Here is a 144,179-nt window from a genome sequence, read left to right as displayed (position 1 = left end):
TTGAAGTTTATATTTTGTCCCTGGGGAGTATAACTCTTTCTCTGCTACCTGGCTACCAGGAGCTGAGAGCTTCCTGCACCACATCCTTGCACCTTGATGTTCTGCCTCATCTAAGACCCAGAGCAACAGAGTCAGCCAAACGTTGACTGAATCTCTGAAACCATGAACCCAAAATAAACTTTTCCTCTTCCAAGTTGTTCTTGTTTTTTTTTTGGTTATAGCTATGAGAAGCTGGCTAACACAGGGAGAAAGTCAGAAAATTTTAAGATGTAGTATAAAAAGAAGTCTTTCTGGGTAGGAAAAAATGATAGAGTTGCAAATATAACCATTTTCCAACCTTTTGTGTAATATACTCAGACATGAATCAGCAATGGTTGATAAACTCAATGGGTGAAAAGTTATTGAAGAAAATTCCTATAGTGCCATATATAGCCCCAAATTGCTTAACTAATTATGTTTACTAATTGTAAAAGAGGACATACAGTGAAGAAATCTATCATCCCTATGACTACCTCAACCATGGGGACCAACTCATCACCATGGGACACTTGATATTTTGTACCTTTTGATGTGGTGCTATGTGAACATCAGCATTAAAATATTATTTCCAATAATGTGTAGCCCAATCTGGTCAAGTCATCAGATCTTACTTTCTATTTACAGGATTCATGAAAAAAGGAAATTTAAATAACACCACAGTAAAGATATAACAGATTTACAATGTTGAAGTTCTATAAGATGACAGCCCTAGATTATGTAAAGAGGAATGGAGGAGAAAGAGGGTGAGGGAGAAGGAGGGGATCATCAAGTGCAGCATGTAAGTCTAGATTAGACTTTGGGTAGAGAAAAATAAACAGAAATAAAGGACGTTTGGGGGACATTTTGGGAAATCTAAATGTAGACAGGATGTTATATAATATTACAGAATTATTTATAATTTCCTTGGGTACATTTTTAGTATTGTATTTATAAATAGAGACCGCCCTTATTTTTAGCAGACATATGCTGAAGAAGTGTTATTGTGCAACTTAGTTTCAAATGGGTGGAAGAATATAAAAAGAAAGAACTAAGAACAGAAACACTGAGTGAGCGGTGTCAACAACCACTAGAGATGAGTAGACATTCATTGGGCCCTTCTCTATGTGGACTTGATAAATTTCAAAATAAATAGTACAAAGAGGTCTTTCTACTATGCCAGCTAAATTAATTCTATGTTTTAAATCCTTGACTCCTTTCTGGAAAAATACCTGAATTGTGTTTTTTTTTTTGTTTTAGGGACTAAAAGATTTTTTAAAGAACATTCTGTAATTTGTGATTGCAGTACTTTTGCCATAAATGATTTAGCATTTTGGTTGCAAAATGGAAATATTTGCATTAGGTGGAAGGTGTTTGTTTGTTTTTTGTTAAAGGAGGTCTTTCTCTCAATGAAGAATGCATGCACTGCATTGCTCTGTGTGTTCCTATTGTGTGTTTCTACTTGGGAGGTTTTCTCATTGCTAAATTCTGGCTTCTTAAATGCCTTCTTCAACTGTGCTACCTATGGCTGGAAAACTGTGTGGGTGACTCTTACACCATGATCTAAAATAGCTATTAGATGTTTGGTGGCACCTAGATGTTCTATTTGTGGCTTTTAGCTTTCCTAGGTTTCCTTCTAAGAAAAATGAATATGAATATTGCAAAGAAGTTGAAATAAAAAAGGAATGTTTGATCTTGATCCTTGGACCTTGCTTCTTTTTATGAACCTGTATGCTCTGAAATTGCCTTCCTGTCTTAGTGAGGTGGAAGCAAACACACAAGATCAAGCTCCATTTTCTTCAGCAATGGCACTGAGGTATACTGGAAATTAACTCAAGGGTTTCTTTCCTGTCTGTCCTAGAATCCTAAAATTTACAGAGGTTCATCTTAATACCTCCACAGAAGGAAATTATACTCTTGTGTTCTTTCCCCCACCTTATGTCAGTGATTTTGTCCTCCATAGACACTGACTCTTGTAAGTTGTAAGCCACTGTCAAAAACACAGAGCCCGGGAAGTTGGTAGAATATAGCTGTCTCTTTCATACACCACCAGTACTCTCAACAAAGCCACCATAGATCTAGAAGGTGAAGAATCCAAGTGATTGCAACCACTTCATAGTTCCAAAGAAATGTAATAGAGAATGGAACCAGCAAAAGCAGGCATGAAATAGAGGCTCTATTAATTTTCAAAATAAGAGTTTTCTTTGTAAATATTTTCATTTAGGTGTAAGTTATTTTAAGGAGTTTTTTTTTATCATAATGAAGAATTAACAAATTGCTTTAATCACTTTGCTTGTCATTATCTAAAATAAGACAGTGAATAAGATTTTGTTTTCCTCTTTAAAAGTTTCTTCTTAATTAGAGGAAATAAAATTTGAAGACAAAGGACAGAAAACAAGGCAGTATCTGAGATGGGTAACACAGATCGGTACCACGGGAATTTAGAAAGTAAAATAAGATCTGACAACGAGCATCAGAAGAGCAATGAGGTGGCTTCTCTACCAAGTCTGGAGTGGGGATGACGGTGGAGGATGATGGCCTCCCCAATATGGACAAAATATGTCTGGGAAGGAATACAGGTAATTTTATTGGCTGATAATCAACCAAATGTACAAAATAGTGTGCTATGAAAAGCCTAACTGTCTAACAAAACTACTGCATTTTATTCTTAACACAAATGATATTCAGCTTGTGGTTGAGAATCACATACATCAGATTCCATGGGGCTACTTGTCTATTAAAATAGAGTTCTTAAGAAACTCTTGAGAGCTACCAAATTTTGGGTCAAAATTATAGGAAATGGAAATGAGCATTTATAAATTCATCTTTGTTGACGTTTAAACCCAAAAAAATTTGAATAATGTTTCTTTAGGCAGGTGAAATTCCTGAAATATTTTGAGTGGGGAAATTTAAAATTGTTTCTGAATTCATATGGAAGGATATGGCTAAAGAGGCATTCTTGCTCAAAGATGCCTAAGCCTTAATATCTCCAGGGCAGATTACTCTTATAAAAGGAGAAACCCATTTCTCCTCACCCAAATGATCATGCTTGGTGACATAAGTGTATGTATGTACTAGTCCTCAGTTTCCTTTGGAGCTGACCCTCTGAAACTGTAGAGATTCCAGGCCAAATACAGAGACCTTGAAGAGACAAGACTATATTTTAGTGTGGTGCTTGCCCTGAGTTGAAGTTCTGTTCTTGCCACTTACTACTGTGTGTCTTGATGTAAATTTTTCCAGAATTTAATTTCTTAATTATAAAGGGAACACAAATAGTAATTATATAAATGCAAGATTATAATGAATAACGCATATGGTGTTTTAATATGTGGAAAAGACTGCTAAAGTTACTTCTGAGTGCACAAATTAAGCAGATTGTAGATTATAGCTTCATCTTTCTATTTCTTTTGTCTATTATTGAGTAGGTTCTTCTTAGTGGAGATTCATGTGTTTTTGTTAGTTTATTTTTTGTTATTTTAACACTAAGCCAACATGTATTAAATGTTCCAGATCATAAGAATATACATTACAGCATCTATGAGAAATAAAATGTAAAGTGATTTAATCAGATATAACAGCAGTAAAAGAGATATTTTGGATATAAATTATTGACAGTTCATATATACAATTAAGACATAGCATAAAAAGACTAAATGTAATTATTTCTTTATTTGTATCTACTTATTTATTTATATCCAATTTACGTAGAAAGAGCAATAGTAGTTTAACCAAAATTTTAATCAAATTTCATCACTTGAAGCAGTCATTTTCATTGGACATAAATAATGGTACAGAAGGGTAATATTTTTAAAATGCTGTTGTCCTTTTCCTTTTCTCAAAATACACTATTGTGGAAAAAGAAATGTTTAATTTCACTGGGTTGCTTATTAGTCACAGTTGTACACATATATTTTTCAATCCATTAATATGCAGTACTCTTATCAATGGAAATGAGAAGTTCCATGGATCATCTCATCATATGCCCCCAAACTGATTTCAAATGCCTGCAGTAGAACAGAGTCTTGGGAAGGTGGAGCTTGTGCACAGCACAACACAGATTATTTCTCACCCACAGAGGTATTGGAATGGTGGGAACAGGAGTAAATCCTCAGGTGTCAATCAATTCACCATATTGCAAACCTACTGTTATTTACATTATATGCATAGGTCTCCTTTTTTTCATAGTTTAAGCAATCATTGTCTTTACTGGTATTAAAATTAAAAATATTTAAAATGAGTGGCAAAACTACCATACTCATGAAAGCATCCTCTTGCCATGGTTTAGCAGACGCTGTGCCCTATGCTCTATAGCACTCTCCTGTTACCCACTCCAGTCTCAGTACAGGACAGTGTTCTGTCCTCCACTCTGGACTCTAACCCTGCCTCACTTCCCCTTCTGTTCTGCCACCATTCATCCTTCCTTCCTTACAACCCAGTCTTACATCTGTAAAAAAAAATTATAACCTTGAAAGATTACCCCAGCTAAAAATGATCTTTTTGGAAACTCCTGTGATTTCAAACTATCTCACATCCTTTAAGACAGATTACCACGTGTAGTGACTTCACGACGACATATGTGCTCACTTTCCTACAATATACATGTCCTGTAGTCAAGGACAACTAAACGTTTTGCCCAGACCTTACCAGTCTCTGCTTAATCACTATTCATTGAATACCTCATAAATTCACAGATTAACAAATAAAATTATGAGAACATAATTTCTGTGAGGGCTTGTGTTGCATTAGCTTATATTCTGCTTATTTTCAGGTACCACTCCTTGATTTTGAAGAGTGAACAATAAATTTTTTTTTAAATAAGGAATTTATGATGCCAATATGATTAAAATAGACATGAAAATTTAGTTGATAGCAAACAATTTATTTCCAAAGGAAGGATACATACTTGAAACAATGCTATTATTTTTTAAGTATTTATTTTTTAGTTATAAAAACAACATCTTTATTTTATATTTATGTGGTGCTGAGGTACCAACCCAGTGCCTCATGCATGCTAGGCAAGCACTCTACCTCTGAGCCACAACCCCAGGCCCAGAAACAACACTATTATATTTCCTGGGGCAAAATATAATTCTAATTGTTTTTCTTTCTCATACAACCATGAACACAAAGAGTGTAAGGTTGGTTGATTTTATCTTTTCATGGTTGGTTTGTTAGTGCCCATCACGGTTCCTGAATACTACACAGAATCTTAAGCACATGATGAATGAATGAATAATTGAATAAATGAAAGAACAAAAAACCTCTGTGATGAATTAAAATTATAACTTTAACGGGCACTCATAAAATTGGAATGATGTATCAAGAATCAGTTCATCTTTACACTTTGTATTTACTTTAATATCTTCTATTGGCAGAAGTGATTCATATATTGAGTAATGTGAGTTTCAGCATCAGAACTTCTGCATGATTTCTAACTAGACAAATATATAACAGTTCTTCAAAAACTTTTCTTTGTTTACAAAAGGACAACTCTGTAGTCCTTCCTTGTGGTCTGTACACTGAGGTCATTCACACGGAGTGCCCAGCACACACTACCTGCCTCACACTGTTGAAATGTCAAACAATCTATCTTTATTTTCTGCTTTGCAGAAATAGAACACTGCGAACAGTCTGTGACAAATCAACTAGCCCTTTTCACTTCTAGAACAATCCATCACCATAAATAACTACTGAATTAAAAGTTATTTCACAGAAATAAATACATAGAAATATTTTTTTGAAATGGGATTATAAATGCAATCATAGAGAAGATCTTTTTTTCCTAGTCTAACTTTTTAAAAAATTTATGACATATAAAATTTCCCCCAAGAGAATAAAAATGCTGATTTCTTTGATAAATTGTAGTTAAATGAACATGGCACCATGAGTCACTGGATCTCAGTAACCTCAGCTGTCCATTCTATCTGTTAGTATTCACATATCTAAAGTCCTGTATAAAGTCTTCCAGGACTCAGGTATAAAGTTGCTTACATTTCCTCTTCCTTCCATCTTTCCTTTCTTTCTTCTTCCCTTTGTTTTCTTCCTTTTCTGTTCTTATTTATTTCTAAAATATCTTTATTCTAGGAACTCTAGTAGAATCTGAAGTCAGCAGAACTAAAATACAGACACCATCTCTTTATGCCTGGCTCCTACAGGCTAGGGGGAGGAAGAAGTAGGAACAGGAAATTTCAATAAATCAGGACATGTTTTTATCAGTGAAAGTTTTGATACTTAAAAAAATTAAATATGAAAGGGTTCTTAAAGCTTTGAACAAACAAACAGCTATTAAAGTTGAACACGGTGCAATCTGAAAGTGGCCTCTCAGACAATGTGCAATTTAACCTGTGCACACAGCACTGCTGGACACACAATGCCGCTTTTCAACAAGGAATTCCTTTGTCTGCAATGACTGGAGACTGTGCCAGCTGTCCAATTTTATTAGGCTCTCATGCTCTAATAATGGAAGGACATTGTTTTCGGTGCGTTCCCGAGGACAATCTTTCAGATATTGCTGGGCAATTGCATTTTTTTTCTGTGAAATAGCTCAAATACAAAATAGCCTAGAAAGAAGAATGAAGCAAATATTATCCATTGTCCCATCCTAGGAAAAGTTTCCATTTTGCCATTTAAAGATTTTTAAAACAAACTGTACAATACAGAAATAATTGAGGCTCCAGTGCTCAAATTTTTAAAATTCCCTTTCTAAGTCTTCTTTCTTGGCGAATCCCAAATTTTGCAAGTATTCTTTCTGTGTGAATATCTGTAATATTAGTGTAATATTTATTAACAATATATAGTATATACGAACTGCATAATCAATATGGTACTATATGTATCATGTTGAATCTTGCTCATTATGATGTTATGACATAAATATTTAGAATCATACATGGTGTATATGTGTATTGTAATATATATATATATATATATATATATATATATACTTACATATTATATATATATATATATATATATATATATAAAATTCATTTTTATAATCATCCTGTATTCCATTATATGATTATGCCAGAAATAATTTAACTACTCTATTGAAGAGAATGTTTCTACAAGTACTTGCTTATTTACAGTATATAAAGACTAGTCTTAGAATTGCTGGATCAAAAGGAATGTAGATATTTAACTTTCTTAGTACTTCAAAATGTTCAAATTGTACTCATCTTTTACTATCCATGCATAAGATTTTCCATTTTTTTCTCCTTACCAATATTTGTATTTGTCAGAATCTTAATTATTTCCAATCTGATGAACATGAAAATGTATCTCATGAATTATTATTTTTATTATGAAACTACCCCTGATTACTATTGAGGTTATTCATATGTCTGCTTGTCACTTGTGCTTCTACTATTATTAGTTGCCAGTTTATATGCATTGTTTATTTTCTCATGTTTTCTTGTCTTTTTTTCTTGTTAGTGTATTATACTCAAAAGATGCATGCTAATCTTCTGTCAGTTATATGATTTAAAAGTAGCTTTACCCCATCAGTGGCTTGTCATCTTTGTTTTGGTTGATGTTAATTCACAGAAGTTTATTGTTTATGCCACATATTTATATCATTTTATGAGCCCCTCCCTACACTTACATAAAATATGCTTTATGTCATCTTTTAAAAATTTAGATAGTTGATAGGGCAAGTAGCTAAGTTTTACATTTTTTTCTTCTCGAAATTATCTCAGCTATTCTTAGCCTTTTGTCCTTTTCTATGAATTATTCAAGCAGCTTGTGATCTTCCATTAATAAACCATTTGAGATTCTGATGAAGTTTCATTAATTTATGAAATAATTTGAGTCACAACGACCTATAAGCCAAACTAAGTTTTCTGATTCATGAGTATCATATATCTTCCCTTTCATTAATACCTTATTTTTGCATTCAGTGGTGTTTTTAAAAATCTCTCAAAAAGCCTACAAATATTATTAGGCAAAGCAAATTTATATATTGTTTTATTTCTCCAAATTTGATAACAACTTTTTTTTTTGGTTTGTTTTTAGTGCATTATTATGCAAATGTAAATTTATACAAGTTTCTAACTGAAACTTTTGCTTAAAGTTCTATTAGCTCTATGTTTGTATAATTTTTAAAAAAAATTCTTAACAACCATACAGTCTCCAAATAAAGATAATTTTTAAATCACTGTCCTTCCATTTCTTATAGCTTTTAATTTTAAACTTATTTTTGCCATAGTGCCTTGAGTAGGATAATCTGTGTGGAGTTGATAAACATGGAGAGAGGAGAAAAATTAGCTAGTGGCTAAATTTCCCCACAAAAGTGATGCTTGCCATTGGTTTATCAGAATAAGGAAATTTATTGGCACTATTTTGTAATCACAATTTTACATAAATGTTTTTAATTGTTATGATCATATAGTTTTAATCTTTAATATGTCACTGAAGTATGTTATGTTTATAATAAAAATCATTTAAATATCTTTGACATGCTTTTAAGAGCCCTATATAGCCATCATGGCATCTTCTTTTTATTCAACAATGGATTTCAGAAGCTAAAATTTTTCTTCATTTAAAAAAAAAACTATTATATTTATACATATTGTGATTAATTTATTTTTATATAATACTGTTATTAGCTTTGTGAAATGAATTATAAACAAAATAAGTGTGTATAATTTATGCATAAGTATTTACATTATAAATGTTAATTTATTTTGGTATATTATAATAAAATTGTTACATTGCAAGTCATTATTATGCATCATCTACCTTACCTCTATTGCTTTTTCTTGAATGATGTTTTGGTTTACATTTATATTGTCATATCTTCATGCTGTATGTGTTTACATTACTTCATTTGAATCAACATATGCTTTATATGTCTTTTTAGAGATGAGTCTTAAAAGTCCAAATATGTGTGACAATTTGATAAGAAGCACTAATCTATATGGGTAAAATATTAGAATTCACCTCTGATTGTTTTTGGTTCTTTGTTTACTGGGTGCCATCATCTTTTCTTTCTCCTTTTTGTATCTTTCCAACTTTTATGATGTTGATCAAATCTTCTGCTCATTCTTCCATGTTTGCTTCTTTCTTTCTTAACTTCATTCCTTGTTGGTCTGCTGACTTACAAGCTATAGACCATGTGTCTATTATTTTGGAAATCCTTAAATTTTAACCTCTAGAAATAATGGAAAATTTCTAAATTTATTCTGCATGTCTTCCTTCCAAATATCCTTGAAACTTACTCATCTTTTGCATATTCTACTTTATATCCCAGTATCTAGTTACCATTATTTTTTGAAATTTGTAATTTTGTAAACAAATTTCCTCATTTGTAAAATTAAAGTGTTAGGATATAAAGCTTCTAGGGTTTTTACAGCTTTAACATTTTATGATCCTAACATTCTAATTGGTATTTTCATTCTGATATTGCTTCTAAAAAATTCAGGCTGCTCTAATTATACTTTAAGCCATTTTTATAGAGACTAGAACTATCAATGGAACAGATTCCAATTGAAGCATCTGGACACACAAAAATAACAACTGACAATCATAAGCAGGTAAAAAAATACATCAGAAGAGAAAAGAAAATAACAGTAGTCACACAAAAGTTCAAGAGTTCAATTTTTTTCTGGAAAAGAATATTTCATCTGGGCAATTGAAAAGTACAAGATTGTACTTTCAATTTTCAAGTTTGAAAATTACTTAAATCTAGTGCTTAGTTTCTATTTTAGTAGTGAACAAAAAGTGTGCATAGAATTCAAATAAGGAGATAGATAATGACAGCATATTTCATGGGGTCACAGAATAAAATGGAAAAGTGTATACTCCCTGAAAATACAGGGGGCAGCATTTCAAAAATTTGATCTTCTTACTTCAAATACATCAACATTTTAGAAATTTAGGAATTTAGATAATGATAGTTATCTTTTCTCAGCTTAGTGTCAAGTTATATGCCAAATATTTATTTTGTTTTATAGGCAACAGACTCCCCCAATTTATAATATCTTATTTTGAAGAATCAGAAAGACTCACAAACTTGAGCATCAATTCAACTAAAGACATGAGTTTTATTGGATGCCACTGGAGTAGCTTCTCTATTAACTACAGAAAAAGTTGTAGTTGCAGAAAGAGAAGGACCTTGGAATGGGTGCAATGGTGGCATGGGAGAGGTATGGGAGGTGGCATGTTCTAATGCTCAGAATAGTGCATTATCATCATTAGTGAAAGGTAACAGGAAGTTCAAAGCAGGGTTCCTCACCAATAACTTCAGAGAACTTGATTAAAGACAATGACTGAAGAAAAGGCTGGCTAATATTTCAGAAAATCACTATAGCCATCAGTTACTAGTTTCAGTGGACAATATATAATGGTTTACTGCTGTCCTTGTCCATGCCTACAGTTAATTTTGTATTTTTGAATAAAAAGACAGTTGTATATTTCTGATACTGGATGGAAAGAGTCATACAAATGTAGTGCTTTCAATCTAAATCACTGAGGCATTTCTACTACTATTCTGCTAAAATCAGATTTTAGTGTTTACCATTATGAGATGAGAAGTTCAGAAGCAGCCTTTTTGTAGAGAATAATTTTGTACACGGTAAAAACAAATACAATTATGTGACAATTTTTGTGTAATAAAAATTTACTTAAAGTTAAAAAAGTTATGTAAATTATGTTTGTATCTTCAGAATCTGTCATAATAATCACCTTCTGTTATTTACATGTTGTTTACTGAGTTGATTTTAAAGAGAGGATTTAAACCCTTTAAGAATTCGATACAGCATTCAAATGTTCAATCTCACAAAACCGCACATAGCTGAGTTTTCTTAAAAATTTTATTTGAGGTTATATTCCTGTATTTAAAGCCACTGGGTTTCAGAATTTAAAATTTCATATTTTAAAAAGATGAGTTTTTGCATATGCTATGTAGATATCACCCAAGGATATACCCAAACAGAACACCATTATCAAATGAATAATTTCTATAACAAAACAAACAAAACAAAGCACAAACATTAGGTGGCATAAACATTCACATCAGTTCATACTTTGTTCTCAAATAAATAAGTATGTGGATTAACAAAAGCAAAAAAAAAACTTCAGAGCATTTTGGTCCTGTATGGCAGATAAGGGAAAGTGTATCTATGTTCTACAAAAGGAACAGAGAATCTGAGGGAGGACCGGGGATTATGAAACTATGTTTAAAATGATGTCGTTGAGTAATGTGGAATATGCTATAACTGAAGGAGCCCTGGAGAGCTAACGTGTTTAGTGTCACGGTCAAATATTTGCCTTGCTCTTTTCAGACAAGGGAAAATCATCAAGATGGCTGGTAGCATGGTGTCAGTGAAGAAGATATGTCTAAGAAATGTTTTTAATAGAAAGCTAATAACCTAGAAGGAAATATAGACTAGTGCTTTGAGTTCTTTAAACATAGACCTTCAGTAATGAGAAGTGCTCAGACATAGAAAAGTGAACAGATGATTAAAAGACATAATTTGTGATCAGCTGTTGAAGCAGGAGAGTACCCTGGGTAGTTTGGGTTCTCAAGTTGCTTACATATTAAGTCCTGGAAAAACACATAAAGTGAGGAATATTCTTTTAAGAGGTAAGAGGCATTTGATAAATGAATAGATAAGTGAAAATAATTGAAAACAAATAACACAAAAGAGGTGGACACATGAACTTGGTTAACAATACAAGAAGCTTGCTGGGCACACTTACACATAGTGGAAGTTTCCCTTTAGTTCTTTTGTGCATATCATTTAAAATTTTTCAGCATGCAGGGCTAATAGAAGCAGATTCACCATGTTTCAAAGTCAATGGCCAAAGAAAATCAAGGAATAACTGGGCTTCTGTTGGAAGAGATTCTGTCTGAACTAGAACAATTAATTTATACATACAAAGCCATAATACAATGCATTTTCTTATAGTACTAAGGATAAAACAGGTTTTCAAAGAATCCAAATCCAAATATGTCTCTTTAAGAATACATGACCTCCCACTAAGTAATGTTATCCTTGTTTAGTAAAAATAGGTAACATACAGGGAACTGATTTTTGTGACTGACTTTTATGACTCTATTATACAGTGTCATGTTCTTTACCATGATATTATTGAGGAAACTAACAATGGACAATTGTGCTGGGGGTTAGAGATATTAAGTTGGAGGACATCTCAGAGTGAGTACTTGCTGGTCCCAGCAGTGAAAGAGAGCCAGGGGTTCTGAGCAGCCAGTTCTAGTGAAGGATCCCTGAGCAGTCCTTGACCATTAGACAACCTTGGGCAAGTCACATCATCTTCCAAAGACTACTGCTGCTTGAAGCAATGGCTAAATTTGAGACTTGCACATGAGACCTCTTCATAAACTGAAATAAGTATAATGCCAGTAAAATATCAGTGTTCGTGTCATGTTGGTCTAAGGACTAGCAGAGTGGTTTAAGTCACTCAGTCAGGTTCAAGTCCTAGTTCTTTACCCAACTAATAAGTTATCCAAGGTCAAAAGATGTTTTGAATAATCTTGTTTCTGACATGGTGAAACAGAGATAATATAAGCAATACTGATTATCTCTCATTCATTAACAATGAAATAAGGCATATTAAATGCGCACTCCTGTAACAGGCAAGACCTTCTCAATCCTGTTATCCCGGAAAATGAGTATGTAATGAGCTCAGTGGTGGGCATTGTGTGTGTGGTGTTATTCCTGTCTCGAGAGCAGCTCAGACTCAGGAACATATCCTGATGATTCGTTTTAGCAAGTGAACTACCCTGTGTAGATTGGGAATCCCCCATTTTTAAAGTCTCTTTGAATATTTACCTATTAATTTTAATGTACTCCATGTTTTCCCACTTGGTTTTGGGCTTTGATTCCTTGTGTGATTATAAATAGCTATGTTTTGGCACTGTGCAGTTGATCAATGCTTTTCAAAAATGTCAAACTTGGTTTTAAAAAGGTTTCTATTTTTAATATCAGCTATGAGTAAAAACTGATCTTTAAGTCTTATGTACCGTAAGACTGAGCCAGTTCATGGATAAAAAAAATAAATGTGAAATAGTAATTAAAGGAAGATATTTTAATATTGATTTTGAGTAAGACTGTCCAGATTTGTTAGAAATAAGTAAAAGAGCTTTGAGACTATCGTTCCTACAGTGAGAGTTAAGACTTTGGTATCATTTGGCTGGATTTAGTACATTGCTTAAATCTTTTTCATTGTTTTTAAAGCTTTTCAAGATATTAGTTTTTGTGTGTGTGATTTGAAGTACTTTGATGATTCTTTTTTTTTCAGAGCGAAAGTAACTTTTCAGATAGATATTTCTGATTTTTACCATCTTATTTTGAAGGGAAGATTTTTCAAAGAGGTAAGTTACCATTGTTCCTTCATTCCCTTTCTTATAAAACAATATTTCCTATTGTTGAAGTCTTGCATCAGCTGTCTTCTAATTTAGTTATAGTCTGATTATTTATACCACCTTTTCATAAACTGTCAGTTTTTATGTATTTCTCTGATTTTCCATAAATGAACACTTAACTTCAAAATTAACATAAAGTATGTGATAAGTGGCCTCACATAAATCAGAGAAGACTTCGTATAAAAATATTTTATGAAAAGTTACAATTTTGTTTAGCCCATATTTCAGAACAGCTGTCCAAGCTGCTTTTAGCAAGGGAGAAGGGCTATATATAAATAGGAAAAGGAAGAAAGCTATTATGACCTTGATTAATAATGCAGAATCTGACCATGAATCTAGTCTTACAAATCTTTAACAGACTCATACTCCTTGTAATAAATCTAACCTCTTTTTGAAATCATCAAGTCTCTTTCTCCCATTTGAAGTCAATGGCAAATTAAGACCTCATTTTCACAGTAGAACTGGACCAGATCTGTAATTTTACAAAAAGTGCTGAACATGGCTCTTGTTCTAAAGGAAGCTCCTCTTTGTATTCATATTTCTAACCATGGAGCCATATTCTAAAGAAAAGTTATTTTACTTTCAAATATCTGAATAATAGTTTTCTACTGTTCATAATGTTATGAAACCATTTAAAAATACCTAAAATGTATTTTTAAAGGAAAGATTATATTCATCCATAGTCTTTTGCTTATAAGTAAAAATTATAAAGAGATGTTTAATGATAAATTTGTGAAAGGTGTTGGTATTATTTAATAATTGCTGCGGTATATTATCTAAATTCCTTTTGAAAATGTCACCACTATAGAGTAAGGATTTCAAGGTGTTTTATGATCAGAGTGGAAAACCTTAGTCCTCAGGTTGGGGTGGGAGGAGTGATAGACTGAAGAGATTACCAGACTTGCTGACTGGATACTCAACAGTGGGTGGCTGGGAAAGGAGACAGATCATGTTATCCATGTTTTGAGATAGGAAAGAGGTACTTCTAACAAAATCTGAATATAGCTGAGTGGGGACCACACCTGATACTTGAAGGGAATTGTAGCACACTTGAGGACCCCAGCTTGCTGGGGTAGGTTGATGGCTCTAAGGACTTTGATGGAAGCACAATCATGAAAATGACTCCAGAATTGAAGAACAAGGACAGCACAGGACATATTCCTTTACCTGAGTAAATACAAGAGGCAGCACTGAGAGGTCTTAAGGGATGCCAACTAGGCTTGAGTTCCAGAGTAGGGTACTACCCTGACAAAAAAATTTATAGAACAACATTCCAATAAAAACCAGGGTTAAGATTAGGTATGAATCCAGAGTTCCTTGAACGTCTGACAGAATGATCACAATGAAAACTAAGTGCGAAGAGATACTGGATTTGATCCAGGTCCATCATTGCTTGATGATATAATGATTTTACCCATAAGTTATTGTCACTTAAGTCATTTTAATGGAAAGTTTTATTGCATGACATAGGTGTTACTAGTAGTTTTGAATACGTCTTACAGTCATATCTCACAACAGTCATATCTCTTCTATTGTTATACATGATACATCTGTATTAAAATTGTAAGGTTGTTTGCTTATTGCTGGATCCCAACCCATTAAATAAAATATCATGGGATTGGTCCCCATGAATCTGTTTTTAGACCTTTATAGATAGTTTTTGTGTACTAATATTTGTGAAGCACTGACCTCAATTTGTGTGTGTGTGTGTGTGTGTGTATTAGTCATCTCTGCATCAACGTGACCAAAGTACTAGACAAAAATAACTTGGAGGAGGAAAAGTTCAATTTGGGCTCCAGTTAAGAGTCCATTGTAGGAATCTAAACTTCAGTTTGGACTCCAGTTTTCAGTCCATTGTGGGCCGACACCATCACTGTAGACCTGAAATGAGGCAGAATATCATGGAAGAAGGGTATGGTGGAGGAAAGCTGTTTAACCCATGGCATTCAGGGAGCAGAAACACACACACACACACACACACACACACAGAGGAGGGGTACGGAGGGGAGAAGAGGAGCCAGTCACAAGATTGATAATCTGCAAGGGCATGCTTCTAGTGACCTACTTCCTCCAGCCATGCTCCATATGCCTACACTTACTATCCAGTAATTCATTTAAATCACTAATCTATCAAATGGATTAGCCTATTCTAGGTAGCAGCTCTCATAATCTAGCCATTTCACCTCTAAACATTCCTACATTGTCTATCATATGAGCTTATTGGGAGACACTTCATATCAAATCCATAACTGAGCATGTGTGTGTGTGTGTGTGTTTGTATGCATGTATGAACATAAAACATGACCACATATAATTGAGAAAGCCAAACATAGTGCATCAAGTCATAGCTTCCAACAGCTTTAGCAGAAGATGATCATCTTGGAAATTTCTTCTATAAATCTAAACCTGTGAGACTGTAGCAAATGTTACATTATTATCACCACAAATCAGACCCTGTATATGTCTATTTCACAAAAAAAAGGTTTTGAAGAATATGACTATTATTACAAAATTGGTACACAACTACAGGGTTCAAATTGCACAATAAAATTAATGATGATTTTGTCTATTCTCTCTAAACTGAATGATACCTGGTAAAATATTCAAGCAGACATATTATATAACACACTGGTATAAATACATGGAATACAAAGAAGTATATTACAAAGTGAAACAGTTTGTCCTTCTGGAAGGAAAGTGTATTTATAAATGTATTGGATAATACTACATTCTTTTCAATTTTGCTCATTGATGATTATTTTAAAATCAATATGAATAGAGACTATCCTTAGAACCAATCCTCTCTACTTTCATCATGGTCACAGCTGAAATTTGAACTAAGAGAACTTTCGAAGAAATAGTAAAACATTTCTTGAAAGCAATGTAAATGTCTCAGAGATGTTAGCAATGCTTTTAAGTCTTATTTTGAATACAAGGTAAACTAAGGTTAGAAGAGGTTAAATGTTTTCCCAAGGGTCAGTTATGAAAGTCAGTGGCAGGCAGTCTTAAAATCAAGAGTGAATGATTGACAGATTTTGCTTATTAAGTTCAACAACAAGTATATACATACCTCTTTACTAGGATATTTGAATTACTGTATCCATTTCAGCTCCCCATTAGAGTGAGAGAGAGAGAGGGAGGGAGAGAGAGAACAAGTAGAAACTTGTGAATTATCCATATGGATTGTTATAAAGGTTGTTATATTTTTAATCACTCATTAATCACACAATTTTATTGAGTGATAACTATTGCTTAATAGACAGATGGGGAAGAATCTCATGGCATCACTTCATGGACTTCTAGATTGAGGTTTTTTTTTTTTATTTTAAAAACTTAGGCCCTGGTTATAAGCTTTGGAAACTTTTGATAATAGAGTATGAATGACAGTTCATACAAAGGAACATTTTTTTGGAAAAAATAATTCAGGTACAGATAAGGAACTCCTCTGTTTTTGTTTTTTAAATCCATTATGTTTAAATTCTAGGAAAATGTAGTAAAATGGTAACAGGTCTTTCCATCCTTATTTTTAAGCAGATTGGAAGTTTTAATGATTATATAAACCCTACTTCCTACTTCCAACTGAGTATAATAAGGACTATTGAATCCTATGGAGGAAAAAGTGATATAGGCACAGACCTCAAAAGCCAAGGACTCATACTCTTTCCTTCCTTTCTTTGCTCTTTTCTTGTCCTCTCTCCCTCTCTCTTCCTCATTCCCATTCTTCCATTCTTCTTTCTTACTTTCTATGATACTTTTGTGTCATATCAGAGACTATTTTTATTAGAATTTCAGAAGGTATTCATCAGAACTCTCACACAATAATGAATTTTCTATGGGATCCAGATGGAGATCAAATTCTTAGCTTGTATAGGAAAAGAGAATAAGAATACAAGATTTTCACTTATCATTTCATTTTAGTTGGTTCAGACCACTGCAATAAAGAGATTGGTAGCTCAAGAAAGTCATTTCCCACAGTTCCAGCAGGTGGGAAGGTGAGCACCAGGGTAGGAGCACAGACTGTGAGGGTCCTCTTCCTGGTTTGCAGGTGACCACTTCATATCTTTACATGATGCAGAGCAGAGAGCTGTTGTCTTTTCATCTTTTAATAAGGGAACTAGTGCTATTTATAAGCACCTCCCCCTCAGGATCTAATCACCTCCTTAAGTCACCCTCAAACATCATTACACTGGGTATTGAGGGTTCAGCCTAAAATTTTTGTGGGTATACATTCAACCCATGGCATATGCCCACTACCTAAGGCAAGTCCTCAGGATGCAATGCAAGGAGAGAAAGTTGACTATACCCTGTCTCCACTCAGCTTAAAGATTTACTGGAATGTTCACCACCTCCCTTGAAGTTCGATGCAGAGACCCTGAAACAGTTTGGTAGCTCCTGATCCTGTCCTGGGACTTGAATCATGCTATTCTTATCATCCTGACTCAGAAATGAGAGCAGAAGGTACTTAATATGTCAGCAAGCATTTTCAAAAGAGCCTGAAAGAGCTTGTTTGTTCCACATATATGTAATGAATCAGTTCAAATTGCACAATAAAATGTCATTCTCCCTCCTGTAATCCTCCCTGGGGAGAGGGAGGTCAGAAAGAAAGGTTTTCCTAAACTTTTTTGGAAAGGAGAAAGCGATGGCCAGTTTCTTGCTGTCTGTATTTTGTGATTATCGCAATCCTTTCATTTACTTTTTTTAAATGGCAGGCAAAAATTATTTATTAAATTCTGTGTTATGTTTTTGATTAATGTAGATATTATGTGATGATCAAATAAAGGTGCACAATTTCATCTTCTTAAGCAGTTTTTGTATTTTAGTGATGAAAACATTATAAATATGTTTCTAGCTTTTTTGAAATGTTGAGTACATTTCATTACATTGAAATTGTAAAGGTCGGGTGAGCGTCAGAGGAAGAGACCACCAAGAGACTCTCATGCAACAGCAAAGGGTTTATTGGGGGTCCAGCATGCTGGGGCCCATAGCTCACTTGAATAGAGCAGAGAGAGAGCCCTGGGAACAGCTTAAGCAGAGCTTATATACTTTCCTTGGAGAGGGCAGGGACTTCACATACAGCATAGCCAATCATTGCATGGTTTCTGGGAGGGGTTGTTTTCGTAGAGCAACCAGATGATCAGGGGAGATTTCAACATACATTTAGTGGGCATTTCCAGGAGTTGTTTTCAACTTCTACATGAGTTTCAGGTTCCAGGAAAACAGAACTTAATTCTTACATTCTTAACCTTTTAAAAATGTTGAATTATCTAGAATCACCCTACTGTGCAGTAAAACAACAGAGCTAATTTCTCCTATATAACTATAACTTAGTACCTAGCGATCAGGCTTCCTCCTCTCTTCCTCTACTCTCCTTAACCTCTGGTAAATACCATTCTACTCTCAACTAGTATGAAATCAACTTTTTGATCATCCACATATGAATGAGATCATGTGGTAATTATGTTTCAATGCCTGGCTTATTTCACATAGCATAGAGACCTTCATTTCCAACTCTGTTGTCATAAATAACATAATTTCATTCTTTATTATGATTATTTCTGTTTTTATTTGTTCTAATTAGATATACATAAGAGTAGAATGCACTTTGATACATCATACATAAATAATTAGTGTCTAACTTCTCATTCTTCTGGTTGTACATGATATAGCATCTCATTGATTGTCTAATCATATGTACACAGATTAACAATATCCTATTAATTCTGCTATTTTTACCCCCATACCCCCCTCCCCTCCCTTCACCCTAATTTCATTCTTTTTAGTGGATGAATGATACTCTTTTTGGATGTGTACCACATTTTGAGTGTCCATTCATCAATTTAGAGATTGCTGTTCTTCTGGAATTTACTTCCCTATGACACATCCCTGATGCACTGACTTGCTATTATTGTGAGTATCAAAGGAATTTAAATAATTTTACAAGTATAATCACTGGTTTTCATCCCCCCCTTCACATTAAAATAACTCTGGTATCCTTTTAGAAAAATAATGATTTCAGAGCCTCAACTCCCTGAAAGGCTTATTAATCAGTCTAGTGTAGAGATGATATTTCTGTAAAGTGCCTCAGCTGATGTGATTACGAAAACAAATTTAATGGTACTCCTCTGAACTGTGTGAAGTTTGGCAGCAAAAGTCCTTAAACTTTACCATGTTTTGAATGTGACATTTGGATTTAACTGATTTTTTCATGGTGGATAATGATTTTAGTACTCCCGTCCTGAGGTGACTTCAAACCTCTTGACTTAAAAGATTCAAAAACAAAAACCCATGTGAGTCCTGATTAAACTCTCCTACTGTCTCCAAATGAAGGTAAATGCAGAGGAATCAAGTGGTCCATGAAGCTTCTGCCCCTCTAATCAGTTTGAAGCTGCACCTCTGGCTTGAGTTGAGGGACAAGTGAGAGAGGAGAGCAGGGCTGAAAGCAAGAGTCTGGGAAGTGGTCTTTGATAATGAGTGTGTGGAGCATGGAAGATGGCAAAAGTAGTAGAAAGAAGGTGGCTGAACATGTTGTATGATAATTGGAACTTCTACAGAAATCCTTTTCTTTAAATAATTTTACAAAGTAAAAGTTAATGAAGTCTTTGAAAGAACGATCAAGGCTCGTCGTCAGAGAAAATGCCCCTTTATTGAGGAACAGCTCTGCTTATTTATAGAGCCGGGGGTGGTTTGACAGTTATGACAGTTTAACTGTTTAATGGTTTGAAAGTTGGCATGGGGTGCTTTCTGATTGGTGGGTAAGGATCATGTGAGCCAGCAGGGCTAGTCTGATTGGTGGGAAGGATCATGTGAGCCAGCAGGGCTCACCATTGGACAGCTCTTCTCGGGGGATGGGGAAGTTAGTCTTAGGAGCTGGGGTGACTCCCAATAGTCTTCATAAGCCAACTTGGGTTAAATCTGTCTTGCTGGGTTCCTTGAAAACCTCACTTTTTTCATTCCCATATGGATTTAAATGAGTTTCTGGGGTCCCTTCATCAGACCTGGGATGTGGTTGGAACAGCACTTTGTTAAACAGGAGATTAAAGGAAAAGCATAAGGTCCCTCCTGTTTCACTCAACTCCCCTTCTGTTCCTTGGAGACCTGCAATCCCAATAGCACAGAGCTGCATTATGTTGCTTTTCTTGAGTTAGAGAATATGTGTGTGGACTGTGGTCAAATGCAGAGCAAAAGCGCTGTCCACAGGTACAATCATTATATAGCTTCATGTGATGGTCAGCATATGGAAACACAGATCCAGTGGTACCAGATGTTATTGTATTTCAATAGAAGCCCCAAATCATAATGTTTAAACAACAACAACAACAACAAAAACCACCCATATACAAAATATTGTGGAGATAAAACCAAAGAAACTTTGAGTTCGATGGGATCTGAAGGCCTCCAGGCTACAAGGAGGGTGAAATCATGCCTCAGTGCTCCATCACCTCTGCATGGTGCTTTTGTCAAGCTGCGGTCCAGTCCCTCCCCTGCCCTGTTCTGGCAGTTTACATTGGCATCATGCATTCCTCTCACCTGCCGTGTCTTCTACTTAGCCTTCCATACTCTCTCATAATCCTTTGATTCATGTCTGGATGTGCCTTTTTCTTACTAGAGCATAAGATCCTTAACAGTAGGCATTGTCTTCTCACTTCAGTATCTAGCAGGATGCTCTCTACTCAGGATGTTGAATATAGATTACCATTGTTAAGTCACCATGATGCAGGTGTTATGATCTCTTCCCTTCCCTTCCTTTCTCACCTTTACTTTTCTTTATTAAGAAGGGTCACTCTCTGTGGCCTATGCAGGCCTTGAGCTCCTAGGCTCAAGAAATCCTCTTGTCTCTACCTTTCAAGGAGCTGGGACTACAGACATATGATACGGCTCCTGGCCTGGGGCTGTTATTCTCATTCTACAATTAGAGAACTGAAGCTATAATGTTGTGTGATCTGTCCCAATTCTGCCAATAGGTGGTAAAGCTCAGAATCTCTTTGACTCCTGTGGCTGTGCTCTAAGCCACTACAGAGTGCATTCTGTCTAATACCTTCCTCAGATCATTGATCTTGCCATATTTTGCATAGTTGAAAAATATGAAATAGCATTCCTAAATTCACTGAATGTGCTGATTTCAGTCTCCCTGGGCTACAATAATAATAATAATAAAGATAGAAATCTTTTATGTCACCATTTGATTTGTCACAACATTCTGCAAGTATGAGCTCACTTTACTAGTAAGCAAGCTGGCTCAGAAAAGAAACATTCCAACCCCCATAGGAAAGAACTTCCTGCTTCCAAATCTGATGTCTGACCCAAGGTGTACTAGTGCAAAGTTATTACCCACTCTTTCTCTTTTAATCAGTTTTTGCACTGCTGTGACCAAAAGACCCAACCAACATAATTGTAGAGGAGCAAAGTATATTGGGGGGCTCATGGTTTCAAGGTCTCAGTATATGGACATCAGGCTCTATACCTCAGGGCTTGAGATGAGGCAAAACAACAACACAGAAGAGTATGGTGGAGTAAAACAGTTCACATGATGATTAAGAATCAGAGAGAGAGACAAACCTCCACTTTGCAGATACAAATATACTCCCCAAAGCCACACCCCTAATATATCACTTCCTCCAGCCATAACCTACCTGCCTCCAGTGTTAAGGCTAAAACCCAATTGTTTTTCCTCCAAACCTTCTTGCATTGTCTCACGTGTGAGTTTTAGGGAACACCACATCTAAACCAAAACATTCCTCCTCTGGTCCCCCAAAGCTCACACTCATTGGACAATGCAAAATGCACTTAGTCCATTCCCCAAATCCCCATGGTCTCAACAGTTCTGATATTGCTCAAAGTTCAAGTCCAAAGTCTTCTGATGCTCAAGGAAATCTCCCATTTTGAGTTGCTATAAACTTAAAAGCAATTTATAAATATCCATTATATAATGGTACAGAGTAAACATTTCCATTCACAATATTAAGAACATAGGAAGAAGGGATAGGACCAAAGCAAAACCAAAATCTAGCTGAGCAAACAAGTCCTATTGTTCCACATCCAGCATCTGGGGGACATGGCACATACTATGTTCTCTCCAAAGAGCTTGTGTAGCTCTATACCTGTGGCCTTCTGGTTGCAGCCCAAGTGGCTTCTCTTTTAGCTTGTCTCTACTCAATTCACACAGCTTTTTCCTAGGTTGATGTTCTACATTACTGACATTTCTTAATCATGGGGGTCTCCACTGAAGCTTCAGTTTCCTCCTCAAATCTCCATATCATGTCTTCTCAAGGGGGGGGGGTGCCCACAAAGACTCCAACCAGACTTTTTATGTTTTCCAGAGCCTTCCTTTGAAATCTTGGTGGAAGCCTCCATGACTCCCTAACTGAAGCATCCTGCATTGCTGCAGAACCAGCACCACATGGTTGATGCCAAGGTTTGACACCATTTTGAGCAGAAGCCATGCCTCCAGAAACCGTGGCTGTAGTAGCCTCTGAGTGTCTGGGTGGCTGAGCACATTGAAAAACAGAAAGCTTCTAGGCTCTCTTGTGTAAGAAAGATTCCCCACCAGTCTCTTTTCAAGAGGATTTTTACTTTTACTCCATTGAACTCACATGGGTGTGGTCTTGCCAGCTCTTGAGATGCCCTCATGTCATCTTTCTTATTGTCTCTGGGAAAAATTTTCAGCATTTCTTTAGTGGCAGTAATGTCTTTAATAACCGCAACTTCCTTAGCCCCAGTTTTACTCCTGCCTTTTAAGTTGAAGTTTCTAAAATCTTTCTGCTATGCTTTCTGCTCATGGATATCACAATAAACTTGGCTAAAAGCAACCAACTGTACCCATGCCATTTCCTGAATGCTGTGCTTCCTAGAAGTTCATTGCTTTTAAAATCAGCCTCACAGAAAGTCTCAGGATGTGTGCAAAATGCAGACAACTTCTCAGGAAGAACATAATGCAAATGGCCTTTACTCCAAATTCCAATACATTCTCCTTCTCAGAACCTTCTTGAGCCTTGTTTTCACTGTCTGTGGTCCTTTTGGCATTCTGGTCTTCTGAGCTTCTACTAGAATCAGCCATTAAACTCTGCTTACAACAATCTAAAGCATTTCCAGCTTTCACTGCTAAGCATCTCAAAATTTCTCCTGCCAATTCCAAAGTGCTCTAAAAATTTATGAACCACATGGTCATGTTAATCACAGCAAGAACCCCATGTCTCAGTACCAATTTTGGCTTTAGTTAGCTTTTTTGTTGCTGTGACTAAAGACCCAACCAACACAATTGAAGAGGAGGAAAAGTTTATTTGGTTTATTTATGAACAGCAGGCTTCATCCCTCAGGGCTCAAGATGAGGCAGAAAAATATGGCCAAAGATTATGACAGAGGGAAGCAATGCACATTATGATTCAAAAGCAGAGAGAAAAACAGGTCAACTACAAATATTTATCCCAAAGCCACTCCCCCATGAACCACTTCCTCCAGCCACATCTCATCTGCTTCTAGTTACCACTCAGTTAATCCCTAGGATTAACTCATTGATTATGTTAAGACCATAATCCAATCATTTATTGTCCAAATCTTCTTGCATTGTCTCACATGTGAGATTTTGGGGGACACCACATCTAAACCAAAACACTTTCCTCACTTGTTCTTTAATTCATCTCAATTGGAGGTACTCTGGTGGCCTCAGAGCCTTTCTTTGACACCACAAGGATCTTCTCATTGTCTCTTGAAAGTCAGGTGCCAAGGCAATAGGGAATACTCTTAGAACAATTTTTTTTCCTTGTGATATTAGGTTGGGAATTCTGAACTCCTGAAAAGAGAGTGTCCTGGTAAGCATTTTTATAAATTTTATTTCTTGAATAGAGTAGAATGGAAGATGATTACTCAAAACGCATACTGAAAAATATCCTACTATTCTGGGAAAAGAAAACACACAATGCTTGGTGATTTAACAAGAAAACAATACTTTTTTTCCTGGAATATTTATTTCTTGTGTAAACTTTCAGGCATTAAGGAAGTAGCCTAGAAAAGTTCCATTTAATACTATACTATTATAATATCTGACTTACGGGCATCAAGTTTTGCTTTCATTCTGAATTTATAGTACCTTTTCTTTCTCATAACAGTAGCTTGTCTTTGAAAACATTTGTCTTCTCTAGGCAAATAAAATAATGTTGTACCATATAGATCTTTTGGGTCCTAGAAGCATTAGTCCTAATTCTCTTCAAAGTTTGTTTCAATGACAGGAATTCTGAAGTTAGAAATGAAACTACTGAGTTCCAGAAATGCTATGTTATTAATTTGATGCTCAAATGATGGGCGGTTTTATTACTATATATTTTCTGTGAACCCTAATGAATTTTGTACATACATAATGCTTTGTTTCACTTTCATGATAGATTTCCACTTTAAGAAAATGAAAAAAGATTGTTTAACAAGTGTATAGTCTTTGGACTTTCTGATTTCCTTACCTGATTTCTAAAATAAGTAATTCTAAGAGTCATACACACACACACACACACACACAGAGACACACACACAGATACACACACACACAATTTGAACTATAATCTTCCAAAATTTTTTGAAAAAAAAAATGTAAAATTTTAAGGTGAACTGCAAGAAAAGAAAAACAAATAAATAGAAAATATATAAAGTAATTGTGGTGGGAAATGATCATTCAATTTTATATTCAATTCATGGCAAGAAAACACCATCAGCAAAAAAAAAATTAAAAAGTTTTAACAATGTTAACTTAAACACAATATCCAAATGCAAATATTCTCATAGCAAGCAATTTTCTGCAAAGATGTCATTGATCAGGCTAAGAAGTATCATAGGAGGGCTCCTCATCCAGGAACTATGATCTTCAACTACTCAAAACCAAGAGTCTGGCAAGGAGAGAGAGTGGTGGTAGGGTGAGGAAATAAGTATCCTGACCTCACCCTCTCCCTGACTTCCACTTCCTGCCAGAGCCACTAATGGGCTGAATTCTATATTTAACATAATTGATGTGTGAGGGTATATAAGTCACTGCAATGCCTCTCTGTTTGAGGTTTTAAACTTTCAATATTAATAAACATGACCAGGTAGGAGAAAAGTACCTGCTCTGCTGCAGCTTAGAGTTAACATCAGTATCTAATGAATATATGAAACTGCTGAACACATCAGTACTAATTCTGTAATACAACTTGTGTTTTCTTTATACATCATGGTGTTTGTATGAACAGATCACTACTATAATACTATAATTTGAATCCAAGTGGAAAAACAATCTCCTACAATAGAATATGGAATTAATGTCACAAAACTAGGATGTCCAGTGTTCATATTTTTATTATGGGCATACCCCAGAGCTTCACTCAAAAATGTTGCACCTTAATTTTTTTTTTATTTTTCAGATAAAGATGATGATGATGATGATGATGATGATATATCTATCACAATTGGATCTTAATATTTGCAAATATGATATTTATTCATGTTTTTTAGTTAATGACCAAGAAAATAAAATTTAAACTACAAAACACTGTGTAGATTATGTTATTTGATTCTATTTTACACTTATCATCTAAATTAATTTCTCAATTCTTTTGAAATATTCTTGCTAGTTCTTCTTAGTTCTTCTCATTCACTATTGCATATTGTCACATTATTGATACAGCAGTATGTTTTAAAGAACTGTGTACAGATTTCAAGAAATTTGTTCTATACTGCTTCAAGAAAAGTTTCACACTTTCTTGCCATTCTTTAAAATACAGCACATAAGTGTATGTTAGTTTGCATTTCTATATGAAACACATCAGATGACTTTTAAACAGTAGGAATATATTTCTTACAGTTTGGGAAACTGAAATTCCAATATCAGGGTGCTGTCATGGTCAGATTCCAGTGAGAGACTTCTATTGGCTCACACACTTTGCCATCCTCACCAAAAGAAGATAAGAGAGCTCTCAGGGGTCTCCTTCAAAAGGGCACTAATCCTTCTTAGGAGAGCTTCATGACCTAATTACTTCCCAAGGCCCCATCTCTCAGTACCATCTCACTGTGGGTTGGGATTTCAAGGTAAATTTTATGTATTGAATACCACCAACACCCGGCCCACTGCACACAGGCAACTTTGTGGAGGTATTGTATAGCTCAAAAAATTAATGTTGACATCTCAACCAAGTAGCCTGCAAATGTACTGATCTGCTGAGATCTGTCTTCAGCTAAATAAAACAAGAAACAACAACAGAAATATCTCCTCCAACTGTCAAATGATATCAAGTTCAGCAAGAGATATGCTAATACTCAGAAGAATGTCCCTTTGATTCAGTTAACATTGTTGACTTTTTCTTTTTGGCTAAAAACAATTTAACCTTAAGGGAGGTGAATAGAGAAAAGGAAAAATAAAGTGTATCCTACTATGAAAAAGGTAGGACCTCTGCAGAAATGTGAGAGTCAACATGGACTGCAGACTGGGAGCTTGTCTTGGCTGTAGCAAGGTTAGCCAGACTATTTATCTTTGCTACTGATTCACATAGCCTGTGCAGCCTTCCTACTGAACCACTGTGTTAGATGTATAACAGCAGGTGCCTTGGTGAAGCCCCAGAGGGTGAGATGCAGGCTAGGCCCACTCCTCTCCATCTGCTCATGAGGGCCGGTATTTGAAGTTTTGGCCCTTCTTCTTCAATATTCTTTAGTTCAGTTACAATCAGTTAAATGATTCATTTCAAATGGCAATAAATGCAAATAAGAATAATCCATTGCATATGCATTCAACAAATCGGAATTGTTTCCCATATCTACTGGTAGTGTTACCTAATTTGAAGAAAACTGCTTCCTTGATGAGGACCTTGGGTATCAGAGGTTCGTGTTTTTCATTTGTTCCAAGAGAATTCCATTTTCTGCCCTTGTCTGGAGCTGCTGCTGCCTCTCCTAGCTCTCATCTCCAGCCTCAGCCCTCCTTCATGGACCCAGGCATTAAATAATGATGAGTGACATATGAGAGGTACTCCTTGGGAGAATTAATCACTTTGAAACATTACTAAAAGAGAGGAAAATTTTTTAAAAAATCAACAGCTGTTTTTTTTTTTCTAACTTCACCACTCCATGACTCTTAGACACTGTGGGATGCATTTGAAACTTCTTAGTTTAGAAAATGAGGCTATTCTGACTGGGTCCTTGAAAACCTTAGCCTTGTCTCCTCCTCATCTTGAAGTACGTCCTTTGTTTAAGCCTTGAAAACCCTGTGTCATTTTTTCTATGTTCCATGTCATGGTGCCATCTCTTCCTTTATTTGCCTGGAATACTGTATATATAATTTCAGAGAGGAAATTATACATATAATTTCCTCTCTGAAATTCTTCTTCATAGTTGGTTGTTCTGTATCAATTCTCTATTTTTCTTTGTTCTTATATTGTTCTTCTCCCTTTTTCTATTGCCATGGATATTTCTTAGTATTGTCTTTCAGCTTATCTACTGAATTATTTACTTATCACACTTTTGTATTTCTAAGAGGATTGCTTTCATTTTTCATGAAATTTTCTGTTCCAGTTACATGGATACAATGTCTTTTGCCTCTGAGACTATAAATCATCATTACTGATTTAAAGTTTTCTTCTTTACCCAATATTATCTATCTGCATGTTCCCACCTGATTTTTTTTTTTTTTGGTGAGTTATACTTACTGTTTTTTAGTCTCTTATTTTGGTATTTAATTTGAAAGTTTAAAGAGTTAATCTACTATTCTGTTTCTCATTTTAAAATTTAATGCAGTTATTTAAAACAAAATACTTAGAACTGAAGGACTAAAATGCAGATTGGAATCTTTATTTGCATAACTGGGCTATTCTACCAGTGACCTGACAACTTCACAGAGATGCTGAAGTGTTGGAATATGTGAATCATTTATCTGAGAAACTTCAATTTCCCTAGAAAGTAATGCTTCAAGTTTCTACCTGGTAAATGAATGTTATTTGTGAGCTGGTTTGTGGGATGTGGGCTGAGAGACTCAGTATTCAGTAAAGTCTCACAGTTCATTCTCTAAAACAGTACTACAACCAAACTATTTAGCATAATTTTTAAATTTTGAAAATAAAGCATGTTTTCTTTCTTCCTTTTCATATCAGTTAACTCCAGTCTGGCATGAGAATCTCTCTCTTAAAATCATCTTTGCAATACATAAATTAATTGATGTTGTTTTAAACTGGTAGGATCATTTCAATATACAGAACATGGATACCATTAGTTATCCCAGGACTGTTAATAATTATGCCTAGGTATACATTTATTCTTTAAGCAAGAGCACATGTATTCTCAATTTTTTAAATGGAGGAAATTTAGAGACTTACAGAAGATTCACGAATTTGGCAAATCTCTCCCAGAAAAAGAGGAATAAAACTGGAAATGGAGTTAGCAAAATAAACAGTATTCACTTGTAATATTCAGGTAAGAACAAAGGGACCCAGAGCCTTCCTGTCAGGTACAGCTGCTGCTTTGCTCTTCTCTATGTTTAAGGTCATTTTATCAGGCCAGGGCTTACTGTGAATACCAGACAGAGATTTGTTTATTGAGAGAATTAGGAATGGACAACAAATATCCATGTCACCTAACATTTTTCAGTTAGCAAGTTCAGAAGAAAACACTGGGAAGGACCACAGCTCAGTTAGACTGAGGTCACTGTACCATTTGAAAAAATGGAGGGCAGGAAAAATTAAATGGAACTGTGAAGGGCTGGTAAGTTCTGCCTACATCCCTTCATGATTGGGGAATTGTGTAGCTGTGTTGTGGAGGACCACCCAAGCTGACAGAGTAAATACTAAGGCGGGCCTCAACTTCCCAAACTCTGCATGTGCCTCTTCACCTGCAAACACATCAATCTCCAGAGAGAAGAAAGGTGGTCACTAGTTATTGAGCACAGTTTTTGTTCAATCATTTCCTGACCACCCATGTATGGTGTTAGCAAACCTTTTGGGTATATGATTAGATTACATTAAATTTGAATAATGGTGGTCATTGCACAACATTATGAACTTACTGAAAATCATTGCCCTGTGTGCATTTAAAATAGGTACATTTCACATCATACAAATTATACTTCAATAAATCTGTTTAAAAAGAGAAATTCTCTTAATATTTTTACTAATGGAAATTTTACTCAAGAATTTTTAAACTTTTATACTTTCAGGGTGATTATTCCAAATAGGAAACAATTCCTAAGCACTTGTCCTCTAAGCATCTTCCCCCCCCCCCCCACTCATTTACTTAAAAATTCATGAATTTACAAGATAACCACTCCATCTCTAAAAACAGATCTATAAAAACAAAGATTAATTTTTTCATGTAAAAACAGAGGAATTGTGGTATTAAAAATGCAAAACTTCATCTTTTTCCCTTGTGAAATAACTTATTCTTCCTCTCCTTAGGAGAGTTGCATCTGTGAGCTCCAGGATGCGTTTAACACCCCTAAGCACTTGGCTGTGATGTGTTCCCACCCAGAAAATTGAAGCCTTTCCACCCTTACTACTCTCCACCAGTCCCTGGGAGTTCCTGTGTTTCTGTCATTATTAACCCAACTCAAGGATCTGTGAATTTATTTGGAATAGGAGGTCCCCGGCTGACTTTCAACTATTTTCCTTAAGGTGCTCCAACATTGTTGGTCATGTTGTTGATCCTCCCACCCTCTCAGGGTGTCTTATATGATCCAGGAACTGTTTTATGGAAGTTCCAAGTCTAACCCTCTATCACTTATCAGAGTGGCCTGCAAAATGGATCTTGAGGAGATGCAGAAGAATTCCACTAATTCTATACATTCCTCAACCCTTCATCACCTCCATTTCCTTCAAACCCCTGCCTGTGCTCTTCCTGAGAGTGCTAGAAACTCATGCCACCCACTGTCCAGGAGTTTTTAGATGGCGCCTTTAGTATTCCTTCTTAACTCTATCACTACTTCATAGCCCCTTGGACACAACTGAATCTTTATTGTGATACCAAAGATCCAGTAGAGCAAGAGTGATGGAAATTTTAAGAAATTCAATTCAGATGGTTTCCACCAAATAACGGCCAATATTATTAAGCTTTTAAGCTAAATGACTACAGATAGTTGTTTTTTCTAGCAGAGTCAAAATGTGTATTGGCATTTAATTTTATTCTGTCACATATAGACATACAGATGGGAATACTGTCTTCTTTTTGTTGCTTTGAATCAATTATACTTTTTTGTTACAGCTCATATCTGTTGTCATTTGCTTTCTTCTTTTCAGTTCTGAAATACTTTTTAAGTGTGGTTTAAAATTTTTAAGTAATGAAGACTCTTCCAATTTCATGGACTATAACAAGCTTATTTTGGACATGGTCTTTCTCATTTTAGGGCCATTCCATATCTCCTTTTTCACCTTCTTTGCCCAATCATTTAAATGCACAAAATAAAATTTATAACTGAGAAATTCTTATTGATATTCTATTTTTATTTTAACATAACCATATAATTTATATTCAATGCTTACTTTCCGTTATCCATGGGATCTTTTGGGAAGTAAAAAAAAATTGGCTTTGTTCTTTCAACTTGTTTCATTTAACAGTCTCTGGTACTGTGCCTTTTTATGACAGCTTATGAATCCCTGCCTCACATTTAAAAGAACATCAAGAATGATTGGTTTATTGTGAAGAGGATAATAGTGCAAAATTTAGTGAAGTAGCCACGCTTGGGATGCACTTAACTCACCTTTAATGTTATACTCAAATGTCAAAAGGTACAAACATCTTGGTGCCATTAAGACTCTCTCTCTGTAGGTAAGAATTCAATGCAAGCATCTCTCACTGTCACTTACATGGTGAATATAATGGCTCACAAGATCATTAGAAATAGGATCATGCTTTATACTTTATCTGCCAGACTTTTAAATGCAAATGCTTTCAATGGAAATTCTTCATATACTTTACTAATTTTTGTTGTTAGTAATAAAAAATGTTTAAAAGCATATGCTAAGCTTTGAATGTTATTTACCAGTGGGTCTTTCATGGATCCACAGATTACTTTTCCTTAACTTTCTAGAATAAAAGGAGAGACAGAAATGCCACACTTACATTAAAAAAACATCTCTCAAGGCCTGTTGACAGTATATTGAGATGGGTAGAATTCTTACTTGAATATTGCCTGAAGAGCTTCTGGATTCTGCTTTAGTCAGGGCTGTTCATATTTTGTTAATTTCATGGCATGATTTCTGCCAAATTTTTCCAAATGTAACATATAATTTTCTATCAAACAAAAAGAAAAAAAATAATGAGTTCATTTTATTTATTTGTCTATTCATTTATTTATATAAGGCTGGCAAAAGTTGGCTTACCCATCTCAGCCTGAAGATGAAACTAATAATGTAACAATTCAAATTTGTGGTCATGAAAGTGAGAAGTGAGGCCCAAATATATTTCTTTTTTTGGAAATGTTTTAATTGATTCATAATAGTTATACATAATCACACATGTATGAAATATAATTGGTTCCACTTTAGTTTCCAGTACTTCCTCTTTCTTTCTCCTCCTACCTCACCCATTTCCCTTCCTTTGCTCTACAGCTCTTTCTTCTGTTTATTTATCTATTTATTTTTAATAGGTGTTTTAAAGGTGGGATTCACTTTACTATATTTGTACATGTGTGTAGCATATTTTGGTCAATTTCATTCCTCAGTTCTTTCTTTTCCCTTAGCTCCAACCTCCCCTTCTTGTACTTCATTGATATCCCTTTTATTTTCATGGGATCACTTCCCTTTCTTTTTCTTATTTTCCTCTAGATTCTGCATATGAGAGAAAACTTTCAACTCTTGACATTCTGAGTCTGGCTTATTTCGCTTAGCATGATGTTCTCCAGTTCTGTACAGTTAGCAGCAAATCCCATAATTTCATTCTTCATGGCTCAGTAAAACTCCGTTGTGCATACATACCACATTTTCTTTATTCATTCATCTGCTAACAGGCCCTTGGGCTGGTTCCATAACTCAGCTATTGTGAATGGTGCTGATACAAGCATTGATATGCTGGAATCACTACAGTATGCTGGCCAAATACATTTATTTAACCTTCAGTGTACTGTTGGTCAGATCTTGTGTTTATGTAACTTCCTACTTGAGGTGGAGAAATTTTTACTACCATAGGTGTTTGGTTGATATTTTCTAGCTGTACTTTAATTTCATCTTCATTTTTTCCCCACAATTCTAAACATCTTAAATTGTTTATTTTCAGAATCCCTGACAAAATACCATACATGTTAGACAACACTTTGTATGCCAGGATTTTGGGATATAAAAATATAAGAGCTACTTTTATTGGTCCAAAAACATGCAGAATAAAATATAATATGTATAAATATTATGTAGAAATGACTCTTCTATTAAATCTTTTAGGGAAATATGTTAATATAAAATATTTCCCAGGAACATGTGATTTGTATCAGTATTTAGGAAACATTTTAACATGGATTGGGGAAGTGAAATCTGTCTTTGATGATGAAGGTAAAACCAGTAGGATCACTAATTTCTATTAATTGCCAGCTCCTTTCCATGCTAAACCAAGGTTAAAGCCTTAGCAGTATCCTCTGAAGGAAAAATATCATAACCCACCTCATCCTCAGTACTGTCAGTCACTCCTCTCCTCCCCTCACCTGTTGATCACCTACCTGCTCAGAAAGAGAACCATTCAAGTCAGGACTTTTCCACTGATGTATAGACTGGAGGAACAAAGTGAAAAGGTGTTTGTTTCTCTCCTTCTCCCTCCATATATTCTGTTATATCTGTTTCTCCCTTTGAATCTGTTTGTAAAATAGTAGAAAATGGGTGGATAAATAAAATTCTTAGTTAAATTATTCCATGTCTTATTCCTAACATACTTTATCGAATAACTCTTTGATATTTGGGACAATTGAGTAACCTTGATTGGAACCTGGCAGTTCAGTTTCAAGACAGTTCCTCTATTTTTGTCCCTCACTCCTAGCAGGATCTAGCAACGAGTATGTGGTTGAAATACACAAGGAAAGGCTCTATGATTTCTAGAGTGAGGTTGCAAGGGCTTCTTACCAATCTTTTAATGCAAAACTCATCTAAGTTCTTCTGGCCTTTAACAAATTTAAAGTGAAAATCATGACAAAAATTCTGAGTGAGTTAGGCAGAAAAATGCTTTTCCAATTATATCTATGTCTCAGTGCCCATGTATGTCCATTGCACAAAAAGAGGAATTATATTGGAAGATAGAATTGTGATTGTTAATTCACTGACAGGAAGATAGGGACATTAATTATTGTTTATTTTCCTGTGCCAAATGGAATCATGAAGGTCTTTAACTGAGGATAAAGGAGAAAAAAGAGAACCAAAGAGACTTCAAGTCATTCATTCAAGAATAATTATTCAAGAGAGGATCTTTTCTCAAACTAGCAATAGAAGGGAACTTCATCAACTTGATAACAAGAATCTACCAAAAAAAAAAAAAAGAGGTTTACAGATAACAGTGCTACATGGTGAATGACCAAATGCTATCCTTGTAAGAGAAAGATCCAAGTAAAGATGGCCCCTCTCAACACCCTTATTCAACCTAATAGTGGGAGTTCTAACTAATGAGGGCAAGAAGAAACATTAGAAATTGGTAAGGAAGCAGACTGTCTTTGTAGAAGGCATAATTACTTATGTAGAAAATTCTTGGGCTGGGATGGTAAAATGCTTATCTAGCATATACAAGGTCCTGGGCTCAATCTGTAATACCACACACACACACACACACACACACACACACACACACACCAGAAAAAAAAAACTACATTCCTAGGAAAACCACAAAAGAACTGGATCAATTAAATAAGTTCAGCAGTCACAGGTTACAAGATAAACGTGTAAAATCCATTGTTCTACTGTATACTAGCCAAGAAAGCATGAAAATAGAAATTTTAAAAATTATACCACTTATAATACTCATAAAATATCAAAGTGTAAACTAAATAAAGGATACACAAAACCAGTATATTGAAAATTACAAAATGTTGAAGAGAGAAATGGAAATTAAAAATATCATAAAAAATAATAACCAGTGACAATAGCAAATGCTGTCCATGAAATAGAGAAGCTAGATCATTTATGCAGCACTGGTGGGAATGTAAAATCTACATTCACACTAGAAGACATTGTGGCAGTCTCTTACAAAAGTAAATATGCAATTAGCATATGACCCAGCAATTGCACTCCTGAACATTTATCATAGAGAAATGCAAACTTACGTTTTTGTTACAACCAGTGCATGAATGTTCTTAACAGATTTATTCATAATCATCTCAAATTAAAATTCCCTAGATGTCTCTATAGATAAATGAATAAATAAACTATAGTTTCATGGGATGTTACTCAGGGACACAGAGTGGACTACTGAGATAAACAGAACTTAGAAGAATGTCAAGAATGACACTGAATGAATCCCAACACCCTATAGTATTATTTTACTTAGGAACCTTTCTTGAAATGGTAAAGTTCTACAAATGAGAAACAGATAAATGGATGCCCAGGATTAAGGAAGAAAGAGTAGAAGTTGGCTGAAAAGGAACAGGTATGGCAGTAAATGATCTGATTAAGGGATGCTGTGGTAAAGTCTGTATCTTACTCTACCAGTTATCAATATCCTGACTATTGTATTTTATTATTTTTGCAAGATTTTATCATGGTCAGAAACTACATAAAAGGTATGTGTAACTACTTTATATTATTTCTTGTAACTGCATATGAATATGTAGTTATCTAAAATAAAATATTTAAACTTCTAAGAAAATCACAAACAATACTGCTAAAAGATTGTTACCTATTTCCAAGAGATGTTAGAACATTAAATCCATATTTTAAATGAATTGATTGGAAATTGTTTTGATAAATTCCTATCTTAATGTACATTTACCTGAATGTGATTTTTATTGGCGGTTTTCACTTTAACATTTGCCAATTTTATGTTTTACCTATTGCTGGATATTTACTAGGAAGTTTTTTTTTTTTCTCCTTCTGGTCTGTTAACAGTTGTTTCATGCTTCCTGCAATGATTGGAGAGTAAATTTGGTTTTGGAAATAGTTTTTAATTAAATCTTGCATATAATAAATATATCAGGTACTCACCCTGGCGTAATATCTTATTTGGTTTAAAAACACAAGGAGATTTAAAAAAAAGAAAGAAGAACAAACTAAATACAGAACTACCATATAATCCAGCTATCCCACTGTCCCACTCCTGGGTATATATCCAAGGGAAATAATGCCAACATAGAAAGTAGATACCTGCATGCCCATGGTTATAGTGGCACTATCCACAATAGCTAGATAGGGAATCAGCCTAGGTTACTGTCAACAGAAGATTGGATAAAGAACAAAGATAATATGGGTTAAACATACTGTGAAGGATTATTAAAGCGTAATGAAGAACGAAATCTTTCATTTACAGTAAAGTGGATGGAACTGAAAGATACCATGTTAAGTGACGTAAGCCAGATGCAGAAATGCAAATACTGCATGCTCTCTGTCATATGTGGAAACAAACAAAAAACACAATCTGAAAATGGGAAAGGGATTAATAGGGTTTTGGGAAGGATGTCGGGGGAAATGGAAAGGGAATGAGGGGAAGACGACTTAGAATGATGGACAGCAGAATCAATGTGTGATGTATGTGTGTAGGGAAATATCATGGTGAATCCCATCCATTTCTACAATTAAAGTATTAACAATTTTAATAACAAAAGAAAACATGATAAAAATACAAAATGAACTGATGTTATTTGGATATTTAAACCATCTCTGGAATCAGTTTCCAGCAAGGTGTTTCAAATGTGCTTTTAGTGAAGTAAAAATTGTGGTGACCTGTTAATCACCCTTCCAGTCATTACCTGTCCAAAGCTCCGGGCTTCCTTTATAATCTAAGGAGTGGACCTTTCTTTCTCAGAGACTGATGCCCATGTCTGGTTACAGACTAGAGGCAGGAGAACCTACTTTGACTTTTACACTTAATAAATCAGCTGCAAACATTTTGTGGCTTCTCCAGTGGAAATCTGGATCTCCAAAGTAGTAGTTCCCACAAAAGATTAATTCTGCTAGAAGTTACAAATATCATTCCTTAGAACTAAAAGTAGAGATTGTATTTGTCATTTAATGAACAGCCATAAAGGCATGTTTTTGTCTTAGATAGACTGATTAACCCAATTGATACATACACAGTGAGGAAGGAAAATTTAATCTGCAACACAGTTCTTCCAATAATTCAGAGCCTTCAACAGAGATCATCTCATTAAGAATCACCAACTGAGATGTTCTTTGAAGGAGAAGAAAAGAGAGAATGAAAAATAAAAGATAAAAATGATGACCATAAACTCTGTCTTTGTGACTGGTTACAGAAGCAAGAACTATGATAGCTTTGTATGTTTTTTTTCCTCTGTACACATTATTTTGTATATTAGGCATTTTATTTCTCTTCCTTTTTCCCCTATATACTTCAAAATTTTTGCTTTTAATAAACTTTACAATTTGACTTTACATTTGCAAAATGTCTAGATACATATGTGGCTTTATCAGTAAAGGAATTAACATTTCTAGAGATGAATTCATGGGCAATCCTGGGAAAGAGCATCTTTGATGAACTAAAGCTGCTTTTTGAGTTTTCTAAAGCAAAGTGGTTTTTATGGCAGATTAGATGTGGGTGGGAAGATGTGAGGGGAAGCCAGGTGTTCAAGGATGTGGACTGTGTTAGAACAAATTTGCCACCTTCATCTCCACACTTTTCCCTTGGTACCTTCCTCTCTCCTGCCACACAGATCTGCAAACTCTCTTTCTTGGCTGCCCTGACCAGCTGCCTTCCTGTTGTGTTCTACCAATGGCAAGAAGGAAAAAGAGAATGTCCCCTTCTCTGATCGCTCCTTTCCCTCTGGTAGTGATGCTATTATACCAAGGGCATGCCAGTGGCACTAGTAGAAATAGCGGTAGTAGTGACAAAAATAGTTGTGACAGTGATAGTGACAGCATTCTGGTGACAGGGATGGTGGCGATTGAGAAAGCAGCAGCAACTGGTGAATGTGGGAATCTGGATTCCTTCTCAGGCTCTACAAGAGCAGTCTTGGTGGTATAATGAGCCTTGGCTCTGTGGTGACATTATCCTTCTCTTTCTTTCCAAGAGTGGGGAAGCTTTCCCAGCAACTCAGTTTGGTGAAATATTACCTAGTCCTTTTTTCTTCTTCTTCTACCCACTTTTGACTCTGTACAACAGAATATTATTAAACTTCTCCCTTATTTAAAGTAAATGGGGCTATTTCATTTAACCTGATTAGATGCTGATGTGATTTAAGTATACATCAGAGAGAACATTTTGAATATCTGTAGCATAAGAACAGTCATAACATCAGTTAACATTAATTAAGATCTATAATAGTTCAAGTATCTATTGTTACATGTTTAATAAAAACACAACAGAATGTTATACAGTCATCAAAAAAAATGACTGTAAAAATATATACACCCACCTGCAGCAACAGGCATAGATATCAGCAATATAGTTTTTATAATACTTTTTAAAATGAAACATATGAACACAATATAATCAATTACATTAAGGTGTGCATTTCACAGTCTTTTAGTATATTCCAAGAGTTGTAAAATCATTACCATCTAATTTTAGAAGGTTTTACATAACCTCCAAAAGAAACCCTATACCCTTTTGTCAGTTAGTATTCATTCCACATTCCAGCTACAGCTGTAGGAAACTCTAACAAACTCTTTGCATCTATAGATTTGCATATTTTGGACATTTTAGATGTTGTAAGACATACAACATATTTTCTTCCTGATCAACTACTTTCAGTGAGTGCTACATTTCCAGTGTTTATCCATGTTGTAGCATGTATCTGCACATACATTCCTCTTCATAAAATAAAATTTGTATGAACATATTACATTTTGCTTAATTCATCAGTTCTTTTCACTTTTTCACCATAATGAATAATGTTGCTATAAACAACCATGTGTGTGTTTTAGTGTGGTTGTATGTTTTCATGTCTCTTGGATATATACTTATTAGTGAAAATGCTGTGTCATATGGTTGTCTGTATTACACATTGTGAGGGAACAACAGATATTTTTCCTCTGTGGCTCCACCATTTTACAGTCCTCTAGCACTGTGTAAAATATTCAATTTCTCCATACTCTAACAAATCATTGCTGTCTTTTTCATTTAAGCCTCCTTAGGGGGTATGAATGGGTATTTTGTGATGGCATTAGGATGCATCATCCTGAAGACTAATGATGTCAAACATCTTTTTATTTGTTCATGGGCCATTTGGATATTATCTTTGGGAAAATGCCTATTCGAGGTCTTTGCCTCTTTTTTTAACATGATAATTTGCATTTTGTTATTGATTCATAAGAGTTTGTTATATATTCAGACGCAAGCCGTTTTATCAAAATAGCACTTGAAAATATTTTCTCTCATTATTGTGGGTTGTCTTCAGTTTCTCAGTGACATCCTTTGAAGCATGAAGGTGTTTCTTTGGGATGAAGTCCAATTCATCTGTTTCTTTTATTTGTTTATTCCTCTGGCATCATATTTAAAATATAGCTCTACCTCAAATATGAGTGATTTACTTCCATGATTTCTTCTAAAAGTTGTACAGTAATATCTCTTCATGTAGGTATTTGATCCATTTTTCAATTAATTTTGGGGCATGTTATATGATAGAAGTCCAAAGTCATTATCATGATAGAAGTCCAAAGTCATTATCATGGCAAATTCAGTTGTTAATAGCAATATTTGTTGAAAAACTATCCATTTACTCTTTAACCATCTGGGTGCTTTTGTTGGAAAGCAGATGATCATAACCATAAAAGATTATTTCTGGACACTTAATTGTACACAGTTGGCTTGTGTATCTATCCTTATGTCTATATCATACTATCTTGATTACAGTGGTTTTGCAGTATATTTAAAACTCAGGAAGTGTGAGTTTCTAAATGTGTTGCTCTTTTATCTATATTGTTTTGCTATTCTGTATGCCTCAAATTTCCTTATAAATTTTAGAGTTCACTTGTCAATTTCTACAAAAAAGCCAACTGATATTTTGCTCTAAATTGCGTTGAAGTTGTAGTTAAATTTGAGGAGTATTACCATCTTAAAAATGTTAAGTTTTCCAATCAATGAACATGGAATTTCTTTCCATTTCTTTGTCTTGTTTCTTTTTTCAATATTTTTGGCATAAAATCCTGTATATAAGCTGAATTTGTTCCTATATATTTTATTTTTATGCATTATAAATGGAATAATTGTCTTAACACAATTTTGTAACAGTTTCTAACATGTGGACATACATTTTTTTAAAAAAAATATCTCATATCCTGAAACTTTGATGAATTCATTTTTTTGTTCAATGTTGTTTTAAGGAATTCATTGGGATTGACTATATGCAAGACCATGCTATCTACAAATTTTTTCCTTTTCAATTTGGGTGGATTTTATTTATTTTTCTTGTTTAATTGCCTTGGTTAGAATGTCAGTAGATTGGTGAAAGGATATGGGGAGAGCTGACATCCCTATGGTATTTCTAATCTCTTTACTCCCAGATTGTCTATTTTTTCTTCACTGAGTTCCAGTAGTTTGTCCTATCCTAGGAGTTTGTTCAAATTTTCTCATTTATATAATTTTTGACATGCAGTTCCTTATTATAGTCACTTATAATTCTATTTATTTTTTAAATTTGTTGTGTTTGGAATGGGTTCGATGTTGTTCCTGCTGGTCTCACATTCCTGGGCTCAAGCTCTCCTCCTGCCTCAACCTTCAGTACAGGTGGGACCACAGACATGCACCACAGAAGTATCAGGCTCAGTGCTATTTATTTTGTGAGGTTGTAAATGGTGTCACCTCTTTTCTGATGTTAATGAACCTGTTAGTCAGCTTTCCATCACTCTGGCAAATATCTGAGTAAAGGATATCAGAGGAGGAAAGGCTTATTTTGGCTCACTGTTTTAGAATTTCAGATCACTGTGAATCATGGACCACCACTGTAGACCCATGGCAAGACAGAACACCATGGTGGGAAGTTCGTGGTGGAACAGAACTGCTCACCTCATGGTGACCAGGAATCACAGAAAAAGGGGGAGGAGAGAGATATAGAAAGGGTCCAGCAACAAGACATACCCTTCTAGGGCCTTCCTTCAGTGACCCTGCTTTCTCCATTTAGGCCCAATCTCTATGGTTTCCATCATATCCCAATAGTACATTCAATTATGAACCAATCAATAGATTAAATTATTGATGAGATCAGGGATTTCAGGATATAATCACATCCTGATAGCCCCACCTCTGAACTTTCATGCATAGGGGCCAACCCTTTAGTACTTGAGCATTTCAGGTGAGATTCCAGGTCCAAACCAGACAATAAGTATGTTCGCTTCTCTTGATCCATCTTTCAGAAGGATTGTCATTTTTGTTCATCTTTTCAAAGAACCAACTTTGGTTTTTATTGATTTCCTGTAATATTTTTTTATTATCTAGTTCATTTATTTTCACTTTGATTTGTATTACTTCCTCCTTCAGTTTCTTTGGGGTAAGATTTGAGCTCATTCTTCCAGTTTCTTAATGTTGAAGGTACCAGCTTCCTTTGTGATTTCTTTTTTTTTTTTTTTTCAGTATTGGGCATTTGAACTCAGGGGTACTTGAACACTGAGCCACATCTCCAGCCTTATTTTGTATTTTATTTAGAGACAGGGTCTCACTGAGTTGCTTAGAGCCTTGCTTTTGCTGAGCCTGGCTTTGAACTCATGATCCTCCCATATCAGCATCCCCAGCCGCTGGGATTACAGGCATGCGCCACTGCGCCCTGGGTGATTTCTTCTTGATCCTTTCAGTATTTAGGAATGTGTTTATTACACTCCGCCTACTTGTGCATTTTTCCAATTTCCTTCTGCTATTTATTTCTAATTTAGAGAAAAACCCTTTTATGATGTCAATACTAAAAATTTGTTAAGACTTATTTTTTGCCCTAAAATGTAGTCTGTCTTGGAGAATATTTCCTTCTGTAAGTTAAAAGCTTATATTCTTTTTTGTGTTTTTGATTTGAAACAGAGTCATGTTGACCAGGCTGGTTTCCAACTCTTAGAGTTGAGTGATTGCCCCCTTCATCCTCCCAAGTAGCTGAGAGTACTAGTGTGTGCCATTGCATCTGGCTAAAATACAAATTCTGCTCTAATCTGATGGACTTTTTTATAGATGCCTTTTCATTTTAGTTGATATACAGTGTTCTTTAAGCCTTCCACTTTATTTTTCATATTTTATCTGATTATTCTACCCATTATTGTTTGTTCTATCCATTACTGAAGAGAGTCTTTAAGTCTCCAACTACTATTCTTCATTGTGTATTGTTAAATTCAATGTTGACAGATTTTGTATAATGTACTTTGGGATCATTTTGTTTTCAAAAGGGTGTTGAAATGTGTTTATAATTGGTATGTCTCTTTTGTGGAATATTTTTTAAAAATTCTCTTTTCTTGTAATAAATTTTGTCTTAAATTGGACTTTGTTGAATGTTAGTATAGCCACCCCAGTTCTTTCTGGCTATTACTTACATGGTGATTACTTACATGGTAATTCATGCTGTTTCTTTATTTAAATATGAAGGCATCATCTGTAGATGTAATGTTTCTTTCTTATTTTTTACCCTCTCAAATCCACTCTGCCAACCTCTGCCTTCTAGTTAAAATGTTCAATTCATTTATATTTAATGTAATTACTGATAAAAGGATTTATGTCATTCTATTTGCTATTTGTTTTTGGTATGTCTTTTATATTTTCTCTATTATTATTCCTAAATTAGTCTTCTCTTTTTTAAAGAAATAGATCTAGTACAGTACTTTTAGTTTCTTTGCATTTTATCTTACTATATTTAACACTAATAACAGGTTTAAGAGTATTCAAACAGAATACAGAAGAGTTGCTCCAATATTTCTCAATTTCCTCTGGTGGGGTATTAATATAATCAAAATTGCATGTTCAAAAATTAAAGATTCATAACAATTATTGTTTTATATGGTTATATTTTAAATTAAGTAGAAGAAAAGTTACAGAAATATATTTCTAATGTGTTTGGTATTTACATAACTGCCTTCATGTATGCTCTTACTCTCTATGTGTTGCCTGAGCTAATGTCTAGTATCCTTTCACTTCATTCTGTAGAACACACTTTAATATTTTTTATAGGAAAATTCTGCTTTTGATGAGTTCTGTTATTTTTCATGGGAATGTTTACTTTTAACCCTAATTTTCTGAAGGATAATTTTGCTGCATCTAGAATTTCAAACACACAATTTTCTTTAAATGCTACTACTTTCCAGCCTTCATGAGGTCTTAAAAGAAATTAGCTATTGGAATTATTGAGGATTCCTTGTACATGATATATTTTTTGTTATTGTTCTTGAAAGTCACTGTCTTTAGGTTTGGAGTTTTGAATATATCCTACTTGGTGTATATTCAGCTTCTTGCTCATGGTCATTAATGGTTTTCCTCAAACTTGCTCATTAGTTCTTCAAATAGTTTTTCTTTTTATCTCTCTTTGCTTATTATGAAACTCTCAGGGTACATATGTTGATATGCTTGGTATTTTCTGTGGGTCTCTGAGGCTATGTTTATTTTTCATCATTCTTTTTTTAAACTTTTTTTCTGCTACTCTTAATGGATAATCTCAATTGACTTAGCTTTAGGTTTTTAAATTCCTTTTTATCTGCCAGCTCAAATATGCTGTTGAATCCCTCTGGTAATGTTATTTTAAAAATTTCAATCATTGTACTTTTCTATTTTAGTTTATATTTTTATTGTTTCTTTTTAGTTATATGTAACATTAGGATTCTTTTGTATATATTAAACAGATGAAATATAATTTGCTCAAATTCATTCTCCTTTCCATCTCATCCTCTTCCTCCCTGTTCCATTCCTATACTCTACTGATCTTTCTGCAGTTTACTTTTAGATTATTATTAATTTTATTTATTTATTTATTTGTTGGTTAGCATCTTGTGCATGTACATGATAGTGAGATTCACTATGGTATATTTATATGTCCACATAGGAAAGTTATATTAGTTTTGGTGGAATCCCCCAATTTCCCTTTCTCTCTCTTTCTCTCTCTGCCTTATTTTGGACTAGCTTCCACATATTAGAGAAAATATTCAACCTTTGGCTTCTTGAGTCTGGCTTATTTCACTTAGCATGATAGTCTCTCCAGTTCTATCCATTCACCAGCAAATACCATAATTTCATTTTTTTCTATATCTTTTATATTTTTTTATATCTAAGTAATGCTCCATGGTACATATATACTGCATTTTCTTTATGCATTCAGCTGTTCAAGGGCATTTATATTGGCTCCATAGTTTAGCTATTTGTGAATTGGGCTGCTAAAAATATTGATGTGGCTGAATTGCTCTACTAGTTTGTACTAATGGTAGATCTTTCTGATGTCTACTATGGAGTGGGATAGCTGGAGCACATGGTGCTTCCTGATCTTCTGATAGGACATTAATAGCCAGAATATATAAAGAACTCAAAAACTTGATCCCCCTCCAAAAAAAAAAAAAATAACCCAACTAATAAATGGGCAAAAGATCTTCTTGAAAGAAATTCAATTGGCTAACACATACATGCAAAAATGTTTAACATCTCTATCAATCAGGAAAATGCAAGTCAAAACTACTACATTGAGATTTTATCTCAGTCCAGTCAGAATGGCAATTATCAAGAACACAAATAATAAGATGTGTTGGTGAGGATGTGGAGAAAGATGGACACTCACCCATTGTTGGTGGGATGGTAAGATAGTACAACTCCTCTGCAAAAGCAGTATGGAAATTTCTCAATCATTTTTAAACTATGGGATTTCATTTTTTAATATAATTTCTGTGTTTTTATTGAAAGTATTTATTTAGTAGAAAGTCATTCTCAAACTGTTTGTTAGTTCTTCAAACACAATATCCTTTAGTTCTTTGGACATATTTATAATACTTGATTGAAAGACTTGGTTTAGCATGTCTGACATCTGGACTTCTCTAGAAACAATTTCTATTGAGTAGTGTTTTTCCCGTGCCTGGTTCATATTTTTATGTTTCTGGGTTTGTCATTTAACTTTTATTGAAAACTAGCCTTTAAATAATAACGTCCGATTACTTCATTGCCCTCCTCTGTTAGGAGTTGTGTTAGTTGTTGTTTTTGCTGTGTTGTGTGTATGTGTGACTTCCTTTAAAAATTTTTAAAATGTTGTAGATTTTGTCCTGTGCCACCACTTTAGTTTCTTTGGTTGTATTAGGGGAAGTTACAATATAGACATAGATTTTCTTACATGCCTTATACCACAAGTTTCCCATCCTTGTGCGCACACACCAGAATATTCCTTCAATATTATGGCAATTTACAACTCTGCCTTATACCTCAGTTTAGGCTTTTGTAGGTATGCAAAGTCAGGCAGAGATAAAAGTGTATACATAGAATCTTCTACATTATCAGGGACATGTTGGAGATTTTTCAAGTTCCTAGTCCTCTCATATCCTATATTTATTTTCAAATTTTTGTGAGAGACTCTTGTTTACTTAACCAGTATTTCCACTGGAGGAATCTACAATGGTAAACAATTGCTGCAGATTGTCTATGGCAAATGTCCTGGGGATCATTCATTTTCACTGAATGGATTATGAATCAAATTAAACTGAGACAAAGTTTGTGAATGAGTTTCTTCTAAGTAACTGCCAGATGGGTGCGAATGTGACAATTCTCTGGAGAAAGAGTTTTAGGGGACTCCAAATATATTCTCCCCCATGTCTGCTAGTCTACTCTTCCACAGGTAGAAAAACTATGAGACTTATGCAGTGAGGTATTTAAAATTCTATGGAATTCACCTTGTTTTTTAATCAAAATTCAACACTTATTTCTAAACAATTGTGGATTGTTGTCAACCTTTGATTGATTTCTAGAATTCTAAAAATACTGATATTGAAAATTTTGCCTGTATTGCATTATTTACTTCTGTTTGAGAAGCAGATTTTTAAATGTTCTCAGTCATTTGGGGGTGCATCTCATCAGCAGCATGTATTCAAATGACCAAAGTCAATTCCTAAAAGATAACAGTCCAGTGTTCTTTTGCAAAATCTTAAATAGCTAAGACTACAGGAACATTCAAATAAAAAATGAAAGAAACAATAGAGATCTAACATGGGATATTGGCAATCTTGTCCAGGAAGGATAGAGAAATGAAACGGTGGGCATGCACTAATGAAAATATAACTTGAAAAAAGATTGTGGTTAAAATCCCTGAGTTCCATATGGAGATTAAATGGAAAATAAATAATGGTTTTTAATAATAGTCAATAATATTTACTACTAGTAAAATTATGAGTTTATAGCCATTTCAAAAACAACAGTAAATTAAGAAACAGAAATTCTTAAGTTAAGCTTCCTATATTTACAAACCATTTATATGTAGTATTTATGCATTCACATACAAAGAACTGTTTGCACAGTCTCCAGAAACATCATGAGAAATTCAATATAATATCTGTCAACTACTTTTCATATGTGAGAGATATAGGGTCATAAATTTAACTGAATGGACCTATTTGTTCCCTGTTTTCTTTTTCAGACTTGTAATGGAAATTAAGAAGCAATCTGTTAAGGTTTTAAAGGAAACTTATTTTTTTTCCTGTTGGTTTACATGAAGCCTAATATTTCCTTTGAGTGTTGCTATTCTACTTCACCTAGATTTTAAAGATTACCTTTGATAGTTTACATGAACTACTTTGGAAATTTTGACGTTGGAAATGTAACCAACTAAGCAATAAAAATATAGTACTTGCTTTTATGAACCTAAAATCTGATTCTAAATGGTCCCACCTTCACACATCACCATCCTCTCCTCAAAGTATACTGGGCTCTAAGCATCAGTTTGCAGAAGACATTCATGCTTGGGTGTGCTGAATTCAACCACTTATGGTGCTTCACTCATGAACCTGGCTAGGGATTTATTGTAACTTAGATGTTGTAGAAAGGCTGGATTTAGTAGAAAACACTCAAGTTTCTGAACTCTACTTTGCAATATTTTTTCTCAATTTTTTTTTGGTCTTTATTTAGTTGATATTGAGTTCCCCCTTTTTTTAAGTTGATTTTTTTTAGTCAAAAAAGGCAGCAGATGTTTTATTCTTCAATGCAAATGTGTGTAAAAACCACAAGTTAAAGAGAAAAACATATCTCTCTCTCTCTATGTGTATATATATAAAATATTGAGATAAAAATTACAGAGAAGACACTGGAGGCAAAAATAAATAAATTTACTAAAATTAATTTTAAAACTTACAGGTTATTAGAGTATTTAAAAAAAAACATATTTTAAGATTTTAAGACTTGAATGAAAGATGTTTATGAAAAAGAAATGTTGATTTCTGCAAATTTCATTGGGTAGAAGTCATTTGAGCCAAAGAGTGGGTAGGAATGTATGCTTCATCGCTTTTGCAACGGAAAAGTTGGTATCAATGGTGTACACACATGGCCCTATGATAATGGGAGGGAGAAGGTGCTGAAGGACTAAGGGGTTGCAAAGTACTGCAAGACCCATGTGGGATGGTTTCCTTCCATTTTCTACCTAATATCTCAGATGGGGATATGCTCAGTGTGCAAAACTTGTGCCCTTTATTATTAAATATTCCACTGCCAGCCACAGTTTTTTATTGTGCTCAGCATGTTCTATGTATATGTGTTCTACAAAAATGTTGCACAGTTATTCACATGGTTTATTGGCACCACAATAAATATAATAAAACGATCAACTATAGAATGGTTTATTGAACCAGTGAAAATTGGAATTATAGCAGAATAACTATGAAATAACTATATTCCATGATATTGCCTGCCTTGAAAATGTCTATTTAACTTCACAATATACACTGAAGAGTAAGGAAATAGAACTCAGGAAAGGATTGCTTATATTCCCAGCTTTCACATGGAGTATTTGGGATCATGGGAAAGTCATTTAGACTTTTTGTTTCTAGATTCATTGCAAAGCATTAGAGAACATTGTTTCCAAAGTCATGATAATTTACTCTGTGTTTGTTCAACAACTCCAAGTTTTATCATGATTTTTCAAAGTCTTGCATTATTTTGTAGCAATCTATTTTCTTTCAGATTCAGAGTAGAATGTGAGGAGTTTTTCCATTTATTTATTTTTACTGTCATATGTATTAATACATTTTCAGATCATTTTAGCTTAAAACCTACATTAAAATAATTGTATCATTTTCCTTAATGATTAAATACATAGTTTATATTGTGTAAATATTAAGCAAATTAATATATATAATTACATAACAAAGAAAGACTATGTGTTCATTCAAATTATGACATGCTTTCTAAGCTTTACTCATATTTATGGATACAGGCAAAGCCACCTTATTGTACATAATATTCTCGATGTGCACAAGTTCCTTTTGTTGATTTTTCTCTTTAAAGTGTTAGTCGATCATACATACTTAAACTTCAGTCAGCAAAAAATAAGTCACTTAATATTTAATCAAAAGCTTAGGCTGTTAACACAGAGAGCACTGAGCATGTATATTAATCATTTAATTATAAAATGTGGAAGATAGGGCAATTGACAATTTACAACACACACTGCCTTAAAAATCATCGCAGAAGTCAGCTATTTGACTTTATATTTTGAAGCTTGAATATTCTTCACACTGTTCACTATTGGGACTTGAATTTTTGAGGTAATGGGAACTGAGCCCATGTTCTCACACGTATTAGGCAAGAGCTCTGCCACTGAACTGCTCCAACACCACTAAAAATCAGTGTTCTGTCTTTTTCTGTGTCTTTGTTTCTATCAGCCTTTCGGTCTCTCTGATTTGTAAGATGGAACTTGTACAATTCAGATTGAATCATGAGCTACATCCGTTCCAGAATTAGAGGTCATAAGTGTGCCAGTACCAGTTTCTGCTGGTAAAGAAAGTGGCCACACTGAAAGGCCACCAAGGGTAGGAGCAACAGAACTGAATAAATAAATGCAAACAGAACAGGATGTCAGAGTCCAAGAAAGGTGAGCAGATGTCCTTGGTTGGGAACAGTTACCATGCCATGTCAAATATGTTATGTTCTCCTGTGTTTGTGTGTATGTATCTCCCCATGCTCTCCTTGGCAGCAAGGACACTATATGGCAATGGATGCATCTAGAAAATAGATATAGTTTTCTAAATATTTCTTCACTGAATGAATCAGTACTCAGTGAAAATTGTCTTATTCCCAGGACTGGGACGGAATAGTACAAGATGAACCTGGACCATCACACTGTGTGAAAAATAAGGAACTGCTTAAGGAATTATGAGGACAAATCAATAGAGCAACCGATTTCAGTGATTGAATCTAAAACCATTAAACTACCAAAATAGAAATTGATAGTACGAGGTTATCATCCATTGACTAAAATAATAATAAAGTTTGATAAGTATATTGATTTTCTGTGCTGTGTACCAATCCAGAAGAAAGTTAGTACGCTAAAATGGCATGCATTTATTATCTCATTGCTCCAAGAGCTGGGCACAGTGAGCCATGACTGAAGGGCTGGACAGGGCTGGGTTCCTATCTAGAGGCTTGACTGGGGATGGTCCTGCTTCCAAACCCTGTCAGGTTGTTGGTAATTCATCTCCCCATGGTTGCTGCACTCATGTTGGCCTTATATTTCTCAAGAATAGAAATAGAGACCATGACTCCAGAGTGAGTTGGCCAGGACATATATATGACAAAACATGATCATCAGTGAGACGTCGATCACCTTTGCCATATTCTACTGGTCATAGGTATATAGTATTCCTGCCCATATTCAAGGAAAAGGGATTGGACCCAGGGATCATTAGGATTTCCCTAGGGTAACATTGACACCATGAGGTTAGAATATTTAACTCAAAGTACTATCCCATAAAACGTTCTTAATTGAAAAAGGGGAAAAATGTAACACTAGTGGGAGGAGCCTGCACATGTTACATTACACAAATGATTAAAGTGTATCCAACCTGTAATGCAACAATGAATTTGTGGACTAGGGTTATAAAATACAATAAAAAACACAGCATCACTATTATGAATTTTACAGCCAAATATGCGTAACCTGAATTTTAATGTGGTGCATCAAATGAGCTGAATGGTCTTCTCCAACATATTTGGCCTATAGTCTTCAAATATGTCAATAACATCAATGTTGAGATAGTTGTCACAGACTAAAGGTAACAAAAACTACCTATATTCAACACATAGTTTTGAGCTGAAGTCTGAATAGTATTCCATAATAAGTATAGACCACATTTTCTCTATTGATAGACATGGATGGATATTATATGTTGCTTTTATCACTTGGCTATTGTGAATAATACTGCAATAAATATGAGACTCCAGCTCTCATTTATGTCAGGAGTTCAGTTCCACTAGACTTATAGTCAGGAATGAGATTGCTGGATCATATGCTGGCTCTAGTTTTAGTTTTTTGAAGGAGCCTCCAACTATTTCCCATGCCTGCTGCACCCCTTACATTCTAACCCAGTGTCAAAGTGTCCCCTTTTCTCTACATTTTCATCAGTTCATGTTGTTTAAGGAGAGCACTTATTTTACAATAGGCATTTGAGGAGGTGTGAGGCAATATTTCATTAGAGTATTGATTTGCATTTCCCTGATGATTAGTAATATTGAGCTCTCATTCTTAGTATTGTACCTCCACACAATAAGGGGTATTATCTTGATAAATTGTCTTTAATAAATGAGGAAGAGAATGAGAGGGTAATGGATTCAATTAAAAAGTGAATAGATTAATAATGGGAGTAGGGATAATATCCAGGTAAATCATAAAATGAATAATTTTTTACTCTTAACATGGAGGTACCAGGAAAGGGAAATGTGTCAGCATTGCTTCTTTAGCCTTGAAAAAGTAGTGGTGGTTGTGGTTTACCACGTAAACCTGAAGTAGATTGCCTTCTGGTCAGGGCAAGCCGAGTGGAAAAAGGTGTAGATATGTGGAAGAACATGGTGTCGAAGGAGGTGAGTGGTCTTGCTAGAGAGAGGAAAGCAGAGCAGACACACATCAGATGAATGTGGAGAAACAAAGCACCTCAAATATAGCCTCACTGCTATCTCGAGTTTAAGGTTTAGCAGTGACAACTTCATCATCATTATTAAAACATTCACTGTCTTTTCACATCACTAGAGCCTCCATTATTTTTTGAAAATTTCCAATTCATGGTCATAATCAAAACTTTCTGGTCACCACCTCTGAGGTCTTTCATGACACATCAGGTGAAGCCGATTCCAGTCACTTCTGTGATGATTCAGTACACAACTAAGATCCAGTGCACCCTTACCAGCAGGACAGAAATCTTTCCTGAGCTCTGTGATTAGCCTTGAGTGCCACAATAGTGTCTGGCTTATTTGTTCTTCTCTAATACTTAGCGTAGTTGGTGGTGGTTGGCATTTAATAAATGTTAGAGATATTTCCTTCTCAATTTTCCTGATGTTACATTCCAACTCTGTGACAGCTTATATAGTGCTGCTTAATGTAAAAAAATGATCTATCAAAAGCCAACTTAAATATTGTCATAAGATAGTGACAATTTGAGATGCTTTGAACTTGTGTAAAGGAAGAAGCAGTGCTGGCATTAAAAATATCAAAGAAGAAAACACTTCCTCCAGTAGTTGTTGTTAAATAATTTTTATGGAGGACAGAGAAAGGATAGGGACATGGAGATAAATAAAACATGAAGACTTCATTTTGCAGTTGAGTTTGATGAAGATGCTTTAATTCTTGCTTATTACTCCTTGTATTTGAACCTGAGATACTTAACATGCTTTCCCTAGGGAGAGATTTTTCACAAACCTCAGCATCATGCTAAACAGTCGCACATGACTACATAATTTTGGACTGTTTAATTCCACATCTTTTTAAAGTGTTTGACTTGAAGCTTTATTTTATTTTTTGCTACTGATTTTTTATTTTCCTCCTTTTGCTTCTGAGAGTGAAAATTAATCCAGTTCCATCCAGACTGATTACAGTTGTTAAATAAGTTACCCATAGTGGACTTTGTGAAATAAATCTGATAGTGCAATTCTCAATGGAGTGTAAAAACCTGTAATTAGTGAATTATCACGACACTTCTGAGAAATATTAAATTACCCCATTTGTCTTTTGATGATTATTCCAATGCCATATAAAATAAAAAGTGCCAAGAATACCCTGTTAAATACTGTATTTCCAACAGGATTGATTTTAACTACCACAGATTCAAGTTTTTACTCTCCAGATTCTGAGAAGGTCATCTTTAACATTTATTCATCGTATTTTTTACTTCATGGGAAGCTAATTTGATGTTAAGATGGAATATTTGTTTGAGTCATTAGATTTCACTATGGATATTTTAACCATTTGCCTCATGTAAGGCTAGTTACTTGTAACATATACCTGGAGAGGAGGTGGTGAATTCCCTCAGCACCAATATGCAAGACAAGCAATCCTGTTTGCCTTGCTGGGCTGACTCAGCTGTGCCCATCTTCAAAAGCAAATTTCAGTTAATTCACCCAGAAATAAATGTTAGGTTGCTTAGTCAATATTATGTGCTATTTCTGGGATGACATTTTCAACTACAAAATAGGAGCGGTAACCTCTATAGGTCGTGGTCAGGATATAATGAGCTCTTTGGCATTAAGAATATATTTGATACATATTAGCTTACTATTACAAGAGCTTACATGTAAGTTTCTGGTGGGTTTTATCAAATGGATTTTATCAAAGATGTCAACAACTGCAGTCTGTTCCAATAAAATTGTGACCAAAAGCTTCTGTGGGATGTGAAAGCCTGCAATCTCCTTTGTATTTTTGCTCTTGGGTCCATGCTTCAAGGTAGAATAGCATCCTTTGAAACCATGGACATTAATGAAGTACTTTTTTTTTTTCTACTTATTGTGTGCTGACTAAAAGAATAATTACTTTTCCTGCCTGAAGTGAATCTTTCTGATACTAACCAATTAAAGTAATGCTTCAAGGATTTTGTGCTTTTTAATGTACTTATTGCTTAAGAAAAAAACATCCACTCAGGGCATTTTTCTCCAAGTTGTCATTAGTTAGCTTTTCTGGAGGGACCACTACATCTGTGCCTATTAGGACTCTTGAAATGGCTCAGTACAGCATGTCACCTGCCCCCTACCTTTGCATTTCTTCCATTGGCTTGGATATTATGCTCTCTCACTGTTGTTCATTACATAAGAGAGATTAAGAAAGGAAAAATTAAAGTAATAACACATAACTACCTGTCCTGGAAAGTCCAATCAACAATTAAAGGATGGGTAGAAATTGGTTTTATCAGGAATTGTGTATTTGTTCTCATTTCCTACAGGGTTGTTACACAGTTCATTGCTCAAATTTACAGAAGGCTTAACGATTACTCAACTAAATGTTGTCTTAAAGAGCTTTAACATTCTTCTGAATAACAAGCCCAAAGTAAAATGACTGAGTAATAATTGCTTAATACTTCTTGCATGCAGAGGTATTTTAATAAGTTCATTAGGAACAATCCAGAGTATTTTAAGAATGCTGTTAATCTTTAAGACTAGAAGGTCCTAATGGAGGAAGAAAAAAAATGTTAAAAAGAAAATGAGTAGATACCAAAGTTAGGAGTTCGAAATTTTTTTTGAAGTATTAAAACATTCAAGCTGTATTTTATCCTTACTTTCTCGTAACTATCCAAAATTAATGTAGTTTTTATAAGTTAAAAGTATGTCTAAGTGTGAGATATGAGAAGAAGATTTTCAAATGAAATTTAATCAGATGGCAGAAGTTTAGAAAGAGCTTATTATATCAACTGATATAATCTGTTAGGATATTGGAATATCTTTCAAAATGAGAATCATACAGAGATAAAATTGGGCTGAAAAATTGACTAAATGGGTTCTGCATTTATATGAATCATGGAAAAGAATAATTTTTCAAAACTACTTTAGTGAACTAATGCTTATATGTGAAATTTAAAATTGTCCCTTATTATTAGTATTCACACAGTGAAATCTATAGTGCACAATGGGTTGGCAAATCACCCTTTGTCAATACACGACTGTTTCATGTAAATAAAATAGTTTCAGGGGGCTGAGGATGTAGTCAGTGATAAAACACTTGTCTAGTGTTTGTGAGGCCCTGGGTTCTAATCCCCAGCATATATATATACACACATACACATACACACACACACACACACACACACACACATATATATATATATACATGTACACACATACAAACACACACACACACATATATCACAAATGTGAGCTCTTTTCCAAGTAATAATTATTTAACATTTTAATATGTAAAAATATCTGAACAAATACTGAGAATCTGTTTTTTTGGAAAATCCTAAACATTTTCTTTATTAGAAAAACAAATTGTGCACATAATACAATGAAATGAGAATGTATATATAAAAGAATACTTGTGTTTAAGCACTTAATAATTGCCAATGATTTCTGGACATGTTGTTTGATATATATATATATATATATATATATATATATATATATATATATATATATAAACTTATATACATATATATATATATATATAGAGAGAGAGAGAGAGAGAGAGAGACAGAGACAAAAAGCATGTAGATATCTATACATTTGTACATCTCTATATCCAATTTTGTCTTCAAGAAGTTGAAAATCTAATTTGGGTGTACAATTTATGCAAAAGAAAAATTCTACAGCATGGTAATTTGTAAATCTGTGTTGCTAAACAGTTCTTAAAAGAAACAATCAAAGCCTGTAAAAGGAGGAAGAAGGACTAGAGATGATTCTACAACTCCAAACTTAAGAAAGGGAGGAAAGCTACGATTTAGAAAGTGATTTGATAAGTTGCAAAACTGGTATCAGAAGCTGAGCTCAGTTCTTGAAGGTCAGTGTTTTTATGCAGGCATACATTTTTGTATTGGATGTGATACATCTTTCTTTTGGGTGCTATCTGTACTAAGTATCTGTATCACTTGATCTTTAAAATGCTTTGCACATTTCCAGTGGCTCTAAGGAGATATACCAATTTTACTTTTAACTCCTGAGTTCATTTATTCACTTGTGATTTGTGATAGAATATAAGAAACATGAGAAAGTCTTCAACATCAAAGGGATTCATTATGATGATGGTGATAATTATTTTGTCTGTTGGCAATGCAGCACAGTGCATTTATGAAAATCCCAAATGGAACTTTGTGGCAAACCTATAAGCTGCAGATATTTGGCTGAGTAATTCTGTAGCACTGGAATAAGTTTTAATGCCCTGATTAAAATGTCAGTTTATTTCATTGTTGTACCCCAGGATTTTTATCTCTCCACATATTGACATAATCTAATAGTAAGATGACTTGGCTTAATTATAGCCTCGCAACAGTCTTACAGCATTTTATCATAGTCTGGTTGAATAGATTCTTAATAAGTACTTTTGGAAATGAATTAAATATAGGTTTATTAATTTGCTGCAAGAAAAACTGCACTCCAGAAGAACTCAGGGACATTCACTAAAGAAGGAAAAGATATTTACTGTAGAATTTGTGAGGAGGGTGGAACTTAGGTAAAATTTAAATGCCACAGGATATGTGGGGTTTAAATATATATATATTTACTCAGAGACATTTAAACTATAAATTCTCACGCAAACTGAAACAGGAGTAAACTTTCAAGGATAAACCTGGTTGAAAGTAAATACAGACAAATTTCAGTGATATGTTACAAACTTAAACTGTCTATACTGGCCCCACACATAAAATAAAGAACAAACTGAGCTTGATAGGAATCACAGCTGAGAAAGTCTTCTTACCGTTAATATCTTCTGTGTGGCCTCACTAGACCTTCCCGGTGTTTTCCAGATAAATTACAAGTACATATCTGTGTAGGAAAGGAGACAATTTAGTAAATGACAATTTATTACATCATGCTGATTAATTAAAACATTTTATAAACACTACATGCGTTAAAAAAAAATACCTATCAAATTTTACCTGGTTCTTGGCCCATGTTAAAATAGTGCAGAATCAAGATCCACAACTACATTTTGAATCTAGGCTCAGACAATAGACTTTGCTTTTTAAATAGTCCAGGGTTAGGGCTCCATTCAGTGGCATAACTTTGAAAAAGCTGGGAGGCTAAGATAATAAAAAATTATAACTATATGATATTTTGTGAAGTATATTTAAAGTCATTTGGGTTCTTAACAGATCTATGGGGGATATCAGATGGATATTCTTATCTTCAATTTACTGAATAAGATAGGAACATTCAGAAAGTATGGATCACTTGTTAGATTCAGACCAGTGAGATTCTCTTCAGCAGATGACAGTATCTCAAATGTGTTCTAAAAATTCATGATGTTTATTATTTATATAAACGCATTAAAATTACTTAAAAAGTTTCATCCTGATATGTTTAAATGAACTCAATTTATTTGAAATTTAAATTTAAAAGCTTTAATGCTACAAATGATCATGTTTAAGTAGTAATTTTACGTTTGGAGTTTAGTTGTAGAGTGTTTTTTGGTTGTTATTGATTTTTGCTACTAAAGATTGAACCAGTAACAGATTGAACTGTAATAAATTCTCATAGATCTTCAGAGCTTTTTATTTATTAGTTAGAGTCTTGCTAAATTGCTTAGGGTCTCACTAAATTGTGCAGGCTGGCCTCAAACTTGCAAAACCCCTGCTTTAGTCTCCAGAGCCCTGGGATTGCAGGAATATGCCACCATGCCCAGTCTACTTGTATAGTTTTAATAGAATTTTGTAGATTGAAACTAGAATAAAATACAACTAGGTATATATTCTTTTTTTTTTCTTTAAAGTTAGAAATACCATCTGATACTTGTTGGCTTAAAATGAGTTTTGAATTCTTGTTTCTCAAACTTTGTCGTTGGTCCTAGTATTTGAAGCAACATTTTTTATTTTCATTTTGTCATCCAAGAAGCTGAATTGTTCATAATAATCTTAGCTAAACTATTGCAAAAGAAATTTTATATATACTAACCATTACCAAAACTGCATTTATCAGAAAAAGAATTATGAAAATCTGTTTTATCTTAAAATAGGTTGAAAAAAATGTGAATCTCTTCAATTGGACTGACAGCAGGAGATAATAACATGATTCTCATACATCTATTTGATTTTATAATTTTTTTTAAAAATTACTGATAGAGAACCTGTTAAAATGTACATATTAAAGAGGACTGTGTTAGAAAGTGGCAAAGCAGTTACTCCAAAATAAATTTTATAATAACTCATTCCAAGAGTAAAGATACTTTCCAATTACCACAGTTTTACTATGTGAAATTTTAAAAATTCATATCGCATCTAATATGATAAATATCACAAATATTATGTCTATGGAAGTAACAATGGGAACTAATAAGGAATTTCAGTTAGCAGCCCATAATGGGAAATGACTTTTATTGAAATGAATTGAGTAGGAAGCATTAGATTATTAATACAGAATGGCATCACCTATTTCAGCCTCATTAGAATATATCATGGCTTAAATAATATATTATTCAGTGTCTTCAAAATCATGATGAGCCCCTAGACATAAAATAGGAAATTAAACATCTGTTGTTTGAATAAAAATTGTTCCTCTAGCATGATACTAGCAGGAAGTAATTCACAGAAAGTTCTTGTAGATTATCTTATATTAAACTATGTTTGTTATTCACTAATAACTTTCATTTTATAAGGAAAAGATATAAATTGTAAGTTCAATCTAGACTATTGAAAGAAAACTCTTTTTAAAAATATTTATTTATTCATTTAATTTATTTTTGTATCAGGTATTCACCCAAGGATGCTTAGCCACTGCTTAGCCACGTCTTCAGTCCTTTACAAATTTATTTTGAGACAAAGCCCCACTATGTTTTACAGGTTGGCTTTGAACTTGTGATCCTCCTGCCTTAACTTCCCAAGCTGCTAGGACTATAGGCATGCACAGACCTCTTAAAAAACAAAACAGAATGATAATGTGATTTTCTTTTCTTATTCTCAAAGAAATTCCCCAGCATTTATTTTATATAAGCTAAATGTTTTGAGGGCACATACCTACAGGCATGTCCATAAGGTCAATGGTTGTGGTCACAATGAATGTATGTTCAGGCAAGTCATATTTACCTATGAAGGAAAACAATGTATATAAGACACTCCACCTTTGAAATCAGATTCAAACTTGGATCTAAGAAAACACAAGGGTTATTTCTGAAGGAAAATAAGACTTCCACTCTTCTCACAGTTTTTGCTGAGTAAATTAAGTCCCTAAAATGTTCCCTTTAAAATTATGTGGGGCTTTGAATTGCCAAGTCCAATGACATACTCTGTCTTTCTTCTGCTGATCTTTCAGTTGAATCTGACCTTCCTGACATTCTCACATTTGGCTTGTGCTCAAAGTTTACTCTGCCTTTCCTTTCTTAATCTTTCTCCCTGTCTTCTCTTTTCTTTCTGGTGATTTGTGTGCTGATATTTACCAAAGTTTGGCCTTTTCTTCTCCTTCTTTAATATCTGCAAAAAAGGTCCTACTTAGTGACAGCTATTTTTATTGGTTTGGTCATAACGAGTACCTATTTTTCTGGTGTATGGTCTTTATCCTGAACCTCAAGTCTATGTTTCCACTTCTATGTGCAATGGTTGGGATTTTTTTCATAATCTTATCATCTTAAAAAAATTGACAGCTTATGAACTTTTATTGGCATTCAGTCTCTATTTTCATCCTAATGTCCATGAATATGTCTTCTAAAATAGATTTAGTTATTTCATCTCCACTGTCTGTGACATGCTTTTAATTTCTCACTCTTCAAAGGTGAATCCTTTTGCATCTCTTCTCTAGTCCTAGTTTCCCCACTTATTCCCTTAAAATCCTTTTTTATTTCATCCATGGAAAACTCCTGTCCTGGCTGGAAATACCTCATCTACTTTCTCCACCTAGTACCATGTCTCCTCTAACAAATCACACAATGGTACAAAGGGAGGAACCCAAAATATTTTTTTCTAAGAGACCACCTTTCTATGATCCAGTGTTTCCAAAAGTATTACACTCTTTTAATGAACAAGGTCACCATCAAGTTCCATTACACACAATATATTTTACCCCTATAATCCTATCTTCTAATCCTTCTTGTCCTGGTGTATGTGTGTGTGTGGCAGGGGTGGAGGGCATTTTCAATCAAACTTAATTTTCATTGGTATCAAATTTGCCAATGGACATTTTTTAATCCTATATTTTCCATGCAATTTTATTTAAATTTTTGCATTTCCTTTGCTATTCTAAACCACAGCTGTTCTATTTTCCCCTTTGTTCAGATGTCATAAATAATATTTGTATAAATATAAATGCCACATACTTCAGGATGGGGATAAAACTCATTGGCAAAGTGCTTACCTAGCAAGGCCCTAGGTTCCATCTCTAGCCCTGCAGGAATAAATAAATAAGCCCACTTCATGGGATAAGTTTTGTTATTTTTTTTAAATTTTCATCTCTGTTGAGCTATTAAGCTCATTAATTAGAAAGTGTTTTCCTTGCTAATTTATTAAAAATTCAGGCAAGCCTCATGTGTTTTTAAATCATTTTCAGTTGATACAAAGATCAAATTTTTCTCATTCCATCTTCTGGAGTCGGCTGCAGAGAGGAAGCTGAAAGAGGAGACTAGGGGCTTATTTGGCTTCCTCTTTAATTCCCACACTGGATTATCACTTCCCACCCTTAGTCCCCAGGTTATGGTCTCATATCCTCCGGGTTGGGTGACAGAATTGAGGAGCATGAAAGGAGCAGAAGTAGTAAATTGCTATGGCAGCTCATTCTTAAACTGGAGTCCAACTCAGTTTGGCTGTTGGTCAGGGCTCTCTCACAGGGGTCTTCTTTAAGAGCTCCCTTCTCAGGCATCTTTTACTTGCAGCTCCCTTGACTCAGAGGAAAACCTCTTTGATTTTGATGTTTATTTACGGATACTACAGACCCTAGGAATATAGATAGCAACACCTCGGATTTCTATGTGTTGATGACTCTTCACGTCTTTGGCTGATCTAAGATGATTCTTTCTCACCTGTGCCTCACAGCACCCTCAAAATGTCTACAGTTAGGCTCCTCCCTGAAGCTTCTGACAGGCTGTTATCTAAGGCCATGAACTGGCTGTTATGGTCAGTGTGTAGTAAGTATTAAAAACACTCGGATTCACTATATTCTCAAGGTTATGACATTGTCTTATGAGCACATACCCACGATGTAACCTGTCGTCATTGTGCCTTATTTCTTTGGACTGTACATAAAAATGGGGGCTAAATGAGACTGGGGATAATTGGAACTAGCTGGCTAAGGGCTGTGGCTGCCTCCAAATAAAGGGTGAACTGTATTCCCACCGTGCCTCACATCTTCTTTCAACTGCTGGATCCGTGAACTTTGGTTGCTGGGTCTGACTTGGGGTCTGCATAAGCTGTAGGCCTCTGCAACCAAGAAAGCCTGCTGCAGTGTTAGAGGTTAATCAAGATGAGTGAGGGACACAGCTGGTAAAGCCCGATTCTTCTCTACTACCGTTGAGTGGTGTGTTACAGCCCTTAATGGCAGTCTATGCCCTGCAGCACCTTACTACTAATTTATCATTTCAGGGCTCTTGTCTAATGACTTCAAAGAATGAATTCCACAGATGAATAAGAATGAGTATAAAGGTAGAATTTGAATCAAGAAGGAAAAATAGAAACAGAGCTCTTGCAAGGTGAGAGGGGACTGATAGCAGTTGGCCACTTGAATATGCAAGTCTAGGAGTTCATGTAGCATGTGGGTTAATTGGTTATTGGTTCAAATTTATGGTAATGAGGGTTTAGAGAAGTACCAATGATAGGTGTCCAAATTTATGACAATTAAGTTTCGGAAATGTGCCAATGTTACTGGTTAGCAGTGAAAATTCCATGTCTGTCTGCTCAACCCCTATGGGAAGTAAGGGTTCAGGTGAGTGGATCGTGGACACTCTGGGGGTTTGAGACTGCATTACCATGTGGAGCTGGCCTCTGCACCAGCCTGGCCCAGCCAACACCAGGTGAAAGGTTGACTCATTGGGATGGCCTTGGCTTGGCTCAGACTCCCACAGGCAAGAAAAGACGGGTCCATTCAGCTTTGGCCTGTCCTGGCCATGGGCACATCTGCTCTATAGCTCCAGGACCAGGACTTGACTTTAATGGTATCTTGTTTTGGCATCCTCCAGAATGGACATTCTCTATGTTTCCTAATGCTAAAAGGGACAGAAGGGCTTAAGTAATCTAGCAAATTCCCTCCATAGCTTTTATTAGGTCACTAATTCCGTTCTTGAGAACTTTACTCTCATTACTTCATTACTGCCTAAAAATCCTTTCCTAACTTTCTTAATGCCATCACATTGTGATTCCAATTTTATGGGCATTATGGAGGGGACACAAATATTTAAACTACAGCTAGTACAATATAATGATTATTTTTTTCATATGTGTAATATCTTTTACATTTATTAATTGGACGTTTTATATAAGGAAGAATTATTAACCCTTCCCTCCCTCTTTTATTTATTTCTTTATGTACTCAGTTATATCATCATGGACTCATGGATATTTATTTTATTCTTTGGTTTATAATTAACACCATGGTTATTTATTATGTCGTTCAGGTTTTTACAATTTTGCAATGCTTCCCAGAAGAGAGAGCTATGCTCTATGCCAACACAAATATATACCAATCTAAGTAGTACACATACACCTCTCAATTGATTTCTGTATTAATATATGTCTATGTTGATACTTTGACTCCAGTGAGCTCCATTCTGGCCACTTTATATCCTTATTTATTTATTTTTAAATGATGGTGAAAAAATCTGGGTCTTACTCTATTTATAATGTATTTTTAGTTCAAACCTCATATTCATTTAAAGTAGTTCAGAATTTCTAACCTGTACTTTATGAGAAATGAATTTGGTAACTAGGATACAGTATTAGCATATAGTTCATTGTGTCTTCTCTCTCTCTCTCTTTACCTTTTACCTTTTATGCAGTTAAGTGATTCATTTGTTCATCGGATTCATTTATCAGGGTCTGCATTCCAGCTTCTCCTGTATTTTTTGTTAAATTAATGTATAGCAAAATTCATTTGGTGGTACCGGTTTTGAGGATTTGGGCAGCTGCAGAGTGGTATATCCACCAGCACGTTTGACACAGAAGAGTTGCACCACCTTGAACTTTTCTGTTTCCCTTTAGAGCAGGCTTTCTTCCTGCCCCTTCCACCCCCAGGAGGTAATGCTCTGGTTTTCACCTTGTAGTTTTGCCTTTTGAAGAGTGACAAGTAAAACAAATGACACAATGTGTAATCTTTAGAAGTTTTTTTCCTTACCAAAATGTACTTAAGGTTTATCCATGTTGTTGTCTAAATCAATCATTCATTTTTCATTGTTACTTAGTTTACACTGGTTAGATGTACAGTAGTTTATTCATCCATTTACCAACTAAAATAAAACTGGTGTTGGAAATGACGAATAAAGTTACTATAAGGGTTGACCTTCTGGGATCTATGTACGAACAGAAAATTTCATTTATTTTGGAAGAAACCCAGGACTGGGATGCTGGGCCATAAGGTAAATGTATTTAAAACTGTTTAAGAAATTACCAAAAAATTTTCCCAAGTGGCTACCATTTTGTATTCCCACAGTAAATGTATGAGTTTCTAATTGCCCTGTATGCTCATTAGCATAATTCTTTGTTATTTTAATTGTATAAATTTATGGAATAAATATGAGAATTCTACATGTTTAGAGTATAATGATCAAATCAGAGTAGTTAACATTTCCACTTCAAATTTTCAAATTTTTGATCAGCACAAATAATTGTACATATTGATGGGCAGCAATGCATATAAACAAATATTCCCTTCTGTAGTAACTGAAGGGGAAGGGTAGAAAGGCTTGTTCCATTTATTTATTTATTTGTTTATTTATTTATTTAACAGCTCTAGTAGGTTTGTAGTAGTATCTCATTGTGCTTCTAATTGAATTTCCTAAATGACTAAAGATATTAAGCAACTTTTCGTGTGTTTATTTTCATTGATATATCTTCCTATGCCTTTTCATGTGTTTATTTTCATTGATATATCTTCCTATGCCTATGTAGGCTGTTTGCCTATTTTCTTCAAATCAAGTTCCTAATTTTCTTTACTTTTTTCCAGGAGGCAAGGGGGGTGTTAGTTTCTTTTAGTACCTGGGATTGAACCCAGGGGTGCCTAACCACTGAGCTACATCCCTAGCCCTTTTAATATTTTTTATTTAGAGACAAGTTCTCGCTAAGTTGCTTAGGGTCTTGCTAAGTTGCTGAGGCTAGCTTTGAATTAGCAATTCTCCTGCCTCAGCATCCCAAACCACTGGGATTATAGGCATATACCACCACACACACAGCTAAGTTCCTAAATTTCTAATTGTCAAGTTTTGGGAGTTCCTTAATATTTCTAAATACAATTATTTCTTTCTGAGATAGGTGATGTACAAATATTTACCCCGTTTATGGAATGTCTTTTCATTTGCAAATCAATATCTTTAGCACAGTTAAAGTGTTTAATTTCAACTAAGTCTAATTTGCCAACTTATTTTACAGATTGTGCTCTGAGTGTTGTATTTTAAAAATACCTTCCAATTCAAAGTCATTCATATTTTCTTCCAGAAGTTTTATGTTTTTATATTTAATATTTAGGTCTTTGATTTATTTTGAGTTAAATTTATATAATATGTGATATGCCCAGATTAATTTTTTCTTTGCATATAGATGTTCTTCAAATGTTCCAGCACAATTTGTTGAGAAAAAAAAAAAACTATTCTATTTTTAAATTGGTTTTGCACATTTGTTAAGTTAGTTGACTGTTATCTAGTCTTTTCCACTGATCTATGTGTTAGTCTCAAAATAAGGTAGTGAAATTCTCCACATTTTTGTTTCACTTTTCAAAATGATGTAGGCTATTTTAGTTGTTTTTATTTTTCCTTAGAACATAATCTTCTTGTACATAAATGAGCATAGAACACAACTTTTATTGTGATTGTTGTTGTGTAGAATCTGTAGATCAAATTGGGTAGAATTTACTTCTTGATAATATCTTGCAGTCCATGAACAGGAACTATTCCTCCTCATAGGCTTGCTGATAGCCAACTATCAATGTGTTCTCACCTGGTTTTTCATCTGTGCATACCCATGTGTAGAGTTTCTTTGTCTCCATATTTTCTCTACCTGTAAGACCAGCCAGATTGCAGTAGGTTCCACCTTAGTGGCCTTACGTGAATTACCTCTGTAATGACCCTGTCTCCAGGGTCTCTTGGACCATACAAGGGGATTGGGCTTCAACACTTGAATTTGAAGGTGATAGAATTCAGCTCATCCTTTTTCTCCTTTTTCTTTCAGTATTTTTATCCTTCCTTCCTTCTTTCCTTTTTTTTTTCTTTTCTTGCTTTTGTAAATGCTGTTGCTTTTGAAAAAACATTTAAAATTACATTTGTTCACAGCAAATATATATAGAAAATATTTTCATTTTAATGAGGCTCTGTATAATAAACAATATTACATGTTCATAGGCCTTAAACTTGTGAATCACAGTTATTTGTGATTTCTTGTCAATTTCTTCTTACACCTGTGTCACATCTGAGCCATATGGTGGCTTTGTTTCTTCTGAACCTGCTTCTTCTTGCCTTTAATGCATTATCGTTTTTGATGAAAAGCAGACAATATACATGAAACAGCAGAGACTGGGGAGTTTTCAAGTCTGCCTATTTGTATGTTTTTCCTTCTGCTAGACTTGTAGGGTGGGGTTTTACTTAATATAGCTAGGAGTTAGGCTTGGCCTGAGATCTGCTGTCGCTATGGTTACCCTCATTGCAAATCAGATTTCAAATTTCTGTAGCAATACCTAGAGTTCTGTGCAAGGGATGGTTTATCAAGCAATGTCTCTTTGAAGCTGAAATTCAGAGCTTCTGTTTGTTCTGTGACTCAAAGGGAGTTGCCATATGTATTTTTGTTCCTGTTCTGCCTCTTTTTCAGCCTTATGGTGCTGTTACTTATTATTTGAGGCTTGCTGGCTTATGCTGGCAAGGATGTTCATTGATTTTCTGATTAAACCTCAGTCTTAGGCATGTGGTGTGGCCCTGGGTCTAGGAGGCATGGTATTCCCTGTTATTTGATCCCTCTCCACTATTTTGTGGGTTCACTGCAGACAACATTGCCTCTCTCTCAGGTAGAGCCATTTTTTTTCTCTTTTCTCCCTTCCTAGTTCCATGCATTTTTACCAGCAGTTGAGAAATAGTAATGTTTTCTTCCCTCCCCAAAGGTCAAGTCTTGTGTTTCACAGTGGCTACAGTGTAGATAAAAGATATTATGTGTTGAATTGTGCCCTCTCAGAAACACACACATAAAACAACATGTTGGAATCCTAACTCCCAGGATCTCAAAATGTGAGCCTAATTGGGAAGAGGATTTTTATAGGGCTTGAAACTTGAAATGTTTATATAAGGAGATTATAGCCGATGCCCTAATTCTATGTGTCTGGTACCTTTTTAGAAGGCAACACATTTAGACCCTGAGACAGACACATAGAAAGAGAAGATTCTATGTCAGTACAAAGGTCGAGATTGGGGTGATGTGTCTACAGGTCAAGGAATCCCAACGATGATTACCAGCTACCCTCAGAAGCTAAACTAAAGGCATAAAAGTGATCCTTTCTCACAGTCAACAGAATGAACCAACTCTGACTACCTGCTAGATTTGGATTTCTTCTCTCTGTCACTGTGAAACAATTCATTTCTGTGACTTAAGCCCTCAGAGTGTGGTGCTTTGCCATGGCAGCCCTAGCATCCCACTGCAGAGGAGATGGGGCTTTGTGGAATTTCTTGCCTTTATACAAAGTTTTGTTCCCTTCCTGTAGGACTGCCTGCCATCCTGAGTGTGTCTCTAATCTTTTCTGAGTAGTTGATGTGGTTTGTGGAGCGAGAGACTGCAGAAGGTTGTTGACTCCCCAGGCTCTTGACCTCCTAGGGGCTCAGCCTGTGCCAAGGTCTGCCTCGCCTCCAGTGTTGGAGTCTCTCATTCTAGCTGGACTCTGATTACTGATGTGCAGCATCTTCAACTCTAGATGAGCATGTGGCCCTGTGTGTTCTACTTCCCTGCAAGTTCCTCTCCTGTTCACCATGTGACCTCAGCTATTTAATGGTTTCAGAACAAGTTATTAACTTGAAGTTAGCTCAGCTCTATTCATTGTAAGGCGAGGAGCAAAGTTCCTTCTGGTTTTGTGAATCTTATGCCAGAATTTGGATTTCTTGGAAGTAGATAAACCATATTTAGTAAATGTTGGCAGGTGATTTATTTGGGGGAGGTGCATGGGAGATTAAACTCAAGGGTACTTAACCACTGAACCACATCTTCAGCCCCCCTCCCCCCCCCCTTTTTTTGAGACTGGGTTTCATTATCTTGCTGAGGCTAGCTTTAAGCTTACGTTCTTGCCTCAGCATCTGGAGGATGACTTTTTTGTTGTCTATTGTTTGGTCGGTTTCATATTGTGTTTTATATGATGTAATATTTACTGTGTTTCATGTGAAATAACTGTCAATCCTAATTCATGGTTTAGAAAAATTTAAATCATCACTATTTATTTTTTTCTTCATTTATTTTATCCCACATCTTCTTTTAATTAGTACTTGCTTTTATTATATTTGCTTTGCTCTAATATATGCTGCAATATTTTGCTTCATCTGAAAGACTCTCTGGGAACTGAATATTTGAGTTCCTTTACTTCTAAGCCAATATTTATTTTGCATTTAATTGATACTTTGCCTTGCCAAACAATCTCTCAGAACTTTACAAACTCCACTGTTTATCAGTAACATAGACACTTAGAGATAATACAATTTGACATTATATTTATTCTCCTTTCTTCTAAATATCTACTGGCTGTGATTTCCATTTCTGCAAAGTTATTTCATTTGGTACCTCGAACTTCTGATAAAATTTGACCAAATCTCTTCCAAATTGTCTGCTAATGTCATTTTTCATAGTGAAAAAGTCATTGCCCATGGGCTCATTTATAAGAGATCAAAACTTAAAATTTAAAGAAGAATATCTATTTTTGAGTTCATAGAGAAAAAAACTTTTTCTCCTCTTTTTGGATTCCAGTTGAATTTGCAAGGCAATATTATTATCAAAGCAATGTTACCTATTGCCATGAACTATAGTTCTAATCTATAGTATAGCTACTTTTAGAGTTTTATTTTATTGTAACAAGGATTTTAAATTTTTTAATTGATTTTATTTTATTGCAACAAGTTTTATACTTATTGTGACAAGGATTGCAAAAATCATGCAGCATTACTACTGTAAAATTTTTTGAAGTTTTATTTTAAGACCAATTTTAAGTAATGTTCATAAAGAGTATTCCACTATGCACACTTTCATATACATTGGTAAGTTTCTGATAATTGCTTAAGCAGTCAATAGAATTCAAATGTAAGTTCTAAATTCATCCCCAAGGCAAAGGGAAAATTTTCTATTTTTCTTCTGCTACTTAGATAGGATTTTAATGTCTTATGTCTAGTAGAGAATATATAATTCAATATTAAGAAAATATAATGACAAAGGATTTTGACAAGTGTTAGAATTTTGAAGTAGCAATTGTACATATTTCTATATATTAGTGATCAAATTCGTTGAAAATTCTTTTTTATATACTTCAGGCTTCCTAATTCCATCGAATTCCTTAGGATTGAATACAACATATATCATTGGCTTGTATTCACTAGTAATATTTGAAATTTTAAAGATGGAGAAATACTTCATAGATTTTGAAATTTAAATGTTTTCTTAAAACAAAAAAAAATGCCTGACTTTCTTGTAGTCAGTTCTTATTTACTGATTTATTTACTGGGTGGAATTTGATATGTAAGAATCTTTCTCTACTATGGTCTGATGCTCCCTAATGAATTCTCCTTATTTCTTTCCTATGTTCTTTTAAATTAATAAGCTAGTAAAAAAATAAGAAAATAGTTTACTTTAGATGAATGTAGCAATGGAAAATAAGAATGAAGAAAGTAATTCATTTTAAAGTTTTTAGATGACATTCATTTAAAAAAAAATTGGAGGGTAGGTTATGGGGACTAAAAATAGTCATAGAAAAATGCTAGTGGTGTTTGGTGGTTGATGAGGAGAGACCCAGAATGATTTGCCCCTTGCATGCCTTGCTTTTTGAAAGCATTTGGTTTCTGAGGTCAGACTGCAAAATATCTACAGAGAATTTTAAAACCAAATCATTTTGATCAAGAGAATAAATTTATTGTAGAGTATGGTTTATTTATTTATTTGTTTTTGTCTCATATCTATATAATCAAGCCATTATTTTTTGAAGATATATTTATGCCATATATTTTGCTAGAAACTTTACATATGCAATTCCAATTAATTTCACGGGCCCTAAAAGGAAGACATTACTTACAGTCCCTGTGTTTCTAATCAAGAACACTGATGCTCAGAGAACGTGGGGTAGCTCAGATACTCTCTTCATTGTTGCAGTCAGTTTTGCAAACTTAGAACTACCAGCCGGGAAATTCGTTCTTTATTTTTTATTTTTACTGCTCCCTCCTGCATTTTGTTCATTCTTCTTCTGGCCTAAAAGTATACTGGGGGAAAAAGAAGCTCTTATTCTGGAAGAGAGCAGTACTATTTCTATGTTCATTTTAATAAACATGAGGGATCATTCTCATGCATAGATAAGGGTTTCAACCACTGCACTGTTGACTTCCTGAGCTGGATAATGCTTCACCTGGGGTGGGCTCTCTTGTGAATTCTTCATGTCTTGGAATGTTCAACAATATTTCTGTCCTCTACTCACTAGATGTTAGGAACTCCTACTGAGGTGTGATAACCAAAATATTTCCAAATTTTCTTGGGGTAAACCATCTAGCTTTGAGAATCACTGATTGATAGAAATCTGACACTGTATAGGTCCATTTGATACAGTGAAGTTCCTATTTCCTTAATGAAAATATTTTCTTTAAATGTAAACAGTCACAATGTACCAGTTTCAGAAGGCAAATTGAAGAGATGATCAAAATGTGAAAAATAAAGAAAACATGACCGCTGAGTGCTTATGTTGTAGAAGATACTATTCTACTTCTACTTAAATGTTGCCTTTCTATAACTCCAAATTTCTCTGGAATAAGATTTAAATAATAAACATTTTATAGATAATATGTTAAATATACAATATAGCCCAACCAAAGAGATAGTAAATAAGGAGTTATAACTTAAATTCAAAACATTATATTTTATACCATTCTAAGTGATTTTAATATCTTTCTCAATAAATGGCAAGGGAAAATGTGTTTGCAGATACTTGTCCCATCTACTATTGAGAACTAGCTAATTTTACTGGACAATTTTCATCCTTCAGATTGATTGCTTTGGTATTTATTGTATTATCTGTATCTTCTATCAGAATTTTTGCTTCTCATGATCTTTCACTAATATTTTTCTTAGCATGTATATTTCTTTTTTTTTCTTTTATTTATTTTTTTATTGGTTGTTCAAAACTTTACAAAGCTCTTGACATATCATATTAGCATGTATATTTCTTGAATCAATTCATTAAAAAATAAAAGTGGGGGGCTGGGGATGTGGCTCAAGCAGTAGCGCTCTCGCCTGGCATGCGTGCCTCGAGGGTTCGATCCTCAGCACCACATACAAACAAAGATGTTGTGTCAGCCGAAAACTAAAAAAAAAAAAAAAAAAATTAATATTAAAATTCTCTCTCTCTCTCTCTCTCTCTCTCTCTCTCTCTCTCTCTCTTTAAAAAAAAAAATGAAAGAGGACCCAAATCACTGCTATTAGGACTTAACTGTTATAGTGTCTCTCAAGATGTTACTTATAATTTGGAAAAATAATTTAGATGACATAACAGTGAAAAATATGATGTATTATTTTGAACAGCTATCAATAAAAGGCCATTAAAGTATCCTTCTTGCTTCAAAGATGGCATATTTGAGAAATGTAAAATGCAGTTAGCCAGTTATTTTCTTTGAGGGGCAAAGGTATACTTTTTTCTTTGAACTGAGTATTACAGAGAACGGTTTGATAAGGAAATAATGAAAATCTGTCCTCAACTAAACACATTTTAAAATAGCTTTACTCTGATGATGTTACTGCAAAGAAAATTGCACATTTGTTGAATTGTCCTCATGGAGACAGGCAGACTGCACTTCCTCACATTTGAAAGCATGGCAGCTTTGATTTAGCTATGATTCACCAGCTGCTTCATGGAAAGTGATATCAGCCCTGGAGCTGAGATAAGCAGTTTATGATATCAGATAGATAAATGGAGGGGGACCATCATTCTCCGTCAGAAGGTAAGGTTAAGCAAACCAATTTCCATATATTACATTTCCCACTGGCATTTTTATGTTTGTAACTCCTACTTTTTGTTGGAGTACTGATGCTGAACGCATTTTTCCTGCTTATCTCTGGCTTGTTTTGAGGAAGTCCAAAGCTCACAACTGTATTTCTACTTGACACTTGCTGAACATTGACATAGGATGGCCATAGAGAGTGACAACCAGGCACAAAGGAAACATCAGTTTGCTTAAGAAAACCTGTAGGTGTTCTGTCTCTTCTATGACCCCGTGTCATTTTCTCTGTTTTTCATTACCTTTAGATGAATTATTCCAAATATCTGCATTTGTTATTCAGTTATTCTCCCACAGGGATAATTCTCATATTCATATGTCATTCAGTCATTTTCATATTTTTATATTTAAACTTTAGTTAGCTAAAAGCCACAAACTGACTAACACCATGAGTAAAGTCAGTTTAGGGAATCATAAGAGCAGATAATTTCAATGTAATTTTTTTGTGATACTAAAATAATTACGTATAATTAAATAAACACCATGAACAGAGTAACTTCATTGATACCTAATTTTGACAGTTTTGATTCCTCCAGCACAATGAATAATATCTGTATTAGCCAGGGCTGTCCAGAGAAAGAGAATTAATAGGATATATAGATGTAGCAGAGGATATTTATAAAGGGAATTGACTTATGAACTTATGGAGGCTAAGAACACTCATCTGCCAGCTGGAGACCCAGAAAAGCTAGAGTGAGCTCAGAAGCCTGCAGAGGTGGGTGGGGGAAATGTGAGGTCAGTTTCCAAGCCCAAAGCCAATGTGTGTGGGTGTAGGGGAGGATGAAGATAGTGGTTGTCTCAGCTCAAGAAGAAAGGGAATTTCCCCTCTGATGGTTTGTGCTATTCAGGCCCTCAACAAATAAGGTGCTGACTGCTCACATCAGTGAGGTGCCTCTTTACTCTGCCTCCTCATTCAAATAATAACCTCTTCTGGACTCCCCCTCACAGACACAGCCAGAAACAATTTCTACAATGGAAGCAGCCCTCAGCCCTGCCGAGTCAATAAATAAAATTAACTATCACATTGTCTCTATATTCCTGTGTTGTTATTAATCATTAAAGAGACTGGTGATATTTTAGATTATTTCATTAAATCTTCATACCAGTTTTATGACCCTTCTTGACAAATAAGGAAAGTGAGGTTCAAGAGACCAAGTAACTTAACCAAGTCCACAGTAGTTCTATGTATCATGATTGAGATTAAAACCCGTATCTTTTAGATTTCATAGATGATGCACTTTTGATTCTTCAGTGCTCCCATTTTTAAGGATTCCGTTACCAGAGAATAAACTGTTATTTTGGTAACTTCTGATTGACGACAGAGCAGATGGTCTGTGGAATTACAGACACAATGCATTCTTTACCAAAGCAAAGATATGACTTTCTCTCCACTTTTCCTCCTGATTTTGTTTCTAAATTTGAGTCATAACAATAGTGATGTGAATGACTTCTTTGTAAGTCTCATAAAAGAGGACAGTCTCCTACCTCTACCTTCCTCATCAGACTTCTGCTCTAGAGATAAATATACCGCATATTATTACATGAGACTTCTGGAATTTATATTCATATATCTAGGTAACATGATTGGCCCAGTATTTGTGTTTTATTTTCAATTATAGATAATATATTTTGATTTCTATGGAAAGATATAAGGATCTGACTCTCTTTACTGTTTTACATAATACAAAATCTTCTCTCGTACTTCTAATGCAGTAATTTTGCCTTCATAAATATTCATTATTTCCATTATTATAATATTATTACAACTATATAAATATTGCTCATGGCTCAGTCACCTGTGTATATAATTGTTTCATTTCTCAATAGTATTTTTGTCAATAGCTGTTAATTTTGCTTAAATGGTTTTAAGATTTTTATATATAGGTGTATATATAAATGTGTGTGTGTATTCTCAATTTTTTTTACATAATACCTGTATTTAATCAATCTAATTTTTTGGGGTACAAAGGATATAACCACTGACCTACCCCCACCCCCCCATCACCAGCACTTTTTATTTTAAGACAGGGTCTTGCTAAGTTGCCTCTATAAGTTGCCGAGGGCCTCTATAAGTTGCTGAGGCTGGCTTTGAACTTATGATCCTCCTGTCTCAACCTTCTGAGATGCTGGGATCACAGGCATGCACCCCCACACCCAGCAAATCAATCTAATTTGATCAAACAGAATTTCATGTTCTTCCAGAAACTGGACTCATCCTCTGAGTCTGTTCCAGATCACTGACCCTGGGATTTCATTTTATGATCACCTTAGGGAATTCTCTTCTTCTCTCTTCCATGTTTGTTCTCCTAATTCTGGAATCCCATGTTTGTCATCCTTGGGAAAATAAGAACAGAAAATCACGACATCTCTGATATGTGCTTTTCATTCCCAAGAACATAGCAAAGTCCAGGGAACAGTATATTGTGAATCTGGGCCGAACCGTCCAGACAAACATTATCTTGTAGGAAAATCTCTTCTGCCATGTAAGCTGGGGAGTGAGTGAGATTTGCACAAAGGGCTTTCTTGCATGCATTACAAGTCCTTCAGGATGCTGGTCACACAATGGGTCAAGTCAAGCTAAGATGATGCTATCTCTGCTTCTGTAACCTATACTACAAAAGCCCCTCCCTGTGGTAACTATTGTGCATCAGAGCCCTATGGAGAGTATAAGGCTTGTCACTGGACAAAGTATCACCAGGGTCAAAAGTCTTGTTTTCTGACCAAACCCCAGAGACACTGCAAAAAGTGGGGATACTGCTAGACCAGATCCTCACCACAGGACCTGCCCTCATAAGCATTTTTCACATCCCATTGTGTCTCGTATCCCATCTCCAGGTGTCATCTTTGGTCCCTCAGCAACCTATCCCACTGCCCAAGCATGACTGGGCTCATGAGAGTACACCATGACACTGTGACATCACTCTCCATTTTTTTTCCCATTCCCACATTTTGTGTAATACATTCTCCAACATTTTCCCAAGAATGTATAGATAGAAGTCAAGTGTTTCTGTTGTTGGGTTAACTTATTATCATAGCTATGGTATAGGTGTGTTCTCTGGATTTCATGAGTTGGAAATCCAATCCTCAAAGATGTATGTTGGAGGTGGGATATTCAGAAAGTAATTAAGATGAGATAATGTCATCATGGTGGAGCTCCCATATGGTGTTAGTAGCAAAAAGGCTCTCCCTAGAAGCTGGCACCATGATATTGGACATGCCAACCAATAAGCTCTCTTTTTGCAAGTGCACTAATACAATCATGGTGTCCCACCATCATTACTTTAAACCTAATCTCCTCCCACAAGGTCCATTTCCAAATATTATCACATTGGTTATGAGGTCTTCAACATATGAATTTAGGGTGAGACAAGGTACATAAACATTGAGTCCCTAACATGATGAGAACATTTTTTTAAGAGAGAGAGAGAGAGAGAGAGAGAGAGAGAGAGAGAGAATTTTTAAATATTTATATTTTTAGTTTTCGGTGGATACAACATCTTTGTTTTTGTATGTGGTGCTGAGGATAGAACCCAGGCCACACGCATGCCAGGCCATCGCGCTACCACTTGAGCCACATCCCTAGCCCCAGAGAACCTTTTATTGTGATCACCAAATTGATTTCACCTTTGCAAATGTATCACTAGAATATACTGATGTTCCTGTCAATCTGCATGCAATTATAGTTTGAACCATTTAAACAGGTATGGATTGAAGTCTTTAATAATAAAACTTTTAAAATTTATTTGAGGTTGCAGATTTGCTCAAATTTTTGTATTCTGCTTTGGAAGGGGATTTGTATTCCTTTTAAATTGATTTCTTGGGTATTAATCAAAAGGTGAGGACAGGAAGTCATAGTGATTTTCCAGCACATACTATTTTTGTATTGTGCTGCAGGTCCACTGACAGTTGTCCCTATCATTACTAATTTTTCTCTTAATTCAGATAAGTATCACAATTCAAAAACAGTGTTGCAGAAAGTTGGTGGTCTTTCTAGCAAAACATCAAATTCTCGGAGGAAGTGTTTTTATCTATCAGTGGTTTAACAATGAGAAAAACAAGCATGTACCACAATTTCTGCAGAGAGATTTAAAAACTTTTTAATACATGCCTTCATTGATTCTTTTCTTCATAAAACCACACTGCGTAAAACTCTCTGAATCACACCTTTACCTAGATCCCAAGTCTTTTCTGTCCTTAGAAGCTGTAAGACATATGGTAACTTTGGATTTCCTCCTGGGCATAACAGAAAATTTTAGGGTTGATAACACCTAGTATTCTTCCCAACAACAGGCTATTTATAATTTTCAATTAATGTGCATACATTTGAATCTCAGGATTATTCTATTAAGGGATGCTGAACCAAACAATATATTCACCTAGATATCTCTCAAGAAAGAGAAGATGGTAAGATTGGGGTCTCATCATCAAATCTCCTTCTTAACCAAGCAGAAACAAGAGAAGTTCCAGGAAGGGATCTTGTCAAAATGGAGGTAGAAGGAAATAGGTGTGTTTGTCATTGTTGTTTGTTTTATTTGCCTCTACAGAAAGCAGAAGAAAAGGCAGACATGCGAAGTAGTCTATGCTGTGCACTGCACATTTCCTAGACTTAAAGCTCTTAGGCCAAAGTATTGATTTTAATGCTGTGAAAAAGGCAAAAACTATTGATTTCTCACTCTGTGTCTTTTAGTGGCTGTGAGTTGCACATTAAGTGTTGATATTATCTGTGTGTCTTCCCTTAGTTTTAAGAGAAGTTATTATGAGAAGATATGTCAAAAAGGAGGCCTTGTAAACATTTTATCCACTCAAGGAAAGATCAGTAGACCCAATAATGCTTGTTTCAGAGCTACCGTGAAACAATCCTGGGACAGGGAAGTGTGAGACAGGATCCCATTGCAGGTAATTTGAAGATTATAGTTTACTTGTGGGTGATGTATTTTCAATTTCAAAATCTAAAACCTAAATTAAAAATCTAATCCTAATTAAATCATAGACTATTTGTGTATTTCAAGAAGGTATTCATATCTTGCCCATATTTCAAATAAAATGTTCTTATCTATTTAAGATTTTATTATCTAAAACCCAATTAAGACAAGATTTTCATTTTTAATTGAAGAATCTTCAACAGTAAAAAAAATGAAAAAAGTAAAATATGCATGTTTAGTTACTTGGCATTTATTTCTTAGGCAAAATTCTGGTAATTGCTAACAGTTTTGTGCAGATCTGTATATATACAATACTTCTGTGTATCTTTTTCACAATAGGGTATGGAAGTGTTTTCCAGATTATTGCTTCTTCAATGACATGATGTGAGTTCAAATTATGGCTTATTGCAATAGTCAAAAGTCATGATTTCCCTCTTTTATTTCATTCATTTTTGTAGTGCTAGACATTGAACCCAGGTCCCTGTGCATGCTAGGCAGAAGCTTTACCATTAAAACACACCCTAGTCCAATTTTTCTGTTTCAATAATGATAATATTTGGTTTATTAAAAATCAAGACTGCCATGAAAATCATGTTTGTCACAAGGGAAAACTCTTCATTGGATATTGAACAAAATTGTTTCATTCCAAAGAGGATCTAGCTCAAGCATAACTAGGTGACCTGAGGAAATTTCTTATATATATTTGTTTGGTAATTTTTGGGTTCCATATATTAAATTCCAAGACTTATGTACTGTAGATGTATAATGAAGCCATTACTCATTGAGAAATTATTCTAAAGTGGTGTCTATTTCCATTTTACTATTTATACCAATGGTTTACTCTGATAATAGAGTATCCTTAAAATCTACTTAGGACATGTTTTGCTGAACTCCATTTTTTGAGTGTCTTATTGATTATTTTTAATGAAGAACTTCAGTGCCTTTTTTATAAGGAAAAGGTATTATTAAGCCATACAGAAAATTTGCTTTAAACTTGCCTTTTCTGTTACTGTGCATTTTAATAAAAGCTTTATTGGGTTTTCTGGGGGAAAGTCTCAGCAGGAGATATTTTCTTCATTAGAAAATTTAAAGTGTTTTAGGGAGTTGAATATGTTAGCTCTGCTTTTCAAATTCATTACACTTTTTCCTTATATTTGGCTATTGAGGCTTTAGAGGAAGAGAAATCCTCTTTCATTTTTCTATATTTGATAATCTATATTTTTATGCAATGATCTTTGCATGATCAGATTATGGAAGTTTTACACATATATAACATTTTGGGGAGGCATACAAAGTATTAGATTCCTATTCTAGGATAAGGAAAATAACAAGGACAGGCACAATAGCACATTTTGTCTCAATTGCATTCTACCTGATGACATTCGCACATCTCTGAAGTTGCTGCAGCGCATTAAAATTCACTGCGGCTTATTAGACCTATAATCTGATTTTGGCTTCTGGGAATTTGTTTTGTTTTGTTTTATTTTGTGGGTTTTTTTTCCCTAAGGTTTTTATCTGAGTACACTTTAATCTGCATAAAAATATTCACACTGTCTCGAACTAAGAAAATGATTCTTATGTAAATGAATTACTTAAAATTCTGAAGAGCAACTTCAGACAAATGGAGGAGAAATGACAGGGAATTAAAACTTTGGAAGAATATTTTCAATATGGTAATTGGATTCAAATAGTTTATTTTCCTGCAGAACATCAAAGACCCGCTCAAAAGCCTGTGCCCAGATTAAGTGAAAGTTACAAGACATATATTTAAATATATGTAAACTTAATTTTTTTTTCTGACAAGAATCTAATTTCTACATTCATGATACTGGCTCATTATACCCAAGTCTTCGCTCTGTCAGTTTGGTGAGTAGGGACAATTATAAAGGTATTTATCAAATCCTGTAAGCATTTGATCATTCTGAAGAGATGTGACCAACCAGTTGTATTGGTTCAGGACACTGGTGTCTAGGGCAGAAACACTGAACCCAGTTCTCATTAATCTCATTAATCTATCTGTTCATGCTTCATCATGAGTCAGCACAGGAGTCTCCAGCTTCTGTGACACCCTTGACACTTAGGCTCTGGCTAGAATTTTTCTTCTCATTGCTTTGAATTTCTCTGATAATGAGAAGAAAAAGAGTTCATTAAGAAAACATCACTTATTTATTGAAAGAATGAAATAATAAAGATTATCATCACACTTCAAGTTTGGTCAATCAAAAAGACCCAAAGATTATGAAAGTGTGTAATGTTTTGGCAAATATGGGTCAAAACTATAGTAGTAAGAATATTTAAATGAGCAGGTATAGTAAAATTTAGTTTAATTACACAAAAGTTGAAATTAAAATATATGCGATAAATACTTTTTAAAATTATCGTTTCAATTAGATATATTTATTAGGTAAGCTGTGATAATTTGATGCAGACATACAATGTTTAAGGATCAAATCAAGGTAGTTTGCATTTCTATCTCCTTAAAGACTTTTTAAATTTTTTGATTAATGCATTAATGATTAATAACTGTATATAATTATCAGTTACAGTGTATATTTCAATGAATACATACAGTGTGCTGACCAAATCAGGGTAATTAGTGTTTCCATTTCTTTGTCATTACTTTGTGCTTAGAGTATTGAAACTCCTCTCTTGTAGCAATTTAAAAAGCATATAATAAGTTATTTTGAACCTCAGTCACTCCCTGTGCTACAGAAAACTAAAAGTTATTACTTCTATCTCATTTTTTGGTGCTTGCCATCCAAACTCTACCCTGCCTCCCTCAATCTTTCCAAGCCCCACTTAAAGAAATGGCTTTAAAAATAAGATAAAATGGATCAACATACAGAAAAACATTATTAGCAAATGCATCCCAAGAGTTAGAACACAAAAAAACATGATTTTAATGAAAACTTGATTTGTCATCAATTTCAGATAACTCTGTTGTCAATTTTTATTGACTTTAAAGGAATGTATGTTTCACAAAATATAAAATTATCACAGATTATAGTAATCTTGATGAGCTAGAAATGTATTAACTCAACATTAATGGGTTAATACTATTAATGCACCATAAAGATTCAAGGAAAAGTCTTTTGATACAAATCTACACATATTTTTGATAACACTTAAAAAAACTACAAAAATTTTGGAACTTATAAACATTTTAACTATAAATTCATGCCAAGTGTTATACATAACAGTTAAATATTTTATTAAAATATTTTAATTAAATATTTTTATTAAAATTAAGGATGTGACAAAATTTCAGCATTGTTGTGAAAGTTCTAGTTAAATGATGTTTTAGTCAGCTTCTTCACCACTATCACTAAAGTAACTGAAAATAATAGTTTATTTGGTGATGCATAGCTTTAGAGGTCTCAGTCTATAGGGGCTGGCACCATTCCTTGCGCTCAAGGAGAGGCAGAACATCATGGTGAAAGAGTGTGGTGGAGGAAAGCAAGTCAGGACATGATCAGGAAGCAGGGAGAGACTCTACTGGACAGACACAAAATGTATATATACCCCAAAGGCCTCCAATGCCCACCTCCTCCAGCCATACCCCACCTACCTTCAATTGTCACTCAGTTAATCCTCATTAAAATATTAATTCACTAGTTGGATTAAGGCTTTCATAACCCAATTCTTTCACCTGTAAATGTCCTTGCATTGTCTAACACATGAGGTTTTGGGGGACACCTCATATCTAAACAATAACAAATCAAATATATTTCAAAAAGAGGAAAAGAAAGGAATGTCACTACTTCTTAGAAATATTATTATTTTTTTCAGGGAAACAGGAAATTAATGGACAAATTTGTAACTAATAAGAGGTATTTAAAAATGGTAAGCTACATTTATATAATCTATACAATAAACCTGCATTAACTAAGAAAATGTTATAAATAGTAAACTATTAATAGCAACAACACTTTAAAAGTACCACAGAGTCATAAATCTTTAAAAAAATAATTTTGACAAATACATACGCTAGAGAAAATTAGATTATATGTTCTAATTACAAAATGTTATTTCTCCTCAAAAGTCATCTAAAATCCAATATTTAAAAAAAAATTACTATTGGTGCAAATTATTGCTAAAATTAAAGTGTTACTGAATGAGCATAAGGTAGTATATGCCTAAGCAAAGAAACATTAAAAATAAAAGAAAAATAGATGCTATATAAAACATTTGACCTTTTTTTTTTCTCTGATATGCAAATGATAATTCAAACTAAGGGGGGCTTTGAGGGAAAATAGAGGTACTTTGCATTAAGCATGGTGGAGAGAATGTAGAATGAATTGGACATTATCACACTATGTGTGTGTGTGTGTGTGTGTGTGTATATATATATATATATATATATATATATATATCTGCATGACCAGTGTGAGTCTGCATCATGTACAAAAGAAGAAGAATGAGAAGTTATACTACATTTATGTATGATGTGTCAAAATGCATTCTACTGTCCTGTATAACTAATTATAACAAATTTAAAAAAAGAAAAGTAGATAACAATATTTACCATACCAGATCTCAAAAAATTATTTATAACTTTATATATATATATATATATATATATATATATATATATATATATTAACCAAACATCTGCAAGTTACAAATGATATACATGCATAAATTACAAATTACAAACAGAATCATGTGTTTTGTGGGAATAAAAAAAGTACAACACTGGCATTCTATTTTACTTCTATTAGTTAATTAAGCTTTATTTTAAAAATTATACCAATTGCATTTAACATGCTTCCTAGAAATAGACACACAAGTATATGTGCAAACTGACATATGGTAATGTCGACACAGCAACACTCTGGAAGGAATTTAGTTTTGTGTTTAAGTATATTGATCACTCATTTTGGGGGGGAATTAAAAAAAATATCTCCCAGCCCCCTTAAACTTCAAGCCAATTAAATATCTACGTGTAAAAAAAGCCAAAAATATTTAACTCATTCCAAGTCTTTGTTCAAGTGTTTTCATGGAAATCTACTGTGACCATCCTGTTTACAAATATGAGCATCTGTGCCCACACTTCCATAGCTTTTACCCAAGGCTGACACTAGGATAACATCTCCAGTTATTTCAGTAGCATATTAGCATACAGAAGTAAAGTATTTAAAATATGACTTTCTTTATATCTTTATACTTATGGTATTATCACACTCTCTTCTCCCTTCACCCTCTTACCCTACACATTTTTTTGGTGCATTTTACTAATTTATTCCCCCCACACGTGTATAGACATATATAGCTCACTTCATCCTCACAAGAACTGGTTAATATTTTTCATGCTTATGACTCCTAAAGTCATAAAATGACATTTTATTATTCCCTTTTTAAATCAGATATTCTGGCTAATATACTTCAATCTTAGTCTGGATTGATTTGGGAGAACTTCTAGAACTCTTTGCTGGACCTATTTTTATGGAAATGTACCTGACAATTTCCCTCTAAGATGAACAAGTATATTTGAGCAGATCAAAGGAAATACCAATAGAGCTTCTTCATAAAATCCTGAATCTTATATAAACTTGGTGTCACTGCAGGTCTTCATACATTATATAATTACATGACTGTATAAAGTGAAAGGTTCCTGAACTTGTTTAGCCTATGAAGAGAGCAGTTATCTCCATTACAAATATTGGTAAATATGAATGTGTCCTCACTAGTTACTCCATCCCAACATTTAAATTCCAAATAAAATAATTGTGCAATTAATTTTCACAAGGGAGTTCACAAAGTGTTCATTTTTGTACAAAATCGATGATCAAAGCTATCTTTATATCAATTAGATCAGCTAATCTTATGTTAATTTAGGCAAAAATCAAAATCAAAGAATAAAAAATCTCTTAAAAACTGACAGAAATATGGGAATGATTTAAGAAAATATACATATATATGTCTCCCTTGACAGAACAAGCCAATTTAGAGTCCGATTTCACAACCATGACAATTTTCCTGAGTCTTATTAAACTAACTTTCTTGTTTCTTTTCATTAGCACCTGGTTGGAGTTCAGGCTCCCACTGGGAAACACCTGTCCACAGTTAACAAGGTGTTAATTGTAAAAGCAATAAAAACTAGAGTCAGGGAATTAGTCCATAAATTCTTAAAGCAAACTTTTAAGAAATTCAAAAGAGTAGCCAATAAAAAAATGTAAATGGTGTTTATAAAAATAAAAAGCTTGTAGTGATTCTAGTTCCATAGTGCTGAGCATATTATTGAAGGTCTCACTGTCTTGTTTTCCTCTTTTTGGGAATAAGGATGATGATCATATTTATTTCATAGAATTTTTATAGAATCCGAAATAACTAATATAGCAAATATCATATGGTAAGCACTGAAAAAATATTAGCCTTCATTGTTATCATTAAAATTGTTAATATTTTAAGATTTTAGTTGACATACAATTTTATGTAATTGCATGTATAATGATCAGATCAAGGTAAGTGGCATATCTATCACCTCAAATATTTATCATTTATTAGCTATTTTAAAATATTGATCTTGCACTGCTATAGAACTTCAGAATTAATTCTTCCAATTCAAGTGAACTCCTATCCCTTTTAATGATCCTGTCATTGTAATTATTTTTAATTATTCTCATGTTTGTTTGTATTTTTCCATATGTTTTGGTATGTGGATTTCAGCGGGCAGTGTGCTATTGTGCTCACTCAACAGTTCTGTGAACACTAGTGAAGTGTGGACCATTTTTCTCTACCATTTTCTCATGGCTGATGATTTCTTGTGCACATAAAGCAAATACTGCTGCCACTCATGTGTTTTATCAGTTTTATGATTTTGAGACTGGGGCAAAGGACAAGTAGCTGATTATCAAGGAAAAGAAAATAAGTCCTTAGCCCTTCCCCATCCACTGGTTGCTAACACCTCCCAGCACAAGCAATCATCCTTGGACAGATCCTTTCTTGCCTTTTCTTCACTTTGGGTCACATAGGCAAGAGGTAAAAAGGCAACACCTCCTGCATTCAGTGTTCAGCCTTTGGATACCAATCCGCTGGGCCAATGCTGGTACCAAAAAAATACGGTTTCCTGCTGAAGTCTGCGGTGCCCTGTGTCTCTCTGCAAGAATTCCACAACAGTACCATTCTTCTGTGACAGCAAGCCATAGCCTGGATGGCTCACAGTAGTTAACTAATCAGAGGAAAGAGATTCGTGCGCTCCACTACTGAGGCTCCTGAGCTTCTTAAGGCACACTTAGAAAGAAGAGGACGTGCCTCAAGAGTTCCCCCGATTTTGTAAGAGTACTCATCATGGAGTTTGATAGAAGGCTAATCTGTATATGTACAGGCAGGAGATCTAGTTAAGATCGTTTGATGCTGAATTCAAAGCGGAAATTGACTAGCAGAGTCTTGTAAGACAGGTGTTCATCACAACCAGTGTGAGGAGATAGCAGTGAGCAAGTAAGCATTGAGTTGGACTTGTGTGAGGACTTGCCTCAATGACCTAATACAGAGGCCCTTGCTCTAGAACAAATGCGTTTCCTCAGACTGAATTCAATACCAAACTGGATCTTCTTTACTAAGAATAAAAACAAACCTAATAGAATCAAAATATTCTAGAAGAATTTGACAGTATAATAGAATAGAATAAAATCAATATCCTGGAAGGGAAAATGTCATAAGCTGGAATCCTTAAAATGATTATATAATGATAACTTTTATATAATTAGAATCACTAGATATGCAAAAAGTGCTAAATATGATCCATAATCAAAGAAAAAAAGCACTCCACCAAGAAAAGAAGGTCTTCATATTCTTATACAGGCATTTTGAGATAGCTGTAGACACAAATGCACAAAGATTTGTAAACAGTAAATCACATTGAGGGGATAGGTAGGGGGTGTTAACAGAAAAATGATGAGTTGCAAAAAAACAATGAGAGAGGGCAGAGATGGTGATTCAGTTGTGGAGCACTTGCCTAGCATGGGCTAGGCCCTGGATTGAACACCCAGTACCACAAAAAGTTCCAAAAAAGTGGTATGAAGTTCTTAGACCTGAAGTGACAGTCAGTAATTGGTCTGATCCACACTGAGACTGTAGAAGAGAGAGTGTAAAAATATGAAGGCAGAAAAATAGAAATTTTCCAATTTAAATAGTACTGAAAAAAATGAAATTAAAAAATAGAACAGAATCTTAATGATATACTAGGCAATATCAAGCAGGCTAACACATGAATTTGGAATTCTAGGGGAAAGGGTTAGAGAGACATTGGGAGATAAATAAATTGGAAAACTTAATGGTTTCAATTTTTCAGTATCGGTAAAAAATGTAAGAAGCTCACTAAATCCCTAATTAAAATGAGTGTTAATCCCAGAGGCTCGGGAGACTGAGGCAGGGAGATTGCAGAGTTCAAAGCCAGCTTCAGCAAAAGTGAGGCACTAAGCAACTCAGTGAGACCCTGTCTCTAAATAAAATGCAAAATAGGGCTGGGAATATGGCTTAGTGGTGGCATTCCTCTGAGTTGAATCCCTGATATCAAAAAGAAAAGAAAAGAAATACCTTGGCCCATTAGAGTTGATCTACTAAAATATAATGATTAAGAGAAAACGTAAAGACATCCAGAAAGTCAAAGTATAATAATACTTGATATCAAGCATTCAAGCAAAGACTAACTTTTCATTGGCACCAGTGGAGAGTGGAGGATGATGGAATACTAATAAAATGCAACTATCCAAAAATATTCTTCAAAATTTAGGGTCCTACTACATTCAAAGAAAATGAAATGAGTGTGTTAAAGATCCATTTGTACTCCTGTATCTATTGCTGTTATCTTCACAATAGTGAAGAAATAGAAGCAATCTAAGTGTTCATCAACTGATCAGCAGGAAAGAAACTGGGATATGTGTACATAATTAAATATTTCTCAGCCATAAAAAAACAATGAAATCCTATTATTTGTGAAACAGGACATCCTTATGTTAAGGGAAGTAAGGCACAGAAGGTGCCTTAAGTATGGCTTGATCTCATCTGTATGTGGAATCTGAATCTGTTGAACTCACAGGTTGAGAGTAGAAGGGTGACTATTAGAGTTCATGGGCTGTGGGATGGACAGGGATGGGGAAGATCTGATCAATGGGAACTAAATGGCAGTTAGGTACAAGAAGCTCCATGCATCTGTTGTACAGTATGCTGACTTTAGAAAACAATTATGTAGTGGACATATCATAAAGCTTGAATAAATTTGAAAGTGTCAACCACGGGAAATGATGAACAGTCTGGTGATAAATATGTTTAACCTGATTTAAATATTATGCAATGTGTACATGAATGGAGCAGTACACAGTACCACATCTACATGCATGTTTGGTGTTTGATTATGTTAAAAATACAAAAAAAAAAGAATGAATTCAAGATTTTCCAGGACATAAAAATGGAGATAAATTGTTCCCAGCTCTTCTGTAGCCTAAGAAAATTTAAACGAAGTTCTTTAGACAAAGTGACAAGAGGAGGAAGCTTATATTTTTAAGAAAAATGAAGAGTAACACGTGTTAACTGTGTACGTAAATATAAATGACAATCTTTAATCTCTTGATTTTTTGAAAGAAAAGTGAATATTTAAAGCACAAATAAGTACATTTTACTTTGAAACTTAACCTATTTACATGTGTTTGTGTGTGTATAATATATATATATATATATATATATATATATACATATATATATATATATATATATATATATATATATATATACATACACATAATATGCCCAGAACCTAATGTTGAGTAGATAAAATAATTGTAGTGGTATAAGTTTCTTTGATGCCACAAAGTATTGTCAGTACAGTATTGTCCCTACGTCTATAATGATAAATTCTATTGCCTGTTGTAATCCCTAGAGCACTCCTCCTCAACCACATATGGTTGTTTTTCATCATAGGACATTTGGAAATATCTGGAAACAGTTTGGATTGTTGAAACAAGAAGAGTGCTCCTGGCATCTACAGGGCACAGGGGAAGACCCTGCTGGCACATAGAAGCACCCAGGACAGCCCCTTAGCAGTGATCTAGGGCTCAATGGCAAAGTGAGCAATGGGGAACAACACCACCCTGGAGCTACTATTAGAAAGTTAACTAAGAGAACCCAGAGGAATTCAATTTAGTATGTTAAAATAACTGGCCAACCAAAAAAGGTGTAAAAGGAGAAATGGGAGAACAATAGAAAATTCAGCAACTAGGAAACAAAAACATAGACATTACTCACTATTTAATTATGCTGATGCAAAGGATTAAACTGTCCTTTTAATAGGTAGAGATTGCCAATTAAGGTTGATCAAACTAAAAGACTATAAGAAGCATAGCTTAAATACAAAGAAATTAAATGTAAAATGAACATAAAATGATTTAAAAATGCAAACATTAAACATAATGAAGCTGAAACATGCATATTAATATCACATAAGAAATGCTTTTGACATAAAGTGTTATTGGAGAAAAATGAAAAAATGTGTGATCATAAAAGATAAATTTAACAGGAAGACATAAAATATGTACTCACCTAATTAGTGCTTCAAAATACATGAAAATTGACTGAGTCATAAAGTAACTTCAGCAGATATATAATACCTGAAGCTTTTTAATCACATTTCACGTAGTAATTTATAAAATAGCTAGACAAAAATAATCACAAAAGTCATAGACTGCTTAAATGTTACCAAACAACTTAAGTGTTTGGTAGCATTTTAAAAACATCACATCCTATAACAAGAAAGTAAACTTTCTTTTCCAGTAAGCATGTCACGATTTAAATTTTACAGATTATGTTCTCTGACCACAATGGAAATTAATTAGAAATTTGTAAAAATAAAATATTTCAAAAAATTATGAATGTTCAGCTATTAACATATTTCTGAAAAATCCATGGGTCCAAAATGAAATGACGAACTACATAAAACTAATTGCACCTTGAAATATAGCTAGAGTAATATTTAGAGGAAAATTTATAATTTTAAAATGTTTTATTTGAATAAAACATAGTTTAAGATCAATGGTCAATACATTCTCTTCAGATCCAGATAAAGTGGAGCTGACTAAATTCAAAAGTATGTACAAAACAAAAAAGTTAAGAATAGAGAATGTTGAAAGAGACAGAAAACACATAGGGCTGGGATGTCACAATGTGCTAGAGTATGTAATTAGTATGCGAAGAGCCTTGGGTTTGATCCTCAGGAGTACACACACACACACACACACACACATACTCGGAGACAAGAAAAAATTAGGCAGAAAATTTACAAAGACAAAAGCATAAAAAATTGATTTAAGATACATTTGTAGCAGAATTCCCCGCCCCCTCTCCTCCCAAAATAGAGCAAAATAAATTTTAGGGATGACTCAAAAAATGTTCATAATATTTAAATTAAAAACTATCAGATGTTAGATGATCTAAATAAATAGTTCTTTTTTTATAAATTTAAAATAATAGAATGTACTTTTGTGCAAGATTAGAAAAGCAGATCAAAAACATAAAAGAGCAGATATTTCAGAAATAAATCCAAACTTATAAATTCATTTGACATTTGAAAATAAGTACTAGGGAAAATCAATTAAAAAATTTAGTGAATGGAGCTAGAAAAAAATGGATAAATGTATGAGAATCCCTTTCGAACAACATATAAAGGAATTGATTAAAGATGGATTATAGATTTAAAGGAAACGCCAATCGTAAAATTCTTAAAAAAAAAATCCATTGGAAAATCTTCAGTGTGTTGTGGTAGAAAAAGCTTTTTGAAAGAAGAAAAGAAAGATTTACTGGATAGCACTGAGAAAATAAATGTCATAAAATAGGAGCATATTTACATTGCAAATGACAGGTGAAGGATTTGTATATAGAGCTTCTTACAAATTTCCAAAAGTAAAATAATGCAATTTAAAAACTGATCAAAACATCTGAACAAACACTTCATAAGACGGTGCCTAGATGGCCAATATTTGCAAGTGAGAAAGTCATCAATATTATTTCCTGGAAGAGAACTGCAAAGTACAATTACAAAACAGTACTTCCGCAGGAAGAGCTAATATTAAAATGATAACAGCAAATCCAGGCAAGGACATCAAGTAACAGGAACCCTGCATTACCACATTACTGAGGAAGTATGAGATTACACAGTCACTCCAGGGACCTGTTAAAAACTGAGAAAAGTCAGTAGGGAAGAAAACATTCAAATACTCTTTTGACCTTATAAGGGGCATTGTAAAAACTACTTTCTTCAAGTTTTATATGGTTAACCAACAATTGCTTGAATAAAGCTGGAATGAAGTAAGCCTGAAAATATTTATGAAGTGAGAGATTTGAGAAGAACTGAGGCTAATTGCAAATATATAAAACCAAATAAAAGATTTACCAACTCCAAACAGTGCTATAAAAAATACACCTAAAATTATTTGAATCAAATAGGTGCTCCATGTGACTATTATATAGTTCAATGGACTGAATGTTTGTGACCCTCACAACAAATTCATTTCCTGGAATCTTAACTCCTATTATGAGGATAGTAAGTGTAGGAGGGTTTTTTGGTTTTGTTTGTTTGTTTTAATACTGGATTGAACCCAGGAGCTCTTAACCCATGAGCTACATCCTCAGCCATTATATATATATATATATATATATATATATATATATATATATATATATATATATATATTGAGATAGGGGCTTGCTAAATTGCTGAAACTGGCTTTGAACTTGTAATCCTCCTTCCTCAGCCTCCTCAGCTGCAGGGTTTGCTGGGATTATGGCTGTGTGCCACTATGCCCGTCATAAGAGCTATGGTCTTTGGAGGCAATTACATCAAGAGGGTGGAGTCTTTACAAATGAGGTCAATACTTTCATATAAGGATCCCCAGACTGCTCTTGTGCCCTCTTCCTGTCTTCTGAGGACACAATGAGAAGATGGTTGTCTGCCAACAAGCTCTTCACCTGAACTTGACCGTGCTGGAACCATGATCTTGGCCTGACTTCCAGGCTCAGAACTATGAGAAATAAAGTTCTGTTGTTTGTTTTTATGTCAGCCACTTAGAGGACTTGGCTGTAGTAGCCCAATCGGACTAAGCATATAGATGTGCATGTGCATTCTGCTTTGAATTTGTGACTTGCAGTTTTAGTAGTATTAGACTAGTAGGTAGGCAAACACATGTGCCTAAACTCCTAAAAACCCTCTTTTAAATGCAGAATAGAAAGGAGAAGTCAAGGTTATGTTTTATTTAAATTATGATTTTCCATGTAATTATAAATGATCCCAATAATGTTATCATACAATTATAACAGTGAGGTTGGAAACTAGCTTGAAATCATCCAACTTGTTATTTCCATTCCATTTTATTTCCATTTCAAAAAAATTGAAATTCAGTATGCGCTTAAAGTTTAAACTTGACATAAAAATTATCATATTTTTTATGCTGTGTAAAAGATGCTGAAATTTTGCTTATTGAATCCTGCTTTAGACAAACAACAACCATTAATATCACAAATTCAGTTATCTACTGCTGTGGGACTCATTTCTTCACAGCAGATTCACTCTGTTCATTTAATTAAACTTGCTATAATTCACCTCTGCATCTTTTGCACCTTAAATGTCTGAATCTCATATATATATTTGATCAAAACTGTGAAGCTTCAGATTGAGTCCTTTTGGATTATTGAAAATGTCTGTCATGTAACCTAAATGTCAAAGGCCACTCTTATCTAAAATCAGAGTTTCTATGAAAATATCCACTTCATTTTTATTGATACATAAATATTTTATTTTTATCTTACATTACAACTCAGTTGTAGTGTAAACTAAATAAGTTAGATGAGAAATATATCCTGCTGCACCCTGTCTGTTGCCTGGTTGGAGCAGGGCGCTATCCTCTCACCATCTTCTCTTTGTTTTGCCCTCACAATACTCTCATCAAAAACAGTGCATTCAGGGTAGCTTTTGTGCCTGAATTGTCTTCACTGTGGGACAATGCACAAATGGGTAAGATTCCCTCTCTTCTTCTCATAGTGTAGTTTGAAATTTTGAAGAAAGAGGAAAAAAAATAAAGAAAGAAAAAAAATCATATCACAGATGTTCTCTGGAAAATTGATTGTAGAAAAGGACATATATTGAAGACCAGGACCTGGAAAATACTTTCTTAAAGCTATTTACCTTTAGGCCCTTGTCCCTAGTAGGAAGCCTGTGTCCTCAGGCATTCAGACACCATGTTGATGACTAATGCTTTATAAAATAATAGCTCAAAAATGTTTTCTTAGAAATGTTTTTCACATTTGCTTTCTAATAATATCTTATACATTTTTGGAAGAAAATTACAGAACATAGTGATTCAAAATAAGCATAGCAGGACTGTAAGCATAGATTTGCTCTTTCTATCTCTCTGATAAGTCTTTTTATGGCTCTCTTCCACTTGAGCTTGTTCATGTGTGCTCACTTGCACACACTTGGACCTGAATGCACATTTTGGTTTGCAACAGAAAACTCATTCGTTATTTACAATCATTTAGATTAATAAAAGGGTCATTTATGTAATAGGCTCTTTGTTAGACTCTGTTAAATACTTTTTTTATAATTTTAAAATTCTTTTTGTTGTCAATGGACTTTATTTTTTATTTGTATTTGATGCTGAGAATTGAACCTAATGCCTCACATGTGCTACGCAAGCACTCTACCACTGAGCCACAACCCCAGCTCTAGATATACAATTTTATAATGTGCAATCCCTAATCCAAAGACTATACAGTCTGGAGAGGAGGAGCACTGACATCAGGCTTTGCCACCTTCTGAGCTGCCTCATCTTATGAACTCGAGTGCTAGCTACACAAGTGTGTACAGAGCACCAAAGCTGATGGGAGCTGTGGGCTTCATAGCTGCCCTGGCCTCTGTGGGCCCATGGGAGGTTTACAGGGGTTTTTCAGTGTGAATAAAATGCTGCTGGACCTGGAAATATAGTGTCTTAATTGTTTTTAACTGTTGCACAAAGTTTTGCACCAAATTAAAGAAAGGGCCAATGTCAATAGCTCACCCTACACTATGACCCTACACTTTGGGAAGTTCTATCTTTGGGATCATGATCTCTTGGATGTGCTCTTCATGAGGGCTGCCTTGGGTAATGAGAATGATAGCATTTAATAGCTATCATTGTGAAAGTTTAAGTAAACATCCAAAGGCACAGAGAGATATTATTTCAGCAAGATCTCTAAAAGAAAGTTAAAACTACCTAAAGTTTAGATCCCTAAAAGTTGAGACTGCACTTTCCTAGGACTTGCTTATTTTATATACACATATATTTCTCTCTCTCTCTCTCTCTCTCTCTCTCTCTCTCTCTCTCTCTCTCCTCTCTCTCTCTTTCTCTCTTGGGATTGAACCCAGGGTGATGTACCACTGAGCTATATCCCCATCCCATTTCTTTACTTTTGAAACAGGATCTTGCTAAATTGCTGAGTCTAGCCTTTAACTTAATAAGATTCTCCTGAGTAGCTGGGATGATAGGCATACATTCAACATGGAAAGGTAGGATTGTGGATTTCTTAAAACAGGTTGCTATCATATAAATTTATTGTCTTTATCTTTTTTTGTCAATATGCTTCATGGTCATTAAATCAAACTATTGAACAGGAAAAAAATATGACAGTAGAAAATTTAAAAAATATCATTCAACAAACAAAACAAAGATCTAAGTAGAGCTTGTATTTTAAATGTTTTCTGATGCTTTAGTACAAATTAAAGATTCCTTCCTGTAAATTACTAAAAATGTGGCAATGAGGTCAACTTTGTTAATACACTAGACTTTTTATTTGTCAAAATTGAGTCTCAGAAGGCTGCATTGATTCCTCCAAACTTGAAGTTCTTTAATCAGAAAGAAATGTATTGTACAAAGGATGCTTAAAAATAAAAATAGCCATACAAGGCAGCTGGTAGAGCTCTAATGAGATTTCCTCTTCAGACAAATCTTAGCATTCTTGAAGAAGAAGATCAATATTGTTTTGTTTCACTTAGATATTCTGGAAGGTTTCAGAACTGATATTTTTATTATGGAGTCTACTAAGGGTCTCTCAGAACAGGTGACAAAGCAATCTGTAGATTCCCTGATCTATATTAAAATTTATCACATTCAAAATAGTGGTTTGTGTTCTTCTTAAGCTACAAAGGTGAGACTTTTCTCCACCAACCATATGAATTACTTAGACCCAGTGCAAAAACAAAAGAGATATGCTAATAAGATAGCAAGAAGGGGCTGGGGTTGTGGCTCAGCAATGGAACGCTTGCCTAACATGCGTGAGGCCCTAGGTTGGATCCTCAGCACCACATAAAAAAATATAAATAAAATAAAGGTATTGTGTCCAACTACAACTAACAAATAAATATTTTAAAAAAAGATAGCAACAAGCCATAAATCTTGACAAAATTCTAAACATTGCACCCTGGTGAATCTCTACAATTCACAAAGTCAGGTTTAGTTTTTAAATAATAACTTCCCTAGTTACAAAAATCTTATGACAGAGCAATACAGACATGATTAGGGTGAACTTGAACTCTATTGTAAGGGGTCTAGTAGTTACTAAGAACAATTCCTTTGTAGTTATTGTTGCTAATCTATTTTAATTTAAAAAGTTGTGAGGAAAATGTTTTCATCTTTGTGATTTTACAGTTTACAATGAGGCTCAAAAGAAACCATTTATTTGGTATTGACTTGAGTTATGAATGAGGATCTGATAGAGAATCTAATTCTGGATGAGACTAGTGCCTGATCCTATGGTCTTACCAGGACTAGACTCCCACAAAAGACTCCAAACAAGATATTTCAGTGCCACACTGATTACTGATATCTAGGGATTCATGGAGAAAATCTTGCTAATGTCTTTACTTTCCAATTCACAGTGGTATGTAGGTCTTTAGGATTCACATAATGTAATAGTCACAATTATTTAATAAATTTGAAGTATTTGATTCTGAGAGTTGTCATCAAACCAAACTACAAAACTTTTTGTCTTCCTCCCAACTATGTGTTCTGTGAATGTTTTTGTCATAATTAATAGTTGAGCACTTAAATTTAGAATTTGGAAAATTGCATTTGGAATTGCATGTTAGAATAGGACATTATCTGACCATTTCTCCAAATAGCAATTATAATCATTCATTACTCTTCAAGCAACTAACATTTAATTTTTTATTATACTCCATTTGTTCTGTTACAAAGAGCTAAAATCTCTGTTCATTATTGAATTGTTTTTCATTATTAAATTTCTTCTGTCGAGACTACACTATATTATTTCATACAATTTCCAGGCTCAAACTGATACAGGAAAAGCAACTAATAAAATATGTTCTCCACATACCTCCTGGAATCTTAAATTGCTTTAGTCCACAATATTCAGACTAAAACTGCAATATAAATGTTACATTGGTGTATATTCTCTGAAGTATTTTACTAATTGTTATTCTCATTCTAAAAAAAGTCTAACAAAATTAGCATATTAATGGAATCTATTAAATAGGATCTGATTTATTAGATTTTTAAAAAAAGTGTTGGTTGAACAAGAACTTTGATATTTTGCTTACTAACTTCTCCTTCATAGAGAAGTCTATATTTTCATATCATATTGATTTGATTTTGGAGCTATGTACAACAGAACATCCTTAACCTGTGGGGGAAAAATTGCTAGTTAACTCACATAACATTAGTTTTACCTAGAGACTCTGCTAGTTTCTAATATGTTTAACAAATGTGTATATTTCATCTCAGAATTAAGCTTTCATTTTTATTGCAAAATATATTGATAGTAGTAGCTATTAGTTTTTAATAAAACATTAGTTTGGTAGATCAAAGCAATGTTCAAAAGAATATTTTTTTAAAAAATCAAATCAACAGCTAAAATATCAGTGCACACAGGTGATTCAAAGCACTCTCTGTGGTTTCCAGAATCACCATGAGTACCTAAGCCACACCCTAGGTGCTCCTCCCATCTTATCTGGGTTCAGGCTCAGAACAGACACCTTTTAAAATTTCTACAGGTAATTCTAATGTTGCAGCCAGGTTTGAGTACAATGGGTTCAGATTAAAGTCAAAGATGAATCAAGATGGTCATTATTATACAAAGTACAGGTATGAAGACACAAAGTGGTGTGAAAATACTATGTATACAACCAGAGATATGAAAAATTGTGCTCTATAAGTGTAATAAGAATTGTAATGCTTTCTCTGTCATATAAAAATAAATAAAGAAAGAAAGAAATAAAGAAATAAATAAAGAACAACTCCTGAATCCTTGAAGAAAATAAAAAACAATATATTCCCTGGGTTTTAAAATCAGAGTATTAATAAGGCACCTAATTTCTAATGCATGGTGATTTTCCCATATCACATTCACCTAATTTATTTATTTGTTTACATTAACAATTAGTTTCCATGGGAGAACATTTGTACACTGTTTAATAAGATGTTTATTGTATAAATATTTGACAAAGGATGTTTATTGACAAAGGATTCACAGAACCTGTAATAAATGTCAAAACACCCATAATTTGACAATTTTTTATATATATTTTTATATACATACAAGGTAAACTAAATAAACACCCCAATATTTTGACTCTTAATGTAAAGTGGTAGTAGAAGAGTTATGGGATAGGCATGGATGAAATAAATGGATGGTGTTTTGCCCTTTCCAAAAAAAGAAATGGGTTTTAGTTATAATGATAAAGGTTTGGTTATCAAATCAGAAATCCAAAATTGTCTATCCACAGGAATGGCGCTCTCCTGACTCCTTGGAGTGAGCATAATGCAGGATATTTAACAAAAACTGTAACGTGAACAAGAGGCAAGGTCTGTTCATGAGCCTGCTTTTCTGGGACTCTGCAGAAGGAAGAAAAATGAGAGCAGAGGAGGACCTAGTTCAAAACTCATTGATAAGGGAAAGAAGAACTTTCTTACTATATAAATCATGAGAGATATAATGAGCAAGATTTTAAAGTGCCTAGATTGTAAAATGTGATAAAAGAAAACTCTACATTTTGATAAGGCACCAAAAGGAGAATTCTAGCCTAAACGGTTAAAAAAATAACAAGAGTAAATATTTGAGATATTTTGTGTGTGAGCTGAAGTGTCAGTGTGAATATGAACTGAAAAGAAAATCTACAAGCATGTTGTATAACAGGTAGGAAAATATATTTAGGACAAAATCACATCATCTTAAAAATATTGAAAAAAATATAAAAATGACCAAAATGTTATAGGCATCTGAAAATAAATTACTGATACTGAGTAAAGTCTCTCTGGGTTTACACATAAAAAATACAGAGAGATTAAAGTTGTTAGTTAAAACCAAAATTATATGGAAGAAGCAAAATTGATTCAAGGGAAGTCCTATTGATTTCCCAAAGTAGAGTGCATAATAAATTTATTTTTCAAAATTCAGAAATATAATCTGAACCAAATTCTCTTATAAAAGACTAATTTGCAGTTTGAAAAACTCTATCTAGTTCTAGAGAAATTTCATGTACAACATGTGATACAAAGATTAACCATAGCTAATTTATCCAAAGAATATTTTAGGCATCCATGTAGAGAAAAGAAATTTGAGAGAAAAGGAAAACAGCCTTCTGATGTCTTCCCTGCAGAATTCAATGCCCAGTATTAGAGTATTATCTACCCACTTCTGGAAAGAAAACATAGTGGGACAATTACCACAACCAGCAAGCTGCATCGCCACCATAAAACAGGGTTCCCAACAGTGGAAGAACTCAGAGAGACCAGAACTCCTCCACAGGAAAGTCACCTGATTAAAAATTTTAAAAAATGTAGGAAGCATTTAACATTGAAAACCCAAAGAAAAGGAAGAAAAGAAATGCTGAATCAAAAATGTTTATGAACACCAATGTCTTGTCTAAATTATTGAAACCCTTTTGATCAATCCTGCAAATCTTCCACACATCAATATATAAATTTGCATTCCTTCAAAATTTTGTCATAATTAACAAGAAGTAGAATGATTCAGTCTTTCATAGGAAGAAGTCAATATCTACTGCCTATAATTGAAATTTATGAGTAAAATATAATCATCTCAAATACTTAATATATTATTTTGTTTCCTAAAATTTATATGTATTTTTAGAAACACATCTTTTGGTGAATAAATATTAAAATATTAGCAATTTTTGTTCAACCATATGAAGTAAAACATTTTAAGAGTATAAAGATACATTTTTTTTCTTTCTATAGGCACATAAAAAGATGACTAGTCATCTTTTCATGTGTGAGATACTGCAAGAAAGTTTAGAGGTAAAATGATCCAGTTATGGGAGTCTTAAACTAATCCTAAAATATTAATCCCCGGATAGAGATTTCCTGGGTGGTAACTGTAGGCAGTAGGGTATGGCTGTCTCTCTCTGCTTCCTGGTTCCAAGTCCTGAGCTGCCTTCCTCCTCCACACCTTTCTGCCATGATGTTTTATCTCACCTCTTGCCCAGAGCAATGGAGTCAGCTGTCTATAGATTGATCCCTCTGAAACTGTGAGCCCAACTAAACATTTCCTCCTCAAAAATTGTTTTTATCAGGTCTTTTGGTCATGGTGATGAAAAAGGTGACTAAACAACTATTCCCTGAAGTGTCAGTTTCTCTGCCTTCTCTACTTCGGGAGGTGATTGCTGCTGCTTCCTGTGTGTGTGTGTGTGTGTGTGTGTGTAAAATGATTTATAGAAAGACCTAGGAGGAAGTTTTCCTTAAGCTTAGCCTCTCAAGTATCAATTATTCTTCTCTCACATCGCCTCAAGAACAAGCTTGTAAGTCATTTCTCAACAGATTACCCACTCACGAGAGAGTTGCTTTCATAATGCTTTTTAATTTCAGGTCAATTAAATTTAAATACACACAAATTGATTATGGGAATACAGGTGATGATAGGTAGGATGAAGATGAGGTACTTGGCTCTGAAGAGAAGGTAACATTCAATAATACATTTTTGCATAGAACAATAGAAAAAGAATCCTTCAAGAAAGCTTTTAAGGGTACTGCTTCTCTCATCTGTCATTGTAATAAGAACTCAGAGTAATATGGTCCTTTTGACCAAACTAGTGGAACCAGATAACATAGTTTTTTTTTTTTTTAGATAGAATGTAAATAAACTCTGAAGCAATATATTGTATATCTTAAGTAACTCCATAGTACTTTTTTATGCATAAGCATGGGGGTAGATATAACAGAAATGGACACATATGGTGTCAAATACATGTCACTGAGCATGACTGGAATAGTACTACCTTAGAAAACTCCAGTTTTTGTGGTATTGAGGATCAAACTTGAGGTCTCATGCATGCCAGGCAAGCACTCTACCACTGAGCTATATCGCCAGCACACTTTGGAAAGCTAGTTTTGTTTGTTTGTTTGCTTTCAAACTTCATTTTGCCATTAACTAAGATCTCCACGCAGCAGTTATGCCCCACCCCCACCTGCTCACATCTCACCTCCTGCTCTCCTTCCCCCCTGTGCCTGCCGCACTGGCTTTCTTCTAGGTTTTTAAGCATGTGACTCCTCTCTTTGATTTACTTTGTCTGTTCCCATGGTCTTGAGTGTTCTTACCCTTTATCTTCCCATGGTGGGCTTCCTTTTGTGAGTCAACCATCCTGTTGACTTCCTCAGAGAGATCTTCCTTTGAACTGCTGATTTAGAGAGTGACTCAATCCCTATCCCAAAGCTCATTTTATTTCTCTGCAAAGCTCTTGCTTTCACAGGAAATGGTCTAGTATAAACATATTTACTTCTCATCTCCCCTCACTTCAATGCAAGACCACTAAAACTTGATATTTTGATTGTCAGATTCCTAACACGTCAAAAGATTCAATAAATATTTGCTGCATGAGTGAATGAAATGAACTTTCAGCTGTGTGACCCAAGTCAACTCTACAAATCAAATTGTTTAGAAAAGAAATATCTAGAAATAGGAATATGCTTACTCATTCTATAAGGTTTTTAGGTATAAACCAGTTAAATATTGAAAGACATTTTCTCAAAACATGATTATAGGATTTAGAGTAGTGGACTCCTGGACTTTCTTTTGCATAGTATATAATAAACTGTTCAGATTTTGGATAAGGCTATATATTAATTTGTGATGATAAAATGGTGTTGGGATATGAAGGGGGCTGCTTGTCCTTCTATTTTATATTGAGGGATATGGTTGTGAATCAAGGGTATGAAGCTTTCAGTTTTTCCAGTAAAATATCATCAGTATCCTATTGTTAAGATGCCAACTTTGCAGAATTGGTCACACCGGACAAGTTCTGAATGAACATCTGTGGCCCAGGATCATCCTGAGTTCGACCAGCATGACACATGTGGTTTCCTGGCCATGAGTCTACATCCCAGGAAGACACCTTAAAAGCCATCAGTCCCCTTTGTTACTTTCAAAATCGTTGAAGAACTATTGAGGTGCAGAACAAAATCACCAAGACAGTCATGCCTAATGTCCACCTGCACACCTTGAGGCCATTGGACTTAGAAACCCAATATTGTAATTTACCTCTCATAAAACTTGCATAGTGAACTAAATGGATGTGATAGAGAACCAATAGTTGGCTTTGTCAACAGCATGATGCTATGTTAGACAAAACAAAGCTACCTACAGCAATTTTAAAAATAATTAGAGCCCACCATTCAATGCTGCCTATAAATTCTACTAGAGGCAGACACCTTTCTCAACTGCTATATTGAGTCTGAAAATTTTAAATGATATATATATATATATATATATATATATATATATATATATATATATATATATATATAATATGACAGGATATAATGGTACTTATGCACATTAAGATTCTTAAGTTTTATGGTACATCAGTGCAGAAGAAGGGATAAAGTATAATACATTGCAGATGATAACAGAATTCCTAGGTAAGAAAACATTATCTCAAAGTTGGAAAGGTGAATGATATATATTTCCTATATACACAGGAGAACAGACCCACCCAAGGTTTAGGAAAATATGCTTTTCAGTTCACTACATACTCTTGATTAAATATCTCATATTGGGTTTAGTTGAATTTTAACTTTTTTATTTTTGTTTAGTACAGATCCAAATAAGTTCAGCTGATAGAATAGATGACTCAAGTGGTGAAATTCATTGCCCTTTTTTATATTATTCAGTTTTTTAAAACTAAAAATTCAGCTCTTTTAACTTAATATTCTTTTAATAATAAATACTTCATAACGTGCTTCTTGTTTATAAATAACATGTTTCTCAAATACTAATGTTTTTCATGTTAAAAAATCAGTTAAATGAAATATTTCCTTTTATTCAGCTTATGTTTTTGATGAATTTGGAATTTTGCATTTGGGAAGCTGTACTTTAGCAACCCTAAATCCATACTCCAAATCAACAGTAACTTTTATGTTCTACTCCCTAAACAGCTTTCTGTTCAAACAAATCCAATGCTTTGTACACGTTGTTACCACCTTAAAATACCCTTGTCTCTGGTATACAGCTCAAGCCTTTTGCAGAAAAATTCTGGTCCAGAAAACTTAACCTCTGTCTGCATCACCAGCATCTGTATTTCTATATCTGGGCACCACCTTCTTGGTTGTCAATCATTATTTTGAATAGGTCCAGCTTTTTTATGAAATCTTTCAACTTTTGTGGAATGTCTTTCTTTTAGATATCAGGTTAACTTCATGTCATCTTTCCAAAAATCTCAAATTCAATTTAAAAATTAATTTCTATACTTCACCATATCCCAGGTAATATTGGTTTTCCATTACAGTTCCCAAATTCAAACTCCATAGCTCTTTCCATGTACCTGATATTCTGTATTGCACAAATCTGCTTGTATTCTTTCTCCATTCCCAGTCTCCACACTTCTTAAGGGAGGGTCTGTGCCTGATATAGCTTTGCATGTCAGCAATTCTGTAGCCGACTTCTCTGATGTGCAGAAAGTGCCTGACACCTGCCTGATTGCTAAAAACTAGACTACTGGAAGTTACTGTTTAGGGAGACATTTGTGTGACCTAACATCATAGGCTAAAAAAGACCTAACATCATAGGCTAAAAGTGGATAGGATTTTAGATTTCACCTGGTTTTAGGGTTCCTAAAAAAATTTGGAGTGAGCAAATAAACCACTAATATTCTTCATTTTAGACGTTAAGAATGAAAGATAAAAATATCCCTTTTTCCTGGTTGAGAAGAACTGAATGACCCAAACCTCTTATTTTATATGTGATTGAGGCCTAGAAATAAAGCTAATTGTCTACTATTATATAATTTTGTGATGCATGTGGGACTATTTCTTTTGTCTTAAATCACACACTAGTGTTTTTAGAACCAGTGCCCCAGGACCTGAAGTCCAGTTTTACTCTGATGATGAATTAGCTTTGCCTTTAGGGATCAGCATTTACAGACAGGCTGCATCTGAGCAGAGGGAGATGACCGCTCAGAGCACATTGCTTTTTCACTGTCCCCAAAGACATTCTGACCTTTTAATTTCAGTTCCTTCACTCTGCGATGTACCATATCCCCCTTCAGAGTAACATCATGCTTCATTTCAGTTTTCTTCAGAGACAGAGTAACATTACAGCATTCAGCTTTTACTAATAACTTGACCTTTCAATTCAGCAATGCTCATACTGGTACCATGTGAGATTTTTTTTTTAAGAAAGAAAAAGAAAAGACTATATATATATATATATATATATATATATATATATATATATATATATATTATGCTATTAGTTAGGAATTCCAGCCAATTTACTAGTAGAACATACCATCAGGAAGTCTAATGAAGTCTATTTTGTGTGTGTGTGTGTGTATGCAGAACTACAAAACATTTTCTATTTATTTTTAGGCAAACAATGACTACATTTTATAAGTTCAAACGTAATTGGTAAATGTAAACAGGCTTTAAGAAAATGGTGTGAGGGACAGACAGTTATAATAGTCTTAAAAAATGAAGTGTAGGGAAAAGGCCATGATTTACGCACACACACAAAAATTCTAATGTTTGTAGACCTGAAAGCAATTCATGATGAAATGATTTTTTTTAAAATAATGAAATATTCTTTGGAAATACATGACACAAAATTTAAATATTTGCCTAAGTCTTGAAAAGAATAAAACATATACCAGTGGCTAATATGTGGACTGATTTTCCTTTGAGAAACAGAAATGGAGGACAACATGTTTAAAAGAAATAGAGACAGATTTCCAATGACAGTATACCATTCTTCAATAAAAATTCAGACCATTTTAATTCATTTTTATTCTCTCTTACTCCTGGACTCAACCTTTTTTCTCTACCAGTAATTTTTTTAACTGTTCAAGAGTGGTGTTTATTGCTGCCAGTGTCTTTCCAGAGTAAAGGAAAGAAGGGGATCAAGAAACAGCCATTATTTTATAAGGTATATAATGAAAGATTTCATGGTTATAAATATATTCATCTGTAAACTACTTTATTCTGTGAACATAAAAAACTAAAATCAAGTTATATGAGAATATAGCATTCATACACTGTAATGTAACTAGATTTGGTAGATTTGTAAACAAGATTATTTTTAAAGTCATATTGACTTCATTGATTTTCATAAGGGTGCTCTCTGTTCTAGGTAATGGACTTTTTATTGTGATTTACTAATAAACAGCTGGAATTCCTTAGGGCCTTTCTTTTTTTTTTCCCTGTAGTGACAGAAGCTAAAGGCTGAAATGTGTCACCATTAACCTTGGGACTATTGGATTTTTTTAGTTTGTATTTCAACTATCTTTTACTTAATGATGTCTGCATGGTTATAATATTTATCTAATAACACATGAGAGAATTCTGTAAGTACTATATTTCAGCACTCAAAGAGGCTTTTTAACAAAATAGAAGAAACACTTTTTATGTTTTCATGATAAGTTCAGTACTTATTTTTTTTCCTGAAAAACAAATGTCCACATTATTATTTCACCTGTACTTTAACATGTATGCACACAAACCCTCAAATGTAGACACATTCTGACTGCAAAAGCCCTAGCGATTGCTGAGTTGTTCTTCTGTTCTTTTTCCTGTGGTCACAGCCTCATGAAAATCAGCAACCCCTTCACTCACTAGGAAGCTCCTGCATCTTCCAGATGACACCTACCTGTTGAAGGCCTATTTGTGTACCTTCAATTAAGCTTCTGCATAATTGAAGATCCCAATTTTGAATGGGTTTATAAAATACATATTGTGGTGGATTTATTAGGGAAAACATATGGTAAATCTCCTTGAAAAATAAAATGGGAAAACCTCACATTTTTCATGGGACTAGAACATGTTTTCAAAATGTGAGCTCTGAAGTCCCATGTTGATTTCAGGCAGCTTCATGGAATGAATTATTATAAAAGGAATTTGACCCTTTCTATCTGTTTCTATGAAGAGCAATCTATGCCATTAGTCCCTATAAGGAAGAACAGGAAAAAAATGGAAATATATGACTATCTATCTGTGGGCTCTCACAGGTACATTTCGATTCCAGACTTAAAGGTGTATGTCTCTGTAAAGGTTATTTAACTTTCCAAATGAGGGATGTTGGAGAAGATACATTATCATTTTCATCATCTGTGAAATGTAGATAATAACAATATCTTCCTCACTGCTGTATGAGGATTAAATTATATCCCATATGCAAAATATATCAAAAGTGGTTGGTATATAGTAAGAGAGATGTTAGTATTTACTTCTTATTATGCAATTATGGTCCCCTATATTCCTGAGACTTAGGGAACATGTAAACTACTTAGTAAAGGGGACTTTGTGTTAGGATTTAGATGACAATCCTTGAGATGGAGATTTTCCGGGTATATCCTCACAGGCTTAGTCTAAGCATGTGAGCACTTCAAAACCAAAGAGAGATGGAAGAATATGTCCGAGAGATGAAACAGAGAAGGAGGAGAGAACGAAACAAGAGAGAAGCTGAACCCCCAGTCGCTTGCTTTGAAAATAAAAGAGGGACCAAAAGTCAAGGGTTCTCCATACTGCTTTCCATATTGGTTGCACCAATTTGAAGTCCCACCAGCAATGTTTGAGTGTGCCTTTTTCCCCACATCCTCGCCAACACTTATTATTGTTTGTATTCTTCATAGCTGCCTTTATGACTGGAGTGAGGTGAAATCTTAGAACAGATTATATTCCGTGCTTTTATAATTTTGCCAAGATGAATCCTAATGTTATGTATAACTGAAAACACCAATAAAATACAATCATCATCATCATCATCACCTAAATAAATAAAAGAAAAAAAAGAAAATAGAGATTTTAATAATGACAACAGTGAGAATTGAATCATGCCTATAATCTGAATGGATAAGGAAATAGATTCTCCTTCCAAAGGAAAAGGATCTGGAAAGGATGCAGAAGCGATGGCTTCCTGATATCAGATCTAATTTCCCAATGAGATCTGTATCATACTTGTACACTAAATGATTGCTTTTATAACACTAAGCTGCGATAATTTGCCTTCGCATCAATAAAAACTGATAGAATTGCTATGATCATTATCTTTCTGAGCTTTTCAGTTTCATCATTAGCAATTTGAATAAACAACTGTTGCTACAAAATGCTCAACAAAAGTCACTATATTTCCAGGAACAGACCAATATCCAAATATTCCAAATATTTGCTATAAAAACCTGAGTTTTCTAATATGAATTCAAATTTCATAAGATCAGGAAGATGTCTGCGATTAGTGGTATTGGTTTTGTGCTGTTCACTTACATTATTAGGAGCCTCTTAAAAGAGTCAATATCCTCTTGTCTTTTAAGATTATTCCTATTAACTATAATTTTCTAATCTTTACTTTGTATATGGAGAAGTTAGAAGAAAGATAGATTTTGTACTAGATATTTGGAGAACATACAAAATTTTTCTAGAAAATAAAGTTGTACTGTTACTTACATGCAGAAGCACAGTGCTAGAATAAAGTGGACTATAATACATACTTTAGGCCACTTTAGAACAAATGGAGTTGGTTTCCATGGAGTTCACACAACATCAATTACATTCATATAAAAATTTTTCCATGAGATCTTTCTGAACTCACTGGTTTGAGGCATCCATTAAAATGTCAGTTTCCAAGTTTATCTGAAAATCAAAAGGTAGAAAAAGAGAGAAGTTCCTTAAATTTCAAAATATATTGTATTAAACAATAGAATTGGGCCATAACCACATATTATCTGCCAAAATATGCCATCATTGTCAGAGAATACTGAAGCTGGAGTCATTCCCAGATCAGTACACAAAAGCCTCTCTTAACTTCTAAGAGTCAATTTCAATTTCAGTGTTATGTTTATTTACTGGATATTCTCTGCAAGTGAAGGACAAGTGTACCAAAATTACCAAGGTATATCAGCTTGTGTATGGAAACTTCTTTCTTATGTACTTGGGGATAAAACATAAAAATATATACCTCATATTACCACAGAACCTTTTAAAAATGGTTTTAGTTTTATTTCTTTTGGAGAGGTGGAGTGGAAATGGACTTAAATGAAATTACTTATAATTTTTGAGCCATTTAAGTGACATTTCCAATCATAGAAAAGATTGTTTTAAAAAAAATGGTTTCATAAAATCTCAAAAGATACAATGAAATTGTCTAAGTAGAATGTTTTTCAGTCGAGTTTAATTTCTAAGTCCAAAAATGTATAAGCACCAATATGCTTTAATGTGTTTTGAAGGGTTGATAAAAAAATATGACATTATAGAAGGTTGGCACAGAGAGCAACTGAATAGAGATTAGGAAAAATAACGATATGTACATTTTTGTGAAATTAATAAATCCCAGATGTGACTGTGGACATGTATAAAATCTGCATATTTATTCCTAGCTTACAACTCATGGATGCTTTGAATCCCACACAAACATTTCGCAAATTAACCCCAATATCCAGCAGTGTCTCACTACAGTTAGCACATCTCCAATCTTCAATTATTGTTTGTGAATAATTTGTCACAGGTCACAACCCTTACTCTAGCCCCTTGATGGATAATTAAAATTAGTGCTTGCATGTTATTTACCTCCAAACCTTTTTATTCCCCTGTAAGCTGTTTGATATTTTTATAGAAACAGCTGTGAACATCGTTCCTGTTTCAAATGAGTGAAAATTCATTCCCCAATATAAAATCTTTTATGATGATCACTTTAAACACAAGCAAAACTTCACAGGTGAGAAATTCACTACTACATATTGAAATTCTCATAGAGTCATCTAGAGAGGAACTGATATTTAATTCTCTTATAAGAGTGGTCAATACAACAATGTTACTAGATTGGCACAAGCAAAAGTAGGCTGTATTCAAAAGAAAAGGGATTCATTAACAACTCTTAGCCATATATCTGAGAACAGGAGTAGTGCTCATTTAAAGTGCTTTGTCTATGGGTTGAAAGAAACTTACCTTATTTTACTTTGATATAAAATAGTGAAATGTAAGAACATTCCTAAATTAGAAGTCCAATAAAAAGCAACTTTGTATTTAAAAAATCAGAAAAATCCAGCATGTACTCTTTCCAAGCCAATCCCACTTGAATTGTGTAGACAGATAGACCATCTTCCAGGACTTAAAATATTGCCACTCAACCACATACAATTCTGAAGATCCATGTTGTGTGTTTTCTTTTAAGGTAACCAATTACAATTAAAAATTATATATATTTTTGAGAGTTTGGGAAAATATGTATAAATATAATTCATTTTTATTACTTAATTTCTTTTTTAAATTCCCCAGTCACTAAATATATTATTAATGTTTTGTAAATGATGTTGTTCCTTTCATGTTTTGTAGATACCAAGATTTTGATTTTAGAATAGTTCCATGTCCCTTATAGTAACATTTTTATAGCTGGACTCATGATAATTCAACATTTTCAAGCTAGTATTAATTGGGAGAGAGAGAGAGAGAGAGAGTATGTTTATGCACATTCTGCTGAGAATCAAACACTCAACCACAGGTATGCTAGGCAAACACTCAGCTACTGAGTTACATTTCTTGCACATTAATAGAGTTTTTGACAATTTCTCATTTGTTAGTTTCATTATTTTCTTATACAGGGTCAAGGCTGAAACAGAATTGGAACCAAACATCATTCATAATTGTGTTTTAGTAAAATTGTTTCACTCACCCTAATTAGTCAAATGAAATCTGAAAATTTCATTGCCAAATAAAGTCGTTTCTATGCATTGAAATATGAGTACACGCAAATGCCAAGAATGAAGTCAAAATGAAAGTTCTCTATTATGTTTTCCTCCATAGTCTTAATTTTACAATAAAATAGCAATATCTGAATTGAATGCATAGTTATTATTTTTAGTATCACCATGTTATTTACCTTTTAAATAAATGCCATCTTAGAGAGTAAAATGAATACAATAAAATAATAACATAGAATTTCATTTTTAACAACTTTTAACAACTGACATATCATCCAGAGAGAGAATTAATAAAGAAACATTGCACTTTAACTAAACTTTAGATCAAATGGGCCTAACAGGTGCATTCAGAATATTGCATCTCACAGTAGCAAAAGACATATTCTTCTCAAGTCCCCAAGACATTGTCCAAAATAAACAAATTGTTAGGCCACAAAATTAATCTTAAAAAATTTAAGAAGATTAATAATATTAAGCATATCTTCCAAACACAATGATATGAAAGTAGAAATCAAATAACATGAGAAGGTCTGAAAAAAGTTTAAATATGCAGAATTTAAATGACATTTTCTTAAAAAAAATCAATGAGTAAAAAAAAACTAAAAAGGAAATTTTTAAGATATCTTGAGAAAAATGGAAGCAGACCACGCCAAATTGACAGAACGTAGAAAAACAAGTTCTGAGAGGGAGGTTTACAGCAGTAAAATTGTACATTAAAAAAGAAGAAAGATCTCAAATAAATACTACAATATTAAAATAAGAGAAAGAACCTGAGATTAGTGGCAGGAAAGTAAAAAAAAAAGTAATTTAAATGATCACCAAAATTAAGGGTTGAGTTACAGATAAAGAAAATTGACAAACCTTTCACTAGACTGAGAAAAAAAAATAACGAAGTCTCAAATAAATAAGATCAGAATTGAAAAGAGTAGACGTTACAACTTCTGTGGTCCATTATATACTACAGAAATATAAGGTATCATGGTGACACATGTCTGTAATTCTACCAACTGGGAATCTGAGGCTGGAGGACTGCAAGTTCCATGTCAGCCTCAGTCACTTACTGAGGACTCAAGGACTTTAATGATTCCCTACCTCAAAATAAAAAATAAAAAAGGGCTGTCGAGGTAGCTCACGGGTAATGCAACTTGAGTTCAATCCCCAGTGGCATCCCAACCCTACGCAGACGCACATGCATACACACACACACACACACACAATAAATAAATAAAGGATCATAACAGTCTGATATGAACAGTTATATACAAATTGGATTATCTAAAAGAAATGAGTAATTTTCTAGAAACTTGGAACCTAATGGGACAGGGCTATATTAAAAAAAAAAAAAATCTCTGAACTAATCATTAATAAGGAGATTGAATTAGTAATCAAATATCCCAACAAGGTAAAGCATAGGACCTAATTAGACTTCATGTTTGAATTCTACCAAGCATGTGAAGAACTAGTAACCAACCTCAAACTTTCAAAACATCAAATAGAAGGAAACATTTCCAAAAGAATTTCACAAGTCTAACATTACTCATCATGATGGAAGTTATACCAGAACACAATTAAATTTAGAGCAATATTTGTGATCAACATAGATGCAAAAAGTCTCAACAAAATACTAACCAACAAAAATTCATAGCATATTAAAAGGATCATTCATCATGATCAACTGAGATTTTATTCTTAGAATAAAATGGTTCAATATACCCAAATCAATAGAAGTGATACACCACATTAACAGAATGAAGGACAAAATCTGCATACCCATCTCCATAGATTCAGAAAAAAATCTGACAAAACTTGACATCTTCTCCCAAGGAGCACTCAAAAAGCTAAATGTAGAAGAAATCTAACTCAACCCAAAAAGGCCAAGTAACACAAGCTCACAACAGCATTATACTTTGTCGTGTTACTCACAACTAAAACACTCAGGGTCACTCCAGGTTAACTGGGCTGCACGAAATAATCACGAAAGAGACAGGGATACCTTTTTCTTTGGGTCCTGTGATGGCTCCTCTGAGCTTAGGGGTCCATGAAAAGAAAGAGAGACAGAGTACACGTGCTGAACCCTTTTATTGAGGATAAGCTATTCAAATGAGGCAAGGGGTCAGGTTTTGGGGGGTTGAGTCTAACTTCATGTTTTCTGCTGACAGCAGATTGACTGACATCTAGGAAGGCCACATCCAAAGGCAGAGCAAGAAAAGGGGACACACAAAGGGAGCTTCCATGGAACATTCTATCCCAAACAGGGAAAAGGAGTAGGATTACAAAAGAATAGATGAGTGTAGTTCAACCCCAGGGGTATGCCTACTCAGAAGACCGGCCTTGCTATCCAAGTGAGGGGGAAAAGACAGAGTCACCAGTCATGGCACTACTATGCCAGACTCAGTGATCTTTCAGATCCCCAAGGTACATCAGGACTGGAAGGTGTGGTAACTCAAAGTGGCTCCCCAGAATGCTAAATGGTGAAAAGTTGAAAATCTTTTCTCTAAGATCATGAGCAAAACAAGGATGTCCATTTTTGCATCTTCTCTTTAAGCTGATATTGGAAGTTCTAGAGAGAACAATTGGGCAGGAAAAACAAATAAAAGATATCCCAATAAGAAAAGAGAAAGTTACTTTTTTTTCTGATTGAAGATGACATGCTCTTATATGTAGAAAATCTTAGACTTTTGAAAAAAAGTTAAAACTAATCCACAAATTCAGAAAAGTCACAGGATATAAAATAAACACGCAATAATCTTGCTATGTATTATTAGTGATCTGTATTAAAAATGAATCAAGAAAACAATTCCATTTATGATAGTTAAAAATAAGGCAACCTGGGAATAAATTTAAGCAAACAGGTGAAAGTTCCGTTCATTAAAAACTCTAAAACATTGATTAAAAAATTAAAGAAAAAAAAAGAAATGTCATGGATTAAAAGAATTACTATTGTCAAATTATCTATATGACCCAAGGTGATCTATAGAGTCAATATAATCCTTCTGAGAATGCCAATGACATTTTTTCATAGAAATAGAAAAGTCATTCTAAAATTCGTATGAAAGAACAAAAGACACCAAAAAAGCCAAAGAAATATTATTGAAAGAGTAAATACTGGAGGCATCACACTACCTGATTCTGAAATATAATTACAAAGTTACAGTGATCAAGACAGCACTGGCATAAAAATAGACACATAAAGAATAGAAATATGTATGTGTGGGGCTGGGGTTGTAACTCAGTAGCTAAGTCCTTGCCTAGCATGGGTGAGGCACTGAGTTCAATCCTCAGCATCATATGAAAAATAAATAAATAAAACAAAGATTAAAAAGAAAAAGAAATGTGTGTGTGTGCGTGAAATATATTTATATACACACATATTAGTATTTTTCTTTTCAAGAAAGCATTGTTCAAAACATCCAAGATCCAGATAAGAATAGCCAAGATACAGAATTATTTTTTCAATCATGAAACCAAGAGCACATATAGGGGAAAAGACAGTTTGTTTTCTTTTTAAATAAAAAATGTTGGGGAAGCTAGATAACCATATGTAGAGGGAATAAATTAAATCCTTATCTCACAACAGACATAATAACCAAATAAAAATAGACTAAAATCTGAAATGGAACACCTAAAATCATAAAACTACTAGAAAAAAGCACAATGGAAATTTCCATGACACTGGTCCTGATAATGATTTTCTTCTCATATGACCCTAAGAACACAGGAGACAATAAAAGTAAGTAAATGGGATTACATCAAACTTAGAAGTCTCTGACTATCAAAGGAAGCAATCAATAGAGTCAAGTCCATCCTAGAGAATTGGAGAAAATACTTGCACACAATATATCTGACAATGAGTTAAAATATTAAAAATATAGGGAACTCTAACAACTCAATAGTCAGAAAAGACATAACTAAAAGAAAATACATAGATATCTCTCTAAAGAAGACTTATGAATGGCCCACAGGTATATGAAAAAAAAAAGTTCAACAACTACCAAGAAGATACAAATTAAATCCAATGAGATATCACCTCACAAATGTTAGAAAGACTACAATCAACAAGACGGAGGATTGAAAAGTATTGCTGAGAATGTGTAAAAAATGAGAAATTTTGTGTACTGTTTGTGGGAATATAAGTTGATAACAGCCATTATGGAAAACAGTATGGGGATTCTTCAAAGAATTTTTTTTAAATAAGTGACTATATTATTATAAGACCCAGAAATTTCACTTCCGGATATATTTCATGGTAAAAGAAATCAGTATATTGAAGAAAGACTTGCTTTCTTCCATTCATTGCAGCATTACTCAGAATAGACAAGTAGACAAGATAGAGAATTGACCTAACTGTTCCTCAATGGGTGAGTGAATAAATAAATGTGTCAAATACAATGACATACTAGTCAGTCTTTAAAAAAAAAAACACAAAAACAAATCCTGAAATTTTTAACAACATGGATGGACTTGCAGGACACTGCTAAGAAAATAAAGTAAGGCACAGAAAAACAAACACTGAATGATCTCACTTACACATGGAATCTAGAAACACTGAACTCAGAATCAGAGCAATGGTGGTCACACATGTCTGGAGCATGACACTGACAGGTTAAATAAAGGCAATTCAGTTAGGTGCTAATTATAGTTTTCTGATCTCTTCAGTGAGAGGGCTGGAGGTTGAAGAAAGATTATAGTGAAAGAGCAAATGGATAGGCTATGAAAGATTGATTATATGTTCTTATCTTCCCTTCATTCAATTTTTAAAAGTATCAATAATAATAGTTTGGATGAGTACTATGTACCAGGTTCTCTTTAAGAGAGTTTTTGTCTTAACTAGTTGACTCCATGATGGTTTCAACAAAGAGGTATAAATGAACTTTGCCCTTATTTACAGAGAAAGAAACCAAAGAACCATGAAATGTCTATTTTGTGTGTGTGTGTGTGTGTGTGTGTGTGTGTAATGAAACTCTGTAAGAGGGAGAAAACATCTTTGAGAAATAATCCCATTAGCTTCTTACCACCAGTGATTAATGTATGAGTGTTATCCATCTCCTGCTAGTTTTATACATAATCATTTCATTTTGTGATACTGTATTATGTTGTTTTTATTTAATTTTTCATTATTTTGTCCTAGTATATATAAAAATTGATTTTTTATTGATATTGAATTCAAAAATCCTTGCCAAACACACTTATTTTGTATTTTTCTTTTGTGAATTATACTCAATTTTCTAATTATAGCATCATATCAATTATAAATGAATACTTTTCCTTTCCAAACTGGATTGCTTTCATTTTCTTCCTAATTTTAATGCCTAGACACTCCAACACAATGTGCAATAGAAATTGTAAAACTGGATGCCTTTGTTTTTTTTACTGAATTTAAGATCCAAGATCCTTAGGAAGAAAATTAACTATGACTCTAGCTCTAAGTTTCTCAGAGATGCCATAACTGGAATTTCCCTTGTTCATGCCACATACCTGAGTAGAGGGAATTACCTTATATTATTTGTTTGCTTAGGTTTTTATCAGGCATGGCTATTGGATTTTGTCAAATGCTTTTTCAGTGACTTCTGGTTTTAGTGGTGGGAAATTCAGATTTGAATTTTACCCCTGAGGGTGGTTGGGAGGGGGCCTCCTTCAGCAAGGTCTCTGACACCAGTGATGGCAATTATTGTTTGCTCATGCAGGTAATTTGCTAAACATCTCTATCAAGGATTGCTTGTCTACAAAATTGTCACTTATTTCTTTCCCTTTATTCAGAGAAATTTCTCTCTTTGTGATGCTTTAGAATATTCTAATTTATTAAAGGTAACCTCTTGGCTTTTAACATGAGAAAGAACATTAAAAGGAAACATTAAAATGAAAACATAAACAATAAAATTAAAAAAAATAAAAATTTTAACACTAATGGGGAAATAGCTCAATGGTAGAGCAACATTTGCTAATGTTTACCATCCCCTGGGATTGATTTTAATACAATGACTTGGGGTGAGAGAGGGACATTAGAAAGAAATTTCCATCTTTCATGCCACATCTTGACATTAGAGTTCCCAGGGATCCTACCTTTTCCTTATGAAGGGAATGTATTGGATTATTTTTAGTAGAATTACAAAATAACAATAACAACAAAAACTTAAAATTCTGAATGTAGGGTGAGGAAAGTCAGCAGTCTTTATTACTACTAATTTGCTCTGTATTTTTAGAAATATTAGTTAAGATCCTTGTACCTCAGGGCTTAAATTTGCAAGAAAAATTAGATTGAATATTCTTTCAGTTCTTTTTATTCCCCAGTTCCTGAATTCTGTGACCTCTACTTTTGCCAATTCTGAGGATATCTCTAAAAAACATGCGCTTTTTCAGATTATTTGCAATATAAAGTTTACAAAGCCTAAAACTAGGCCCAAATAAAGGTAATGAAGAAATTTCTTTGCCTGAAATATTTTGAACTTGTCCTCTCAGATCAACCTTAAGAAATAGGTATTATAATTATCATTCTTGTACTAGGCTGGCATTCTACAGGTGTGATTTTTGGAGTCTATTACAGCCAACACACTACTGTGTCAAAAGTGCCTATGATGGAGTTTGCATCGGCATTTGTGTTATTGATCATTTCATTCATTGGCTTTTGTATCAGTGCTATTATGCTTTAAAGTGAAATCAGAGGATGCTTTGCATTATATGCATAGTTTAGGAATGGAATGGAAATTTTTGTTTTGAACAAGAAAAACTAAATGTCAGTAGCAGATACCAAGAATTATGGTCATTGATATAACATCATAGTCAATAATAGGTTTGAAAAATAAAAGTCAAATTTTCAGATACATTAACTAACTCTTCTTTCCAAATCAGTTTGTATTCAAGAAGAAAACAATTGTTTTGAGTCTTTTCTTTAATCTTCAGTTGGTAAGTGCAAGTTTTATCACAGCTCATTTACTGGAAATTGGGTAAAGACAGGGAATGGGGAAAAGAGCCCAATTGTACTGAGGAAGAGGCACAGATGTTCTTTCTCCCTGGTGTTCAGATGTCTTCACTCCCTAGGAGGATATGTAGACATTTTTATGTGGAATCTGTTTTAGCTCAGTAATTCCTGGTAACCTGGTTGTTGATGCAGCTGCCTCCACTCATGATATGAAATTGAGCCAAAAGCAGAAATCTTAGGTTTAGATTCAAGAATCTTATGAAAATTGATTGATATAGTAACTCATGACCTTTTGAAAAGAGTTAATGTATTTTTCAGCTCAATTTTTTAGTTCTATAACACAGTTTTATGAATGCTTTGAATTATTCTGTTTTTACATTTACAGTATTTGCTCTCTTGCCACCGAAGAAGGAACCTGAATGCAGATAGAATTTGAGAGGTTTTAGCAATATCAGAGAAAAGTTGGTGTATTTGAAATTTCAAAATTATTGTATTCTGATGCTTTATTTAGTCTCCAGTAGAGGCAGATTAGCAGAATGGAAAGAACTTGGTCTTTGACGTTACTTAAACCTTCACCGTACAGGGGTCCAAGGAAGTCTTTAGGAGCAGAGGAGATTTTTTACATGCACCTTTTAAATGGCAGATAAGAATTAAAGAATGCCTCAGATACAAGTATCAGAACAACAGTTTTATTATAAAGGGAAAGCATACACTTGAAAATGAGAGTGCAGGCAAGAGCATTGCCCATCTTGTTCTGGGGTTTTAACACAGGATGGTAGCTAGAGGTTGAACCAGAATGGGGTCAGGGTGGGATTATGCAATTTTGTATAAGCAATCCTTGTGTCTAGCTTTGCCTTCCATGATCTAAACATGCTTATTCCTATATATCATGTGCCTCATTAGCATCTTGAGTCTCCACCCAGGAGCATGCACCTGTCTATATAATGAGACGACGGTCATTTCCTGCTCGTCTAGTCTCTATTGCATAGACTCCATTATGGAGTATTTCCTTCCGATAACTGCCTTGTGGTTATCCTGCAGTTCTGTTGTGTTTTCATCAGCCAATCAGCAAGATGGGGACAAGGATGGGGTGCAAAGACAGGTTGCTCTTGAGTTTTTTCCTGTGTTCCAACAGCTCATAGGCCTTTCTCTTATTATAAGACTCACTGTTATTGTGTCCCTAAATTCTTACCCCCAAACCTACTCGAATTTCTAACCCCACTTTTTAGCCTGTGCAACATTGGCATGTCACTTAACCTTTCCGATTCTAAATTTCTCAAATGTACAAATGGGGCAGTAATAGCTTAATAAAAGCCACTAGGTGAATTATGTAAAAAACTGCAGGTAAATCAAATAACATTGGCAAGTCAATGGCAATGTTTAAATATTTGTTCTCTTTCCTCCAGTATACTTATTTTTATATCTTCTAATAGCATTTCTATGTTTCTAATACATTAAATAATAATTGACATGGAAGACTGAAAACAAATGAGTTATCATATTATTTTAAATAGAAGAGATATTTTGAGCTTAGGTACATTTGGCCAGCATAAAAATTTGCATATCTCCACCATATGTATAATGTTATCTGAAAATGAAAGTAGATTTTTAAAGTCAATTTCTAAAATTAGTATTGTATAAACATGAAAAGAAAATGATTTCTCTTTGGTTCTCAAGCTGGGTTTTTGGAGAAGCTTTTCTGGAACTAGCCACACTTCAAAGGTTGAAAGTACAGTATCCAATGCTGCAGTTACTTTTGACAAAAACTGCAAGCTCAGGGGTTCACAAACCATCCTCACATTTAGCACTTCACCAGAAGGACTTACCGACCTCACAGAAAGCTGGTACATGCATGGTTATGGTTTACTAGAGGAAAATATATAGCTCAAACTTGGTCACAGGAAGGCAGAAGGCACAGCCTGGGAGAGATCTAAAGACACAGCTTCTGTTGTCCTCTCCCTTGGAATCAGAAGACATTGCTCTCCTAGAATATCTGTATGACAATACATGTGGAGTATTGCAGATCAGAGAAAGTCACCTGTCTAGAGTTATTAGTGGGACTCCATTGCATAGGCATGATTAATCTATTGCTTACCCACATGGTTGATCTTGGCCTCTAGGTTAAGTGAGAGAGCATGAGCCAAAGGTCCCAACCTAGTCACATATTGGTACTTATGGCATAGCCCACCCCACCCTAAGACTATCAGATGTGGCTAGACTTACATTAAGATCCTGAGTGCCCAGTTTCTGACATAAACAAATGTTATCAGGAATCAGATAGATCACTTCCCAGATGATAAGGTCAAAGGTTTTATCTCTGGACTGGGGACAAAAATAAATTCTATACTATATGACTGTAATGAATATTTTTTTCTCTCTTTCTCTCTAGAAATCAGTCTGTTTGTTGCTTCACCTGTTATATGTGATGAAATTTAACTATAATTACAAATTTTATGTCCTTTCAAATTCCACTATAGTACACTAATGGATTCTTAATCATTGAGAAAACAATACTTTCTCAAGTTTTATGCATTGTCTCCCATAGCACCATAACCCTACTATGCTGGGTTTATTGCATTGGATTGTAATGGCAGAAGTTCAATAATACCCTAATGATTGGATTGGTAGAAACTTAAAGGGACTTTAGAAATTGAAAGAGAGTCATTTGCTAGAATGGAAACACTGATATTAGAAACCAGAGACATTTGGGAAAACTACCTAGATTGTTGTTATTCAAACAGTAGGTTTGAACTTTGCTGATTAATTAATGATTCCTTACTGTGGGTTGGAGTCAGAAACTACTGTTTGCTTCACTCTGAAGGCAAGTGAAGTGAATATACCTGAACAGTGAACTTTCAACTTCCCTTGTCTATGAATTTGTGTTAGTAGCACTCTGGACAAGTTAGTGGAGTACAAGAGGTAAGATGGAGTAAGTTATATGATGAAATAACTACCATGACTAACCAGAGTTGTTAAATGCAGCAATTGGGCTGCAGTAGCTGGAAATTCTATGCACACCTTTGCATTGAAATTCTTTGGCTTTTGTTATTTCCTATTTCTACCCTATATAAGCTTCACACAGAACCTCCATTCAGGAAGCAGTGGTGTTATCTTCATTGGTCCCTGCTTCAGTCTCAAAGGTGCTTAAATACATGCCTAGTCCAGTCCTGCATGTCTTGTCCCTATAACATGGAAGGTCTTTGTGTGTCAGGATATATTCTTTGGTTCCTTGTGGCCTTTACTGATGATGACTTTAAGTTAGCAGATTTTCTTCTAAAACTTTATAAACAATGTTATTCTTCTGTGGTCAAAATTATGAAAAGAAGAAATGCTTTCCAAGTCATTTGATTTACATCAAATAGGTTTTTCTGACTTCTTTTTTAAAAATATTTTTTTAGTTGTCAATTTTATTTATTTATTTTATTTATATGCTGTGCCGAGAACAGAACCCAGTGCCTCACACATGCTAGGCAAACACTCTACCACTGAGCCACAACCCCAGATCCCCTGACTTATTCTTTATCTGTATTATTTGTTGTCTTGTTGTTTAGTTTTGAGATTATTAATAAACTGGAATGACGGAAAAATGTTTTTTAAGGAGTGATAATCTTGATTTTCTTTAGGTTAAAGTTTAATCCTGATTGTTTGCTTCTCAATGTCTTTGTTTAAAAAGAAAAATATCATCTGGAATTTTCACAATACTGAAAGAGCTGATAGCAACAAAAGAGAACATAGTTTTGTCAAAGTAAAACACTATACAGGTTTAAATTACAACATGTGCTATTTTGATTGTTACAAACTAAAAGGAAAAAAAAACTACAGATTTAGACACATCAGAGTTCTATTTTTCATTTTTCAAAACTTTGGGGTCATGTGTGTTTTCAGTATGAAAAGCTTCATATTTTGGAAATGCAACATGGTCCACACACAGTATATGACTAGGTGACCAGACAGTTACATCTAGTCAAGTAGGGTGGCTTATGCTTATAATCCCAGCAATTCAGGAGGCTAAGGCAGAAGGATAAGGGATTTGAGACCAGCCACACCATTTTAGTGAGATTCTCAGAAACTTAGTGATACCCTGGCCCAAAATAAAAAATAAAAAGGACTGAAGATGTATCTCAGTGGTAGAGTACCAATGGGTTTTAATTCTAGTTGTTAAAAAGAAAAGTCACAACTAAGAATTGACTTGGGATATTTTGTTCAAACAATATTTTTGTTCAAACTAGATGCCTTCCCATAATATTCCTATGTTAACTTTACTTGAAATTTATTTGCTTGATCATGCTAATTTTAAGGAATTTCTCTAGAAACCTAGTACTCAACATTTTAGAATTCTGTAGAACCAATTTTAATGGTTATATAGTTGTGATAGAATAGCAAAGACAATTTTGACTTTTAGTTTTCCCTCTGAATAAGAGAAAATGACACCTATTTGGTAATGGGTTTCCATCATTGTGCAGGATATAGGTGCAACTATCTTATTGCTGTAAAAGGAAAAAGGTATCTCATTCAACCTCAGACAGCAAAAACTTTGCACTAACTTTGGAAGTAAAAAATGTCTGCCAAGTATTAAAAGCAGAAACTAATCTAAAAATTAACACAAGAACTTCAGTACAAGGTCATAAATCAAAAGAATGGGAAGAAAATGAAGAGAAGATGAGGGATAATAGAAATGCTCCAGCAATATATTTTTTGACAAAAAAATAAAACATTGCCTGACTGTCTGTTTTTGGCATAATGTCAAATATATGCAGAGTTGGAATAATGTGATATAAATCTTAATATTACATTGTTTCTCACAAATGCTTAGATATCTAAAGAGATATATTTTATACTTTATATCATACAATACTATGAAACAAGGCAGCTATAACTTCTTAAGGTAAATCATAAATGAATGAGATAATTTATGCCAAATTCTTGGCACACAATCAGGGTTGATTAATTGTCATTTCTCTTCCCCACTGAAGATCACTCCTCCTGAAGATCTTATGATTCAAACCATAGTGTAGATCAACATACACATAACTATTAGGTGATTTGCAAAATATTTACTGCCTCACCAAAATAAAGCTTTCAATGCCTAAATTAGGATAACCAGAAAGAACTGTGTATATTGGTAGATGTAGCTTGTAATTTTTAAGTTTCATGCATAAAGTTTAAAATTTTCATGATTAAGGGATTACATTTTATGAAATAAAAAATATTGGCAGATAATGTGAAATGTTCACTTATTTAAAAAACATAGTAAAGAATTTCTTTTTCTTTTTTTTTTTTTTCTTTTTTTTTTTTTTTTGGTATATGAGGACCCAGCAAATGATGCAAATTCTTGGTTTGCAAGGTCTGGAATAAAAGGGTTTTACACAAATTATGGTTAGGCTTATGCATGTACTTACTATAGAGGTGAAGATATCTAAAGAAAATTGGCATTTGTAAAAACTATAGATAAAGTTTTACTTAAATAAATTTTATTTCCCCCTAATTAAAAAGTACATATATTCAGGAAATACATTATTATTCTCTTGAAGAATGGATAATTTTTAGTTTTTATAAAATATAATAAATATGGCAAAAGTTTCCTATTATTCTATAAGCTTAAATTTTTAGAAAGAATTAAGTAGTTAGAAAGAATTAAGTAGTTACAGGTAAGAGGCCTTTTACCTACATTACTTTTTTAGTTAAATAGAATATTTGTGAGAAGCTTGAGGGAAGATGAATCCTAAATATTTTCAGAGTGGAATTTTTTACTTCAAGAGTTTTGGTGTAAGTCTTAAAAAAGTAATTGGAGCTTAGATACTGTACTGATTGAATTCATGTACCAATTTGACTGGCTCTCTAGGTGGTCAGGTATTTGGTCAAGTGTTACCAGTTACCATTGATGTATCTCTAAGAATGTTTGTAGATGAGACTGACACTTGAATGAGCTCTCTTTAAGGTGTGTGGCCATTGCCCAATCAGTTGAAGGCCTGTGTAGATCCAAGTGGCTGACTCACCTTGTGGGTGTGAAGAATTCCTTCTGGAGCATCAATTTTTTCCTGACTTTAGACTCTAACTATAAAATAAGCTTTTCTTGGGTCTCCAGCCTCCTGACTACAGGTGTTGGTTTTTTCCGTGTAATAAATCTCTTGTGTATGTATGTGCATCTTACTGGTTTTGTTTCTCTATAAAACCTGAATGACACAGCTATTCAAAGAGTGAAGTTGGGATGCTGGATGGAAAGAAGTTTTGAGTGGGTATTCCTGAGGAAGTGATATAGTGGACTCTTTTGGGAAAGTAGACTTAGGCAATTTTTAAAATAGGAGGAGAATAATCTAGGAAGAATCTGTGTTTCAATTGAAGGAACAAGTGGCTGAACTTGAGGGCATAGAGGAGATGATAAAACTGTGATCTAAAGAAAGACACCTATGGAAATCACAGGATGACAGGGTAGAGTTTGTTTTGGTTTGCTTCTGAAAACCCTGCAGGTCCTGGGATCCTTTCAAGCAGGGAAATGTTTTTATATTTGCATTTTGGAAAGAGCTTGTTGACAACATCAGAAGAATCAGTCAGAAAGGGCTAAAAATGAAGCAGGGAAACAAGTTAGGAGGTTGTTACCAAAAAAAAAAAAAAAATTAGAGGAACATGATGATTGAAAAATAGGCAGTGTCCAAAGGGGTGGAGAGAGAGGAGGACATTGAGGAATGTAGGAGGGAGAGGGACAGGTCACTGTGAAAGATTTGATATCCTGGGGGATTGGCGGTGATATTTTCTGAGAGGGAAATGACATAATTAGGATAAAGTAAGTGCAGAGAGCAGAAAAGTAAATTAAGTTTAGCACTAGCCTTGTTGAATTTGAATTGCCTGCGGGGCTCAGGGTGCTGCCATCAACTGTACTGTGGCAAACTCCTTACCAACACATCATCAACTTTAACTTAGATTTTAGTCCCCTAAAATGTCCATCCCTTTCCTAATAACCTGGTTATACACATATATTGTTCAGGTCCTTTAATATGAAGAACTTAGGCAGTTACCTACTACTATCTCTTTTGTATCAATGAGCATATAATTATACCTACAGAAACATTCTTTAAGACAAAAAGCATATTTTCTATTCCTGAGTTCAGATTTGATCATTGGGAGAAGAGGAGAAGATATAGATGATATATATATATATATATATATATATATATAGATATATAGATATATAGATATATAGATATAGATATAGATATATAGATATAGATATAGATATATAGATATATATACACACACACACGCACGCACACGTACATACATATACATACACACACACACACACACACATATATATATATATATATATATATATTCATGATAATTTACACAAAAACAAGCTGATTTGTGATTATGATAAATGATCTATAAGACTGGCATTAGGGATTTTTTTGGTTTATGATTTTTTTCCAAATGGTTATCTGATTTGGATAAATTTCTGGAGGAAAAAATACTTGAAGCAATTAATTTAACCTCTATTTATAGGCTGATGTGAACATTTTCAACTCAAAGTAACATTGCCAATGTGGAGTTGTATATAGTATTTATGATTAGAAAAGTGGGTCTATTTTCCTTTGTGTATAGCATTTTCCATAAAGACTATAGTGCTGGATATGAAGTCCCATATTTGGATTGAAGTCTCAAATTATTTGTTTTTTTTTGCACATTTTTTAACTGCAAACCAAGAAACAATACAGAGTTAGCTACAGAACTTGTACACATGCTATATAGGCACCTTGGCTGGCCTGGGGCTTTCTGTTTTGCTTACAGCAATAGAATGATGCTCGCTTTCAGGTGGTGGTTTGTAGAGCTAAAGTCTTTTAACCAATAGGAAGGAAATATCTGCTGACATAATTTCCTTCATCTCCCCTCTTTCTTCCAAACCTGAAAGCAGCAGTATTTTGCAGAAAGCAATCTCAACTGAATCGAAATTTCTAGTCATTCAAATAAGAAAGAGGCTGTTACCAATGTGTTATGTTCATTCATTTGAAATCAAATTTCAAACCTACTGGATTTCAATGTATCCTAGTGTTTCAGAGGGAGCACATGCTTTCTTCCTTTCAAATACCACTGGCTTTAAAGGTGTACCATGGTGTTGAAGCAGGCGAGATTCCCGTAGATAAGATTAAGTGGGGAATATGAGCAATGGTGGGGAAAAAGAAAGAAAAAAGATGAGAAGAAAGAAAGAAAGAAAGAAAGAAAGAAAGAAAGAAAGAAAGAAAGAAAGAAAGAAGGAAGGAAGGAAGGAAGGAAGGAAGGAAGGAAGGAAGGAAGGAAGGAAGGAAGGAAAAAATAAAAAATGCAACGTAATTATTTTAGAAATGCATCAGTTGTTTTAAAACTATCAAAGTGATTTCAAGAGGACATAAATAAAAAGAATTGGTCTATAGAAAAATAATCTTTGCAATTATTGTATACTAATAGTATTTTAATTTTTATTAACTTAAGGAATATTTTAACTTTTGCACTGATTCAATTATGTTTTCTTGCATTTTAGTATTTGCATCCTTTTTCCAAAGTTTAAAATAAGTTGTTATTTATTTTATAATTTTACTTGATGTTTTCTGTTTGTTTTAAAGAATGTAAAAAAAAATTGTCTCTGACAAAAATTATATTGTCTGAATTCACCTTCTCACAACAGTTACAGTTAGTGAAAACTTGTGTTTAAAAGGAATCTGAATGTAGGCCAAACAACTTTTAACAAAGCTGTTGAGTCTTAAGTTTACTAAGTGATTCCATGAAGCTTTAAGAAAAGAATAAATTCTTTAAAAATATTTTTTAAAAGAATAAATTATTCGTGGAAGGATCTAAAAAGTGACAACTATCAGCTAACATAAAAAAATACACACAAAATTCCAAAAATATTTTTAAAAATGAGAAATACTGAGAAGATTCAAAAGTTTAAGAATACCAGTGTACCATTTTCAAAAGTTTAAGAATACCAGTGTACTGTTTTCACAGCACAGAAATGATCAATGTTGGAGAACATAGATGTGCTCACTCTGATTTGAACATTGTGCACATGTGCCAGTATCAAAACACCACGTGGTCTCCCTTTAATGTGTACAATTTTCATGTATTACCTAGAAAAATCAGTGGATGTGCCAGTGGATAATGGTTTCCTGTATTGTCAAAAAAAATGTTCTAAATATCATGGGCCTCTTCACATAAGACACCTTTGTCTTTGGATTTCTCTCAAAACATATTGAGTGTGATTTTTGCTTACTTCTGGGAAAGCCAGTTATTTGTCTTAGAGTCTTACTAGTATCCAGTCCCATGTGCATGTTATCTGGATCAAATTTACCCAATTTTGAAGCACAGGCATGACGTCACTCTTTACATTTCAAACTCTAATTCAGATGATTTTCCTTACTTGTGCTGTGAGCCCTTTGCTTAGCTTTCACTTGAGAGTTAGGGTGACAGAAAGGGCTTGGAGCGGGGAGGGAGGAGGCCTGCTCTTGTGCATCTTCTCTTTCCTCCATAACTCTTGCTGTATTCTCCATAAGAAGTATTGTGTGAAATTAAGAGTCAATAGTTCACAAAAGTCAAATTGGGGAGGTGTTAGAAAAGTCAGTCTGAATTGGATTCTTTAAGTGTCATATTTTTCTAGAAGGACTTTCCTAAAATTGATGAGTGGGCAGGTATCCTTTATCAGTTTGCACACAACATTGTGTGTACAGTGTGAGTGTGTATATCTATGCACACACACACACACACACACACACACTCCACACTGCATTGGAATTTTCCCTCCTTGGACCGTGAGCACTCTGGTGGTGGAGAGTATGTATTAATAACACCAATTTCCCCAAATCAGGAGTGATTACTGAACACAGAATGTTCTCCATGTATATTTATTTCACTAAGACAAGTAAATTTTGAACTTAACAAATGTGGCAATTTTAAGAATTCCTTATCAGTGTGACATATTAACACTTATTCAGAAGTAAATTTATTTCCAATTTAATTGTCCATGTTATTAATTATTATCGTAGTTAGTGAGAGGACCTACTATGTGAGGTATAAACTAAACTTTTCACTTAGTCAATGTATTTGGAACTATATATTGATAAGAGGTGCCAGCATATTATTATTTAGCATCAATACTTAGTTTTGCAATTGATTGTTTGCCTATCATTGCTTATTTATGATAATTTTTTATATTTGTCACTTGTTTTACAATTAGAATTTAATGGTATATACCATTTATAATCTTTCTAGAATAATATCTGACTTCAAAGACAGACTGATTTAAATGTTATTTTAGAAATACTCATATCGATGATTAATTTATCATTATTAATAATATATGTTAATGTATGTATAAAATTAGTTACATAATAATGCTTCTGAATGCTGAAATCATGATAAAAGTATAAGAGCACTAACTAGAAATCATTTATTGTGCTATTTTCACATATTATTGAACAAAAAGATCAAGGGATACTTTTGAAATTGGATTGTCACTTAATAAATCAGCTTGAAATTAACCTGACACTCACAACCAGTGAAAAATCGGATTTATCCATCTTCTAATAGGATACCGTAAACTATCTTAAAATATGTCTGAAAGAAGCTACAGCACCTGTGATAATAGATTTCTTGTCTATTAGACTGTGGGTATAAGCAGATTCACACCCAGTGAGTTATTCTAAAAATTAATGCAGATGAGTTGGACTGAAACAAATAAAATATAATGTATAAATACAACTGTGTACTACTTAAATGATATAAATTATCAAAAATGATCTTTTAACTGCTGACAAGGATTTGGTGGTAAAAAATAAATAAATAACTGAATCCAATTGCTCTAGTCAATTCCTCTGTCCTCTCTAATATATTTTGTTGTTGTTATTTGTAAAAGAAGGTATATTTACTAGAGCCATTTCAATAGTCTCTTGACTAGGTACTGTTTAGAGAATCTTCTGGTAGTGATTTGGACACTAAGGACTTAGAATGAAATCTGTAGAAGCTTCCAAGCCTACATAAGAATATAAATGGCAGTAATTGCTTAGAAGTGACAGAAATAATGTTTTATTTAGATAAATAATAATGTTAAGAGAACTTTATAGAGGTTACAACAGTCTCTATTAAGATTTGCATAGGATTTATTATAGAAATTGAACAATAAAAATACTCCATTTATTGAGCTTCATGCATGATACTTTGTGATATGCTGTTAAAAACTACAAAGTGGCTCTTCCAATTTTACTACAATGAAAGTGAAATAACTTGTACTGGAGGCATATAGATGGTATGCTTCAAAGTTGGAATTTGAAATCAGGACTCATTAAGTCCAAACTTTAAGCTCTTTCCATTATCCCAAGCTAAATGTGAATAGCAACAAAATTCTGTTTCCCCTATCAAATGGTGTAATTTTATTTGGAAAATAATGACCCAAATTTCCAGAATAAGAAATGTACCAAAAAAAAGAGACAAAAATAAGAGCTTAGGATGGACAATTCAAGTTCTCAGACATATCATTATAAACCCCTGCCTAGATGATCTTTTTTTCATCAAGCACCGTTTGGCTCTGTAAAGAAGGGGCATTGTAATCATCTAAGAATTGCATTTGGCTACAAAGATCAAAGACTAGAAGTACTAGTGGCTTAAATGTGGAAGGGGTTTATTTCTCTCATATAGGAGGTTTATAAATACATATCCTAGAACTATTTTCACTGATATTTTTCAGAAGGACATTAATCAAGGATCTAGATTTCTTTTTTCCATTTTTGTTTTTTTACTCTTTATTTTGCCTGGGTTCCATTTCCAGCATAATCTCTAGATTCAAATGCCTGACAGAGTCCCAGCTGTCACTCTGTTTCAGAGAGGGAGTGGGCATTAGAAAGTTCATGCCATGTCTTTAGGTTTCTGAAAGAACTTTCTCCCAATCCTACCTACAAATTTCACTTAATCCTGATGAGACATCTCTGCTATATGGAAGACTGGGAAACACAGTTATTTAGCTAAGCAAATTGCTAACTCAAATAAAATCTAGATTTGTTACTTAGGGAAGGACAAGTACTAAGCCCCAAGTGCTAACAGAACCAAATGGTGAACACATTCCAGACACGCATTACTTACGCAAATGATTTCAGGACCTTAGATCTTGTTAAGGTCAACTGGGAGATGGTGGAATCTCTACTAGACATGTCTCTAAGGGGAAACTGAGTAATATAGCAATTTATGAATCCAAAACAAGGTAACAAATTCAGTCAGACTCTTCTGATACACTGTGTCAGGAAGCTGCCTTCCTGCTTACATTTTCCCTGAGTCCTTCAGAAGGAATTAATGCAATCAGCAGCGCAGTATCAAACTGTATTATATATTCAATTTCATATTCTAAGCAATTTTCCATCAAACTAGAAACCACTCTTATGATAAATTATCAAAATCATGTTTATATTTTCATGGTCTACTTTGCATTTCCATAATTCACATTCATAAATGCATAATGGACAATGGTAGCACACCCTGCTGATTTTCCGATATTGTGTCCCTAAAGAAGCATTTAAAATGATGCAGTTCACAATATGGAGAAAAATTCAGATAAGTCAAGTTTAAGGTCATTTCTGTATTTTGCTTTGATCCAAGATAGATGGATTCCTTAGTAGAGAAACCATGCTACAAGGAAACAGCATAGCATTGTAGAAAGAGCACAGATTTGGGATTTGGGGACATTTCAGCTTAACTCCCATCTCAGATCATTTTTACTTACCACGTTATTGTACACAAATGGTGTAAGATCCCTTAGCCTCATCTTTAATTGTGAATTTTTAATCAGATTGTGCAAATACTGACTGTTGATGAGAATACATCTTTAATTATAAAATTGTGTTGGAAATGATAACTATTTCTTACATTAAGAATTATAAAATTTATGTAAAAATTTTAGATTGGGATACAAAATTATTATGGTTTTAGTTTATAAACTTTATGATTGAAAAATACTGAATATATATTTCAATGTTTTGGTTACTTGGGTTTTAATTATCTCTAATTCTTAGATACTTTTATGATAACATTTTCCCACAAATTAACCTTTGATTTCCTTCTTCTCTGAAACATACAAAAATAACTTTGAGTTATAAAATCTCAAAATCTCTGAGTGATAAAATAATAGATAACAGATGTCTTATGGGAAAATAACATTTAATCTTGTTTTTAAAACAGTGACGAGCATTCATCAAATACGTTAAATAGTTAAGAATATGGAATGAGCTATTGGCATATATTTTCTGCTGAAAATTATTGGAGCAGATTTTGTGAAGCAATTTTGATCAGTTTTCAAATTCTGTACTGTTAGTAGCCAAATATCCAGCTAGAGTTTTACCTCCTTTCCATGCCCTGAACATAGGCCTTTGGTGGGGTCCCTTTGCTGTGTGTCTTTAAAGTTCTCTTCCTTCCAACAAAGCTGCTCATTCCTTGAAGTCAGCCTAATATAAACTTTTAGTTGCTCAAAACAACAAGGCAATATTTACTTGCAATCAGAATGATTTCACTGAAAGGGAATTAGTACAATAATAAATATTCATCACTCAAGAAATCAACAGTTGCCATCAGTGACCTACAAGATATCTTTTCTATTTATATATCACTCCATTGCTCTCAATCAGATCTCTTCATATTGACCACACTGGATTCTAGATCCTGGGAAAGTGTATTTATTTGAATTTTGTGGATGATTTTGGTGCATAGCTAGCAATGAGAACCTCCACAGCATGGGATATTTATAAAGGTCTTCCTATCTACTCTAATCAGCAGCCTTCAGCAAGTTAATCCTCCTCTGTTAATTCAAGGTAACCACACTCTAGGAACTGGGCCTTTGCTTTCTTAAGCTACCATTACATGATTCAGGAGAGCAAATAGCAAATATCCTGAACTGTTTTGTTGAGCACATTTTATAGAATGGACTGGTACATGAGTTTTGGAAGCTAATTTTTGTTTTCTGGAGGCCTAACAAGTCTGAACACAGCTCAGTGTCCATAAAGTGAATTCATCCTTAGGCTAGCCCTTCAAGTCTTAGGGAAAAAATATGCAAGCAGGCTGAAGGAAAAATGAGAACAACAATCAGACAGCAAAATCTGTGCTGCTACATCTTGGAACACAGATGTCTCCTGCTTTGGGACCTGTTAAAAATGTTGTAACCTAATGGGGAGAAATGCATGATCTTAGTTTTGAGATAAACCACAATTTGGATAATTTTGCCTCCTTGAATACCTGGGAACAAATGAGGGACAGCTTTGATAATCAATGAATAGTAGAACAACTGCACAAAGCAGACTGTCAGTGCCTAGAGCAGAGTGGTATGACACAGTGGGTGTACCCATCTTGCCAAGTTCAGTTGAAGTGGCCCCTGGCAGATTGATCAGGGTACTTTTGGGGAGGACATTCTGTTCCCCGTGCATGAATGTAGACACCTTCCAGAAATAAATACAGAAAATAATAACTGGGAAACCTAAAGTTGAGCAGATGGGAACTATGAACCAGCCAAGTTTTTTTTTTTATGTATACCATGGTAATTAAGTCATTTATATTTAAGTTTATATTCCAAGTCTAGAAAACAGGGCTCTGCCTTATTTACTACATATGATCTCACTTAGTAATGACTTAGGAGCAGAGGTGACTGCTTTGTAATATATGATATCTGATATGACAGATGAATTAATGTTTCCTAAAGAGAAGCAGTGACAGTTAAAGTGTTGGAGGGCGGTGTCAGATATTACAAGACAAAGCCCATGAGTCCTGATTATGGGTCAGGAAATGAAAATAAAGAAGAGGCTGCCAAATCCAGTATGGTCATCTGAGAAGCTGCAATGATCAGGAAATCAAAATCAAGTACCCAAATCCAAAAAAATTTGTAGACAAGAGAAACTATACTCTGGATAAAAAAAAAAAAAGCAGGAGGTGGGGAAGCAGCCATCATAGCACACAGAAAAGTGAAAGGATGTGTTATGGGGCAACAGATGTATGGACAGATTTGAATTAAATTTAGCCTGATTCTTCTGACCATGTCAAAAGGTGTGGCTAGGTTTTGTAACCCATATTTGAGTGGGAGATTTGCATTAAGTCTCTCTGGAGTTTCACTTCTTCTCAGTTGAGGATCCTACATGGCTATTGCCAGTCCGTTGGGATGCTACAGTTTTGTGACGTAAACACAGTTCCATTTACCCTAATAGTTAACTGGAAAAGAGTTCCATTTTCTATCAGCCTATATTTTCTTCTTCCAGATTTTGTTGTCTACTTTAACTTGTTTCACCTCTATAAAGGCAGCCTCACATAATCCTTGCTGCAATTCTCTGAAAATATCTGAATGTGGCCTAAATCTCTAGCTAGTAGCATGCCTAGTACCCTTTGCTGTACCACCTTACCTGGCTATTGTTGACTGATGCTGGATTTGCCTTGAGGTAGACTTGGTATATGGACACCCTTGATGCTCAGCCACAGTCAGTGTCTTCCAATCTTTTCCTGGAGACTGACAATGCTTCCAGGGCTTTTCACCTACTCTTGGATGGTTTTCTTAAGCTATGTCCTCTCCCTATATCAGATACTCTATTCGAAGGCCACTAATCTCCTTTAAATATGGTTGCTTTGGGTTTACCACTCTTCCTATTCACACAGGGGTCTTATTTTCATCTTCAGTTTTCTTTTTAACCCTTATTTTCTCTTCTGTGATTCAAAAGGAAGTGCAGATTATGTTTTATACAAAACTTCATCCAGAAGGACATTATGCATGTAGCTAAGAACAGGTGAACTGGCTCTGCTAGTCTTCTATAGTTGTGTGGAATCACTATGCTCCACAATCTGGTATTGAACTTTTCAAGATGAGAAAAATAATTGCATCACTTAATAGAGTTTTTCAGATTCTGGGAGATACATTTATAGCAATGTAATAAATTAAGTGACACGCAGTTAGGTTACTTGGCTCAAATTGGAACTCTTCTAATATCCAGAGCTCTTCTGTTGCCACTCAGGTGAGTGAAGTGCAAATTGAAGGCCAGCATCATAAGCATGAAACAGCAAGGGATGCTGCATGTGCTCAAACTATTCCATCAAACTGTGGGACGGGGTGACATCTTGATTCATGTAAAAAGTGTTCATGGTGAGATAACTGAAGTTCCTCTTTGGGGATTAGCCATTACAATTTTCCTCTGAACAATATCAGGGAACAATTTAATTCTCCATCTTTAAGCTTCTCATTTTAGATTCCATTTAAACTGTGTCCAAAAATGTCATGGCATCCCAATTCTTAAATCATGCATTTGAATATCAGTAAGAAAAGAATTTAGGGGACTCACTTACATCTTCTAGTTAGATCCAGAGATATTCAGGTCCAAATATAGTTGTAGACCTTCCCCTAGGCTTGTGCAATCATTGTTCACTCTAATTTCAGGAAGGTACAGGTGTCTGAAGTTGTCCCGGATATTTGAAGATGAACATTATAACCCTTATTTTATCCTTTAAAATTGAAATAAAAGCAGTTTGTGATGGCCATGTTTAAGGTAATTTACTCTCATTTCTCATATGTCTAATTTTTATTTCAAAAAGCAGCTTGCCTTGACATTTAAAGTTTAATGATCTTAGTGCTCAAAAAAAAATGCAGTGTTCTGGAAGATTTAGAAATGCTCTTGCCTCTATGGTTGATTGTCATTATAACCTCTTGAAGCTTAGTATTTTAATATAAACCCTGGGTCATTTTTTCAAAACTTATACACTATCTCACTTTATTATTGTGTAAATTGGGAGACTTTATTTTAAAATTTTCAGACAACAAAACATTAGATCCATAAACGCTCTGTAAATGATAATTCAAACCCAATTTACAGAAGGATCAGTTTACTGTCCATCGACAAGATTCTGCAGAAAGCTGTGGGCTTTTAGGTGCCCAACTGCATTGCAGAACCTTAAAAACAATCTTACTCATTTGAAATTTTTAATCTACTTTTTTTCCTAACCCATGGTGATTATTTAAATGTACTTTAAGCATTTTTTTCCTAGCTGCATCTATTCTCATTGAGACACAAAAAATTTAGCGGTTTGTAGGTAAATGGTTTAGATATGCCAGGTGCATTGGTATTTTATCATAAAGCGGAGATGTTTGCTACCTTTGGTGCAATTATTTTTATGAGATTTGGAGAAAGATGGAGTGCAAGTATTAAACATAAATTAAATCTGAGCATTTTTCTGTACTTTTTTTTTTTCACGCTTATCCTGTTTTGATGATTGGCCCTATTTAACTATGAACCACCTAGGGAGGAATATCGCATCTCTATCTTGACAAACATAATCAGAAGGCTTATTTTATTAGCACACCTGTCCTTAAGCACTTCATTTCTTTCCATTTACTAAAAACAATCCAAGCTAACTTATTCAAGCTTTTTCCAAAGTGCTTTTTTACATTTTTACACTTTGCTCTTAGAATCTCAGTTATATTCCTAAATCAGAAGAGAACAGACAGTACTCGCTTGGCTTATGTAATTGATAATTTGAACGTTACTATTAATTACCAAGAACTGAAAAGTGTCAGATTTTATCCTACAAAAGTTTACAAGCTATTTTGCCACAATTTCATGGATGTTGGTGGAAGATATGACACTCCTGTGTCAGATCTAAAGGACCGCATTGCATACAGCAAGCAAGCATTGTAAGCTTCCTCTTGGCCTCTGTCTCTGGACCCCATGTCTTATGTCCAGACCGGCACATTGAACGTCCCAATAGAATTTCACATACATAGGAATTTTACATCACAACTGAGTAAACATAAACTTAGGCTACTCAAATGTTTTAGAAAGTATACCTGTGGAAACGTTTTCCTCCAGCGGTACATTATCATTGTTAGGCTGGGCAAAAAAGGCATTTACGTTCTTCTCAGGAGGCAGCTACTACCTCTGCCTTCCAAAGCCATTCCCTATACAAACACCCTTAGAAAAGAGTCTTGGGTAAAGGATAACAGCATCTTTCCTTGCAAACTGTACAGAAACACGAGAGATCAATGGAAGATTGTCTCCCATCATTATCCTTTATGGAGATATATTTTCCAGGGCGCCTGGTAGGTAAATTGTCCTTGAGAAAAACACCTTTATTTCAGACATAATGATTGAGAGACTGGTATACATATGGACTATGTCCAGGCTACATAAGAAAATAGAATGCTTTCTGACATACAAACTTTGGGGCAAGCAGACCAAGAAGCCAAAATACCACCTCCATGCAACTGAAATGGACCATACTTGGACCAGGACTGTCACCTTCTTTATTTTGACACCAGGCTTTCAACTCAAGATGAATAGGAAAAAGACAAATAAATTTCCCAAATCAATTACATAAGATGCTCTGCTTCTAGTTTGCAGGCTCCCAGCTTCTCTCTGCCACAACTTTCAATAAGTTTTTCTTGAAGGCTTCACTGTTTTTGATATCAAGCTTTCCCACCACCCGGCCTGTCTGAGTCTCTGCCAAATGAAAGTGATGGAGCTGACTCCCCTGTGATAACTAGCTATAAATATATTGTTTATTTTCATTTAAGTACATTTCCACAAAGTACATGTTTCACTAATATAAAAATTAGAATCAGATTCAACATGATTTTAATTTCTATAAAAGAGACCCATGTATACCATGCCTATGTGTATACATGTGTTTTATTTTTTATTGTTGTTTTTTAAATATCTTTATTTATTTTTATGTGGTGCTGAGGATCGAACCCTTGCGCATGCCAGGCCAGTGGGCTACCACTTGAGCCACATCCCCAGCCCCTATACATATGTTTTAAAAGAAGTGAGTTCTATGAATTTAAAGAAAAAAAAAACTGATCTGAATACTATACTTTTATGTGCGCACACACACACACACGCACACACATAGGTGTGTGTGTGCGTGTGTGTGTATAATGCTGCTCAACATTAATGAAGAAAATAAAAATCTCATGACTTTCTCAAAATACATTTTCAGTCTCTAGGTAGTTATAAAATGTCAAGCAACTAGAAATAGAAATATGAATAGCTTTTTAAAACTCTCTATGTCATATAAATATTTAAACATCTATTAAAAGTTGTCTTGCTTTTATAACCTTACTACTCATGAAAGGGTTTAGATGAGATAACCTTCTACCCTGATGTTCTTTAGAGCAAAAGAAGAAGCAGTTCTGGAAGCAGCAGCTGGCCTTATCAACACTGGTGACATTTTGCAGCAAAATGAAGAGCCCTTCTAAAAGTGTAATCTGAAGGGTAAGAGGCAGCAAGATTTAAAAATATGCCCTTGCTGTAAAGACCAAAGAAATGTAATAGAGAACTCGCTGCTCTTTATAATTTTGGCCAACCCTGGCAGATGTTTTCAAGCGCTGTTTGCTTAGTAGATGAGTGAGGATATTTTTAGATGTAAAATTGCAAAGCCCCCTGTTTGCCCTTACAGCACTGAACACTGAGTGAGAAAGGAAGAAACACATAACTGGGGATTAACACCCTTTCTGTACGTGAAATACTGTGAAATACTGCTATTGAAATACTGTGGAGATTTTGCAGACATCAAGATGATCATTTCTGTTAAGCACAAACACAGTCCTATATTTTTTCTTTACTATGTATACAAGCTCATATCTAAAGAAGTAGCTCTATGGGAAAATAAAACTAATGAAATAATTGTGCTCATTATAGACTCAGAATAATGGTCATTCCAGCCATGCAGGAATAGAAGGATGATGGAGAAAATTAGAATGGCTTTTTCTCATGCTTCAGAAAATCCTGAGAACTAACAGGGGACTTAGAGAGAAGGTCATTTCCAGACCCAGCTCTATATATCATTTCTGGTGTGTGATAGTCAGCTTTAACTTCCTGTTTAGAAAGTTTATTCATTGTGAAGTAGCCCATTTCATTTTCAAAAGATTTAAATAACAAAATATTGAACTCATAATGAGACTAAATGTGCTATTCTATAATATCTGATTTTTTTCTTAACTTCTATGTAAACATGATAATTAAAATTATTTAAAAATATCAGATAGACCTTTCACACATGACCATTAGGTTCTAGAATAAGCATGCCTAATGACTATGGCTAGTTTCTATGATGTCCCCATTTCAAATCTGTGGGAAATTGGATTCTCATTTTGGATGACATTTATTTGCAAGCATTTTTCAAGAAGACTGTCCTAGAGAAGGAATTCTCCAGAGTGAACTAATTATTCATAACTTAATGGGACCACTAACACTCAATGTGACCATTCTGCTGAGTATGTATATATTAACATTTTCAACTCTGAGCAGGTAATCCTGAAGATTTATATATTAAGATAGCTCGTCTGTTCCATATTTAGGCAATTAACCTTTTACATTTGCATCTTGAAATTATGTTTTTTCAGATCACATATCATTTTACTTTTTCCTGAATCCTGACTGTCATCAGTTTCTCCTCTCACTCTAGTTAATGTGTCAAGTAGTCATCATGTAATAACTTATTTCTTCAGTTTCTAAAAAGTTATTTGATAAGAAAGCAGAAAATAATAGGGTGCTATGTATGGTAAGAGGGCTACTTGTACAGTCCTAACCTATTCTCCCCCATCCACCTCCAACTCACATGGTCAGAGAAAATAGAGGCCTATATGGGAACCTCATGGCTGAAGTGTGGAAGGGTCAGAATGCTTTCCAGAAAACAGAATAGGTACATTTCCTGCAAAATTAATGTTTTAATTCATTCAGGTTTCCATGATAAAACTCCATAGAATGAGTGACTTATAAAAAGGCATTTATTTATCATAGTTCTGAAGGCAGAGAGTTCAAGACCATGTACATTTGGAGTCTGATGAGGACTGGCCATATCATGGATGGCCTGTCACATTCTTAGTGCAACCTCACAAGGTAGAAGGGAGGAGGGCTGTGTTATACAGGCACTAATTCCACGCGTGAGTGTACCTCCCTTATGACTGAATCACATCCAAAGACCCCCTCTCTTAATATCATGAGTTTGAGAGTTAGGATTTCAACATATGAGTCTGGGGAGGACGTGGACATTCATTCCATTGCAATGGGGAAGAACCACTCTACTTATTATAAAAAACAAAAACAATTCCATATTTGGCTTAGTCTCCAAAATAAAATGGTGATCTGCCAGAATGAGGTAGATGATAAGGGGATTGAGTCCAAGGTAATCAATTCAGTGAAATTCATATTGAGTTTTAGCAAAATTTTTTTCTCATTTTTTAGGCATTTGGGTTTATTAGCAATGCTATGAAACACTAAACCCAAAGGTGTGTATTGAGTCATTAATCTCAACATGGAAATGATAGGTGGCCCAGGGAAGTGAGTGAAATCAAGATGGAGTATTGATAGATAAAACAGAATAGAAGTTTAAATTGAAAAGAACACTGAGAAACCAAGCTTCAGTGCTCATATGCATAGCAGATGATGTAATTGTGGTTAGATGTAGTTAGATAGGAAATTACTGGATGATACCTTCTTATATCTCCTGAAATAACCTCACAAAAGCCCCTCTTGGAGGCTGTAGTCCATATGCTAAAGCACAGTCATCTCTGTTTCTGTATTAATTGAATCCTTGTCATTAACACAAAACATACCAAAAATGATTCTCTGTTAGATTTGCTTTTATATAGTTTATTTTTCTTTGACTTCTGCATTAAAAAAAATTAAAAAACAACTTTCACTTTAATAAACATGATGCAGAATACAGAATGTACATTTAGCAGATAAACCCAAAAGCTGAAAGACTAAATTACTGATAAAACATGAAAAAAAGAATATAAGCGGTTACTTTTAAACTTCAAGTAGAATTTACTGCTGTTTAAAAATCTTGTTCTGGAGTAATAAAAGTCCAAGTGGCCAGATAAAAATGCTAATTAAATTGGCTTTAAGCTCCATCACTGTGAGGCTTGGGATAATTACCAGACATTTTCTGTCACAACAGATGAATGAGGCTTAACATTAAGACTATCAAAGGAAAATCAACATTGTTAAGAACCTGCTGCAGGTTCTCCTGGACACTGTTTTTGATTAGTCATTTTCAGAGGACATCTGTTTGACTTCTTGCAGTATATTTCGTTTTTCTGCAATAAAATCACATCTATTTTATAGTTACTTTTTTTTTTTGACTATCCTATTGAGCTTTGGAGGTGAGGAAGGGCAAGAACGTGTCAGTGTTGAGATATTAGGTTTGGCTGACTTTGGTTGGTCTTGCATTTAGCGTTTGAGGCTTTTTCAGTACAAGGAGGGTGAATATATTAAATCAAGTAAATGGCCAATTTGACTTAGAAAGGAGTTTGGAATTTTTCAAGGAAAAAATAGTAATTTTTAGTAATTACTAATTTTAAATTTTAAAATTAGTCATTTTAGTTAGTAATTGAAAAATAATAATTTTAGTGTCCTAGGGAAGTAGGCCAAAGATTTAAGTAATCTAAGAGGGTACCCAGCTGCAACATTTGTCTTGCTGCAAAATGAATTTAATGTCTTATTCTGTGAGAAGGAACTTATTGTATCTCTGCACTTTTATCAAGTCCTAGTCTAAGTCATGTTTAAGACGGTTATAATACCTTATTTTTATGTATCAATTTTTAAGTTAAAGTGAATTTGTTATTAAGAACTATCCTGAGAAACCCTTCTTTTGAATTTCTTTCTGGCACATATTACCATTTGGAACCAGAAAACTGAGGCCAATCTTGGGTTTTGACTTCTATGTACTCCCTCTACTTTTACTTCTATGTTAGTAATTTTCTGAAATTTTGCTATCCCATGTACCAGTGTCCTCAGGCTCTTCCCTGCCTGTGCTGCTTCCATGACCTTTTGAAATGGCAACATCTGGAGAAAACTTAAAACAGTCGCGTCAAGAAGGACTGTCCCCAGACTGTCTCCCCAATTCCCACGTGCATGGACACTCATCAAACTACCGGATTAGATTCCACGCCACCATTATTCTCCTTGACATTAGAATAAAAGCTCAAACATTAGTCACAATCCTGTGGTAAGAAAATATGATGCTTTTGAGTCAATGCAAACAGTATTTTAAATCAAAGACATAAATAACGACATCTATCAGGGCTGTGCACATAATTAGCCTGAAACAAACCAAGACTCTGAAATCACTTTTTTGGATGCCTCTAGAACATTTCTTTCCTTTCTACAAAACACACAGTCTCTGCAGTCTCTTAATCCACCCCACACACAGACTTGCTCACTCACTCACTGATGGCATTCACAGGGACATTATCTGTGCTGTTTTAAAACTCTAGTTAATAAGGCACATCATCATAAATACGAGTAAAAGTGATAATATGAGAGGAAAATCTCTATGGCTGTTTAACTGGAAAAAAGCAAACAATTTGAAATTCTACCTTTTCTCCATTGTGATATTTCTCATGATCACATAGATCTTTTCTCTAGATGACAATGCTGCCCCAGAGAGTGACAGCTCAAACTGCTGCATCCAAGGCCTCCAAAGGCATCATTAATTCCTCTCAATCCACCAGCCAGACTCTCGAGCCGGCTGCCAACTTTCAACTCTCCACATCCAGGGTCATTCTGCTATGTCCTGACCTCTCCTCCCTTGGCCACCAGAGTCTCCTCCTCACCCGTCTTCCTCCCTCCATTCCCACTTGGCTACAGCCCATTCTGTCCCCAGCAACAAGACATCTTCTCTACTCAAATGCCAGGGCAGACACTGCGGAAGCAACTATAGAAGTAATCCAGACACTTCCCACGTCTCCCACCACCAGTTCCAGCCTCTCATTTTCCTCCTGCAATTTCCCCTTTTACATACTGGGCTCTAGCTGCCCAACTCTGTTCCAATTTCCATCTCAAGAAAAAATGGCTACTGCTTTTCCTCATTACTTCCAGTCGTAAAATGATGATTGGTTCCTTTGCAGAACTCAATATATACAGACCTTACTTTTGCTACTTCTCATTACATATTCATTTTCTTCCTGTTCCCAGTAAAATGATCCAAATTTCCAAGGGAAATGATCTTTTTTTAAAAACAAAATTTGTTGTAGTTGGGCACAATATCTTTATTTTATTTACTTACTTTTATGTGGTGCTGAGGATGGAACCCAGGGCCTCACATGTGCTAGGTGAGTGGCCCTCCACTGCCCCATGATGTCTTTTGGGTTATTTGTTTGCTTGTTTTGAGTTCTTTATATATTCTGGATATTAATTACTTGTCAGAGAAATAGCTGGCAAAGATTTCCTCCCATTTATTTGTTCACGGTCTAAATAATTTCTCTGAGTAGGCAGAATTTTTAAAATTTTTGTCATCCCACTTATGAATTCTAGGTTGTATTTCTTTACAGGTATTGTTAAGGAAGACAGGGCCTACACCAATATGCTGAGGTGTTAAGTCTGTGTTTTATTCTGGCAGTTGCAGAGTGTGTGGTCTCATTCCTAGGTCTTTGGTCTAACTTTGATTAGACTTTTGTGAAGGGTGAGAGGGGATTAAGTTTTCTTCTTCTTCCTATGGATATCTAGTTTCCCTAACGTTTGTTCAAAAGGCTATCTTCTATTCAATGTTTGTTTTTGGCACATTTATTGAGTATCAGATCACTCTATCTATGTGAGTTTGGCTCTGTGTCATATTTTCCATTAGGCTTTATGACTGTTTTGATGCCAATATCATATTGTTTTTGTTGCGATAGCCTCTATAGTATAATTTGAGATCACATATTGTGATGTCTCCTGCATTGATCTTCTTGCTTAAGATTGCTTTGGCTATTCTGGATCTTTTAGTCTTCCAAATGAATTATAGAACTTTTTTCTAGTTCTGTGAATAATGTCATCTGTATTTTGACATGGAGGGCATTGAGTTTATATAATTCTTTTGACAGTATGGGCATTTTGGCAATATTAATTGTCCCAATTTGAGAATATAAGAGGTCACTCCATCTTCTAAGGTCTTCTTTAATTTATTTGTAGTATTGGTTTCACTGTGGAAGGCTTTCACATCCATGGTTAGATTTAGATGTAATTTTTTTGAGGTTATTGTGGATTGGATAGTGTTTCTGACTTCTTTCTCATTAGACTCATTATTGGACTATAGGAAAACTACAATATATGTATGTTTATCTTGGATAGTGGTACTTCACTACATGTGTTTATCAGAACTAGAAAGTCTTCTAATGGAGTTTTTTGGAGGATATACAATCATGTCATCAGCAAACAGAGATAATTTGCCTTCTTTTTCCCTTTTTGCTTCATTTTAATTTTCATTTCTTGCCTGATTTCACTTGATACAGTTCCTATGTTGCATAGGAGTGATGAGAGTGGGCATCTTTGACTTATTCTTGATGTTAGAGGAAATGATTTAAGTTTTCCTCCATTAATAGCCATGGGTTTGTCTGATATAGCGTTTATAATTTTGAGATAAGTTCTTTTAATTCCTAGTTTCTCTAGCATTTCTTTTTTTTTCTTCTTTTTATCATGAATTTGTACTGGATTTCATCAAGTCATTTTATGCATATATTGACACGATCATATGATTATTTTTTAAAATTTATTTCTTTATTCTAATTTTTATACATTAAAGCAGAATGCATTTCAACTTATAGTACACATATAGAGTGCAGGTTTTCATGTCTCTTGTTATACACAAAGTAGAGTCACACCATTTGTGTCCTCATACGTGTACTTAGGGTAATGATGCCAGCTCATCCCAGAATCTTTCCTACTCCTATGCCCCATTTCTTCCCTTCACACCCATTTGCCCTATCTAAGGTTCCTCCATTCCTGCCATGCCCTCCCCTGCAACAATTATGGATCAATATCCACATATCAGAGAAAACACTCAGTCTTTGTTTTTTGGGGGAAATTGACTTACTTCACTTAGCATGATATTCTCCTTCTCTATTTACCTGAAAATGCCATGATTTTATTCTCTTTTCATGCTGAGTAACATTCCATTGTGTATATATACCACAGTTTATTTATCTACTTATATATTGCAGGCCAGCTAGGTTGGTTCTACAATTTAACTATTGTGAATTGTGCTGTGATAAATATTGATGTAGCTGTGTCACTGTAGTATGCTTTTTTAAGTCCATTGGGTATAAACCAAGGCGTGGGATAACTGGCTCAAATGGTGGTTCCATTTCAAGTGTTTTAAGGAATCTCCATACTGCTTTCCGGATTGGTTGCACCAAAAATGCGGGCCAGCCTATCTATCACCCAGCAGCAGGCCAGCTTGCACACAGTGGGGATGCCTGCTGCAGAAGCACACTGCAGCTCCAGACACCCCCTGAGCTTGTGCAATTCATTGACTTCAACCTCCCACTTCATGAAGCAGGGAGAAAATGAAAGTAAAGCAAACCTGAATGTGAATCAGGGTTCTAATTGCAGATGATATGATTCTATATCTAGCAGACCCAAAAGGCTCTACAAAGAAACTATTAGAGCTAATAAATGAATTCAGCAAAGTGGCAGGATTTAAAATCAACACGCATAAATCAAAGGCATTCCTGTATATCAGCGACAAATCCTCTGAAATGGAAATGAGGACAACCACTCCATTCAAAATATCTTCAAAAAAAATAAAATACTTGGGAATCAACCTAACAAAAGAGGTGAAAGACTTATACAATGAAAACTACAGAACCCTAAAGAGAGAAATAGAAGAAGATCTTAGAAGATGGAAAAATATACCCTGTTCATGGATAGGCAGAACTAACATCATCAAAATGTCGATATTACCAAAAGTTCTCTATAGGTTTAATGCAATGCCAATCAAAATCCCAAAGGCATTTCTTGTAGAAATAGAGAAAGCAATCATGAAATTCATATGGAAAAATAAAAGACCCAGAATAGCAAAAACAGTGCTAAGCAAGAAGTGTGAATCAGGCGGTATAGCAATACCAGACTTCAAACTATACTACAGAGCAATAGTAACAAAAACAGCATGGTACTGGTACCAAAACAGGCGGGTGGACCAATGGTACAGAATAGAGGACACAGAAACCAATCCACAAAACTACAACTATCTTATATTTGATAAAGGGGCTAAAAGCATGCAATGGAGGAAGGATAGCATCTTCAACAAATGGTGCTGGGAAAACTGGAAATCCATATGCAACAAAATGAAACTGAATCCCTTTCTCTCGCCATGCACAAAAGTGAATTCAAAATGGATCAAGGAGCTTGATATCAAATCAGAGACGCGCCGTCTGATAGAAGAAAAAGTTGGCTACGATCTACAGTCGGTGGGGTCGGGCTCCAAATTCCTCAATAGGACACCCATAGCACAAAAGTTAATAACTAGAATCAACAAATGATCTCTTAATTGGCATTGTGCATCTGGGACTTGGAACCCGCAGGCCATCTCTGCCTCCAGTGGTGATCTGAAAGGCACAGTTAAGCAGAACTCCAGGAGTTAGCTTCCTGATACCACAGCAGAGGTTGCTGCATCTCCATTTAGTGCTGGGGTACACAGAGCCTGCTCACTTTGTGAGGTAGCAACTACTACCTCACCAACTGCTGCTTCAGCCACCACTCCTTCTCTAACAGCGCTACCTTCTTCTTCTTCGCTGCTTGGAGTACTCTGGACTTCAAGACCACTAGGACGCCTAGGATGACTGAAGTCACTATGGCTACCCTCCTTTATGGAACAGCCTGAGCTACCCTGGAAACCAGGAACTGAAAGCCCATAGTGGCCACTCTGGACATCTTCAGGGCCCCTTGCACCACTTGCAATGCCTGCTCCTCTACTGGGGACCTTCATGGCTACCCCACTTCACCCTCACTGACCTCAAACACCACCAACCACCCACCTCAGGCTGTGAAGAAGAAATTTATTGGGATATAAGTTTTTAAAACAATTTCGAGTGATGCTTTGGATTTCAGAAGTATCTGTAGCTCTATCTCCTTCTTCACCTTGAAGTTTGCTGATTTGGGTCTTCTTTTTCTTTTTTTTTTTAGTTTCGCTATGTGTTCATCATTTTGGTTTCCCTTTTCCAGGAACCTATTCTTTGTGACATTGATCTTTTGTGTTATCTTTATTTTCAATTTCATAATTTTTGGCTCTGGTCTTAATTATTTATTGTCTTCTACTGATTTTGGAATTAGTTTTCTCTTGTTTTTCTAGTTTCTGGAGGTGCAACATTAGATTATTTATTTAATGTCAGGAGCAAGTACAGAATTGTGGGTCTTGAACTGTGCTGTGACAGAGGTGATGCCTCTCTTGGGAACTCTGGGTATGAAGGCATCAGTCTGAGACTTCCCCATTGCTATGGTGACTCCCTGTTCAATAAGAAGTTCTGTGCCAGCCAGGAACACTTCCTTTCTTCTCCATGAGGTTCAGACACCAGCTGCTTAGGGATGGAAAGTTATGGGTAAAAACTGATCATCATAATAAGGCTGTTCCTGCTCATGACCTTGGTTATGCTTACTTTGAAGAAACATTCTCAGAATAAATACTTTTGATGTTTATATCTATGCAATGAACTTGCTGAGCTTGTTTTGTGTCACTACCTCCCGAAAAAGGAGGAGTCAATCACTGAGGCCCAGCTTTTTCTTTGTTTGTGTTTCTGTTTGCCTTTTCTCCATCCCCTTACTACCTTGTCTGTGAACTTGAATCAATGGCTGTGCAGGTCATGGAAATTTGAGATCTTTCTAATTTTTAATATAGGAACTCTATAATATAAACTTTCCTCTTATAACTGCTTTCATATTGTTCCAGAGGTTTTGATAAGTTATATCTCTGTCCTCATTTGTTTCTGATAATGTTTTTATTTCTCCTCTGATTCCTTCCACGATTCATTTCTCATTCAAAAGTGTATTTTTTAATCTCCAGAAATTAAAATGGATTCTGTTTTTTAATTTCTAATTTTGTTTCATTGTAATCTGATAGGATAAAAAGAATTATCTCCATTGTTTTGTATTTACTTAGACTTTCTTTGTGTTCTAAAATGTGGTGTATTTTAAAGAAAGGTCCATGTGCCACTGAAGAGAAGGGAACATGGATTTTGATGGATGAAATATTCTATAGATGTCTGCTAGATCCATTTTATAAATATTACTTTTTGATCTAAAAAGTCTCTACATGGTTTATGATGAATGACTTATCTAGTGGTGAGAGGATTTTATTATAACCGTCCAGTATTATTGTACTGTGGCCTATTTGATTCTTTATATTAAGAAGGGTTTGTTTTATGTACAAGGGAGCACTGATGTTTCTGGCAAAATATTTATAATCATCATATCTCATGGTGTGATTCACTTAGCCAGTATGAAGTGACCTTCTTTTTCCCTTCTGATTAATTTTGATTTGAAGTCTATTTTGTCGGATATTCCTGTTTGCTTTTTGTCTGCATTTCATGGTATATCTTTTTCTATCCCTTCACCTCAGTCTATGAATACCTTTACCTATAAGTTGAGTCTCTTGTAAACAACATATTGTTCATTCTTGATTTTTTTAAAAAAAAATAGTTATGCATGGCAGTAGAATGCACTTTGTTACATCATATATAATGGAGTATAATTTCTCATTCTTCTGGTTGTACATGATGTAGAATCACACTGGTCATATATTACATATGTACTTATGGTAATAATGCCTGATTCATTCTACTATCCTTCCTACCCCCCTACCCCATTCCCTCCTTTCACTCCCCTCTACCTAATCTAAAATTACTCTATTGTTCCCTAATATCCTCCCCATTGTGAATTAGCGTCAGCATATCAGAGAAAACATTCAGCTTTTGTTTTTTGGGGATTGGCTTATTTCACTTAGAATGATATTCTCCAGCTTCATCTATTTACAAGCAAATACCATAATTTCATTCTTCTTTAAGGCTGAGTAATATTACATTGTGTGTGTGTGTATCATATTTTTTTATCCATTCATCTATTGAAGGGCACCTAGGTTGTTTCCATAGTTTAGCTATTGTGAATTGAAATGCTATGAACACTGATGTGGCTGCATCACTGTAGTATGCTGATTTTAAGTCCTTTGGGTATAAAACATGAAGTGGAATAGTTGAGTCAAATGATGTTTCCATTCCAAGTTTTCTGAGGAATCTCCATACCACTTTCCATGGAGGTTGCACCAATTTGCATTCCCACTAGCAATGTATGAGTGTCAACATGTGACTTCTGGTTGGAGAGTTTATACCACTTACATTCAGTGTTATTGTAGAGGGGTGATTTTTATTTTCAGACATTTTTATTTATTCTTATACTTAATTCTTATTCAGTTTACTTTTATGTGACTATTCCTCTAATTAGATTCATCCATATTCTGGCTCTGATATTTACTTTTTAATCTCTTTTTCTTGAACTATTTTGTGGAATATGTTTTGTAGTACAGATTTAGTTTCTGCTTATCATGGAAAGTTTTTATTTGATTCAATACTAAAGGATAGTATTTTGCTGGATATAGTAATCTTGGTTAACACCCATTGTTTTTTTCAAAGATCTGTTCCAAATTAGCTTTTAGAGTCAGGACTGTTAAATCCTTAGAAATTCTAATTAGCTTTTCTTTAAATATAACTTGCCATTTTTCTTTTGGCATTTAGAATCTTTTAAATGGTTGTGTAAAAATAAATTTATTTTAAAATAAATACAATTTTAATTATACCATGTTTTGAAGTATATCTTTTTAATCTTGCTTCTTGTTTGCATACTTTCTTTCTTCAACCTTAGATATTCTTCTTTCCAATGTCTGTTAAAACTGTTACTTCTTCATGTTTCAGCCCAAAATTTACTCAATATAAATTTAATACCTGTATTAAACTTTTTAATGTTATAACCAATACTTTTGTTTTTGTATTTCCAATTTATAATAAATGAAATATTTTTAAGTAGAATTTTTGTTGTTGTTGTTTGCTACTAACTCCATCAATGAGTATTTCCATCATAGTATGTCAGAGTGTCCTGTGTTGGAAACGTGATCATATGGCCCTTTACAGTCACAAGTTCTTGTATTTAAATGTCAGACACTGAGTGTTTCAAGTATAATAATGAGATATTTTTCTGAAGATATTCTGTAGCAGAAGTACTCAATAAATATGTGTTAAAGTAATGATACATGATGAACAAAATTTAATTATTTTTACATCATCTTTTAAAGACCATGTGGTGTTTATTATTGTGTTTATATCATATATAATTATTAACTTCCTATATCTGAACTGTTCTCTTGTTAATATTTTTGTGTTACATATATATTCTGCAACAATGAAAATCCTGAATATTTTACTGTAAATATAAATACCTAGAAATAGAGTGGTTGTGTAAAAATAAATTTATTTTAAAAAGGCCAGCTAAAATACGAATGAACATGATAGAATATCTCTCAGTGATTAAAACAATATTCAATAAAACTTCATTTATTAATAATTGAAATTTGATCAATCTCCTGAACAAGCAGTCTTATCTCTCTTCCCATCAGCTAATTTTCAACATTTTTCTTTTATTTTTGTTGATGTCCCACTTTGTTTGAATGTGCAGAGATTATCCAAAATCAACAAGTTCAAAAGTATGAAGAGCAGTGGAGAAATAGATTCAGCTATTAATGATAGTTTATTTTAAAAATGACACATTAGGCCGTGTTTGGAGTTTGAAAACTTTCCTCATACCAAGTTATTTGGAGTCCATCCATAAATCTTGAGCAGTGAGTATTGATTTTATTTGGTATTATAATAGTGATTTTGCATATTTGACAAATTCAAAAGTTTGAGTACATTTGTGAATTATTACAATACAATTTTCATGAATTAAATGTTACCACTCAGTCCCTGTAGGACTTCATCCACTCATGCTAAGGTTGGATAATTACAATATGTTTCAAAAACACTTTCATATATACAAATTAATTTTATCCTTAATTTTAATGTTTTGTTCAAGATTTAATAATTTTAGGATTTTGAGAAGTAAGTAATGTGGGAGAAACTGTTGACTCCCTGACTTCCAACCTCCTTCTCCTCCTTAGTCACAAGACTGTAATGTGACTTGGATAACAATAATCATGGCTGAGAGACCAACTTACTGTGGCTTCTTGGTAATTTGGTGTGGCTGTTACTAAGTTTTGATACATTAAGTATTTTTTTTTAAAATGTATTGTATGTGCTTTTCTCTCCTATGTTTTCTCATCCTTGTTGCTTTCTGTTTAAGCAACATGTTTGACCACTGAGATATTTTGGGGGGTATTATCTATAAACAGTGGAGACCAAAACTGAGTCCTGAATGACATTATATGTTTCAGTGTGATTTGTTCTTTTGAGAAAGTACATCTTCATGTTTGAGCCAAGTTATTTGGTATGCCTTGTATGTAATTCAAATATA

The 144,179-nt window shown here is 34.3% G+C and overlaps 1 long non-coding RNA gene across 1 annotated transcript; it reads right to left on the bottom strand.

The window, feature by feature from the left end:
• Nucleotides 1–31,407: 31,407 nt before the first annotated feature.
• LOC131423712 (uncharacterized) lies at nt 31,408–135,561 on the bottom strand. The gene is made up of 6 exons (XR_009225625.1): nt 135,251–135,561; nt 102,739–102,924; nt 57,517–57,585; nt 55,263–55,330; nt 33,033–33,164; nt 31,408–31,618 (listed from the first exon to the last, which is right to left on the bottom strand). It is a non-coding gene; the product is annotated as an uncharacterized LOC131423712 (long non-coding RNA).
• Nucleotides 135,562–144,179: the final 8,618 nt, after the last annotated feature.

This window comes from Marmota monax, unplaced genomic scaffold (assembly GCF_021218885.2).
Source record: "Marmota monax isolate L192 unplaced genomic scaffold, Marmota_monax_Labrador192_F-V1.1 WCK01_AAM20220418_F8-fsc00022, whole genome shotgun sequence".
NCBI lineage: Eukaryota > Metazoa > Chordata > Mammalia > Rodentia > Sciuridae > Marmota > Marmota monax.
The sequence above is the reverse complement of the archived record's forward strand: the minus strand, read 5'-3'. Positions and strand labels throughout refer to the sequence as shown.